A 103,179-nucleotide genomic window follows, 5' to 3' on the forward strand; every position below is an offset into this window, starting at 1 on the left:
AATGGAAAAAGGAATTGCTGCACTTTGACAACATCTCTTCCTTCTCACTCTATTTTTTTCTCAGCACCAGAATTTTGCACATACCTCTGGACTGGCTTGACACCTCCCTGGAATGACTCAATGCAGGGCTCAGTACCATGGGTGTGGGATGATGCAGCCTGGCAGAACTAGGGAAGGTGCTGTCACCCATCTTCAGTTCTTGGTGTATCTGCAGAAAAAGAAATACTCAGTTTTGCTTCCAGCAGCTTGAAGGTCTCTCCAAGAAAAGCAGCAAAAGCTAATCCTTTTTTATCTCTGCATTAGCCATGATGTTGCACAAATTTCCAGGTGAGCCCTGGTATATCTGTTAGATGAGGAAGACTGGAGGTCCTCAGAGTCTCTCTTAGTATCAAGAGATCAGGACTGTTACTGGTGGCACAGCTCAAGCAGCATCACCCATCAGAAACAGCCCACAGTAACGTACAGGCCCCAGGCTGACTTAATTTCGGTTCTTCTGGGAGACCACTAGTGCTTAGATGATTTCCCCGGGTTATTGGACTGCAGGAGGCTAAGCAGCAGGAAACATCCATGCCATGGTTTGAAGGCACAGAGCACTCAGCTGTAGGAAACATCAGTGCTTTCATACCTGACCCTGGATGTCAGCAACGATTTTTAGTGAGTCTTGGGTTTGTTCCCTGTGCAAGAACAAATTTGGCCACCTGATCTGTCCACACATGGGAAGCTCATGTCACTGCAGTGATGTGGAGACAGAGAAGCAGGATGGTAAGGGAGAAAAGCAGATGGATGCAAAGGGGTTTTTGGCTGTTTGCAGGGCTGCAACTGACCATGGTAAAGGTGGTTGCAGACTGTCTTTTAGCAGCCTTCTGCACTCACCCCTGCAGCTCCTCTGCAGCAGGGTCTGAAGTCATTGTGTGTCTGGCCTGTGCAACAGCATTTCTCCTGGGGACAACACCCATGTATCCTTCTCCATACACCTTATTCAATCCTTACCAAAACACCAACCATCTGAGAAGCAGTAACATGAGCAAGCTTCTGTGTTAAAGCATGGTATCTCAATGCCAGTCCTTCAGCCCTGAATCTCCTGGGAGTTTGTTGCCTGTTTCCCTCGGGTCTGCTCATTGCAGGGCTCCCTGCCTCCATCAACCTGCCAGCTCCTGTTCTGTCCTATGCCAAGACAGAAACCTCTCACTTTCACAAGCTCAGCATTCTGAGCTTGTACAGGCAGTTCTTATGAAAAGTGTCAGACCCAGATTCAGGGGCCTGAGTAGGGATATCAGTAAAAATTGTTTGATTAAAAATGTTGCCTAAACTAATCCTGAAGGCCCCATCATGCTTTAGTTTAGTTATTTTGCCTGGCAAATATTTCTTAATGTGTACTGGGAAACACTGAAGTTAATTTTTTTTTTTCAGATTTTTTTCATTTTGGTTGGACTTTGCCTTTTGTGTTTTTATGTACGGGAGGCTTAAGAGCACTGTGGTTCAGGAAGGAAGTGTGTGGAAGAGATTTTAAGCAGCAAGGCAGAAATTTGCTGGTGTTGCAGCATTCTCAATGGCTCCAGGGATATCATTATGTCTTGTCTGCCACTTCTCCCTGACCATCCTCCTGTTTGTATCCAGGAGCCAGATAGAGCTGTGTGCTCCAGCTGTGCAGTGGTTCTTCAGTGGGATGCCTTCACCAGTGCAAGTTTGAGTGACCATAGGGCTGTTCCTGCTTGTGCTTTGTGTTGCTGTGGCCCTTGTGGTCTGCAAAAGGATGAAAGCCGTGGAACAGTTTTGGCAGGCTAGTGGCTAAAGGCCTAGTGATTAAAATAATCTCAAAGGCAGCAGATGAAGTCAGTCAGTAGTAGTTCTGCTGAAGCAGGAAGATCATATATCAGAGGGACGGAGAGAGAGAAAAAAAAAAGAAATAAGAAAGAACAGTTACACTGAAACTCTTGTTCAAGTAAGGGAATTTTTGTCTCTGTTTCACTCTTTCTCCACCTTTCCTGTTGTACAAATATTGTAGTTTTGTCCCTTACTTAAAGTGGACTTCAGTGGTTTTTCCAGCAAAGTCACCAAGATTATTATGATGTGCTTACCTTGTAGGCTATTGTCCTGGTGGTGTCCAAATCAGGTGGTGTCCAAACCAGGACAACTATTCATCCCAACTTCCAGCTGGCAGGTGTATTGAAGCAGTTTTCTGTATAAACTTTGTACTATAGCTAAAGTGTCTTTTTCCAAGTAATCCCAAAACATCAGCACCCTGTCAGGCATTGTGTCAGGGCTGTGCAATAGTTACCACACTGGAAGAGTGTCAGGTGAGCACTGGCATTTCATCACTTACATAGCTACTTCCATGCCAGTAAGAAGACCCCTGGCCTGCTCCCTTATTTCTGTGAAGCACAGCCTTCCAACACATGCTCAGCTGGTGATCAGGTTGGGAGGAGTCAGAGCTTGGGGTAATTTAGTCAGATGGAAGGTCAGATGGAGATTTGATTCTGCTTCCATTAGTCAGATCTGAGGTGCTGTCCTTCTTTCCCGGCTGAGATACCAGAAGGTTTGTATGTGTGAGTATGGCTTGCTTTCATAAAACACATCCTAGAAAGGGAGGTGGAGTGCTCCCTGAATGCCTATGCCTCCTCTCACACCCTGCTTCTTTGCTAGCACAATGGCACCAAGAGTTTGCCTTGTGCTCTGCACTTGTCTTTGTTCAAATACTTTTTATGGAAACACCTTTTAACCCCCCAAGTGCCTTTTGAACAAATGACAGAATCCTATTGCTGGGCTCCCTACTCAGTGCTGTGATATTGATGAACTAAAACCACAGCTGAAGACAGAAACTTTGGCCAACAGAAACTTTGGTGTTGACTTCATGCATGAAGTAATGCCTGAAACATAGTACATATCAGCAGCTACCATTTGGAAAAATAAGTACTAGAGCATGTGATCCTATTGTACAGTAACACTTTTTGTTACTGTGGCTTGAAAATCAGAAACTTGAAACAAAACAGAAGACAAATTTATTTTATCTTCTCTGACAGGCTGAGATATTAAGCCTATCTTTGATTCAGAGTGTTTGGTAGTGGTGGAGGAAGAAAAAGAAAAAAGAAAAAAAGAAAAAGAAAAAGAAAAAAAGAAAAAGAAAAAAGAAAAAGAAAAAAAGAAAAAGAAAAAGAAAAAGAAAAGAAAAAGAAAAAGAAAAAGAAAAAGAAAAAGAAAAAGACACTTTCTTATTTTAGTGGAGGTTTGAGCTGGAAGCACCCATCCGAGCCTGATATTCCAGCTGTGATTACTTCTGTCAATTCTTTGATTAGTCACTGAGGACTCTCAGTGACTAATTCAGCTCTCTGATATGTACTGTGGCAATAAGGGAGACTGGGAGAAGTTCCTCTGTCAGCAGTGTTTAAGATTTTTGGTTGTTTTGGTTGTTTTCACCTAACAGGTTCTTGCAAGTTGAGAACAATGGAGGGAGGGAGAGACAGAGGAAGGAAAACAGCTCAGTAATATTTATCATTTCTAAAACCTTTGAACAACAGCATTGTATCCTTCTCCTCTGATGTCAGTTGTAAGGTGAGGTTTAGATTCAGGGACAGGCAGCTCACTGACACCTCACTGTAAATGAGGTTGTTGGGAGAAACAACCTCATGGGTGTGTTCAGAAAACAATTACTTGCAGAGTTTTTTTTAGCCTTATTGTTCAATGACTTTTTAAAAATACATAAATGTCATGTTCATAAGAGATGTCCAATGGATAGCTAAAGAGAACAAACAGGCTTTTTTTTTTTATGAGGTTTTTGTTTTTAATAAACAGCTCAAGGTCTGCTATCTTACCCTTCCATGGCATTTCACAGAAACACCAACTTCTAGCTACTTCTACAGAGTACCAACCCTTTTCAGAGCTGCTTTCTGTATGAGCACAAAACCTATGAGAATGCTTAAAATTTATCCTAAAGAAGCAGCTAAACTAAAAATGCCTGTCCAGCCAGCCTGAAATATCAATGCTTGCTGACATAACATCACAGCATGCAGCACTTGCATGCCTAGCAATTTCACAGTGTTAACTATGTTGAACTTGCGACCCACTGTTTGTCCTCGCACATTCAGTGATGCTGGAGAAAAGAAACATGGGAGACCACTTACCCCTCTTCCCCCTCTGCTACCAGCAGTGTTTTTAGGGGCAAGCTGGCATACAATCAATTAATGTGCATGGAAAAATGAATCTCCCCCAGCCCATATTTTTCAGAAAAAGACAAAATGGTCATGGCTGTATTCCACTGGCAAATAATAATTTCAACAAGGATCTCAGTGAATGTGTGTTCAGAATTGTGTAAAAAAAAGGCAAAGCTGAGTTGCTGATGAAGTGCAAGCAAGAGCCTGTCCTCTGGATCAGCTCTGCTGTTGGCTGCCTGTCTTGGGATAGGATGTATGAGATAAACAGGCAGATCTCAAGAGGGAAAGCTCTGTCACTTTCTCCTTGTCAGTGTCCCTAAAAGATCAAAGCTTTCAGGGGGAGAGAGGAAGGATGATCTTTCCCAGCTGGCTCAAAGCCACCTGACATTGACCTGACTATTCCAGGATGAGAATGGAACCGATCCCTGGGGAGCATGGTGAAATGATTATCCTGGCTTGATGGTGGCAGCAAGGAGTTACATGGGGTTATTTACACATATGTGTATTCACAGCTCTGCAGCATCATCTACTTCACCTGGTCCACTCCTGAGGTTGCCACCAACCTGGGGACTTCATACTTTACACCAAGGAGCACAGCCTTGGGCCCTGCCACTCCAGATTTGCCATGTGTACTGGGCACATCAGTGATACTCACCATTTAGAAGTACTGATTTCCTAGAGTGCCTCAACTGTGTGCATCAGCTTTTCAAAGTGAGGCATGGGACTTAACCGACAGATGGCTGCTGAAAAACTAACACCACCTGTCTGCCAGATAGATTGTTTGTGGGGTACTAAGTTGTCCATGTCTTTGATGAAAAACATCCAAAGAGGGGCAGTGGGGGTGGGAAATAGGCAATAATAGTCAGTAATCAATTCTATATATATAAAATGGCAAATCTTATTTAATTAAACTATCTGATTTTCAAACATACAAGGAGGCTTGCTTAAATAACTCTGATGTGGTACGTAGACACCACCTCAGTGCAGGAAATTAGAAAATTAGATGTGTTCCCATGTATGGAGAGCCCTGTGGGCTGAACCTCCATGGGGTGGTTGTTAGGCTGCCTTTGCCAGTGCTGAACAGTAAAGTAGAAGTTTCACAAATGCACAGGAGCAATGCCACATCCCCACAAGGGGATGACACAGTCATCAGATACATGACATTACATGACATAGTCTTTCAGATACATATTTGGGCTGTAGAGGGACCGTGGCTGGTGTTTTGAAAACCAAGCTCCGGAAGGATATTATTTTGGGGTTGAGAGCCAGTGAGCAGTGAGTCCTGGGTGAGCTGTCAGGGTGCACCCATGATGCCACTGGTTGTGTCTGTCATCTGCCAGCCCCATCCCCTCAGCCCACTGTGCACTGTGCGTGGCAGGCACAGCCACATGAGCAGAGATTTTTTGCTGAGGGGTCAAACAGTGTGTATCCACACTAGTGTATTCTGGTGTATCCCTAGAGATTTTAAAGTCCTTCTGCCTTTAGAAGAACAGACAATTTTCCATAACAAACCTGGATGTGCTCTGTCGGTATTCTTCTTCTTGTTTATATATTTTTATTGCTGTGATTCACAAGATGCTTCATGTGAATTGTGGGCATGACTCAAAGGAAACAGAAATGGTGACAAAAAGATGGAGAGGCTTACAAGCTTAGCAACAGTGCCATTTTCCTGACTTATTCAATCAGAGGTTAGCTTGCACCAGGTTTCTGATTGCAGCAGAAAATCTTTGGGGTAGCTAATGTCCTCTCATCTTTTAAGGCACACATATTTTATAGCAACCAGTCTAAACAGGCTAAATATTTAGAAGTCAATAACACAGATTATTGGCAATAACTCAGGCAAGCAAATGTTTCTGCCTGTAATATATCTGATTTTCCTACCTATATGGTTTTTCTCAGTATTTTCTCAGTATTGTTATGTGCCAGATTTTAACTTCCTATTTATAAGGTCAGATGTTTCTGATTATAAGGCCAAAAGTTTGAGATTTTGCTAGCCCAATAAATGTGAATTATTTTGTTGACAGAAACGACCTGGTCTTTCTAAAATGGTTTACTGGTTTGTACAAGGCCCCTTCTTTTGACTGAGCCTCAGTTCATTACTGTGAAGAGATTTTTGAAATTGCAAGGGACAGAAAAAGAAAAAAGAAAGGGACTGTGAGTGAACCAAGAGAATACACCACAGAGTTTAGCACACATTTGCCTGTTTCCTCCTCTTTCTCCTTTTGCATTTATTTGCTTTGATTGCTTCCCACACACACCTCCTTTCACAAACATGAGCCCCAAGAGATTTTTTTTTTTGTATTATGTTGTTCTTGAAGACTGTTGGGAGCAAAAGAACAGGCTTTTTCTTCATAAATACAAGCATAAAACACATGATTTAGCCTGGTGAGGAGGGAAGTTGAAAGAACAAGAAGGCTTGGGAGAAAATGTGTAATAACCCTTTAGGATTACTCAAACTATTTAATGTAATATTTCTGTGCTTTTTGGAGTTCCCTGGCTTCTTCCCCATTACTTCTCTTCTGTGTGCACCACTTCCTGGATGGGCACAACAGGGAGCAGAGTCTGGGTAGTGTGGAAGGCTGAAATTGCTAATCTGGGAAGGAGGAAAAAGGGGAAGGTGTGGTAGAAGCAATGCCAGGTCCCTCGGGTCCCTTTGTACTGCCACTGGGAAGACAGCACTCCCTGGCACCCCTGCCTTGCCCCTCATTGATGGTCCTAGGACCAAGGCAATAAAGAGGACAGTTTTCGGGTGACAGAGGTGGAAGAGAGGATGCAGCATCTCAGAGCACACAGGTATCCTCATCTTCAGAGAGGTAGGATACCCTCTCTGCCACAGGGCATGGCCTAGCCCACATATTTTAATTTTCCTTCTGAGGACACCAGTCCAGACTCTGTTGAGTGAAACAGAGGTGGTAAGTCTTCAGAGTTATCCCTACCAAATGTTTAATGGGACAGCAAATATGACACCGGCAAAACTATGCCAGTCTGACCCCAGAGGTTCTCTGTAGCACACAGTAAGAGGCCCCAAGGCTGCCAGGTAGAGAGAGCAGTCCTCTGTCTCTCCAGCATCTGTTCAGCTCGAGCATTTATGCAGCACAGCTGTTTTCTCAGGCAGAGATGTGGTACACATCCTTATTGCTCTTTCTTGCCTGTATGCAAAGTGTTGTAGGGAACCAAAAGAACAAATACAGCCTTGTCCATAGCTGTGTCCTTGAGGAGGTGCCCAGCAAGCATGGATACACGTGGTGGGGGCACATGTACCTGCCCGGTGTGGTCCCTGAGCACGCTTGCTCCAAACAGCCCCTCTGCCTACCTGACACATCCCTGGTGGCCATGCCTACTCGCAGCAAAGCAGCCGTCCTTCCTCTGCCTTCTCTGCACACATTTCTAACAGAGCGCACCTTTTCCCTGTCCCTGCAAGCCATCAGGATATCCTCCTGCAATGCAGGGGTCAGTTAAAGACCAAGGTCTGTCAAGGGCAATGACTTTGCAATTGGTTAGACCCACTTCAGGCAGATCAGTTTCAGGTGGATCCCAGCTCTGTGAAAAAAGCCCTATAGATTTCCACACAGCTTGCCTTTTGCCAGAGATATTACTGTATCTTGTGTGTCACTGTCACAACAGCTTTAGCTGTATAAATCCAGACCCTGTAAACAGTAGACAACAATTTTCATTCTCAGTGCTGAAAAACAAAACAAAAAAATTTATCTTTCCCTCCTGAACCATTCTAATCAACAGGTTTTCAGCACGACTCACTTCTTTTGTCTGTTGCATGCAAATTCAGGGAAACTCCAGATCTTGCCCCTTCTAAATTTAGTCTATGTAAGCAGGTTACCTTACACAGTTTTTCAAATACTTTATGCCAAATTATGTTAAGCTGAGGAAAGCAGAGGGGTGACCAAGAGAATTTTTGGTCCTTGATTTGTGTTCTTTCACACTCGGAGCTGCTAATGCATGTTACATGTGTGTTACTGCATGTTGCAGCTGCTGTCCCGGCAGAGAGAAGGAATCCACTTTAGCTACAAAATTAATATGTATCACAGGAAGGGACCAAACCGTCATCTCCAAATTGGCTATGCTGCTGTGGCTGAGACCTCATTAGGAGAAACAGCAATCTCTGTGCAGAGAGAGAGGTTAGGACTGTTCTCTGTTCAGCAAAACAGCTAACCACAGGCTCAACATTGTTCCCATAAATTACTCTACTAAGCCAGCTACTATTACCATGAGATCGCTTATATTTAAATGTGCCAATAAACACATCTTTCATTTTGCTGTTGAAAGCCAACATTTGGAATAGAGGCAGTAGCTTTGCTTAGGATGTTGTGAGCACCAGCATGTGCTGGCCACAGTTTTCCAGTCACTGCTTTGCTTCTCTGGTTTCCTCCCTAATGACTTTTCTCACTTGGCTGCTTCTTTTAGTTGCTTTGTTACTGCTTTTCTGTTCCTCCAAAGACTTTCTGCAGAGTGATCACAATAGAGAGATGTCCTGCCTGCTTCCTCTACCAGCCCACTAGTACCCAGGGACACAGACAGATTTCACTCAGATGCTTGCATCTAGAGCAGGTACCTTCCACCAGCAGAGAAAAGTAGTTCAGCACCCAGGCTTTTGCTTGCAGTCTTTTTCCACCCAATTACCCTGGAAAGCTACTGCTTCGAGGATCATGTGCTTGCAATTTTGAAGCTTGGGTTGATGGATAATGGCAGTGACCCACCAAATACAGCAAGTGTTTGTGAGAATATCTGGAATGCAACCTGTGGGCTCAATTCATCTTGCCAACTAGCAAGCCTGAACAGTTTAAACAAACAAAGGATACTCTGGTCCTTAGACCTTAGTTGCAGTTATTTTTCTTTTTCTTTTAACACTAAATATTTCAGGTTTTGAAGCCTACAAAGGACAATGGAGTTTATGAGAGCTGCATTAGACAATGGAATTTATGAGAGCTGCATTAATGTGCAAGTAACTTAGTGATCCTCTTGAATTCAAACAATTAAAAATTTCAGAAATAAACATAAATGTGATGAAAGAAAAAGGTTTGGGGTTTTCTTCTCTGCAGATGGCTCATTGCTGAAAGACAGTGATGCATGAAGGCAAATGCAAAGTACTTCAAGAACACAGGCCTCTTACTCCCATGGGGCTGTACTCTAAGGAGGTAGCTCACAGCTGGGTGATTAAGGGACTCGAGGGGGACACACAGCTCAGAGAACTGGGAATGGGCCTGTCATTTCCAGATCAGGGATTCCCATCCAGCCTAGATCAAGCCAGGTCTCAACACTGAGGTCCTCTCTGCTGGGCTGGGAAACTAATTTTTGGATGTGGCTACTGCCACAGGCAGCTGTAACAGAGCAGCAATTCCAAGTGACCCATGGAGGCCTGCAAACCTGATTTTTCTGGAAACAACAGACCCAGCTGAGGAAGGGGCTCTGCAGATTTGTGAACCACCTTGGAAAGTTTCCTCTTCTCTTTCAGATAGTTTCAAATGCACATTTTACTTCCTATGTTTCCTGTAGCACTTACAAGAGCACTTCTAAGAGCCTAAGGGACAGACTGTGGACATGTCTGGAAGTCCACCCAGATCATTCATCTGCTCTTAAAATTTTTAACAGGGAAAAAGCAAGTAAACAGCAACAATTAAATACATTATCCTGACTGCTGCTCAGTGAGCACAAGCCTGACACGTGCCTGGCTCCTGACACCCTTTGCTGTGTCACTACCTTAAGCATGCTATGAAATTCATCAGGTGATATCTGAAAGTGGACAGGGCTCTGGAAAATCCAGATCTACTCTGACAGCATGAGCAAGGGCAGTTGTTAGTAAGTATCTGGGGAACAAGAGCATCTGACAGAGCAGGAAATCTGCACACAATACCTGTGTGCAGTCCAGCTCTGGTTTAGCACAGACTACACAAAAAGTGTTTGTGTGATACTGGGTTGCAGTGCTCCTGGGAATAGGATACCATCAGGGTCACACCAGAAACTGTTTATGCTCAGTTATCAAGGAGAGAAGGAACAGTACAGCTGTGCTAGGGAGATCTTGAATTGCTGTGTGATGCTTTGATCTGCCTTTTTCAAAGAAACCTCTGTACTGGAACATGTCATGTAACATACATTCACTTTGTGCAGCAGTGTGTGCAGTGTACCATCTGGAGAGGAAATTGAGCAAAGGCTGAAACATGAAGGGCGCCTTAAGATTCAGGTTTGACTTGCTCATCTGTCTTCTGGGAGCTGGTCCACTGCTGGACAAACCTTTGGTTTATGGGAAAAGCACAAGATCTTTGCCTCCAAACCTGACCATCCTTCTGACTCAGGTCATTTATCTCCACTTCATTGATGGGGCAATACTGATTTGCATTGACTAAATCATAGCTTGGCCCAACATGACAACGGGTGTCAGACCCCATGGGACACTTGGCAATGGCCAGAGAACTCCAGATGACCCTATTACCTTCATCAGAGATGTTACTAACAAGCCCTGCTCTGAATATAGACCACTGTTTCAAGTTTGCTGCTCTCACACCATTTGGACTTTCCACCTGTGCAGGTCACAGAACACACAGCACTTTGACTGGGATTTGTTGTGACATTAAGAAGTTGAAAATGCTTCCTGCAACCCAAGGTTTACTTGGATTAGTTGCATTACCTGGATTACCTCAGGCCACAAATCCTATTGAAATCATAAGCACTTGCCCACCTGGACCAAGATAAGAGCTTGTCTTGCAATGCATTTGGGAAGGGAAAGCCAAAGCATGGACTTGGCCTCCACTTGCACTACATGCACTCAGGCAGTCTGTAGAAGTCCTGTGTTTTCTGCAGCTCTAACCAGCATCAAAAATTACCAGTTTGGCTTTATACTACATATGCATTCTCTGCAGACAGCAGCTAGAGGAGATCTGGGTTTAAGACAGAAATGAAGACAGGCTGTGCAGAGATTCCCTGCCTGGAAGGGTGGCTTCCAGTTCTGCAAACCCACCCACATGTGAACTATTCATCCTCAAGGGCAGGAAGAACCACTGAGTTCAAGAATTGGACAGGGTCTGTTTTTCCATGCACCAGCTGATCTCAGTGAGGATATTTTGTGCTCTGTGACCTATCTCCACATCATTCATCAGATGTCAAACAGATAAAAAACATAAGAAAATTTGGATGGGATGCAAATATGGTCAGGATGATGTCCAAGCTGCATACTTCAGATCTATCACTACTCTGTTTTTCCTGTTGTAAGGAAGGATTGTGGCAGCAGCCGTGCTGCAGTCATGCGGTGTTCAGCATTTTCACGTTTCCATTCACAGGTGGCAGGTTCGATGCCATGTGGCCAGAGGAGGGGCCAGGTTAACAGCTGAATGCAGAGCCCCCATTCCACTTGCCACAGGGCTGCTGCTCTGCCAAGGTAACACCATCTCAGGTGTGCGTGGGCCAAAACAGAGCACAGCAATCAAAACCACTGAAGCACATGGAAGGAGCCCAAAACCACAAAACACCTACAATTCCTCTGGTGCCCAGAAACCATAGCAAGCCAACGGGTAAGACCCTCCATCTGAAAGATATTTTATTTGGATTGAGAAAAAGGAAGTAAATGAAAAAAACAAAGAAGGTAGAGACTACCTCTCTGGGGAAAGCCCAGAATACACTTCCCGTTTTTGCCAGCTAATCTTCCCTCACAAGCAGCTACAGTTATCAGCCCCTTGCAACAGTGTCATGCACAGACACTGAACCCCAACTATCTCCCTAGCTGCTACACTACAGAACGAAAGCAAAAGAAATGGCATGGTGGAACCTGAATGTCTATATGCTTTTTACATTTCTTTTGCACAAACCACTGATTTAATGTAAGCACACTGGCACAAAGATCAATATTTATCTGCTTGTACATTAGTTTTTATGATTATCTTTTTCTTTTTATCTCTTGAGAACATTTGCAATTCAGCACCTTTTGGCTGCGTCTTCGATAAGATTTTTTCAAAAGGAGGCCATATTCCAAACTGCATTAAAGAAATGCTTTGACTACTTAAGGAATTAACTACTTTCAGATGCAGGTTCTTTCCATTCTTGATGTATGTTAGAAAGGCCTTTACAACTGGAACAATTTTTTTTAGCAGAAAGAAACTTCCAAGTAGTGTTGTGGAGGTGGAAGGAAGTGATTGAGAATCGTAATGAAGATAGACTGATTTGGATCTTCTCAGGCTGCATCAACAGTAAGTGAAGTCAGGATTGATTCATGCACTGATTCTATTCTTTCCTCTCTGGAAGCCAGAACACCTCGAAGATCTCTACCTCAAGGCAAAACTGGCTTTTTCTTATGAAGATCTGAAGTCTGGGTCCTCAGGCTAGGTAGCTCAGCAACTCCTCACAGTTTTCTTAAGTGCACTAGGGAGAAGTCCAGCCCAGAGGGAAATATCATCCTGCATGTAGTTTTATTACAGTTAGATGTCAAAAAAACAACCAGATTTTCATGGAGAGTGGGATGGGGTATGTGTGTTGCTAATGTCTCTAGGCACAGCAGGAGGTTCACACCAGTGAGCAAATCTCCAAATAAGAGCATGAAAAGGAAAATAATTCCTTTGGGATCTCATGAGGAGAAAGGGAAAGAAAAAGAAGAGTTTTCATTTTACTGTCCAACATTGAATGAACACAATGGTAAAGATCCATTGATTACTCTGTTATTTTGAACATATTTTGACAGTGTTTACTGCATTTGACCAAGGGGCTATGATCCCAAGTAACATCAGTTCTTACCTTTTCCATTGAAACATACACTTTAATAGTGTCTTTCTCCTCAACCATTCTCCACTGAAAAATGTGTTTGGCCTGTTTTAGTCATCACAGTATTCAGAGACTAACCCAATCACTAGGCAGATTAGTAAGGCAAAACAGGCTTCACTGATTCAACTTGCTATTTATTATGAAGCCAGGGAGACTTCTGTCCTGCTGCCACCTGGGTTCTGTTACTTGAAATCAAGAACTGGGAAGGAGGGCAAAATTACAACTTATGTAAGAATTGTACCAGGCTGTTCTTTAAGGGATAGCAGGGCTATTCAAACACCATACATGCTGTTTCAGTGGCAAGATTATGGGTTTAAGATAATTACAGCAGAACTCAGTGGCCATTGTTCAGTATCTGTCATTGGCACAAGCTGACACTGAGACTCCTAGTAAAGGATGATAGGTAAAAGATGCCAGGGAGCACTGGCAGTATACGTTGGCACTCTAGTTTGCTCCCATCACAGCGAGCTCATTTCCAGGGCTATTTTTCCATCTGTATCTCCTTGCCCTTGCTTGTCCCAGACAGAAGCCCATGCAGATGACTGACTGTGCATGCATCACTCTTGTGACCTGTAAAAAATTTGTTCTGAAACCATATCTCATTCTGTGGTTCTTGGATTTCAAAATGCTCAAAATGGGAGAAGTCCCAGACCATCCTATATTCACTGAAATCACTGGATCTTTAATGCATGTCATCTGTCAGGTTAGCCCAAAACAGAGACTGAAAGAAGGTGCATTCCCAGTGACTCAAAATGCTCTGTTTGAAAAGCAGGGGAATAGTTAAGACTACCAGAATAAAAGTGATTGTCCTCCACTCAAGAAAAAGCAAGCTTCTGAATGTTTCTAAACAGGCATTCCTCCCCCAGAGCTGGTCTTGTCAGAGCAGCTGTTTGATTTCTTCTTACTAAGTATCCCTGGAGGACACTACGGGTGGGTAGTTTTCTGTATTGTAGCACAGCACATGGGCTCTGGCCACCAGAGGTAGCTGGGGAGGTTGTAGGACCTATGGGGAGGAAGTGTGGAGGGGAGGTGTCTACCTAAAGCCCCTGCATTCAGCTGCAACTTGGGATCAGCTGAGGGCTGTCATACAGATGAATCCAGGCACTAGGGATAGCTGAGCTTTTAATCTTTCTGTGTCACAATCTACCTGGCCCAGTGTCCAGGTACAGACATAACAGGTCTGAGGTCTCCTACTGTTCATCCATGGGAAGTGGCTAACTCTCTGGGTAAAAAGGAACAAACAGCCTTCCAGCGCGTTCAGAGACTGGTTGCAAGGGAAAGGTGATTGAGTGTAATGACTTTCAAAATCTGAGCTTTTGTGGTTGCCCCCAGTGCATATCTTTCAGCTCAAGTGAGATTACTGGAGTCAGAGGTGTCGGTGTGTGACACAGGAGCTGGAGGATCCAAGCAGCCTGCAATTGCCCTGGTGGGGATGGGCAGAAAGGAGCACAGAGCAGCTGAGAAAGGAACCTTATGAATAGCTAGCAATTCCCCAGGAGTTCTCTCCTAAACAAGAAAAAAAAGCAAAGAAAAGCAAAGAAAGAAAGAAGGAAAGAAAGAAGGAAAGAAAGAAGGAAAGAAGGAAAGAAGGAAAGAAGGAAAGAAAGAAAGAAAGAAAAGAAAGAAAAGAAAGAAAGAAAAGAAAGAAAGAAAAGAAAGAAAGAAAAGAAAGAAAGAAAAGAAAGAAAGAAAAGAAAGAAAGAAAAGAAAGAAAGAAAAGAAAGAAAGAAAAGAAAGAAAGAAAAGAAAGAAAGAAAAGAAAGAAAGAAAAGAAAGAAAGAAAAGAAAGAAAGAAAAGAAAGAAAGAAAGAAAGAAAGAAAGAAAGAAAGAAAGAAAGAAAGAAAGAAAGAAAGAAAGAAAGAAAGAAAGAAAGAAAGAAAGAAAGAAAGAAAGAAAGAAAGAAAGAAAGAAAGAAAGAAAGAAAGAAAGAAAGAAAGAAAGAAAGAAAGAAAGAAAGAAAGAAAGAAAATTGATTTTGACCTACTTAACAAGAATGATGTGTAAGCTAGTAAAAACTTTGATTAACAAGCAAGGTTTAGCTGGGTAAAACTGTAGTAGTAGTAGGTAGTAAAACCAGAAAATATTCAGAATGTAACCACATTTTTTTTTTTTTTTTGCCACAGATACCAAAATACACTTTCAATCCTACCATGCAAGTGAAAGCAGAATGAATGAATGGCAGAAGTGATTTTGGTGCTCATCTGTCTGCTTTTAAGATTTGCTCATCCTGCTTACACCTATAACAAAGGCAGAGCCTGCCTTGGCTTCATGAAGAGCTGGTTTTCATGGCTTATTCTGACTTCCTGCTGTCACTTCTTTTATTATTGTTTTATGTACATATGTGTATGTAATGTGGTTCCTAGGGCATGTGCACAGAGCCTCTCTGCCTGCACTGCCCATGTTTTCACAGTGCAAGCCAACAGTCTCCACTTGTCCTGTCTCCAGACTGCTGTTTCAAGAGATGCTCAAGTCCCTCACAAGCCTCCAACATGAAAACTGTTTTCATGTACATGGCATATGTACATGAAAACAGTCTGCCCCACTCCACCAAGGTGGAAGCCCCAAGCCTCACATGCTTGCCAGAGAAGCAAAGCCTTTGAGCACACTTGGGCTGGAGGGACTGGTCTTTCCTTTCTGAGAGGTGACAGCCTCTCCTGAGATGCCTGCCAGTCTCTGAGAACACCAAGAGCTAAATGCTAAGGTCTAAGGGGAAACAACTCCTTCCAGATGCTCTCACAGAAAAGGAGATACCTCAGAGGAAGAAGAAATGCAGAGAAGAGATCGGACACAGAGAAAGGGAGATAGAAAGAAGTGGTCTGAAAAAAATTTTCCTTTAACTATTTTTTATGTGAAAAGGGAGTAATATGGTAGAGTGGAGAAAAGTTTGCAATTGTATCAGCTGCAGAAGTCTAAGCCAGCTCATCATTTGCTCATGCTTGAGCATCATATTCACTTTCAGCAGCAGACTCCAGCACTGCAGCAGAAAGGCTCACCCCAGAGAAAGTGAACAAATGAAACAATCAAATGAGAGTGGGGAAAAAAGGGTAGGAAAGCTCGATGAAGAGCAATTTAAGAGAGAACAAAAGCAGTCTGAGACCCCCTTGAAACTTGAGAGGCTCTGCTTATGTTACAGAGCTACAGATTTGTTATCTGATAACAGAACCCGTTTGATGGCTGGCAAGTTTGCTTGGGCAGATATAGGAGCTGGGGGGTGGCACGTGGTAGCTGGAGTTTGTAAGAAAGGAACAAGAGGAACGGGTTGCTCTGCTGTATCCATCCAGCACCAGGAGGCCTTGATACCCAGCATGAGTTTTGCACCTTGAAAATGTGTGAAGGGTACATTGGAAGGGTGAAAGTCTTCCAGTGGCCATCTCAGAGGAAGACTTTAAGAGAAGGATTTAGATTTCTTTTTGTAGTTTGTATTGAAATAGTTGCATAAAACAATTTTTATTATTTTAGTCATGTTTGCAATTGGGAAAACTACCTCAGCAAACATCAGAAAGTTCAGATTAAGCATCACAGATTATTGACAGAGATGTTCAAGTTTCTTGCAGTAAACTCTATGTACACCAAGGCTGTCAGTGAATCCATATGGTCATCTCAACATCAGTTAAAAACAGAAGGAGATGGCAGATAAGGATAGAGAGAGAGAAACCATGAATCCATTCTCCAAATAGAAAATATTTTTTCCAGTGTTACCATTCTCTACAGAAACCTTTCTGAATCTTGTTTCAATCATGTCAACTCGTATTACCATTCTTCTGTGGTAAAGTCAGGAAATCAGTTGTCCGATGATGCAAAGTATCTGAAAGTGCAAAGTATCAACATTGCCTAAAAGAAAGCCCCACCAAAACAAAACAAAACAAAAAAAAACAACAAACCAATAGCAATGCCCAGCAAATGCAAAGTTTTTGTTTTTCGCTCTGAAATCACTGAAATATTTGAAAAATAACAAAACAGTCAATGGCATAAGAAATACATCTTTAGGGGCATTGTTCCCTGATCTCCACGTTTATCTTGGCTGCAGTGGAAAAATGCAAAAAACTAGTCAGCCTTGGGTCAGCATGAGAGTTATAATATATTCATTTTTTAAATCACAAATGTAGGAGGACAATGAATTATAACCATGCCCAGTGGCTTCATGTTCTTTCAGCACAAACAAACACATTCAGAAGTTGTCTATATCCTGAAAACAAACCCACAAATTTTCCATTTTCATTGCTTCCTCCTTCAGAGTTCAAGGTTCTTCTTTATCACAGTTGTTCCTACCAAGTTGCTAAGTTGCTACAAGTAACACCAGGCTTGATTTCATAGTGCCACGCTACCACCTACGTCAGGAGTGGAAGTGTCCCTTCCCATGGGTGCCAGTAAGGAATGCACTCAAGCCTCATGCTTCTCTTTGGAGGTATCAGCTGAATATGAAGATCTTTTCTAGCATTTGGGCTTTTCTCAAGACTTACTAGAAGTATGTGTTCATGGGCATCTTAAAACAGAGATTGTTATTTCCTATTAGTATCAGTCTGCCTGGTCAGGGTGACTTTAAGAAGGAACAACTCAATTAGTTGGTCTACTGCAGACAGTGTGGGGCACCCCTTGATGCCTTGGACTTGCTACCTAGAACAGAAGCTAGACAGAGCCAAAAGAATAAGGTAGGTATTTATTAAAGGCCTTCAATTGATACACCTTGGGCAGCATAAAAGCCAACAAGAGGGGCTACATCCAAGATATGGGCGGTCGTCATGAGTTTTCCAGACAGATTAAAGTTTGGTATCTTTGCATATCATATGTCAATTGTCCAGTTACAGCTTCAGGTAATGAAATCATATACCCCCAGTTTGCGCCCTCCCAATTCACTTTTGTTCATACTTTTCAGGGCCTGAGACAGTGACCATGACCTTGGTTCTCAGGCCTGGAAGGATTGGTTTGTCTGACCCAACAGTGAAGAGAGCTTACTAACACACTATATGGAGTTCAGAGTTATACACTAGTGCAGCACAGGATCTGAAAAATATAAAAGCTAAAACTTAAGCCGTCACCCTTCTACCGAAACTTATTGGTCCTTGAATTACAGGCAGTAAAGAACAGTGCCTAAACCAGCATTGTACAATCTGCTTGGCCTAACCTTCTGTATGCAGCCATGTAGGTAGCACTTTTAAATAATAACAGCAAAAAACAAAGACCAAGGGTGTGGCATTGCAGGCGGGGAGGCAAAACAGCTTTGTTTTCATTTTCTAAATTGGTTTGGATAATAATGACTGCAAACTGAAACTTAAGAACGACTATTGCAAGCTCCAACAAATCACAGCTTCTTCTGTCTTGTTTCGGGTGAATCAGTAATTGTTTACTGTTGGACCCTCCTTTTTACAAATGTATAAAGTTAATTTCGGCCAGCATGATGGCATGGCAGCATAAAGGCAAACTTGTTATTTCCTATTTCCTGTAAAGCTTTCAAGAAATTCTTCTCTAATCTCTAAGTCCCTTTTGGAACCTCTGACACAACCATGTGATCAGTCCAGCAATAATCTTATTAGGCTGCCACTGTACTTTACACAAGCACTAGCAAAGAGGGACAGCTGGCATTTATTTTTAAACCTAAACATGACCATGAAAGCTGGAAGTGCTTGGGGACAAATTAGTCATGGTTCACAACGATAATCTTTGTTAATGAAGTTCCAAGCAGATTTCTATCCAGAAGCAGCAAGTAATGAGGTGCAGAAATGTTTACAAGTCCATAGAGAATTCATTAACCAAGCTCCTGTAGCAAAAGGGCTGAAGGAGTCTGTGGGATTTGAAAGGTGATATTTTTACCTGGGAAAAAAGCTAAAATACTAGGCTGGCAGTACACACATAGGCAGGAGATGGGCTTGTTAGCAGATTGCTGACTATGCTTGTAAAAATCTTGCATTCAGCTACCCCCTCTTCCTGCCTGTTGAGGGAGCAGAAAAATGAATGTCAAGCTTGTGCTTAAAGTTATCTGTGATTTGAAAATCTCTGCAATTTCCTTGGTGACAATATAGAAATTCCACACCCACAGTGCCAAGTCTCTCCATGAGAGCTGTCTCCTCCCACCCCCATTGTTCAGTGATCCAGAAATCAGGCAGTCTGTGACACAGGGCCCAGCAGGTAACTATGGGGAAGGACCATCTACAAGTGGATTGATCACCACTTGTACATGTTTGAGTTGTCATTTCTGAATAGGACATGGCCTTAGACAGACATCAGAGAGGCTGAGTGGATGTCCACACCTGGAAGGTTAAAGCTATTAAAAAGATATGTGATTCCATGCCTGGGGCTAACAGTGACAGATGGGACATCTTCCCAGGGGGTCATGGCATAGGAGGGATAGCACATTGCAGAAGCAAATATCTGAGGTCTCAGACATTCAGCTGCTGATAAACAACAGCAGATAGCTACTGACTCCTAAGCCTGCCATAAATATAAGGGATCATGAAAACAAAGGTCTCTTGATGTTGTTTCTGCTTGAGACTTTGAGGAAAACTCAAAATCAGTGTAAATCAGTGCATGTCAATGTATGAATTTCTGTCCTTCTTGCTACTCAGAAATCAGAGTCACTGAGCCCCTTTAGCTGACAACAGACATACAAAGCTAACAAATGCCACGTGCTGCAATCCTGTCCCAGGAACAAACCCTTTCTGAAGTGAAAAGTGATATACCCAGCACTGAGCTCTCCCTGCTTGCAGGTGTGCTGCCTCTCATGCACAGTGGGATACTGACACAGGAGACCAAAGAGGTGTGATTTGCATTTGTTCACAGCAAGGAACAGCATTGCTTTGACATATGGGCATTTTCTCTATCCCTCTGAAGGGTTGGTACTAAGCAGGAATGTAGAGAGGTATTTGGAGCCAAGGTTGCACATTGCTATCTGGACTTTGGGCTGAGTTTTCCCTTGAATACATCCTGACTCTCAGGTAGCATGAGAGTTGTACAGAGTCAGAGTATGAGGGGTAGTGATTACCATCTTCTCTGCTAATCCTAAAGGTAGATTATTAAGAAGACAGTACCATAACTTGTCTTTTTCAGCAGTGTACAGCAGAGGTAACTGTAAAAAGTTTCAGTAAAGCAGATTCTGGCTAGACACAAAGGCAAAATAATTTGCCTTGAGGATGGTGAAGTAGTGGAGCACAGTGCCAAGAAAGAAAGAGGAATTTTCCTCCTGAGGAGCTTTCAAAATCAGGCAGAATAAAGCCCTCATCAACTTGACCTGGTGCTGAAGGTAACCCAGCCTTGTACAGGAAGCCGGACATGAGGTTTCTAGTGATCCCTTTCTGCCCATACCTGTCTGTTTCTGCTTTTTTCCCCTCCTGAAGTTCTGAGTAGCTTTTATACTTCCTCTCATGACATCTCTCAGACTGTGAGAAAGGCTTGTTAAGAATGATGGATTTAAACTAGAAACACCATCTTGCAGCAGATTTTCTTGTGTGGGAGAAGGAAGAAAATGTCCAGAATTTCACAAAGTTCTTGAGGCCATTTCTGCAGTATATAGAAATTCAACATGTCCCAGCTGCCTTTAGATTATTTGCATGTATTTATAAGTCAGAGGCATGGTCTCCTGGTTTGTTTTTTGGTTTTTTGGTTTTTTGGTTTTTTTTTGGTTTGGTTTGGGTTTTTTTTTTGTTTGTTTTTTTTTTTGTTTTTTTTTTTGTTTGTTTTTTTTTGTTTGTTTTGTTGTGTTTTTTTTTTTTTCCAATAATATCTACCTAGATTCTGTCCAAAGCATACGAAGTTTCAGATGTCTACTGCCACAGTTGTCAACAGACAGTTAGTTCTGAATTACTTATTTAAGGCAGTGATTTCTTTTTAATTTTTTTCCCTTTCATTTCACATTTCTGAAGACATTCCTTAGTCTTGATTGTGTCACAATAAATAGTTTTAAAAAGAAAGATCACTCACTGCAAATACTGGTCACCTGCAGATGACCCCAAATGGGAACAGAGCAGTCAACGTGCTTAGGGGCTACACTGGAGCCAGGGGCAGTTCTGTGCCCTGGCATGGAGCAAGCTGAGCCAGGCCAGCAAGGCTGGAGGTAAGCATAAGCTTTTTTCCCCAACACGTACAGCACAAGGAGGGGAAACCACCTCTATCCTTGGAGATTTCCAAACCTTAGCTGGATAGAACCTTGAGAGAGCCTCTGATCTCATTTCTGACCCTGCTTTGGAGCAGGAAGTTGGTCTTACAGACCTCTCAAGGTCTCTTCCACTCCTTGCTACTTCTGTTTTATTTTGTTTTGTTTCCTTGCAAGTCTCTGGAGAGAATCATTACATAGATATGAAGGATATATAAGCTTTATATTTAGACTGAAGTAGACATTAATTTTTTTCAAAGATCTTGTCCTTCCAATGTTTTGCCAGATGCACACAGAGAACAGTAAATTGAGGAGATAAAACAAAATCAGAACAAAACAAAACAAGAAAACTCCAAACTTTGGTGTCCTTCCCCATTCCAGAAACTTGGAAAAATCAGCAGAGAACCAGCTGAGTTAGCCCATATTACACAATGTAATACTAAAAAAGGAAGATTAAACAGCACATCTGCTCAATCTCCCCCATCATCCAGTTCAATGAAATCCGAAAACATGGACATTTTTCAGCTGTTTTCACAACTAAAGCCTTCAGAGGTGCTCCACAAGGTAAATTAGATACTTCACCTTTATACTAATGCTTGGTCTGCTGACAGCTATCAGGTGGTAATTTGTTAGCCTTTTTATACAAACAACACTAAAAAAAATCATGTGGAGTATTATAGCTGAATCAGTGAATATTTTTGTTTTAGACTTCCATTATTTCTGCAAAGGAGAATTATTTTGTTTTACTCTGATATTTTTACTCAGTGGGTACCTTAAGGTTTTCCTAATCTCCCTATTAAATATAATTCTTGTAAGAGAGAATGTAGATTTTAGTTTCTAAATCTAACATAGGGAGAGTAGCTCTGAGAATTGGAATAGGCTCTTCAATTTTTATTGGGAGTTTTGATACTCTACATGAGGCAGCATGAGCTTTGTCACTAGGACTCTGGTTTAAGATGAATTTTTTAATGGTACTCCTAATAGCACAGCATAAGGAGTTACTTTCTGGTTAGCAGCCACATGCTGCAGGCTGACCTGAACATAAGCGGCTTTTGTTTTTCCTGGGCATATTTCTCTCCTGATCCTCACAAGACATGTGGTTGAATCACTTGACTGTTTGGAGACAGGAAAAGTTGTCCAAAATACAGTGTGATGAATTGCAAGATGCAAACTGCTGACCCATAGACCATTCTGCGCTGGATGCTGTTTGGAAACCTGCTAGCAAAGGCAGGCTAGCTGTGGAGCAGGGGCCACTACCTCCTATGTGACCAGCAGATTGTAAATTTATAAGCACTGTTGCACCCAGCTTTAACCTGAGCTCAAGCTATGGTACATAAGCCAGAGCTGACTGGGAATCTGCTTGGTTTTGACTGGGGCTGCTCCCTAGACTGACAGGGAGCAAATTTTTCCCAGTATTTTCTATAATTAATCACAACAGAGAGTGTAAGTCAAGTAACTTTTTTGTTGTTGTTGTTCTGGTTATTATTAAGTTATTTAGCAAATAGCTGGATATGAAATACAGAAACTTTTTCTTGGGATATTATCTGTGTGTTTGAAGTTACAAGATTTGCTATTTTGTTAATATCTCCTTGTTGGTATTTTTCAATTTGAGCTGCATCACCTGCAAGCATTTCAGCCCTGCACAGAGTTTTTCACTGTATCCTCTTCACTTGCATCCTCTTAATTTCTGCATTTATTATTAAAAGGAAATGAAAGAACAACCTAGGGACTGAAAGAAACAAATCCACTCTGCCATTCTTACAATAAGGAAAAAAATAGCCATGATCTGGTGAATATTAATTTAGAATCACTGAAAAAATTTAACTTCAGCTATTAAACTCTAGAAAAAGAAAATCTGGTTTATTTGTTGGAAATGCTTATTTCCAAGGATAGGTGTCATATGTCTTCATTTGGTAAATCTTTTATTTAAAAATGGAAATAGGATTTGGTGCAAGTTTAATATATCTCTGTAATAAATAATCAAAAATAATAGGACTATAAGTAAACACTATCGAATGCATAAGAGGGAATTTTTTATTCTGACAGAATTGTTCTAAGAAATTAAATTATTTAAATGAACACTTTTTTAGATGAGTTCTGTGTATTTCTATTAAGAGAATAACATACAATTTCTGCTACTTTGTAATATCAGATTTTAATTATTAATATATAGTTTCAGTAAGAAACAATACAAAACAATGTTTTCTATTACCCTTCCAGGAACCAATAAGTTTTGTGTTTGGGCTGCATTTATTTCCTTATGATTAAACCTTTCCACTCTAAGCAAGAATAGGTTTAACAAAAAATGTAGGTAAATTACAAAGCTGATCCTAAAAGAAACAGTAATTCACTATTGCCATTTGCCTGGAGAATTAGAATTATTTTTGGTTTAAAATATTTGGTAAATATTTCTTATAAATTTATCTGAAAAGAGTAGTAGCCATAGAACTAGACCAACTGATATTCCACCTGTAGACTTTCTTCCTTTCTGCTTGGATTAGTTCATCATGAGGTTGAAACACAGCTGGAATATTTATTCCTGTTAATGACAAACATTCTCAAGGGGTTTTTATGTTCAGTATTTTTGAAGTCTTCACAGGTATGTGGAACACTAGTGAAATCACATTTAGCACAGGTTTGGACATTACAAACTGTCTCATGTTGTATAAGAAAATGTAAAAGATGATTTCCAGAGGATCAAAGCTCTTCCAGATGTTCCTCTCACTATTACATTTGTGCAATAAACCTTATTTCTCTTTCTTGGAGTAGACCTATAAATTTTATTGACAGAATTACACAGTTTATCCACAATATTATAGAGGAAGGAAACCTGACTGTGAAGTGGCTTAATCAGGTAAACATTTTTAAAATCCTGCCTCTTTCAGTACTTTTCAAATAATTATTTTGCTTTGTGAATGCCTCCCTTTGGTATTTCCACTACCAGACTTCTAAGAAGTGGATAATTACCATAGAAAGATATTAACTCTTTTGATTTCACTGCTGGTCAAAATACTCCAGTCCTGAATAAACAGCACAATCCAGAAGTAGCACCTGAGGTTCAGTAAGGACCTGAAAAGCAATTTACCCTAGGACACAATCTTCTAACAGGACATCCCAATTCTCACTACAGTTTTCTAAAATCTTCCTTAAGGATAAAATTTGGTATTTTTATTGCACTAGTCCTTTGAAGTCAGTAAGGAATGGCTTTATTTTAATGTTCAGTAGTGCGTGAGCTTCACAGACCTCCTTGGCAAATTTCTTTCTTTAGAAATAATTTTAAGGTAAAGGACAACTTTGCTTTAGGATAACTCTAGCAATGACTTCTGAATAAATATTTTTTAGACTAAAAGTTTCATCCATTTTTCAAAACTATTGTGGAAGCTACTAGCACTACTACTATGATAAGAACTACTGGTTCCTTCAGGTGGTTGTGGAAATGATCCCAGAGATTTGATCTGGACTTCAGCAGGACACTGGAAATTGCTTCTGATGCTATTTTGCACTTTATTTGTAATAGATAAGTATTCTTCTGAAATGGCTTCTGACACTATTTTACACTTATTTTGTAATAGGTAAATATTCTGCTATTTTCAGTAGCAGTTAAATTTGGAATTCACACTCTTGGTGCATTTCTGCAGCTTTTTGCTTACTATGACCTTCTATGACCTTTTTGCTTCTTTTTATCTGGAATTCTTTTTAAGTGCCACCTTCTCCCCAAGGGTTTTCAAATTTCCTTTCTGTGGCTATAAGGCACATGATGTCTACCATAGAAATTAACTGTAAAGCACTGCTTACTACCTCTTTATAGAAAAAATGTTTTCAGGAATTGAGATGGGGGCAGGATATATCCAGGATTTTATTTTGCCTGATTTAACTGGAACTGAAGAAAGCAGAATTTTTTTTTTTTTTTTTTTTTTTTTTTTTTTTTTTGGTGGGTTTTGTTTTTAATAGTATTTCTTCTTTTAAGTTGAAAACATGACCTGCGTACCTAATGAACTTCTTCAATGTCATATCTCCAGTGGTCCAGCAAGCTGCCTCTGCATCAGCAGGAACAACATAAATCCTTGCAGAAATGGGCTGGCTGGTACCTCCTGCATGGTGGTGCATCCAGAGCAATACGGAGCTATTTGCATTTACTCCTCTCTGCACTGTTCAAGACCTGTGCAGATCTGAACTAGAGAGCAATTAAGCAGGAATAGCCTCACAGAGATCTGATCCAACCTCATCTACCAGAGACAAAAAAAGATACTTTTCTCTATTGATTGGAAATAATAGGATTTAAGGAATCTAACCAATTTCTGTCCTTGTAAAACACGTAATTGGTTTGTTGTTCTCTTTCATTTAACATCTCCATTTCTATCAGAGTCAAGAGCCTTGATGCAGCTGGAGCCTGCTCCGTTCATTCTATTCACCTGAATACCTTCAGGACAAAGGAAATCTACCACTGCAGCAGTGTATTCCTGGTTCTCCTGGTCTATACGATCTCCCATAAATGAGGACCGATCATGTTCATCAACTAAGCATAAGTGTTATAAAATGGAATTTGCTCAATCTCTCCAAGGCATTTCCAGATTATAGTATTAACCTTTCTAAAGCACTCAATGAATTGCTGCCTCAGAAGTGTTTAGACATTTTAAAATACAGCATGTTTCAAAAGTTTACAGTTTTCTGTCTTTCTTTTCAGCATCTTTTTCCAAACCAATGCAAAATACAACTAAAAAACAGACTCTCCATCTTTTTAGTCCATCATCAAATTTAGGAAACAATTTATGTTTACAAGTCTTCGGACTGTAATTTTTTTCTGCAGGTATTACTTTGGTTTCCCTAACCCAAGCACCGTGAGCCAACAGCACCGAACTCCCATTCTGCTGTCAGACCCTGAACACCTCACCCTGGGTCTGCAGAACAGCAGATGTGAGCACTCAACACACCTCATTTTGTTCCTGGAGATCACAAGGGAAAGGTGCTTCAGGAAGAACCAGAGCAGAAGACAAGCCATAGGAATATTCAGGCAGGGATGAGCCAGGAGATGGGGATCACCCTGGCTCACCTACACACGTGGCAGCAGAGTCAGGCAACTGTAACGCACCCTAGAGATGATCCCTACAAGAAGCAGCAAGATGTGAGCGAATTTAGTTTTAAAGGTGGAGTTCCTGGCCCGGAGGTGCTCTGCAGCTGGAATCGGGGCCTCTTCAGGCCCTGCTCTGACACTGAAAACACCCGATGGGGCACGAGCTGGCTCCCTGTGGTTTTGTGGCTGTGAATTCTCACTCACAGGTGAGGGTAGGGTGGCAGGTTGCTTACTGACTGAGAGGTGCCAGCCAAGGTCCCCTGGAGCACGTCTCCCTGCTTTCGGCTTTCTTTCCTTGCCCAGGACTGTTTTACTTTCGAAGGCGTGCTGGCCCTGGGCGCTGCTGGCCCTGAGAGAAAGAAAGGCCCCTTTGTGCAGCAGAGCTCAGGCTCCCCAGCTGTGGGCCTGTGGCACACGGCTGCAGCAGAGCTGGGCCTGGCTGGTGACAGCGCTCTGGCTCCATCTGCACTGCTGCCTCACTGAACTCATACCTTTCTCATCATCAACAGGATGGTGTGACATTCAGCCACAGAGCAGGAGAGCAAAGCCACAGTCAGCAAAGGGAATCACATGAGTGGGATTTCCAGAAACGACCAGTTCTGTTGCCAGATACTACTGAATGTGGGCTGGTTCTAAGGAAATTAAACAAGAAGGCCCCAAAACACTAAACCCATACTGCATTTTGTTTTCAGATTACTTAAAAAGAGTTAACAGCTCCTCTGTGACGCTGGATGAACTGATGAAGATACAATGTGCTCTCAATCTTGATACTGTAGAAAGATTAGCAGCAGGTTGAAGAAGACAAAGCCTACTCCTCTCCTGATGGCTTTAGGTGAAACAGGATTAAGTACTATGTCATTCTTTGGATTATCTTGATTTGCTCACCCAGTGATATTTCCTGAACTAAATTAAAACACATTTATCACAATAATATTAAAAAAAAAAAAGGGGGGGGGGCGGGGGGATGGCAGAATAGACATCTAAAATACAGGGATTTTAAGTTTATGAAATAATTCATGGTGCTGGGATAAAAGTAATGGCACCCTAAGGAAGAATGGGAATTCCACTATTCCACTCAATATGGCTTCAAAACTGCTTGTAACATGTTTGTTGGAGAACTGCTGCTGCAAGACCAAACCACAAAATTTTGCCTGTTCAGGGGAGCAGATTCAGGGGGAGGGAAGAGCACGCATGAGGTGTGAGGGTTATGTGGAAGAACTCACCCTCTAACAGTAGAGTACTTTGCAGCAAAGCTGGTGCAGGTGATCTGACTCTACTTGCCTACACTAGTTTTTCCAAGCATTTGTACCATGTGAAGAAAATATAAGGCTTCCCTATAAGACTGCAGGCATGCATTTTTTGGACCTCAGCTTTCACTGGGACAGTGCCTCTGAAAGGAAAAAAATACTTTCTGGCTAAGGGGCCTGATCAAGGGTCTGTCTTAGAAGAATTGTTTCAGAAGTATTAATGTCTGCCCAAGATAGCTTGTAGCTACAAGTGGGCTTTTCCTAAAAAATGTTGTCTTTTCTGGATACAGAAAATTCAGTATTCTCTCTGTTTCTAAATGACATAACATGTATTTATGTAACGAGCCTGCATATCCTAAGCAAGAAGGTCTGCAGTGCTGTTTTTGACAGTTTTGTACCATATACCCTACCTCAAGCCTGCTTCCCCTTTTAGGGTTCGTCCACTGCAGCCAGTGGGCTCATCAGCTGCTTATTGTTGCCAGACCCCAAGTACCAAAAAAATAAAGATGATGCTAGCATCCCCAAGCTGGTATTTACTCTGTGAAAAAACTGCATAGAAGAGAATGCCTTGCCCTTGCCAAGGTCTCAGTGGAAGAACAGTCATTACCACCCATAGTGCACAGAGGAGAAACAGAGACAGAGAGGGCATAACACTCACCCTAGGGAGGTGAAAGCTGAAGACCTGTGGAACAGCTCTATAGTGAATGTTCTGCTGGCACTATACTCACAAATTCCTCCTTCTACCATGTGCTTTAACAGTACCCATCCAGTTCACATCTTTTAAAGGTGACTTGTAAATCTCCCTCTAGCAAAAGGACTTTATTAAGTGAACTTCTACATCATATAGAGATGCTGCAATGAAAAATATACTGTAATACTGTGTAATCAAACACATGGCAATGGAAGCTGTATAAATACTGCATGCAGAGCTAGAGTAGGACACAGATCTGTGATTGTAACCACCGTTAAACCCCTCTACATGTATATATATGTATCAAAGGGACACTGGAGGGCTAATAACCAAGAAATAAACATTTCTATGGCTTAGGCATTATCCACCCTATTGGAGATAAAGGGCATTGCTCTTTTTATGGATGTGCATTGGCTTACACACTTTGTGCTGCTCTTTAAACCTTTCCTGCTGGAGAGTAAATAAAAAGTCATTCTTCACTTGTAATGCCAGAGCTTTCTAGGCCTTCAGTTTTCTGTGGGGTGCAGTAGCTGTACTCATTATTTTGTTTTCAGTTCTGTAAAAGTTACACACAGTAAATAAGAAGAGCTATTGCCCTTGACTCTCCTGTCGACCCAAAACATCTCCAGACACCTCTGTCATCAAGAAACCTAGTTTGTAAGTGTGTAGTTACCCAGATGTTTATTGGTGTTCACCTACCCCCAGAAGAACAGCTAGCACCTAAATGCCTTAGAGAACATCCCTTAAAATCCCAATGGAACAGACCAGGCAGAGGGCCTGTCTTTGGATGTGAAGTTAATGCTCAGAGGCAGTACTATGAGATTATAAAAGAATACCTTCCTATTTCTCCAGCTCTTCCCTTACATGGGGAAACTGTGAAAAAAATAGGTGGTTTTAAATCATTGGACTTTCATTGTTTGTACCTGAAAAAATGACTATTTATGTATGTTTCAGCAACGCTTTTGTAAAATTCTGTTTCTCAATAGGAAAAGGAGTGGTTTTGTTACAAAATTACCATTGTTCTTGTCAAAAAATTCAAAAGCCAGTACAAGTCCTTAGATATATAAATACTAACAACCATTTATCATCTGTGGAAAATTATGAGGCTGTGAAACTGCCATGGTTTGACACGGAAGTGAATTTTTTTACAGGAAGTTGGGTCAAACTAATTAGTGTTTAGGTTTAGATATTGGTACCTGGAGTGACCACTGAAAGTATAGACTCGCTTCTGAGAACACAGGGGGTTAAAAGCAAGAACTCCCAGGAGAACTCTTTCTTTTAGTTCCGGTCATCAGAGAGTGCAGACTCTCCCCTGCCCAGCCTTAGGCTGGGTGGGGGAGGGGAAGCCACGCGACCTTGTCTAGGTAGGCCGAGGAGCTGAGGGTCTAGAACCGAGCCAGCTCCTGTGGACGGAAGGGTGGAGAGAAGTAGAGATGCCTTTGCCCTCCCCCCGCAAGAGGGAAAGAGACAGAGAGCTTGGCGGCACCTGGAAATTTGCCGGCAAAGGAGAAGGAGAAGGGGGAGGGGATGTCCAGCGTGGGAGACGGAACACCGGACCGAGATATCAGCCGTCCAAGGAGTCTGAACTTTTAACCCTTTCCAGGAAATGAGGGCTTTTTAAAAGTATTACTCCTCCTTAATTTGTAGTAGAAGAGAGATAGTCCGGGACCTGAGATGTTAGAAGAAGAAATATTTAAGTGGGAAGAGATGATGAAGTAGCTTTTAGCTAGACTTTTCTTGTTAGCCATAGACTGAACCAAAATCTCCTGCAATAAAAACTGCATTTTAGGGGGATGCAGTGGTGACCCAGGGAGACCTGTTTCAGCTTCAAACAGCACAAGAATAGCGAGAAACAAAGAAAGCTAAAGAAAAAATAGTAATACCCTCTGTCTTCAAGAAGAAGATAAGTCCTGTTTTTAGACCCCTCGGCCCCAGAAGAAAATGAAGAAGACTGTAGTCCCAGGATGAGAAGCTGAACTGTTGTATCTTTAGGTCCGTAGCAAAGCATCCTTAAAAGAGCCCTATAAACAGTCTGTCCATACACAGTAGTGAGAACACTGTGACATAGAATAAAAAGTGTCACACTAGCAAATTTTTTTTTCCAGGCGGTTGCCATGTGTGACAAAGAAACACAAGGTAGCAGCTGTGTTTCCTGGGGAGTCTGTGGTGCAAGAGAGACTTCTCTCTCCCTTAATAGTTTGAGTATAGATTACCTGAAGAGTAGTAATTTGATCAAGAATCCCAGGTAATATTTCATAGCTGAGTATTTTTAGAAATTAGGAGGAGGAGGGGTGTTTTAAAAAGTCTTCATCCTAAATTTAGTTTATGTGTTTTCTGTATTAGTAGTAGTTTAATAAAGTTTTTTTTCCCTTTGTTATTAAGCTTGGGCCTGCTCTGCTCTGTTCCTGATAACATCTCACAGCATTTATTTAAAAAAAGTGCATTTTCATGAAGACGCTAGCATTACGCCAGTGTCCAACCATGACAGAAACCCAGCTGTGTCATATTTTAACAATCCAAATTTCATACTTCTCAAAGTCACAGTCTTACAGAGACCCTGTGTGTGGGGAACAAGGGTGCTACAGGTCAGCAATGCCAAAGCAAGAGCTGGTTTTTTTAGTTCACTGATACCTCCCAAACAAAACAAAATAAGAAAAGAGGAGACATTTTATTTCAACTTATAGTGTTTTAAAGCCCTTTTTTTACTAAAAGAAATGTGAGTTGTGAAAGCAGCAGGCAGCCTACAGTGCCAGACAAAAAAATGGGTGAGGTGTGGTGGAATTCTACATGGCAAGACAGCAAGGCAGCAGTCCCATGAGCATCAGAGGCTGCAGCTGGTCATCCCATGTTGTGCAGCCGAGACTCAACTCAGCAGCTGGTGTGCATGCAGCCCCTGCTCAAGTTCACATCATGGCTCTGGCTTTACCTGCACACATACTGCCTTTGAGTATGCCTTTGTGCATACTGCTGGAGCACACATACTGCCTTTGTGCTTGAATATAAAAATGGTGCAGACACCCTGCTTTTTTGGGAAAAAAAAAAGCAAAAAAAAAAAAAAAAAAAGCAGCAGAAGAGCAAAAACAGCTGAAAGCTTTTCTTTCCTTAAGGAGGGGATCACAGGGAGCTTAGCATCATTAGCATTGGAATATGGCTGGGTGGATGGGGATGTGCTTTCTATAGTTACTATGAAAGTGTCTAACATTACAGTATTCAGGGTGTTCTGCATGAGGAGAGATTCAAATTGAAGCTCCTGCTCTCAGTCACAAAGAGAAAATCTGCCTTTTGATAGATGCCTGAATGACTAGGTTAGAAAGGTGTCCACAAGTGCCTTCTTCCCCCTGAGCTTTGCCAAATTTAAGTCAGGGGAAATTTTTTTTTGTATTTCTGGAAGGGAAAAAAAAAACAGCTAATGTTTACAGGGAAAATTATGATCTTAGCTTTAACTTCAGGCTGCTTCAGCTGTCCCCACTCCTCCCACTCCACCATTTTTTCTCTGTAGGTAAATATTTTTCTGGAGAAATACAGCTTCTCCTGCTCTCCACATGAGCACATTCAGAGTGACCATGATGTTGCAATCACTACACCTGTGTTGCCGACTTGCAAATGACCTGTCTGGCTGGACCCTCAAACTGACAGCTAACAACATGACTGGCTATGAGGAACTGCAACAAAGAGGACATGGGAAAAAAACAGCACGAAAAGCAGAAGTGGTGTATTCATCTCTTTGCAAATTCTATCTGCTTGCTCTTGCTTTATCTCTTGAGCAACTCATTCCCCTCCTTAATCATGTTCTTGTGACAGAGTTTCTTATCAGTGGCCTCTCTCTGAAGTGATAATGGTCCTTTCCCCTCAAGAATGTCTGTATTTTCCACAAGTCACTTGACTTTGGACAGAAAATAGATTGTCAGTCACAGTTTAGCACTGTTTTCCAGTTGTCAAGAGGTGTTTCTCACAAAGCAGGAGAAAAAAAAATTATAACTTCAATAAAGTTGGTTGCTTTTTATTTTGCTTACTGCTCCTCAGGCCCAAAGGAGTTTCAGATGTTTGCCATGCCACAGACACAGTATTCAGATCACAACTGTATGCTAGAGTTTGTGATATTTCTAGTCTCCTCATCTGTTTCCTTGTATCACACACTAGCAGACAGAGACTATCAGAAGAAGCCGATAACTCCACTGAAATCCCACAGGAAGTGCTCTCCTGCTCTGCCTCCCAATACTGTTTTGGAGCCGTGGAAAACAGGGTACTGTGGGTTTAGCTGGTGGTCAGTTTAAAGCAATTGAAACTGCAAAGCTCACACCAAAGCTGAGGGGACCTGAGCAGGTAACACTGCCTGCTCCAATGACACCACATGTACAGGATGTAGACAGGGTGCTCTACTTACAGTTTCTTTAGATGAGTAGCTATGAGATCTAGTAGAGACCTGTGACCTTCTCCTCTTGCTGAGAACCAGTGTCAGGCATGCAGCTACAGAGTATACATAGATATAATACCCTTCAGAATAACATTCACACTAATAATTTTCACAAAACAGTTAAAAAATGAAAACACATTAATTCCTACAATGGAATATTTCTATTTTCTACTTACTCTCAAAATGTATCACTCTAATCACAAGCACACTGGTGGATAAAAATCCATGGGAAATGCCTCTATATTATCAAGCTCTTTATGTAACCTCTTCATTCAGCAATGTAAAATAAAATCAACCTGTGGTATGAAAAACAGGCCTTGATCACAGACAGATATGTATGGTAGAACCAGCTTTTAAACCACAAAATATAGTTATCAGAAAATAAAGGAATAGCAATGTCATTGTTGAGACGGACACATGATATACACACACACTTGTGTAGAGACAACAATGGCTTTTTCTTTATTACAGGTTGTTCTCAAGTTTTATACTCTTTACAAAGCATGATCTTAAGTCATTGGTTACATCAAAACAATTTATTATATTCATGGGATAAAGCAATAGCTTATTGTATTTTATTGGTATAAAGCAATTAATGTCAGTAATTAATTGGTAAGAATTTATAACAAATTATTATTCAGGCACGTACGCTGCTCACTAAGGCATGTATCCTCTAACTGTAAATATCGTTTATGTGTCTATCCGTTTTTATGCTAATGGCCTTGCTTTTTCCTTGCAGGATAAACTCATATTTAACAATTTCTTCTTCTGCTAACTCAGTCATGTGGCCTGTAGACCAGCTACTAAGCCTATCCATACTTCTCCCTTTTTGTATTTGAACTACAAACACAGTTGTTAAGAATTTTTGTAGGGCTCTTTGTAAAAATATAAGTAGGTAGGGAAGACACAAGCCAATAATTACAATCACTAACAAAATTAGCAATCTAGTCTTCAACAATGACCTAAACCATCTAGTGATGCTCTAATGACTATGTGTTAATAACAAAAAATTTATAGTTGTTTTATTTCGTAAAGTGGTATGTCTAATGATGTCTGTTTCTAGTAGCAACCTATTTAAAGTTATAGATGTGTTATTGCTTTGGTTAGTTAACAACTAATGTGGTTAAAGTGTAGCTGTAGCTATTCTAGGTGTTAAAACAGAAATAATAGAACTAGGTCTTTAAAAGATTACATCATCTTGACACTGAGAAGTAAATTTGTGTTGGAGTGATCATGTATTTATTTTTATTTTTTGATGTATTATTGTTATGTTGGGCGTTAGTAGGGTTGATAGCTTTAAACTGTAGGGACCACCTGTTATTTTACTTAGAATAACAATTTAAGTACGTTCACCTCAGATCAAAAACACACCCTTTTGGCAGCTGTAAAGGTATATTTAAAAAAAATAAAGAAGTTTTTTATCTACAAAATAAAAAACTTTAACACATAAACTACTTTATCTAATCTTACTTAATCTTGCTGTCTAAATCAGTGCTCATGATACAAAATTGAGAGTCAAATGATAACAGCTCTAGTTTAATTTTTTTTTTTTACCAATTCTATGGAAGTCAGGACAATACCTAATCTCTCTGTTCTTCATGCCTTCTTGTGGCAAAGTGTTTTGGGTTCTCTGGAAAAGAAGATAAGCATATCTATATATGATATAAAGAACACATAGGGACTGACAGGCATGGTTGTAAGATAATCATCTATATTCAGAACCAGACACAAGGTTTTTCATCCCAGTGAGGGGCATTTGAAGATAAATAACCCCAGATAAGCAGCAGGGGAAACATTATAAGCATTTTGTTGTACAAAGGGAAGAAAGAGCATTGGGTACTGACACGGTTTTTCCTAAGTACAAAGGAGAAGCAGCAGTTCAAACCAAATAAAGTGAATACAGGAATGCCTTAAAATGCAATTTGTCCATAAAATCTACATTTTTTTTTCTGAAAAAGCAAAATCAGTTTTAATAATGTTTTCATAAACAAAGCTTTATATTTATTTTTAAAAACCTCTTTCCTTTACAAAAAGGAAAAGAAAAAGGAATCTATAAATGATTCAAAGGTGTACTAGTGTCTCTGTTGCACAGAGGCAAACATACATGCCCTGACCACCAACACGTATCCAAGTCCCATATCCAAAACACTCTTTTCCTTCCATAAAGGCACATGCCCCAGCTTAACCTTCCAAGAAAAATTTACCAACATTGCCTTGGTGCAAATCCTAATGTATTTCTGCAACATCTTGGGATCTATTTACCTTATGCTTCTCCTTCTTAATAAGATTTTATGGTTTTGTTTTTGTATTTTTTTTTCCACAGGGGAAGTGTACACTTCCAAAAAGAAATCTAAATAATTTAAGGACGCTGTCTCTCCCTGAACCTGACACATCATTTTTAGAAACTGCAACTTCAAAATAACAGCAGACATTCAACCTTCCCTCAGAAGGAGATCTATTTGCAGGAAATGGTCTTGACATCATCACAGTTTTTTAAAAAAGCTCAGCAATTACACAAAAGGATGCCTCTGGTTGGTCTCAGGTCAATTCCTCTTTATCCAGGTCTTTAATTGGAACTGTGGCAATGCTTCCCTACTGACACATATAAAAATTGCAGACTCTGACAGCCTGAACCTGCAGAGGTTCTGTCACTTGCTTTCATTTGCTGATCCCTTGACTGAAAATCTAATGGCAAAGATCCTCTCATGAGAAAGTATCAGGTAACTCTTCCTGTCAGACCCACTAGAAAGACTGACTGCCATGAATGCTGGACTTGAGTCACAGACAATCTGTCGAAAGTGCCATGGAGAAATGAAAAGGCTAGACAAGCAATGAATTCTGTGATTCTGAAATATATGTTCTCAAATGTGATAGCAAGTGTTTTCAGAGCCTGTAGGGAGCCATGACAAAAGGCAGATTCAATGACTGGCAGCAAAAGAAGCTGTTCCTTCTCAAAATTCTGATAGCAAAAGAGCCAGTCACATTTGGGATGATGTTCTGAAGCAGTTTGGGACAATATGACTCCTTATTGCATTTTTTAGAATATGAACTCCCACTAGATTTTTTTTTTTAGATCAATAATTTATTGTGAACAAGCAGCAAAGATTTATCACTGTCAAATTACAACATATGGATCAAAGTTGCATTAAGAGGCACTTTATGTCTCTCTGATTTTCTTCCTGCTGAAGAAAGTTCCAAATTTAAAGTACATCCATGCACTTTTTCTGTCTTGATTTGAAATGTAAGTGAAACAGTGCAAAAGAGCAAATGTCACAGCAAGCACATTTGAGATCATCAGGCTGGAAGACCTTTTAATTAGAATATATTTCCTAGGGGTCTAACTGATTTTATTTTTCCCCACAAAAGAAAGAGTAATTCCTTTCCCTCCTTACTCTGAAGAGGGAAATAAAGGCAATCCTATATTCCCACTGGATGTTGACTCCATTGGGAAAAAGACAAAAGGAAATTAATGTAAATTACAATGTAGGAGAAAATTAACACAAGATAAAAAAGGTAACAAAGCAAAAGTCAAACAGTGGTAGTCTTGCCCAGTGGTGTCAAAGGTAGGAATGAGAACAATTTCTATTGGTTTTGAGAGCTCCTTTTATACTTTGAAAAACAAGGCCTGATTATAGTGATTTGCATTTGTGGATGGCAGGAAAGGAAACTTCTGCTTCTTGCAGTTTCAAGACCATTTGTTGTCTGTGATTTTCCAGCAGCTGGTAGCCAGATTTCTATAGCTGTGAGAAGGCTAAGGTTGAAGTGAAGAGTTCCCTAGATAACTAAAAATCAGCACATTTTTGCTAAAGTCAGGCAACAGCAAATTTAGCATTTAAACTACAAGCTGCAAAAACAGTAATAAATTCCTGCTAACACAAACAAGGACCTTTAATCTGCAGTCTCTCATACAGAGTGTTACAGACATAGGTACCTTCATTCTCATCACAGTTCCTTGAAAGAACAAGAATGGGTAAGAGCACGAATGAGATGTGAAAAGAATGGTTTTAGTGGACATCTTGGAAAGCCCACTGTAAATATCTGAGACTCAAAGGCCTTTTTTATCTGAAAGAATCTAAATGTTATCTTGATTCACTCTTAAAATCTTCTGTTCAGTTATGCATTTCTGCATAAACCTGTTTCTTCTATTCATATGAACACCAGGATTTAGCTTTTCCATACATTACATATTCACTAGATATTGTTTATGCTGTGTCCATGTTTCCCAGAAAACCAGAGTTGGGGAAAACCAGTGTCCTTTTGCTTATGTGTCATCATTGTGGACCAGCAACTATCAGAGCCAACCTGTTTATGGAAAGATTGCACTTATATTAATTAATTTTTCTCTTAAATATGGATAGATGACTTCAGAGAATGTCATTATTCTTATCTAGTGAGAAACACTCCTGTGATTCTTTATGGCAGCCATCTCCAGCTCCACTGATTTTCTGATTCTCATAACAGGTTTTAAGAATTAACAGACTGCGAATGAATAGTGAAAAAAAAACATTGCTCTATAATTCTTTAAATCTGTCTGCAGAGAACAGTCTGCAGGGATGCTGAAAGAGTTTAGATAATAAGCAGATCTATGAACACTGGGTTCAATCAAGCTTAGTTTTCCTTGGATTTGTATCTTGTTACTGACCTGAATTCCTAACATAACTTGAGTAGCATTATTAAATGAACTCAGCTCTTAGAAGGCACAGGAGACTAATCACATACTAAACAGTAGAAGCTTTTCATTGCTGTTTCCATGCAAGAGACAGACAGAATTGACTGTGCAATGGATTCTATTGTATTTATAAAGCTTGGAAAGAACATCAGTTATTAGGTCAGTAGATTCTCTTGGCTCTGACAAGTAGAGAGACTGTTTTCTTGCCCTTCTCAATTGCCTGCTTTCACCAAACTCAAAACACAACAATTTTAATATTCCTGTTGCTCTTGAATGTGCCTTAACACAGACAGTAGGCAAAGATATTATTGTGGGGAGACAGAGTTTGTAACACAGTCATTTCTTTAGAAAACCTAAGCCTGTGAGACAGCTGCTTACAATAAGTAGTGCAGAAACAACATTTGGACACACCAATCCCAAGCTTATGAACAAGGGCAGTGGGGGTCAGCAGAGGGGGACATGTTGGCATGCAGCAGAGGGGGATCTCTCTCTCTGGTGACCAGCAATGGAAATGGATAAAGAAATGGAATGAAGATGCATCAGGGGAAGTTTCAGTTGAACATTAGGCAAAAAGTTCTTCAGTGAGAGGGTGGGCACTGGAATAGGCCAGAGAAGTGGTCACAACACCACACCTGTCCAAGTTCAAGAAGCTCTTAAACACTGTCATATGGTTTAGTTTTAGGTAATCATGTGAAAAGCGAGGAGTTGGACTTAATCATCTGCATGAGTCCCTTGCAGCTTGAGATATTCTATGATTCTGTGATTCTAAGTCTTGGCTGATATGCCACTCATAGGAAAATATACCTTAAAAATGGAAAGGGATATAGAAGTGAAGTTCAATATAAGAGTTTCAGGTTCTTAATGACTGCTGAGGTAAGATTTTTAAGAGGGACTGGAAGTCTTAAAAAAAAATTAAAAATCAGCACCTGATATTTAGACTGTTGAGAAATAGTATCTCTTTTAAGTATTGTAGTTTCCAGACACTGTGTCAAAGTATTTGAAACCATTTTCACCATGCCTTTATTCCTATAATGAAGCATATCTGAACTGCAGCAGTTTTACCTATACAGAGAAAGCTTGTAACTAAAAGAAAAGGATATGACTAAACACAGGAAGCAATTAGTCAATACCTAAAGCAGACTTGCAAGAAAAATATCTGGGAAGGGAAAGTCCAAGTACCAGATAAAATGCCTGGAGGCAAAAGTATTTTACTATCATACTGCCTTAATCTTGTCTGATGTGACATGTTTGCACAAAACCAAGTGACATCTAAATGGCATTACACTGGATTGCTTCTCATATTAGCTTACTATTCTTGCTTGCTGATATTCTACTGAGTCTTTTGGGTTCATCACTCCTGTGATTACAAAATCACTGCAATTTAAGTCTTATTCTGTCACCTTAAATGCAGCCCCTTTTCAATGCATGAACTCTGCTTTTTGCTTTGGAGAATGAAGCTGGGCAAAGCTAGAGCTGCTACTTGCAGTAAGTCATATAATTGACAAAGAAATATTTGTTGCACCTTGTCAAAGATGGCATGCTTTTCATTGCTAAATGCTGAAAGTCAATACATGAAAAAAGTGTTTAAAAATTTTGGTTTATTTGAAAAATATTAAATAGCCTTGTGGTAATTATCAGGTTGTGCAATGAAAAAAACCCCAGGAGTCCCAGCAGAAAGCAGAGCAGATCAAAGGATTCTAAACTAACTCTAACAATCTTATTTCATCTCATATGCTGTTGTTGGACAAATTAAAAAAAGAGAAGTCTTTCAAGTAGAAACACACACACATAAAGCATGGAATTGTATCTTCAAACAATAAAGAAAATTGCACAAAGGCAATGTGCAGCTGGAAATTCCTATCCACCTTGCTTCACACTGACCTCCTGTGTAGACAAACAATGGATAAATAATAGTCTTGCTGAAGAATCTGTGGATACTGCTGTGGCTATGCCAGGAAACATTCTTACACCTATTGTTTCAAAATTTGAAAAAATACACAATGTGTTCACCTCCCTGGTCTCCTCTTTCTGCCTTGAATTAAAACATAACAGTAGATTCTTCAGGGAACACTGGGTTCCAGGATGGTTTGGATGGATGGAGATGAGGGATCTCTGAAGTCAGGTCTTAGAAGATGTGGTTTATTGTAAAAGGTGAAGGGCCCTGCTTGGAGCTGCTAGACGCAACTCGTGGCAGGCCCAGGGAGAGAGAGGGAGAGAGGGATTCAGGTGAGTGTCCCAAGAGGAAGGTCCAAGAGAGCATCCGGTCCCTCGGCCACACCTTATCAGGGGGTTTCAACATGGGCTGGAACAGGACTTGGGCCAATGGGGTCACAGATACCTGATACTTCAGGGGAGGGTTACAGGTGTGGGATGAACCATACATTGGGGGGTGAAACAGAACATTCCATTTGACCTATGGACCTATTGATAGGTAAAGGGCATTGTTTAATCAGAAGGGGGGATTGCTTTCAATCTGGCTATACTATTGTTTTCTAGTTGCTCAGTAATTAAGGTTTGGTATCTCAAATCTTGTTCTCATCTCAATATCTGTATTTTCTAAATCTTTTGTCAGGCAATCATATTTATAGGGCATTCCTATTTCATCTTCCCCAACAAGATTCTAAACTAATGCAAATATATGTCTCATTGCACTAAATTAAGTTATATGGCACAGAGTGAGAATGTGGGTGATGCCATAAATTCAAAGGAATTTCATTAAAATCTGGGGGAGAAAAATTAATTCTTCAGTATACCTTGATCTAGGCCCAGTTTTAAATTTGTTTTATTGTAATAAAAATTAACATCTAGAAGACTGAAGCCATGAAGAGTAATGTGGTTAAGGTAGTACTTAGCTGAACTGGAAGGAGACAGGTTTCATTAAGTTATAAACCACTCATATCGTCATACTGAAACATGCTGTATAATCACATAATAATAATATTCATTTGCCAGTTGGAGATTGGTATACTGTAAAAATGCAGAACTGCTGTTGAAGCACTCTTTCACAGAATATGCTGAGTGGAAGGGATCCTCAAGGATCATCGAGTCCAATTCCCAGCCCCACGCAACACTGTCTCCAAGAGTCCGTGAGCCCAAGAGTATTTTCCAAATTTCTCTTGAACTCTGTCAAGCTTGGTGCTGTGACCATTCCCCTGTGGAGCCTGTTCAGTGCCCAACCTCTCCTCTGGCTGAAGAACCTTTTTCTAATACCCAACCTAAATGCCCCGACACAGCTTCAGGCCATTTCTTCATCTCCTGTCACTGCTTACCTCAGAGAAGAAATCAGTGTCTATCTAAGTCCTTCATGAAGCTGTTGAAGAGCACAGGGCTGAGGATGGAGCCCTGTGGAACCCTCCAGTGACAGGTCACCAGTCTGATATCACCCCATTCACCCCATTCACTGTAACCCTTTGTGCCTGACCCTTTGAGCCAGTTGCTCACCCATCACATAATGTGGTTATTCGGCTGTGAGCTGGACATTTTCTCCAGAAGGGTTTTTCAATACTGGAGGGCCAATATTGAAAGCTTTACTGAAATCCAGAAAGTTTACATCAACTGGCTTCCCTTGATCAGCTAGATGGGTTACCTTGTTATGAAAGGAAATCAGGTTTTATAAGCAGGACTTTCCCCTCATGAAGCCATGCTGGTTTTGACCAGTGACTGTGTTGCTCTTCAGGTGTTTTTCAATATAATTTTACTGAACACTGAAGTGAAACTGACGGGCATGTAGTTTCCCTGGTCCTCTTTCCTACCCTTTTTGAATACTGGAACAACGTTCATCAGCTCCAATCACCTGGGATGTCTCTGGATTCCCAAGATTGCTCAAAAATCAAGATAGGTTTTGCATTGACATAATCTAAATCTTTGAGGAAGTGCATCAGGCCCCACAGATTTGTAGATGTTCAAATGGAGCAGCAGATCCTGCACAACTTCAGGGTCAACTGGGAATTGATCATTCTCACAGTCATAGTGAGACCCTCCAGCTCAGGGTACTGAGACCCCCTTGATTCATTATCTATGTTGAACACAGAAGCAAAGAATGTGTTAAACATTCCTGCCTTGTCCCTGTCCCTCTCAGCAGATATTTACAATTGCCACTAATTTGGTATTCCACAGTGATCTGATTCTGTTTTTCTGTGCATGAAGGAATACTCCAGATTATATGAAAAGACTGGACAAATGAATGAATGAAAATAAAATACCCAGAACGGGTCAGAATTCACAGGAATACCAAACAAAATGAAACTTCCTAACATTTTCATCAAGAGAAAAACTGAGACAGCCATTTTACACAGTTAAAAGGGACAGCTGAGAGATGGCTTTCACCAACCCTACCCTTTGTTCTTGTTATATTAGTCTTTATTTAATGTATTGGCACAGCTGATTTGTGGTCATTAGCTTGGAACATCTTCACTAGACTGCTGCCTTTTCACTTCTCCCAGGATGGCTGCAGGAGTGACTTTTATATGAACTGTTACCAAATCAGGCTAAAATATTCCATGCTAAAACCTGCTCAAGAAAATCTGGGCCTTTGGAAATTACTTTCTCTTAAGAATTTGCTTTATTTCTATAATTCTTTCTCTGTTGCTTCTCATTCTACTAGCATTTTTTATAGTCTCGGGGTGGAAACCAAGTTTCTCCATTCTTGCTGGGATATTTTGATTGTATTTTCAGTTAGTTAAGTGCAATGGCACAAACAGAAAAAAAATACACACACACACACATATATACATATCATACATGTATAATGTACAACATGGTAATCCAACAAGGACTCCAGGGAACATAAAACATGAACTGCAACTGAACTGCATAAATTTTTCTGCCTCAAGGTTGGGAAAACATTAATAAAATGTTGTTGTTCTTTATTCCACTGTGAGATTTCAGGAACAAAGGCAGTATTTCTGGAAAAAATACACAAAAAATTCGAGAAAGAGGGGAGGAGGAAAAAGAGAACTCGAGAGCAAGTCTTCCCTTTTTTTTTCTGTGACTGTAATGGTGTCATTTTGTTAACTTCAAAATGGAAATTGCTCCATAATAGCAATACCACAAATTAAATCATTGTGTTCTGACTCCTCAGATCTCATCACTATCAGAAATGAAAGGACAGTGTTTGTGCTGTCCAAAGAGTCATTCTTCTGTTGCTAGGAACTGTAGTACTTCTGCAACACTGACACTTATTCCCTTATATTAGAGCTCAGCACTGGGATCACCAACTAATTTCACAGAACCTACCCAGTATATGGTTCAAGGACACCAATTCCCTCCTTGAAAGGATTGTAACAGTTATATTTTTCACAGACTTTCATAACTTCCTGGCAGTTCTATCACTAGGAGCAGAAATCCTCTCATCTGAGCTAGAGACCTGTGAGCCCATGCTGGATTCTAGCTGAACCATGCTGAATATGAAAGGGCCTCACAAAATCATGCAAGACCTTGGAAATAGAAATGGTAATTGAGAATAGTTAAATCTGAGAACATACACAAACACAAGGAGCAGACTGGATGTCCTTATTACAGATGGGGTAGAATTTATTTCTTCTCAGTAGCTGTTACAGTGCTGTGTTTTGGATTTAGAATAAGAATGGTGTTGATAACACACCAATGTTTTGGGTTTTGCTAAATAGTGTTTATACTTAATCAAGGACTGTTTTTTCCCTTATCTCATGCTCTGCCAGTGAGGAGGTATACAAAAAACCCAACAAACTGGGAGGGAGCATAGCTGGACAGGTGACCTAAATTGGCCAAAGGGATATTCCACACCACAGAACATCTTAGCCAGTACATAAACTGGGGGGAGTAACCCAGAAGCCTGTCCAGTCTGGGTTCAGGAGCGGGGTCTGGTATCTGTCAATGGGCAGTGAGCATTTGCATTGTGCACCACTTGGTTTTTTCTCTTTTCACTATTCTTTTTCACCACTATTATTGTGTTTTACTTTATTTTCAATTATTAAATTATTCTTAGCTCAACAGGCAAGTTTTACTTTGATTTCCTCCCCTTTACACTGGATTGCAGGGAGAAGGGAGGGATGGAGTGAGTGGCTGTAAGGTGTTTCATTTCCATGGACTTGTGGGCTTAAAACCATGACACCAGCTCACTTATCTGGTCCTGTTTGTACAATTGATTGACAATATAAATACTGAAACAAACAAGCCTGGCTGACTTCTGGCTGTCTTCATCATGCCCAAAACAAAGAAATTGCCCCAAAAGGTTTAAAGGACCCATCAGTGACATGTACTAGAAACTGTATTTTACAATAAAACTTTTTTCATTTGATATACCATCACAATTACTTGTATGAGTGCTGTATTTTTACAGTATCCTGTGTTACTTCACAATTATAAAATAAAACAGAAAAAATAGCTTCACTTAAGCTTACAAGACTTGTTTATCCAGGACTAACAATTTCCCATTTCCTATAAAGAGGATTAAAACACTCCGCATATAGTGCAGACATTGGTATGGATCTAAACCAATGAGTTTCTCAATATAGCACATTTCAACATAGCATCATGAAGTGGTACAGATCAGCAGTAAAAGTAGAGTAGATTCAGTTCAATTAACCTTACTTGGTCTGGGCGTCGAAAACCTATCCAAGGAAGCAGAGAAAAAATTGGGAAAAAAGAGACAAATTTCAGTGTTAGCTGAAGGTACTAGAAATGTCTCTAGAATTTCTGGAAACATGAGAGTGTGGTTATGACATTGCAATTAGTTCATCAGAAAAGCTTGGGAGCAATAGAGCAAGGTTCTAACAAAAAAACTGTTAACATTTGCATATCGATCTGAGGATGGCAAGGTTAAACTAGTTCTCTATTCTTTCTACATTTAACTGAAACAAATATAGGTGGAAAAAAGATAAGATGGAAAGGTAGGTCTGCCAAGAGTGACAAGGGAGACAGAGGGAATGAGGGAAACTTGCAGAACTGTAGCTGTTGTGGAAAATTGAAGATGACAGAAAGTCTTGCCTCATCTCTCCTCCCTTATCAGTCCATTCCAGGGTTTCAAGAAGCTACACTGTGTGGAGATGACCAAATCAGTCATTAAATATGTTATCTAACTACCAGCAGAAGTATGGATGTTTTTTAAGGAAAAAACCTTGCTCTGAAAACTTTACTTTATGAAAAAACAACTTAGGTAAATAAGAGGCACACAGAAAAGAAATAACCTGACAAAGACCTCCAGTTTTCCAATTGTACCCACTAAAAAGATAGACTTTATAATCCTGATCAAGTGTAGCATACTGCAACTCTGGTGGTCTCAGTAAAATGTAAAAAGAAGTTCAGTTTTTTCACAAAGGATGGCACATCTGCCTGTCTAAGCAATTTCCAGCCTCTCCAGCTCTCCCTTACACAGGAACAGCTGCTCATGAACTCTCTCTAAGGATCAGAACAGCAGGAGACTGAATCAGAACGAAGTGGTGCAGTTCATAATCTATACCAAACCTTGCAATCTATTCTATTGAGAAAGGGAATTAGGCATGGAATGTGTGAGAATGAATTCCACATGAGAAATGAATTCCCAGTATGAACAGTTTAGTTATCCTTTCTCAATTAGCAACAGAAAATGCTATCAACTTTTAATCTCTAACGTAGACAAAGGTGTTAACTTAGCTATTAACTAGTAACTTGGAGGACAGCTCTGGAAATGCTGGATAACAGAAATGGTATCTGCCCAGACCTGGAAAAGCACTCTCAGCTGGATGCAGCAATTGAAAACTCTTTTTGGCTGTAACTCCTCTTTGCTTCTAACCATGAAATCTGGTTGCACTTTAAACCCAAAAAGATCCTAATTACATGTCATAGAGAGACAAAACATCTAAAATTATAAGAGCAGTAGGCATCAGAATCTTAGCAATTCAGAAACTTAACAATTCCAAAAATGTGCAGCATATATTTAAAGTGGTATAACATGAAACATAACTTAGGAAAAAAAATCACAAAACCAAAACTCCTGCTTTTTTATTTCACCAGTTGACATCTTTTTTGCTAACATATAACAAAGAAATTTCTGAAGAAGAGTGGAAATAATCGAAGCCACTTGATTCTTTCTTACAGAAGAAAAAAATGTATTAACTGGGAGTATGCCATAGGAAATTGGTTAATTGTACTTTATTAAGTGACTCTAACCAGATGTTACACACCAGCCAGTTAACTAAACAATGATTTAATGGCTCTACTCAGCTGTAATTATAGAAGAGAGATTAACAGAAATGCACTTAACACAGGAAAGTCCTTCCTAAAATTAGTTTCACATGCCATTAAAGCAAACATATTTTGAGCAAACTGCATTTTTATAGATTGGTATATTATTCGCAATTACTGCTAATTGCTATGAGCAATGACTGCAATATCTCTGGAACACATCAGTTGCTGACACCACTTGAATGTGGCAACTTCATGGCTAGCAAGTGTACATGTTAGTGATATATCATTACTTGTAAGTGACTGACAGAACTGTTCTACCTTTATAATTGGAAATACAATAGGCACTTTATCTTGCATAAGGGTAGATTTGTATTTTCGTTCATAATAGGCCAGTTTATGTGTGCAAAGGTATCTAAAGTAGCAGTTAATCCTCAAACAGTCTCAGCTGGATCAGGGGATTATTCATGTAATCAAGTACAATACAAGCACTCATTATCAGGCACTCTTGCAGCTGGAATAGCTGAAAGACTGTGACCAACACATGGGATGCGTGATAACCTGCTTGTGAGGGAAGGTTCTCCTTTACACACCACACCATCTGGAATAAGGCAAGACAATAAACATCTCACTCCAGTGACAAACACATTTAAACTGTCCATGCTGTAGTACATTTGTGACATGCAGATACCAGACACATGCTGGCTTTGAAAGAAGAGCATGATTTTTTTCTATGCTGACTTTAGGGAATAAACCATCAGAGAAGAGAGACACTTTCAGTCTCTAGGAATGATGATGCAATCCCTGCTTGTGCCATGCCTACTGTGGTAGATAAATGTACAGCCTCACAGGCTACAGCAGCACGTGGGGGGTGCAGTGAGCTGTGGAGACAAGAGCTGGAGAGAGAAAAAAGTTCTGGTTAAAAAAAAAATCTTACAAATGATTCAAGGCTCAAGCACAGACCTGACAGGGAACTTGTATTGCTCATATTGATTAGATATATGACAATGCTTCTGAAGGTTTTTGAAGATGCACGGTGCTGCTACAAATCCTGATCACTACTGCCAGTGTGAGATGGGTAGGAAGCATTCCCACAGGTTATCAGATGATTACCTGACCTGTGTTAACCTTGGCATCAACAACACTGATGCCCAGTGCAGATCTTCAGAAATCTGGAGTTCTGGCATTGTCCTTATGCATATGAATGGGCAATCACATACAAAAGAAAGCAAAGAACTAAGAGGAATGGAGCAAGGTGTATGAATGAAGAGCGACTTTAATAATTACAACTATGGGCTAATGCACTTTTTAAAATGAAAAGTATAAAATCTAAGGACATCAGAAGTCAGACTTCACTTTGTGAATGCACTTCCACACTTTTACTTATCGAGGAACAGTTGGAACTGCTGTCAGCAACCACGCAAGCAGGAATTCACACCCTGACCCATTGTGGAAACATAATTCCTGAGACAGCAGACATGTGGTAAGCTGGTGAGCACTTGGATACAGTGGCTTTTTGTGACAGAAGCTTACAGAGACCCCAAGAAATAATCCAAGACTATTCACCTGACACCATGGCAAGATCAGCCATAGCTATTTTATTACTGACAAGTTTGTTTAACCTCCTCTTGCAGACCACCCAGAAGCTGCACTCACAGCAATTTGTTCCCATGCCTCCTTCTCCTACAGCTCAGAAGCACATGGGTATGCCGTACATGTACAATTGGCACTACCAACAGGAGAAAGTTGATCTTTGTGTAGTAGCATTTTGTATATTTACATATTATGCTTCTTGGCAGAAATTTCTCTGCCAGGCTAAGCAACCTGCCATTAGAACGCTCTGCTTGCATTTAGATTAAATAGATCCCAGGTCTCTCTTATCAAATTCCACTCTCTTTTTCTCCTGCTAGACCACATCTGTTTTGGAGTATAGTGTCTAAAACAGGACCATGGTTTTACAACTGGATAGGATAGAAGGCTGACTGCATGTGGGTTTTTTTTCAAATCACATTCTTATTCAGAAATGCTTTAAGTTGATGGTTAATTATAACTAAAAGCACATTTGTTATTTAAAATATTACAGCTACTTCTTTGTGAGCATTGTGAAGGTTCTTATCACAACTGATATCTAGGGTTTCCCTTCTCTGCCTACTGCTGGGATGGGGCAATTTTAATTTCTGTCAATGATTATGTCTGATATTTCTTAGAACAGGAGAATGGATTCAAGAATTTCTCTGCACATGGGATCAAGGGCCTAAAAGATATTTGCTGACTTATTAAGTCCTTGTCCCCTACAATACACCACTGTCAAATTTACTCAATGTAATCAGCTCTCTAAGGATTTCATTTTTTCTCACTCCTTTTGAAAGAAGGCTGAAGTGGAAGTTCAGGGTCTATCTTCTTTGCACTCTCTCTCACATGTGGCTCCTACTCATACATGATTCTTCTAGTACTGTCTCATACCTCAAATCACTCTCCTATCACTGTGAACCTAATTGATTTGACATAGTTTTGAAAACTACTAATATCCCTCTGCCACATTTTTGCCAGAGAAACTGAAATAACTGAGAAGACTTTCACATCATGACAGCCCAGGGAACCCTTTCCTCCTGCAATAAGTCCTCTGTCAGGAGTCAGCTACTTTAGAAAGCAAGACAGTAAAAAGCTCCTTCTCTCTCAAATATCAAAGCTGACTCTGATAAAGTTTTCAAAATCCCTAGAAACAACCAAGACTGCAAGTTCAAGTTTACCACTGCATTCTACTGCTAAGGGAAGCCTGAGATCTGTTTATTTAGTTACCTAAAGAAAAAAATGAGACCATGGAACCTCTAATTCAGAATTTTGATTGCAAGAACTGATTTGAAATTTAGACAACCACAAACAATCCAAATAAACCTACTTTCTTCAGTCCTATATACTACTAATTCCTTCTGTTTCAGAGCACCAAACAAGCAGCTTAACTAATCAATGCTATATTTCATATCCCCAAGCTGGAGGCTCCTGATCTTTCAAGGGAAATATATCAGAAGACTATTCTTGCAGATATGCATATTGAAACAACAACAAAGGCATAGATTTTAGTGAAGATGTTTTACATGTATGTAGGCATTTACAAGTAAATGACTTGCATATTTGTTTTAACTTTGAAAGGAAGACAGTTATGAAGTTACTGACCCTGCTTGAAGGATCATGAAACATGAATTAATAAATCTCCTAAAAAACTTAAACATGTTTTTATCATGGCCCTTAGGTAAAACAATTATTTTCAGGCCTTTTGAACAAATTTGGGAAGACAAAAAATTAGCTCTGTACATAAGCAAAGTGCATCAACATTTTGACAGCATATAAACTTCATGTATGTAATTCCCATTAAATCAGAACACTTCTGTACTAAAGTCCTGATGCCATTCACTGTCTTAAATACTTCCTTTATTAAGATAAGCCCTGCACATTTCAGATGCTTTGCCAGTAATTGCAAAGATACAGAGGACTTTAGCTCAAGCAATGGACAGCATTAGTGGCCACTGAAAGCACCCTTGGTTAGAGTTTCTAAGCACCCAAGATGCCTAAACCAAGCATGTTGGCAAGAAAATCTATCTGAAAAGGAAAAACACATGAAGGAGGGCTGCAAGACTGGAGGCAGCAACATCACATACCGTGCCACGGAGAATGACACGAACAATATAAGGCAGACAGCAGCCACTGACCCTAATCCAACAGCAGTCATGTATTGCAGAGTGGGTGATAAATCTGAAAGAAAGTATCAAACAATTCAAACAAACCAATCAAATAGTGCAGCATCAGTCTGCTCATAGCTGAAGTATAGCAACAAAACCCAGATGGTGGACTTATGGCTCAGTGAATGAGAGTAATGGAGCTGACTACCTGGTAGTTACCATACAGTTGAGGAATAAAGATTAATTAGAGTGTTAAAAAAATTATTATGATGCTTATTTTTGGTAAAAGATATACCTGCCCTTGTAGAACTATAACACCAGGTTCCATCAGCAAATTACACATCTCTAGAGAAGATCCCAGCCCTCCATAAAAGTTACAGAATTGTCTTCCCTCCATATTGTAGACTGTATATCATGAAAAAAACATAAACTTCCTTTAACTTTTTTGTGGCAGGAAAAAGTGTGCTTTTAATGCAGTTTTCTACCATTTTTATGACAATGATCTATGACACAATGTGTAGCTAGATGGTACCTGAAACAGGGTCATTTAGTTTAGATTTAATTTATAGATTTGCCTTCCACACAAGTTGAATTAAGGAATATTTCTCAAATGATTCAGCAAGCCAAAAATAGTCTCAGCCTCTCCAGCTGCAGAAGTGCATTAAGGGTAAGAGACATTTTGACTATATGTCCATTCAATATAAATGCAAATGGATTTACACCAAAAGCCAAAGACCTGAGCTGTCCTACTCTGTTCTTCCTATGCTCATTCTTTTGGACTCAAAACGAAATCCAGCTTTTTGTAAGACAGTCTTTGATGATGTGCTGCATGCTGATAAATGACAAATTCAGAAAAGAACAGATTTCTGTCTTTCCAAAGTTATTCTACAGCTATTGCCTAAACAGTCCTAGCAATGGAACCATCAAACCTAAGGAGCCCTTGAACTTAGCAGAGTCTCCACAATGAACTGCCTACATTATACTCTAAATGTCATGGTAAATGAACTAGGTAATAAGAATAATTAAAGAGAGAGTAATTAAAGAAAACCTAGAAATAAACAGAGTTGTCATCAGAAGATCACTTATAGTGATAATTTGATATGGAGGACATGCACCTCAAGCACTCCATGCACCACATGATTCGACATCATTCCAAAGTACTGTCTCACTTCCCAGCACTACTGCCTTTTCTAACTCAAATTTGTGAGATTTTCAACACAGAAGCAAATTTTAGGGCTCATAGGAGACTCCAGTGGTGCTGCTTTCTTTGTCAGGGGAGGCAAATGTTTGTTTTTGGCTGAGACATGAGGTCAGTGAAGAGTAGTTGCAGCTATGGTGGAAAGAAAGGAAATATGATCTCTAGTGGATTCCAAATTCCTCTGAGATAAACTCATTAATTGGAAATATTTTAAAGTCAAAAAGTAAATCAAAATAAAACCACACTGAGAAATTTACAGGGTTTTAAAGTAATGCCACTTATATACTTAAGAAACTATACTTACCAGTATACAAATTAGCCATATTTTTCATTTTTGCACAGTATCTTCTGGTTTTTTTAAGATTGTAAAATTCTTGATGGACCATCTGAACACTCTAAAATAAAAAATATGGCCTCTAAAAGCTAAAATGTATTGCAGCGATGTGTTGCTGGTTTTTGTTGTTGTTGGGTTTTTTGTATTTTGTTGTTGTTTTGGATGGGTTTTTGTTTGTTTTTCTTATGTTGTTTTTTTTCCAATTTTTTGTGTTGGTTTTTTAAATACATTTTTAGTTTTAGTTATTGTTGTTGTTCTTTGATTGATTTTTTAAATGTTTAAGACAATATAGAACTATCTTAAAATAGGCTTCCAAAATTCCATATTTTCTATTTCAAATCCTTTGTGCACAAAAGTTGCTGTAAAGATTTGGATGTGATGCACAGAAATAACAACACTGAAAACCAGGGAAAAACAAGAAAGTCCATTTTAGAATGAATTGCTGAATCCATTGGAATGGAATAGTGAAGAGCAAGGAAAATTTCTTATCTCTAATCTTTTCAATCCTTGAAGTCAACAGATCATAAAAGGCAAAAGAAGAAACAGCCATAGCAGTTACTAGTTTATGCTGCCAAACAAAGCCATGACAACTTAGACTTTTTTACTGAAGGAAAAATTTACTTACTTTTAATTTGTGCCCAAACAGCACAGGACTGTGTTCTTACCTAAAAAAGAAAACATAAAAATCACTGTTTCTCATGAGAAAAATTTATTGTTACTAACACCCTCTGAAAGATCCGCCATCGAAAAAAATTACTATTGGGAATGGAGTTTGTTATTCCCTTGGTAGCAGCCTCTATATTGTCTTAAATGATTATAAATTATAAAAATAAGATTAGACATAGAACTTTGATGAAAGGCTAGCTCATTGTTCTTCCTTTCCTTTCACAACCTTCCATCCATGGAAGGATCTTTGACATTGCTTTGATAAGGGTTCAGAATTTATGAAATGTGAAGATAAGGCTAAATATGCTGTGTTAACGCTCTCCCATGCAGAACATATATGTTAAAATCGAGTATCTGATAGCCTATGTTACACATACTAGATGTAGCATTTTCTTCAGTTATGATAACATGCGTGGTAATTTTTAATAACTGTATAGAATACTTACAATTAAAGAAATATTTATCATGGGTCTGGTTTTGATGACTTATTAAGCAAGTTTGATTATTTTACAGTAAAGCTTTGGTCTCTGTAGAGCATTTTCCCCCAGCTCTTCATAATCATAAACACACAAAAAGTTCTATTTTAGGTTCTGTTATCTATTGTGTAATTACTGTGAAGTGTATTTTTGTAGTGTTTCCTGCTAAATGACTTTCACAGACTTTCACATAATACATACACAATACATACATTTTTCATATTGTAGCAAAGTGTGTATTATGTTGTTCTGAATAACAGTATGTTTGAGAAAGAAGGCTACAGTTTGAAGCATTTGGATAAAAGGATGAAGGCACATTTGTGTGATTAATCTCATTTCTGTGTGTCTGCATTCTGAATTGTGGAATCTCAAGGATTCTTAAACCTATTATTTATAAGGAATTTTCTGATTAGTTAGAAAGACAAAAGACTGACAAGAAAAATCTTCTTAGAAGTGAGAAGATAAAGAAAAAGGGTGGGTGTAGAAACCCAATCAAATGTCAGATTCTGGGGCAGTGGTGTGAGTACCATCATTTTGAAATGGTTACCTTCATGACACACTCTAGTGTGCAGAAAATCAGATATCTCCTGCCTATCAGGGAAGTTACAGAGGTCCCATGAATCTCAGAGAAACAAAAAAATAAATGGAAAGTAAAAACCTCACAGCAGACACCCTTTTCAGGACCTCCAAATCTGAACAATGGAAAAATGAACATGATAATATGTTAGGGATATTCAGCAATAATGCTAATAAAAATCAAAACCAAGCAACGATTTTGCAGCATGATGATACAAATTGCACCATTTTTAGCATGAAAGGAGACAGAATGGACCCTTAAGAATGCCAGAATATGAAAGGGAATAATGAGAACATTAGTTAGGAGCCTATTACATCTATTTCTAATTTGCCTCTCTAAATGTGCTAACAAGTAAAAGACACTTCAGAAATGCTGATTTCACAGGTATTAAGAATTGAGGGCCAAGCAACTTTTTAAAAAAGAAGACTGAGCTCTTGAATCCAAATGCAGTTACTTAAGTAATCACATTTTTAGGAAGTCTCAAAACCCAACAACCTGCAATTCATAATTCCAATTTTTTTCAGCCTTCTAATACTAGCAATTGCAGAAGATAAAAGGATATGACAACTGAAGATAAAAGGGCAGACAACTGAATACTTTTGAACCACCAGTCCAAGTTCCATTTTAAAGAAGCAGAGCTGCAAAGAAAAGCAGTTTGATATTTGCAATCCCAGTAATGATTCATAATTGTTGCATGTAATTTTGTGTATTTCGTCAACCAACAAAAGCCATACCGGAAAGTATACACTAAGGAGCTGATGTATTTTTAAAGGTAGGAAGTAAGAGTGACCTTTACAAATAAGTGTAATATTAATCCATCAAATCAGTGGCCTAGAAAATACGTCTGCAAATGTCAGCAATGAAAGATCAGGAAACAATCCATAAGAAAGAGAAAGAATAACGTAAGTTAGAATCAGCTTAATAAATGGCTGGCAAAGATGTGTAAGAATCTACTTTGTTCTGTGCAGCAAAAACCTCCACAAAAGTAAAAGAAGCTAAAATACCTCAGTATTAGAAAATACTGAGGGTAAAGAGCTAGAGAAGCCAATGCATAAAACTCAAGAATAAATAAACTAAGCTCAAAGATATATTTAGTAGCACTTAAAGAGGCCAAAGTTGTATACATTTAACTGATTAACAATCCTGCTCCACAGAGCACATTTTTCTATGAAATTCTATGAATATGTATTCTATGAACACAGTTCATTGTCCAAATTCCAAGATATTTTGGATGTCAATGTTAATAATATTATTCATGAAATAAAATGTCTTCTACTGTCATTTTCCTACTTTTCCCCTCACACAATTAATTAAAGAATTATGGCAAACAACTGACTTGTATCAGGATCAGAAACCACTTCATTTCTGCTATAAAAATTTCTCAGACGACTGTTAAATAGTACTGCACAGATTAGTAGATACCAGAATCCTCTTATTACATGCACTTGTTTTATTTCACTGACTTGGAACTGAGGCAGTTACAGGTAAAAGGTAAATCCTTTTACTCCAGAAATACATTTTGATAGTAAAATACTACTATGAAAACACTAATTTGGAATATGCATAAATGAGGACTTTATTCACTATTTCTTAACAGAAGCTGTTTTAATTTACTGAGATTTGCGTGTAGGTTTCCAAAATTGTAGAGAATTATTTATAAGTTACTCATGGATCAGTTTTTGCATGCCTTCTTGCTTTGTGCTGTGTACACAAAGTCCTAAAATCTCTATTTTGAGGGCAAGATGAGGCACTGTTTAGGTGTTTCTTTCTTTATTAGAGTTAGCTTAGTTCATTTTTTTCATTTGACATTCAGGAACTGTTTTGCACACAAAGAGTTATCCCCTGTCCCATGAGAGAAAAATTTTCTACTGCTGAGACTTATATTATACAAAAATTTAAAACTGTTGACTCCTGAGATAGATAAAAGTGAAAAACTAGATGATATGCACATTTTAGAAACTTTTTGTTTCTAATTAAAAATACATATTTACTTTAAAATGATAAAAAATTAATGATAAAAATATGCTTTTTTTTCATAAGACTTTCTCAGTGGAGTTGGCATTGACACTTACTGCCTTTTGGAAGACAACAACATTTGATAAAATATATTTTTCTATGTCATTTGGAGAATTGTGACATTATTATAAAATATTTAATTCAAAATGAAAATGGGCGAATTCATCATTGCTAAGGAGTCATTTTCAAGTTCTCATCTCTTTTAGTAAATTCTGGCCCAATACAGACACCTTCAATTACTGAGGTCAGGGATGGCCATTGATTTTTAATTATTTTCTGTTGTTTGACTTTTGGTATTCAGAGTTGCTTCACCATTAGAATGACATAAGTACCACTAAGGAATGTTAAGAGATATTTAAAGAGCTTCAAATTTAATCTAGTTCTGTCAACTAGGAGATCCTCAAAGTATCATAAAAAATTGAATACCCAGCTAACATTTTCATCTTTTCCCCCAGCAATATTTCATTCAAGAGGTGTAAAGAAGAGGTTTTAAAACATCCGTTACCTTATTCCATTCACTTATTATTTTCAAAAAAACACAATACTCTTCTCCCAGCTTTAAAGGAGCATTATAAAACTTCCCATAATAATGTCTGTCTCCAAGAGCAATTGACATATTATCAGCAACATCCTTCGCCTGAAATTCAGCTGCCACATATCCTTTAGTGTCAGTGGTGTTACTAAAGAAAGTTGTAGCATCAAAGGAGTCACAAATAAAAGTGCTTTGCAAATCCAGAGGAAGCACAATCACTTGATAAAGACTAGAGAGAAACAAACAAACAAACAAAAAAGGTAAACATTATCCTTCATTTCAATGAAATAAGCATCAGATATTCATTAATCCATACTGTTTTTTCTATTTGTAGCCTCTTAACTGTTTTGTATTAACTATGTCCAATATGAACACGTATACTAAAATATTTCTCTGTGTGTGTGTGTGTTTGTGTTCCACTTCACAAAATGCACTGCATGCACAGCTTAGAGCTGGGTCTTCTCAGCACATTCATGTTATTGCTACATGCTTATTGATATTCAGAAGAACATAAAACCTTCATACTTCAGATTATCTCCTCCTCCTCCTTCTCACACTGAAGTTCACCTATGAAATAATATACCATTTTCTCCAAAAATTGCTTGTAAACTCAAAGAAACAAGACTTTTTCTATTGAAAGGAAGAGAGTATAGGTACCATTTAAAAAAAATTAATCAAATCTGTCTTCATACCTCTCAAAACAATGTTTAGTCTATCATATTCACTTGCGGGAAGACTATTCATTAAAGCTGTTACACCAGCCATTACATGAGATGTTACTAACTTTCAAGTATTTTCTGCTTCAGTGTAATATTGAGTTTCCTTTTCCTTCTGTCACCAACAACACTCAGTAAGGGGTAAATCCTTTTACTCTAGAAATACATTTTGATAGTAATACACTACTATGAAAACAGTACTTCAGAATATGCATAAATAGGACATTATTTGCTATTTCCTCTGCGTCTGGGGGGGGGGAAATGTACTGCATGAGTTCATTGGAAAAGAAAAATCACATCAGTAGAGGTGTGTTTGTATCCATCAATAAAGATCTACTGTAACCTCACTGTGGATAAAGGGAAAAGTAAAACAAAATCAAACCACAAAGCCAGTTGTGAAAGGTCACATTTATCCAAACTAGGATTTTGTTCCAGAAAACAGCAAAAAGCCTGAAGCTAAATATTACTCTGCTAAGGGGAGAGAAACTGTACAGTTTAAGTTTTTTCCCATTGCTAAAAAAATAATCTTGTCACCCAAAACAGTTTTAATCTGTATGTAACATGAATCTGCAGAATGTTCTTTGAAAGGGTGAATAGCACAAAGACAAACCTGATTGGTCCATTTTGATCTTCTGCTTTCCGGAGTCTGAGCAAAGGTGCAGAACCTTTAACTGCAACAAATTCTACTTCTGGGAAAGGGGGATCTGAAAAGTGAACGAACACCTGCGGTTCAGAAAGGTTTTAGAAATATTCCAGGCATCAGTTCCTAGCAACTTTTCAGCTCCTTTTTCAATTGCTAGCTAGGTTTTCCACCAAAACATCCTCAATTGAGCCTTGAACCCCAAACACCTAAAGCCTGCAGGCAACATAAACTGGCCAAGAAGAACACAGAGCAAATATGATCATGGTGATCTGGCAGCCCCTGTACTTCTGCTAGCTGGGAAAAAGAAAGATGCCCAAAAATGGTGGTTGACTACAAAGAAATGAGCCATGAAAGCTTTGTTGGAGTAAGCAGTATTATTCACTAGACTAATTGAAATGGTCAGGGAGAAGAAAAACATGAAACTGTGCACAGAGCCCATTGCAAGAAACACAATGGTATGATAAAGGAGAATTTAGTAGTGCCAAAAGTACTTTCAAGAAGGCAACTTCCTTAGATACTGCTCATAGTCAGGTAGCAATTTCCAGGCCCTTAAATTGGATTTCAATATGGATACAGAACTCTAATCTGTTTTAGTGAGAATTTGCATCAAGGCCAAGGCTGAACAAATAGTTCTTCCTCTAATTTCAATTGTAATGATGACAGCTGGCCACTGATACGGAAATTACCACTACCAGCCTGGAAGCAAAAATTAAAGTAGCTTCAGTGCGCACAACCAAGAGGGCAGAGTGTGAAGCACAGACACCATCTAGCCCAGAAGTCTGAAAGAACTTGCACAGGTAAATACAGGTACAGCTAGACTTTTTGAACACCAGTGTATTAGGCTGCTGATGTGATATCTGACTGTGTTATCTGATGTGGTATCTGAAGAGTAACAAATGCAGTGCTTATGTACAGAACACCAAGGCTTCAGACCTAGAAAGAATAATCAATATCATGGAGAGAAACAAAAGAAAATCAATGCAGATTTCCCAAAGTTAAGTGACATCAGGTAAAATATTGCTGAGATGCATGGATTTTTCAAAGAGCTGGAATACAAATAGCTGCACATATCTTTTGAAGTATAGAAAATCATTAGTTTTGCAGGAGAAAATGAGGATTGTTAAAAAAACTCTCAAGAGTATAAGTAACTGCTAAAAAGGGAGCTAGAAAATCATGTTAAAGCAGAAGTACTGGGATGCAGGAAGGTTATTAGAGGTTAGTACTACTAGCATTTTGTTAACACTCATGGTGCAAAATCCCAGTATCTACAGATAAACTTTGCTGCTCTATGTTAGAACCACAGAGATTTTGCAAAATGAGAATTGAACCACCCTAACAGCTGTTGTTGTTCAAAACTGGGATTAAATTCACCAGTACAAAATACAAGGTGATACATCTGGACTTCTAACAAGAATTTATGCTAAATATTCTAATTGCCTTTGAGTAGTAGGAATGGCATATTAGTACATCTCAGAATGACTGTTAGGCACCAAAATGACAACAGAAAGAAAAAATCCAAAAGGCTGCTCTAAAAGGCGTAAGAAACAGGCTTACATAACACTAGAATAGTACCACCAAGGTACACAAGGCCCAAGTGTGACCATTTCATGGTGCCTGAAGTTCCAATCATCAGTGTGATAGAGCTGTGTGAAACCAGCTCACAGGATACAAGCAAGAGATAGATAAAGAAATCCTCTTATATGAGGCAAACAAAATTTTGGGTTTGTAACATATGAAGAGGAAATCTGAAAGCTTATATGATCTCTGCTTTTACACAGATTAAACTTGTGAGGGGATACAACTTAAGCACAGTGTGCCCAAAATAAAGCTAACAGGCCATACAAGCATCCCTAGCAAGAAAAAAAATCATCCTCAGGAGAACCTCGTGAAAGCTCACCTACCCAAATAAATTGCTTTGGTGGTTACCTTTACCAGGTTATCTTCAAAACCAGGCTATGGGTGAACTACTAGTGAAGAAACCAGCCATGAACATTTAGGACTGAAATGAGAGTAAGACTTATATAATGGTCTACACCTTCCTCCTCAGGGAAAGCAGAAGAGCAGGCACTAATATCTTCTCTCTGATGACCAATGACAGGACCTGAGGGAATGGTCTGGATTTGTGTCAGGGGAGGTTTAGGCTGGCTATCAGGAGAAGGTTCTTCACCCAGATGGTGGCTGGGCACTAGAACAGGTTTCCCAGAGAAGTGGTCCCAGCACCAGCCTGACAGAGCTCAAGAAGGATTTGGACAATACTCTCAGAAGGATTTGGACAATGCTCTCAGGCACATGGTGCAGCTCTTGGGGATGTCCTGTGCAGGGCCAGGAGCTGGACTTTCACGATCCATGTGGGCCTCTACTCAGCATATTCTATGATTCTCTGAAAGCAATTGTTCTACAATTACTTGCTTTCCTCTAGTAGAGTCAGGGCAGAAAATGCTTTCTGAGAGTTTTCTGAGTTAATGAAACATATTGCATGGCCGCCTGCAAGAACAGGAAATAGTCTTTGCTCCTGTTTTTTTCAATACATCTGCTGCCACAGATACTGTAAAAGGTACAGGCAGAATTTCTATCTGAACAAAATAAATTAACAACTAATATTTGACAGCAAATCTTTAGGCTCTTTGCACTTTGCAAACATAAGCAAACATTAATTGACAGAAATTATCTCTTAATTTCAGTGATTCCTTAGCACACTGTCAATAGACAGAGTGACAGGAAGGAGAATACATCTCTCAGGGTGGTTTTATCTGGTGTACTCCTTCTATCTTCCTTTCCTTTGACATTCAGTATCACCACAAGACACTATTATTAATTTCTCTAAAGAATTTTTCAATTTCCAAGAAAAACTTGGAAATTTCTTCTCTAATGCCAGCCAGAATGTGCATTGCATGCAACGGTTTTCCATTGTTTTTACAGATAAACAGCACAAGAGGAAACAGATGTGGACTCAGATGACAAGAAGATGCTAAGGTCATAACAACTGATTTTTCTATTTTCTATAATTTGACAGGAAAATATAAATTATGAAAATAAGTAGCCTTCCAGAACTGACAGCCCTAGTAAGTGAGTAAAAGAGAAAAGAATCTGAAAAAAAACACACAGTGCTGTTAAAGGATGGAGTCATTTGCTATGTTTAGTTTCTGGTAAAAAATACTAGTTATTAAAAACATCAAGAACACAGAAGACAATCTGTTTTAATAAAAAGAGTGAACAGTTTGTAGCAATGTGAAGGAGTAATAATAATACTACTAATAATATAATTGAAAGATTAGTTTAATTTTTGGTGATCAGAAAATAAACTCTAAAGGAGTTATTCCATATGCAGTATTTGCCCACTCTGACTTTTTTAATAAAATAAGAACTTTGCCAGAAATTAAACACCTAAAAATATAATAAAAAAAAAAAAAAAGTCTGCTGGGAGGTCAACATTATTACCAGATTTAAAAATCCAACCACACAGAGCAGTTGGAGGGAAAAGGGGAATACTACAGAGAAGCAAGGACTTGCACTAGGTGAAGAAATCAAGATCCTCCAGTCTGTTCACATTCTGTTAGCACTTTGCCTTTCTGAAAGAATTAAAATTTTTAAGTCTTCACAAGCAGAACAGACTAACATATCTGTACCAACATCAGGAAAACAGAGAAGAGCATAGCAAAAAATGAAGGAGATCCAGAGATTGTTTTACTCTAAGCACTTCCTTGTCATACCAGTTAATAACACTTGAACATTTAATATAAAGGCTAATTTTCTACAACAAGAATCCATCCATTTACTGATTTTCTCTCTGAACCTGAACAAAGCTACAGGGAACAAAGTGCACGCCAGGAAGTGCTTCCTGCTGCAGCAACACTGAGAATCATCACACGCCTCAGTGCTGGAGCTAAAGCCTGTTTGGTGTTACACTTTAAGGGCAATAACAAAGGTTTAAAAACAGTAATGGAATTGAACAAAAAAGTCTAAACTCAAATGGCAACTCTTCACCAAACTTGATATTTCGAAGAATCCAAATCAAAGACTCTTCTTAAGGCCGGGTTTTAAATAAAACAACCCATTAATGAAACAAGACCATTTCCCTGATCTTAATTCCTTGCAAACACGGGATTTCTTTCACCTGATGCCTATATAACTTAGGTCAAAGTCACAAGGTGCTTATATAGCTGATATATCTATATAACCTGATATCAATATAACCTGAATCATAACTTTCTATACGTAAATAACCTGAATCATAGCCTTTTATACCTATATAACCTGAATCATAACTTTTTATACCTATATAACCAGATAAAAAATAACTTTCTATACAATGTAATGACTAGTATATGGTTAACTAGCTGCTTAATGCTGAATAGACAAAAAAGAAGAAAAAACCACACTAGGTGGATAGCTTCAGCGATAGATAAGTATAGTACTAATGAGAAATTGGCAAATGTAAAGCCAGTTAGCCACAGAACAAAGAATTTAGGCAGGTTAGGACCAAACAGACAAGGAACACCGTAACTGTGCATGCTCTGAAAACAAAGCTGAAAAGTTCAGATGTGAAGAAGACCTTGGAAGCCTTCATCAAAGACCTCAAAGATCCCCAAACTGGGGAGGCACAACCACAGTGCAAAAGAGCTTTTTTGAACCATGAGATCATACAATGTAAATTAGTTCTGGCACATATGTGATGATGTTGTAGTGACATAGTGACACGAAGCCATACTGTCTATATAAATATGCCACAGCAGTTGACAAGAGTGGGTGAGTTTTAGGTGGAGATATGGAGATATCTCCTCACCCCCAGCGCTGCAATAAACAAATACCTGCTGTATTTCCAGTCTCTTTTGGGCATCAAATGGCTATTTGAGGACTTTATGTCCAAAAGGTTTTTGCTGAATTTTAAAACAAGGAAGTAAAAAATACTGCTGTAAAAGTAAAACTACAATAAGGTAGAGATATTAATACAATAAAAAACATTGTTTACTGTATTACTGGTTGAAGAGAAATTAACTATACATATCTAAATATAATTGTTCTAGTACAGAGTGAGAAGAGATTTTTTGGTTAGAGAGGAACATTATGCAAAAAGAAGGAAGGAGAATAAATAAATCAAGACCACATCTACATAAAAAGTAATTTAGATCTTTTTTAAAGCCTGGTAGTTTCTGGAAATCCCACTCATGTGATTCCCTTTGCTGACTGTGGCTTTGCTCTCCTGCTCTGTGGCTGAATGTCACACCATCCTGTTGATGATGAGAAAGGTATGAGTTCAGTGAGGCAGCAGTGCAGATGGAGCCAGAGCGCTGTCACCAGCCAGGCCCAGCTCTGCTGCAGCCGTGTGCCACAGGCCCACAGCTGGGGAGCCTGAGCTCTGCTGCACAAAGGGGCCTTTCTTTCTCTCAGGGCCAGCAGCGCCCAGGGCCAGCACGCCTTCGAAAGTAAAACAGTCCTGGGCAAGAAAAGAAAGCCGAAAGCAGGGAGACGTGCTCCAGGGGACCTTGGCTGGCACCTCTCAGTCAGTAAGCAACCTGCCACCCTACCCTCACCTGTGAGTGAGAATTCACAGCCACAAAACCACAGGGAGCCAGCTCGTGCCCCATCGGGTGTTTTCAGTGTCAGAGCAGGGCCTGAAGAGGCCCCGATTCCAGCTGCAGAGCACCTCCGGGCCAGGAACTCCACCTTTAAAACTAAATTCGCTCACATCTTGCTGCTTCTTGTAGGGATCATCTCTAGGGTGCGTTACAGTTGCCTGACTCTGCTGCCACGTGTGTAGGTGAGCCAGGGTGATCCCCATCTCCTGGCTCATCCCTGCCTGAATATTCCTATGGCTTGTCTTCTGCTCTGGTTCTTCCTGAAGCACCTTTCCCTTGTGATCTCCAGGAACAAAATGAGGTGTGTTGAGTGCTCACATCTGCTGTTCTGCAGACCCAGGGTGAGGTGTTCAGGGTCTGACAGCAGAATGGGAGTTCGGTGCTGTTGGCTCATGGTGTTTGGGTTAGGGGCCTGCCTGGTCCTTCCACAAGAGAGGACCTGGTATGACAGCCTCCTAACTCCAGTGCAAGAGGGACCCTGCCACAGCAATCACTGCTCTCACCCCACTTCCTAAGCTGATGACAGGACCTTGCCTGGGTAAGCAGAGGGGTGCAGCACTGTGCTGGACTCTCAGGTTGAGCACCCAGGCTTACAGTACCAGCCACTTCCTACATCCCCTGCCTTTGCTCAGCACTCTGCAGCTCTCCCTTCCTCCTGGACCTTGGCCAAATGTAGTTGTCCTTTGCATGACTTGGAACTGCTTTAATGGGATGTGTGGCACAGGAGACTGGCCACATATGCATATGCTCATATGCACCAAGATGAAGGTACTTCACAGTACCTGGCCATGGGAGAGGAGGAAAATTTGGTCAGGGAAAACTCAGAAAGGTGTTTTTGATGCTTTCAACTAGAAGGCCTGACAGAAGACACCATGTTTACTTTTCATTGTTTCTCTTCTGTGAGCAACCTACCCAAAGCAAACAGTATGGAAATCAGAGTTCTATTCCTCTTTCAAAGCACTGGCTGTAAAGCATAGACTGTGTCACCGATATCAATTGCTTTGTAAACAGAATAAGAGAAATTATCTGAATGCTCATGAATTCACAGAGACTCATGAAAAATTCTTATTATGGAGGATTTCAGGAAAATTATAGTGAAGTGGTGTTCATATGAACAGAATTATCATGCATTTAAATAATCTCTGCACAAAAATAAAAAGTGTATGCATATATATGAAATTGTTTACATGACTGCCACCTAATTTCCCCCTACATTAAAGAAAAAAGTAATCATGCTCATGTTTTCATCACTTCTCTTCCCTCATTACATAAATCAGAAACTCCCTTCCTGGCAATTCTTGTGCTCTGATGCTGCACACTTAACTGGACAGTTTCTCTGGAGGTACATGATGCTGGTGCTCTGGTGCTGTCAGAATAAGAGCTATGAGATCACCACACCTGCAGTCTTTCACTTCCTCACGGGAAAGTAGATCTGGGGCTTTCCCTCCTTTTCCAGATCTTAAAGAACTCCCTTTATGAAAGAATGAGTATAAATGTTTTCCATCCTACATCAGATCAGAACAATAGTCTATCTTTTATGTGCATGTGTACATCCATAGGCAGATGAAAAAATTAGACATCACAATCTGATCTGTTATACATTTTCCACACACCAAGACAAAGGAGCAGGGCTCTAGAAGATTATACTTAATATGTGATGGAATACATTCTCCTTATTCAAGTAACTTTCTAGACTCTCTGCTTGTGAGTCTACTTTCTCACTCACATGTTCATATGAAGACAGAGATGAGACACATACGAGTACGTGGCCTGCAGGTAAATCCTGGGCTAAACCAAAAAGAATAGCAGCTGAGAAACATAGAAAGTACTAAAATTATCTGAGGCACACAGACTCAAGGTCAAGCCTACTCAAACCCCCTGGAAAGTACATGTACAAATATGTAAGGAATTGCAGCATGTGTGAATAGTATGCCTTGAGCAAACACAAAATACTGCTTAATTCTAAGCAGAAAATCAAGATGAGGAAAAGCAATGAAAAATAATAATTTAACCTAATATCAATTATTTTACAAGAAGGAAATGTAATCAGTAACTCAGGCACAAAAGATCTATTTCTAGTATCCAGAAACACGTTTGGTCTTACTATGTCTTAAGTCATAGTGGTCTGCTCTAAACCAAAAAAAAGCTAACCAGATTCTGTAAAATATAGGCATCCATGAACCCCCAAAACACCAGAGTTTTCATAAATAATCTACTCAAAGCAAAGATCAAAAACAGATTCAAATATCAATAGATTTTTAATGTGGCTGAACTGAAAAAATTACTCTTATTCAGAACAGTGAAAGTAAAATAGACCTAGCTCTTTATTTATCTTTTTGTTTTTCAAACACTTGAAAAAATGGTTAAAAAATGGTTCAATCATCTTCATTTCATATGTAAAAACAGGTAGTGAAATTAAGAACAATGCCTCCCCTGAGCATGCTTTAATAAAGGATATTCCAAAAGGAAAATGAACAGAGCCATGTGTAAGTAGTATAATCACAAGTATGCCCACTCCTTTCCTTCTCTGGAAAGGGGCACAAGATTTCTTGCTTAAAAGACAATCTTGTAACCATCCTTTTACAGCTACAATATAATCACTGCCTAATAATTTTTGATAAATGACTCCATTTCCTATTTCCAGTAGGTAAGTGGTAAGAGTTTCTTTAAAATAAGACAACATAAAAGACTATGCAAGATGCTTCTAACAATGATCCATGAAGCATCTGCTAGACTGCATTTCCATCCACAAGATAACAGGCAAAACCAAGATTTTTTTTTTATGAGGATGCTACTTGCCAGGGAGAAAAACAGGCTTTTAGGTCCAAGTTCTTGGATTTTTTTTTCTTTAGAAATAATATGGATATAACATATCCTCATTCAGGATGAATATGAGCATAGATAGAGATATTCAGGATATAGAAGTAACTTTCATAAGAGGCATTGACAAATCTTGGGTTTTTTTGAAAAAATACCCAAACTTGTTGCTAGCATTTACATTCTTATTGTATTCTGCAACAGTATAAAAATTTACACAGTCACTATCCTTGTCAGGAAATTAGATCCGTAAGGCAGTGATCATCCAATTGTCTGGGATATGTCTCTTCACACTATTCAAAACTCCACAGTTAAGATTTTCCAAACGCAAAATGTAGAAGGTTTGTAAAAGTCAAGGATCAAGGATCTGAATTTGCCCCCAGCTGTGGCTACAGACCAAATGATCACGTACCTCTTCAAGGATGGCATATGAAACCTCAAACAACCCACGAGAACATAATCAGTAAAACACTTTTTTAAATCTCAGTTTCCCTAGAGCTTCTGTGCTTAAGGCATATATTGCATTTTTAAAATACCATTTAGCTGGAAAAGCACCAGAGTTAATAAAGCCACTTTTCAGAATTAATTTGGCAGATAAATTGAGATCATTCAATCCGCTATGGAAAATGCATACATTATTACAAAATAACTGAACAAATGAAGATGAAAATAATAGTTTAAATAGTTTAAATAATAGTTTAAATTATAGTTTTTATATAAATTAAGCTGCTTGCATAGGTAATGCAATTCCAAGACATAAGACACAGAAGTCAAAGCAGCACTGCCAGAAGCATTATTTCAGCTGGATCCTTTTAATCTTAGATAACAACTAATCTTATTTAAATTCCATTATTTGGCAAGTTTTGCAGCAAGATTATTATTGCCTTTTTAATTTTCTGCAATTTCTGCAAAAACTTAAAAAATACATACTTTTATGTTTTTTCCATGGAGGTCAGAAAATAAGAAATGTTTTCACACCAAGTTTTTGATAAAGACTCCTAATATGACAGAGCAACACCCATCTTTTATTGTTTATTAGGTATAAGTGGGCTGGTGTACTAAAATCTCCTTTCAAAATTGAAATAACCTAACTTTTATGCAAAGACTTTTCCTGGGGCTAGGCATATGCATTTGTTAAACACTAACTCATCAGAGAGGAAAATATGCCACCTGCCAAGACACAAATACCATTTCACAGCATTTGCTGCAAAGTGTCCTCTAAAGCTCTGCTAGTAAGTGATCTGATGCAATCCTGCAGAATTGAGGAAATACCACAGGATGACAGAGTAAAGAGCTTTTCCTTTTCTTTGAGTATGTATTCAAAAATTACCACTATCAACAAAATTCTGAGATATCTTACTAGCTTTTTTAACAAAGACACATGTACACATGAACTCATGGGCACTACTTTTGAGTGACAGTTAAGAAACTAGTGACAAGGAATTACCAAATCATTACTGTAATTTAATTTCATTAAAAAAAAAAAAAGAAACACACAGGTCATTGTAAATCTTAAACATCAGCTTTAAGAAACAAGAGATGTTTTACCTTTCATGAAGCTTAAAACCGTTAGATCTACTACTGAAAATACAGCAATACTATCAATTTCAAAACACAAATCTATAGCTCTTCCTAAGCAGTCAGAAGAGAATTGATTCCATCTAGTGGCTGAACAGAGTTACAGACGCTCAGAGAGCTTTCATGTTCCTTACCTATTGTAATTTGTGTCCCTGACAGGAAGAGAGATACCATCATCAAACACTGCACTGCACTTCACCTAATACAGAGATTGTGACAGTACAGGGATGGTGAAAACTGTTCTAAACAAATCAAGACCCGTAAGATGTTTCTCATCGCGGCATTTTAGTGACATACATCTTGCTAAATTGTGAACCCAAAGCTCTTCCCTCAGAAGCTTATTTGCTCAAATGTCTTTTATGTTTTGTTCTCTGCCAATTAGAGGCAAAAATATCTGTGTGAGGTACTTGCAGATTCCTGTACTCTACACTGGATTCTTGCAGACTTTAGTGGTATCTGTTTCTGTTGTCACAAATACCCAAACAAAGTGCAGTTGAGCTATTAACTCCACTGTGGAGAGAACTTTTTCTTAAAAAGTGACCTGGCCTCTAACGGGGTGGGGAATTTAACTCAGTTGTCCTAGATACTAGTCCTGTGTCCAACCCACCAAACTATCTTTTCCCTGATGTCCCAAAATGATACATTACCACTCTGCATCTCAATGTTTGTCCCCCTTCTGGCTCTGAACTCTACAAAACCCATGAAAACAAACAATGGACAATTTTGAGCATGAAAAGAATACTTTGGCAACTCACCCCACAACACTGAGATAACAATGCAGATTCACTTGAGTCTCTTACATCCACTACGTGCTTTTGTAAATATATAAAATAAATGGCAAGACCTACCTGTAATTTGTGTTGCCATAGAAACAAGCAGTGAAAAATTCAAAGCTACCATGGAAATATTAACAGAGTAATTGGTGCCTGGTTGCAAATCTAAACAAACTTCAGGAGCTTGCTTGTGTGTGGAAAGTTCGAAGGTCATTTCTTGAAAGAAGTTCTTCTGATACCAACGCTGGCCTTGCACATGAAACTGTAACCAAACAATCACAGCATGAAAACTGAAATGTTATAATACATAACTTGCATTCAGCCATATTATGCTCTTAATTAGAAGAAACAGCAGAAGAGAACATTGCTTACAATATGTCAACACTGTAGACATTGATAGTTACTCAAATTCCAATCATTCCAAAAGTTGATTTGTCTTGATCAGATCTGGTATTTTCCTAGTTCTTTCACTTCTCCTCCTAGTCTATCCTCTTTTTTATTAATTTCCCCTAAACCATATTTCCTGCTAACATATAGGCTTCCAGTAACAGTTCACTTTCATTGAAGTATTCCTGGTGAATTATAAAATTAAGCTCATGTAAACACCCCTCCAGTTTCACCCTGAGGATCGAGACAAAATCAAGTTATTTTGACCCATGCCAACTACACTCTGGGATTTGTCTACAGACACATATATTTCTGGCAAAATTTACAGGTTCATGGGTTTTTCTTTTGTTTCAGTAGGATTTCCTCTTTTATTGTTGATGACTGAAATGATCATGAAATCAGTAACCTAAGGCCTCTCCTGATCAAATGATTTCTCTGTTAATGTGAAACAAAAATACTTGCTGGATATTAATTGTGCATTAAGTTTCCTTTAAATAGATCCTGTGCCTTCAGATAATCTCTTACTGTCTCCTGGCACAGGGAAATTTGAGACATCAGCAGGTGGTCAAGAATCCTGGCAGAAGTAGTTAATGTAGAAATTCCCCACTGAGATAAGGGCAGACTGAAGGCATACCACAAGGCAAAGAGAACTGAGTCAGTGGAACTGGAATAGAGTTGTGTGAGTTGTTTACCTGAATATAGCAAACTTGAAAGTATAGATAAGGAGAGTTAAGTATGAGAAAAATAAGCAAAAAACGGGACTACAAGAGAGCATGGTCTTTCTTTGGCTGCTATGCAAGATTATTCTTTGGGGTTTTATAAGACATTATTATATAAAGGAACACTGCTAGCACTAAGTATTTAAAAAATTAGGTTTTTGATTGATGAAAATTGCTTTCTAGATTCAAAATATAGATTGTCACTTACTGAGTATCTGTCTTCCACATCAATTCCCCTGACATTTCTCCTCCATTTCAAGCAGGTATCATTAAAAATTAACACGTTATTGAAAGCTTCCTTTACTGTAGAGACAATTTAAAAAGAGATCAACTTACTTAAAAAACTCTACCTTCTTCAACTGAATTGAATATGAGTAGCTGAGAATAAATTTTTTTTTTAAAGTTTTAAATTTCATTCTCTTCTGAGACAGAGAGGTAGGCTATCATTTCTTTTTGAATTAACAAGGTAAGTAAAGCACAATCATTTTCCAGAGCAATCAGCTTTTGGAGAAACCCAAGCATGCTATTCAGGAAATCTAACACATGATTTGCTTGTCCAGTCCTAGAAGGTTATAATGACAGAAAGATCAAGGGTTCAGGCCTCCTGATGTAGATAAAATTATCACAGAACAATTTGTCATAGTTGATGCCCTTTAGGAAAAAGCATGTGAGTAAAAGCATTTTTGTGGATTCCAAAAGCAATTATTTCTCAAGGTCTGTCTCACCAGAATTAGTATGTCAGAAGACAAGCCTAAAATCTCCATGACTAAAATACTACAGAAATCCACTGCTAGAACATGACTTCTGTACACTTACTGATAACTGCCAGAACCCTGTTAATCACTGGTAAACAGAGGAGCATTGTCTGTAAGGCTCATACCACTTAGATTAGTATCACATAGCCAAGCAACAGGGAATTCTCCTACAAGCAGAGAATCATGTTTCAAGGCAAAAACCAGAAACCAGTAGGCACCGTACCATGGACCAAAATTCTGTACCAATCCTGCCTCAGCCAGAAGGCAAGTCCTGAAAAAGTAAATTTTGCAAATCTTTCTAAAGGGGACTTTCTGCCACTGCTCTTCTTGCTCATAGAGTCAATGGCCAAGTGAGCAGAAAGAAAAACATCTTGCAGAAAAAGAGGATGCTGACAGTGGCTACATGTGCCTAGCCAGCATAAAGAATTATGGAGTCTAGGAAACAGTGCCTTTTCCCATCTGTTAGACTCAAATCAGTGAACTCTGCAGCACAGTAAGTTCTTTTATAAGCACATAGAATACAAAACACAACCTACCCTTTGTTTGAATTGTTACTGTAACTGAGACAGTGATGTTTGTAGAAGAAATGGTAGTTATATTCACCATGTAGTTGCTTCCAGAGTCCAGATCTAAACACACTATTGGATTATCTTCACTTGTACTGATGTTAAATATCACATTTTCTGAGAATATCTTCTCATCCAATCTTTGGCCCAGTATATGAAACTATTGAAACAAAGGTAATAGTGCAATTTGTTGTAGCTCTCCAAAATTCAGAATACTAGCTTATTTAATCCTATTGGTTCTTAAACGGAACACAGGATTACATCTGGTTCAGAGTATCAGTTCAAGGAAAATATACAGGTTTTTGACTAGCTACGGGATGTCTTAATAAACTAGATCTTTAGTTCTTCTGGCTGTTAAAACTATTCATATTATTTCATATATTTCTACAACAGATAGAAAGGATCTATTATGGAATCTAATCCAATTTATTAGGAATCTAATCTACTGTGGACCCTACAAAGATCTCCAACTCAAATAGCAATGTGTAAGCAAATATTGTTTCTTGTTTACAGCACACAGATAGAAAGTACATCTACTTGTTACTTTCTTTCCCTTTTGCTAGCTTTTCCCCCTTGCCCCACAGAAGCAGTAGTAAGACTGAACGCCAAACAACAGTAGACAAGCTTGTCTAAGATTGTCCCAGTGTAGTGAAAAAGCAACCTGTTGCTTGTATGACATGAAGGGACAGACAAAGCTCACCTTCTCTGGCTATTCTGAAGTGTATTTCAGATGGCAGAATTCAGGAGAAGCACATGAACAGAGCATATTATACCACAGATCCACAGCTTGCCAATTACCATTGTCTACATAAAAAACAGTTTCGACCTGTTAGGGGAACTGGAAAGCTGTGTTTTCCATCTCAGCAGTGCTCAATAAAAGTATGCAAACTAAAAATACTTTGGTTATAACATTGGAGGAGCATGATGGGTTGTTTTCCAAAATTATTACCCAACCTTAAAATGTTTTCCACATTATGTAATTACCCTGGACATCCTAAATAATCCCTTTTATTTTTTTCCTTACTTGTACATACTAAAAAAAAAGAGGGGGGAAAAAAAACAAAACCAAATAACACACATGCACACACACACAAAAACCCCTTTCTTGGGAGGTTATTGTGAAAACATGGGAATTCTTATCATGTTGTTTTGGCCTTCAATAACACTGACCAAACTTTTGTTTCTGAGCATTGCCTTAAGTTTTATTCTTATGCTCATGTAAATTAAAAAAAAAAAAAAGAAGAAGAAAAGGAAAAGTCCTTACAACGGTTGTTTTTAATTTCCAAGAAAAAATGGTTCTAAAATGTTCAGATATACATTAATTGAAACTTTTGAGCAAGGCACACTATTTTGATATAACTTGCATTTTAAAACATGTTATATCCAGTATCTACAAGTGAGACACAGTTCAGCTGAGATGCTTGTCAAAGACAGGCACAGAACCCAAGTTCTGCAGTGTTTTCTGTGGCAATGTGAGCTTGAGCTCTTCAGTGGAACTTCACTAAAACATAAACTTATGTTATAATCTCTTACAGAATTCAAGCAGGCATTTAGGTAGGTGATTTACTGGAATGAGACTCTGAACCCTGAGTTTTTCACCTACCTTTAGGACAGGAATTTTCTTCTTTCCTAGCACAACCAGTCACCTCTAGGTATCTAGGTGTTCCACTGGGAAGATCAAGACAAATTGCCATACCAACAAAACCCACAATACAGATATCTACTGCTGAATCAGCAGATATAACCAGGACAAAGTTACTCCCAATCTCAAATACTTCCATTATTACTTACTGTGTATGTTTCCCGCACTCCCAGTCTTCCTGTTTTCCTTTGCCACCTCACACATGTTTCATTGAATATGGATAAATTACTAAATAATTCCTCCTCTGTGACCAAAAGCATGAACACAGAAAGAAAACAATTACTTCTCATGCATATCTTATGTTTGGAGCAATTGCTTATTTCTTACTTTTCCTGTGGTTTGGTCTTGGGGCTTTTTTTGCTTTGTTTTGTTTTGTCCAAACAGGAAAAAAACCAAAGAAGATAAGCACATGTTAGGCGGAAGGCTTTCTCTTAACTGTGTTGGCTCCTAAACTTAAAATAACAGGCTAACTGAAGAAGTATGTCCTGAGCTAAAGACTGTGAACTCTTTAAACATACAGCCAAGATTACATAAACTGACCCAAGGAACTTTTAAGAAAACTTCTGTGTGAGACTGGAAAAGAGTTTATTTGTAGCTGAATCAAAGTTTTGGTTCATTGTTGACTCGAGTTGCTTTTTAAAAGGTGTTGGCATTTTTTCCTTGTTGTAAAATAAATAAAATTAAATAACAGTGCAGAACATTTTTCAAAACAAACACTATATTAAAACAATGGAGCCCACAGAACCAAGTATATAGGAAGTACAGCTCTAGCAACCAGAGATACATCCCTCAACACACATCTTTTAATTTATACACTTAGAAAAGCAGGTTTTCTCAGAGACACAGCACAGCTAGGAAGGTCAGCTCATCCACGTTTTTTTTCAGCAGCTCTCTTACTGCTGCCATTAGACACAGTGCAGTTGCTCTCACATGACGAGATAATATTCTCATATAGCTAAGAACAAAGTTCCTTCTGGTCACAACTCAGATCAATAGTGAACATACCTCCTTCTTTCCTTCACCAGCCTTCAAATTGTCATTCCTTTGTCCTACTACCATATTTTCTTATTAAATTCACTACATGACCAAAGTCATACAGACCCAACCTGATATAGAAGCTAAGCTGAAAAACACTTACTAGCTGCTGAAAAATTGAAAGGTATTTATAGGATAGCATTGGTAGATACTTCAAGGAATATTCACAAAATAGTTAGTGTATTGTTCTGATGTTAAAGCAAGCACAGGTCAGGGCACTCTTCCTCTGTATTATAAACTTCATTACCATCTCACAGGGCCCCCCTTGTAGCATGTGGGCATCAAGCTGGCACTAAAATAAATCAGTATATTAAGAGTTTCTAGCATTTCTTGCATTTCATACTTATGCAGCTATTTAGAACTACAATGTAACTGTTAATGTATTTTGCAGCACTTTTTCTTTTTTTATTATTATTAGAAATGCCATAAAACTGTTTTCTAACATTATCCCCCTCTCCATATATTCAACAAATACATGCCTCACTCACTAGACCAGTTCATCTTCCAACTAATCTTAACTCCTCCATTCTACATCCATTGTATATGGAAATGTTGTTGAAAGCTTCCATGTTTCCAGGACAGAAGAAAGAGATTAATCTGCGTGTCCTTTAAAACAAATTTCTTACAAATAGGTGAGTGATTAACTGTATTTAAGGGCTGCTTATTGTTATCTGTTTCGCAGTACTGCCTGAAACTTTGCAGTTTTCTGTACCATCACAAACCAAAAGATTATGTTCTGTTCTTGTATTCTTTAAATCAAACACAGTTTTATTAAAAGAGTGGATAGCAAGAAGGATGCACAGACAGAGGGAAAATGTTTCCATATCCATGAGATCTGAATTAAAATGCATAACAAGTAGGCAGGGGGGACAAGAGAGGGAGTAATCTGCAAGACTTCTTAGCAAGAAAATCTGCAACTTGACTTACAAGTTTATATAATACAGCTAAAGAAAAAAAAGGAAAACAAAGCAGCAAACAACAAAAGGAATTGCACTGGTATTTAAACAAGGAAAGAAGTCTTTACAGTGACCTCCTTGGAAGGAAGAGGGCGGAACAAGTAGCTTTTTTTTTTTTTTCTGTAAATACATCCACTTTTTTGTTATGCTTTCTGAACTTTGAGGACAAGGCCACCGGGCAATGACCATAAATTCACAGAATAGTTGGCAGATCTTTTCGCAAAAGTTTCCACTTTAAATGGATGTGAGTGAAAGAGCATGGAAACCTGTACAAAGCAATTACCACAACAAAGTCTTCAGCTTTCCGAGGAGACCGCTTTTTGTCCTCTACTCTTACTGATCACACAATCTTTGTTTGGACAACCAAATATACAGAAAGGGCTTGGTTTAACATTAATCCCAGTAGCATAAACAGAGTATCCAATAGCAGCACAAAGATTTCTCTGAAAAAAACATTCTGCAACTAGAGGGAGACAGGTTCCTTGAAACATTCATTCTACTGTGAAATCTAACAGTGCCAGTGACTTACAGAGCTTAGGAACTCAGTTTGTGAAACACACAGTAGCACACAGTAGCATCCAGATCTTAAATGTATCTGATTTTGATCAACAGCTTATACTTAAACTCAAAAATAAGATGGAGAAGCAAAGACCTTGCATTTGCCTGTATCTCAGCACTATAAATTTTAACTTGTGATAAACCAAGGCCAGTGAAGTTCACTGCTACCCCACTAATCTTCAGGTTACTTTCACAATTTTTTCCCATCCCAAAAGAAAGTGTCCTAGAAACAACATGCAAATAAATACCTGGAGAACCAGAGATGAAAAGGTGAAAAGAAATCCTGGAGGAGTCAAAGAGAGAAAGGCAGCTTTGGGAAAGGATAGAGAGATGCAAATAGCACCTGGCTGTTGGCAGCCAGGAAAGACAGGTGCTGGTAAGCACAACACAAATGGTAGAATGCAAAAAAAAAAAAAAAGCAAAGTGTTTCAACAGCACCAGTGAGTGTTGGAGGGGGAGAAATTATGTCAAGAAATTCAAAGATACCAACTTTTTAACCAGAAAGCAGATAGAATCAGCTCCACTCTTACATTTATCTTCAGCAAGTAGCTAAAAGAGAACCCACACATGCAAATTCATTTACAGAGTTCTTGCTACCTATCCCCATTCATACAACCAATTTAGTGGAAAGAAAAAAACCCCAGGTATTAGACTTCTTTGTATATTTTTACCTGTTCAATTCTGTAAGTTGTGAACAATGTTCCAAATGCCATCTGCTACTAATCAAAACACATTTTTGCAATTAATAAATGAAAAAAGCTCAAAGACAGGTGCCAAGAGGATGGTGCCAGACTCTTTTCAGTGGTGCCCAGACACAGAATGTGGAGCGATGGCCATAAACAAAAACACAAGAAGTTCCAGCTGAACATGAGGAAGAACTTTACACTGAGAACGGCAGAGCACTGGAACAGGCTGCTCAGGGAAGCATGAAGACATTCCAAACCCACTTGGACGCGTTCCTGTCACCTGCTCTAGGTGACCCTGCCTTGGCAGGGAGATTGGACTGGATGATATCCAGAGGTCCTTCCAACACTAACTGTTCCGAGATTTTGGGAAACCAAGCACTTCTACTCCACAGGGATCGAAGTTCTGTGAGGAGCAGCTCCACAAGATGTCCAGGCTCACACACTGAGCACACTAGACAACAGGTATTTTAATTGCTGGTCTGTTCTCTGCAAGTCAATCACCTCATTTTATGTGTATAAATCAGAGGTTGGTAAAAACTGTAATCCAGCTTACTCCTGCCTTACCTTACTGATGGTGTAATCCAATCAGCATCACAAGTAACATTAACTTTGTAAAGACATTTTTCAGTATTTAAACTAGCTACTTAGAAAAGTACTTGTATACACACACACACACACATATATATTTACCATATATCTGAACAGACAATGCACCAAACAATGCAAATAAAATGCATCCATAGCAATCACTTTTTAAGAAATGAAGAAATAAATTGTCAAAGAGAATTTCCTGCAGATGTTCTCTTAACCGCCTTATTTCTAATGAAATTTTTCAGGCAGGATGAAAAGGCAATTGGTTTTCCAATGCCTATCATGAATTATTTAGTAATGGTAAATAATTTTCTCTCATTTTAATGGGTGTTACTGTTACATGTCATTAAGAGCATGTAAATTTCAAAGGCATCCCTGCACAAACAGAAATTTCATTTAATTTTAAAGCAATTTGTTAACTCCAGTGAATATGAAAAATGTAGAAGTCAAGGAGATGCAAGATTTTGTAACAATTTCTTGTTGATGATTAACTTTTTTTAAAGAAGTATGGACTAGTTAGGCTATTTTTGTAACCCTTCCTTACCATTCTACTTGACAATAACTGACTCTTTTGACCCTCTGTTCCAGCAACTAGGGCTGGAATCAGACAAAGATCTTGCTGAAATCCATGGTAATCCTATGAGTGCAGTATGCAAGTTCAGGCCCTTCAAAGCTTCAGAGAGCTCAAAACAACTCTTAGCACTTCGAAGACTGACAGACCTGACTAACTTAGTCACTTCACACAATGTTGGCTTCAAAATCAATTCACAAAATACAGTCATGTGAGTTTCCTGAATGAAATATGAATCATGACTTCTAACAATAGTGGTTCCATTTTCACTTGGACACTTTAACAGCTGAGAGGACTGCTTTTCTGCATATTCATTTTACTTGATGTCACATGTTTTACATTCACCATAGATGCTCACGAGGTCAAGTGAGGGAAGAGAGGCCCCATATAGCAACTCTGTATGAAGTGAAATGCCAACAGTCAAGGACACATTTATAGTCATTTTGAAAACCATGAAGATGTTTCAAAGCTAAATGAACACTATTTTCTGCAAAAGACAGCATTCTACTTAAGAACTAGATCGAGAAAGTAGTAGACAGCTCCTTTTTAGGACACAGAAGAACATCAATGAGCACAACAGTAATAGTCCAAAACATCTGCTTGTTGTTGCTGTTAATAAAATGTCAGTACATCCTGCTTCCAAGTACACAGTATGACAACACCTTTAATATACATCTCCCTTCTTGGGACTCATTCTTTAATAAGAAAATAATTCTGGAATGAAATTCAGACAACTAGATGTAGGCTGGAAAGGCAACCATGAACAAATTTTGCTTTGGTCATTACGAGAAAAGAACAAAAAACAAAACAAACAACGAGAGAGAAAAAGGGCTTCAAATTAAATTTCCACTACTTTCACTGGAGTGCATTTTACAGTATTAGAGTCACAAAAAAATACTGTTAAATGCCTTCTTCCCTTCTGGTGACACTCCATGGGCTTCTAAAGCTGAAGGCCCTCAGTGAAGCAATTAAACTCCAGTTACATTAGTCTCTTTCTGTTTGAGATAAAAAGCAAGACAGCTATAGAAAGATCTGTGGCATCCAGTAGAAGCTGCTGTATTGTTAACACTCTCTTCTGTGACCTTTCCATCCAAAAGTACCACCACATTCCCTGTATCATAAATTAGAAGAGGATTTCTTGCCTTCATTCTTCTTTCTGTTCTTAACTTCAGAATAGCAATGACAAACTAATTAAATTACAATTTAAACAGCAACTTTGTATTGTAATACTTACCTTTGCATACGTATGTAATATTCTCCCATGACTGATCTATTGTGCATTCTGAAAAATTCCTGTCTCCATTGAAATAATATCCTTCTTTACAGTGATAGTACACTCTGCTCCACAGAGTGGTAGAGTTGTCCCAGGTCATTGTCGTGTGTGGAATCAGCAAAGGTTTGCCACAGTCTATCTCTAGAACACAGAAAAACAGGAAAACAAAACCTTGAAATGAAAACAGGCAAGACATATCCAAGTGTTAAAGATGGAGGGATGAACTGTCCTAGCAAGTCACATTTTGCTTTTTCCCACTTCTTAGAGATTTCTAAAAGTCAGGCCAGTTCATCAAAACCCAGAATTTTCTGGCTGAAGACTTTCTAGCAGGGTGGGGCATTTATCCTCCAAGATGACCCATAAAACAAAAGAAAGTGTCCTGATTAGAAATCGAGAGCAAGGATCTTTAAGCTTAAGGATCTTCTTTTTATTAATAAGTCTATGTTTGCACAACACTCTCTTATCCTCCACATGCTATTTATTCCTTTATTTTACATACCATTAGTAACAGTAGATATTAAAAAAGAAACATGGTCCAAGTAGTGCCATGAAAGAGCAGCATCAAGAAGGTTATGTTCCTTTGTCAGTGGATTTAATTCAAGTTTTGAAAAAAGATGCTGCTACAGACAAGATGAATGAGCAATTCTGAGGGAAAATTTGATAGATTATGCAAACCACTTTACAGATAATTAGAAAGCTAGGATAATGAACTAATAACTTAATTAATTTGCTCAGGTTTTGGGGACTGAATAATAAAAACAGGAAACAAAAAGAATAAAAAGTGAAGATCAAATAGATGGAACAGTATTATTTAGGGTAAAATCTGCTTTTCAATTCACAATGAATGTTATACTTCAATAAAAGATTCTACATCACTTCAGTTATAAGAAGCAAACACTGTAAGAATTAAAATGATACCCTCATTAAAGCTTATATGGAGCAAACAAGTTCTTTTAAAACCATTCAATAATTTTAAGTGATTCTGAAATTCTATTTTATAAAAAGGAAAGCAAAGAAGTAAAAGCCAAAGTTTATAGAATCATGATCTGTGCAACCTTTAAAGAAAAATTTAAACATATATATTTCAATGGATGTATTCCATCATCATGACTTCCTTTTCATAAACCAATAAGTATGAATGTATCTACTATAAATCATCAAAACAAGCCTTGAATAACTAATGCGCATGTAAGCACATGCTTAACTCATAGAAGGACAGTATGTGACAAGACACAAAAACTCCTGTTCCAGCTACCTGCCCATGGCCATTCTGTAAGCAGACTGAAATGCAGAAGCACATTCTCGTGTAACAGTTCAAACCTTCTCCTTAGACTCATGACACAGAACAAGAATATTAAAGGTCATTCTAAAAGTAGAGAGTGGTTATAACATACATATGGAGCATTCAAAAAAATTACTACATTTGATTGCAATAAACTGAAAGCTTGATCCTGGATCAAACTGAAAAGATATTGCTTACCCAACAAATGGAAAAGTGAAGCTGTGAAAACTGACTAAAGAGTGTAATTATTCTAAAGTCTCCTAATTAAGAATATGAGCCCAGACACAAAAAAAAAAAAAAAAAAAAAAGGTTTTTTTTCAAATGTACCGCTGTGTTCCATCTTACTGAGGAACTCTTTAGGCTACATTCTTCCAAATCATAGCATTATAAGAGACTTGACTCATCTCAAATAGCAACAGCATGTATGAGCAATCATAATTTCCTATGGGAAATTGTCCAAATACAGGAATCTTGAAGGCATGTTAATAATTTATAGCAGTTTAATTCCTGATAGTGGCTTCAATTGCTATCAGAAAAGTAGAGTGGATATTGAACTGGAAAAAATGTCAGCAATTTAGGCTGTATTTGCATCTCATGGTAATCCCAATGCTTGACATGCATTGGGATTATGTTCTTGGAATGTTAACTTTTAACAATTGATTGCAACTTCATTAGCAACACAGATTAAAAAAAACACCCTGTTCAATATATGGTTTTTGTTTTGTGACAACTTTCTGTGTCAAAAGACTGTATAAACTGAATGCCTAGAGGATGACTGATATTTATTACAGTGATTTAAACAGTATGCAAAACAAATCAGAAGGCAGGCTTTATTTACCTTTGCACACCAAATCAGGGCCATCCCACTGTCCTTTGGCATTGCAGACTGCAGTGCCACTGCCACCTGCCATCAGGTAACCATGAACACAATCGTAAGTAACTTCACTTCTGTATGTGGTCCCACTCACAGATATTAGATGTGCATTCAAAACAGAAGGTGGAACCCCACAGTCCACACCTGAGGAGATGAAGGAAGATAGATCTATTAGTCATTCAGCAGGAGCAGTGACAGCTGCACTAACATAAGAATTTCTTCATCTTACCAGCTAACCTTCTTCTCCTGTAGTAATACAACACTTCCTCAGGTCCTCTGCAATATTCCCACTATGACTGACAGCGCTGTAGCTACTCCAAACATTTGCTTCCAAATAAAAGGACACTTTTCTGTCTTTCTCTCAGAATAGCATGCTAAATCTTTGACTCCCTCCTCAGTCTAGCTGATAGCATACAGAAATTCCTGATTTTCTTCTGAATCTTTAGACTCTCCTGCTTTTACAAACCTGATTACATTGGATAAGGTGTTTCTATACCATCCACAATGAGCAACACTCAAAGGAAGGTCAATGAGCGAAACTGCCTTTAGAAAACAAAACTTCAAAAAGTGTACAAAAACTGTAAAAATGCAAAATCATAGAAAAGATTACAACATAGAATATTAAAGTTTCCTGTTAAGGCAAGAGTCTACATAATATTCAAACAAAGAAGTCAAGTAGCACACACACACATAGGAAGAATTTATTAAAGGTACATTCAGTAGTATTAAAAAAAAAAATTAGACTTGCTGGTTTTAGAAAGAGAAGTCCTAACTGAAAACAGGAAAAGGGCTTGCAATACAAGGAGAAAATAAGTTTGACATTTCAGACTTTTGGCTGTATCTTGGTGTATCATGTATTTTATTTCAATTAACCATAACAGATATGCTGAGAAAGTCTGACCTGACCTACTGTTTGATTGTAAAAATTCAAAAAATCACATGAAAAAGCAACTTCTGAAAAACATTAACAAAAAATATATCAACAACTCGCAAGAATTGCATTCCACAATCTTTCTCTAGGGACCACTTGAGACTCTGGGCACTCTCTTTTTGTTTTCAAATTCATTGTCCTATATTTATTTTTTGGGTGGGGGAAAGTGTTACTTGCATTGTTTTAAAATTGTTTTATCTTTTCTTATGAATTTCTAGTGATCGTTAATATTTTGCTTTTCCCAGCCACATTGTTTTAGCACCCTTATTTTAATTTATGCACTTCCCACAAATGTTACATTTCTATCCATTCTTGGAGAAAAGAAAAAGAGAGAGAAAGGGAAAGAATTGGGAAAACAAAACAAAACAAAACAAAACAACTGTTTCAGAGAAAGAATGAACTCTTCTCACTAAGTGACAATTTCCAGGATGACAATTCTCCCCTACAGAGAATTGTCTGTGTATAGAATTGCTATACACAGTGTATCTTCTGTGAGCTAGCACTTCAAGTACCATGTAACTAATACAAAGGCTTTCTAACTACTCACAAGAATACAAAAAGAGTCCTGCACTCATAAGCAGTAATATTGCCAGAAAATGGATGATTAGAACACCAAAGTAAGTACATGTTTTAAAGACAGTCATAGGAAACTTAACTCTTCAGAGATGTGCAAGTGTTTGTTCATTGTCCTGGGTTGACTATATGATGCTTTCATCCCCAATCATCTGTTCTTTTTATGCTGAATAATAAGTTTTGCACCTTTAAGACTTGTTCTGAGAGTGAAGGGGGGAGAGAAGTGTGGAGTTTGTTTTCAAAAACTGCCCTCATTTCAATCCTCCACATTCCTGCTCCTGGACTCTGCTGTCTGCAGATGGACAGACAGTGAGACAGAGCTCTCCTTTGCTTTTAGTTAGTTTTAGCTAGCTGAGGCAAAGTTCCCTGGACTGTGGGGGTTTTTTCCTTTTCTTTGGACCTGCTCAAACCTGCTCTGGACTGAACACCCAGAAGAGCACCGGCAGCTCGCACCTGTGGCCCACTGGGCTGGGCCTGGGCTGCGGCATTTCCAGCACTGGAGGGACTGATAAGAGACTGAGTGAGCCGAGCTGCAGCCCGGGGACGAGGGGATTTTCTGAGTTTTTCTCTCTTTGGAGCAGCAAGAGGTTTTATTGTTTAATATTTTTCAGGTTTTATTTTTAATAAAGAATTTTTTCCACTTTTCTCCAAGGAGGTATTTTTCCCGAACTGGTTGGGGAGGGGCTGATTGAATCTGCCTTCTAGAGGAACCCCTTCAGGGATTCTCTCCCAAATTTGCCCTGAACCAGGACATTCATGCACAAATGTTCTTAAAATTATGAAGACTACCCAGAGATGAGGAGTGCTATGATGCCCTCTTTTGCATCTACAGCAAACCTTCACACAAAACTTCACAAGATGTCAGGAAAATTAATGTTTTCACGAGAGGTCAGTGATTCTAACTGAGTAGCCTTTCCCGTGAAATGCTAAAGAAATCTAGCTGTTTTCTAGGCCTCAGCTCACAGGCAAAAGGACACACTTCAGTGTCTGTAAAAATGCAGGGACTAGCATAAAAAAATGTCACTACACTAAAGAAAAAGGTAAACAATAACATGTCCTTTAATCTTCTTCTTTTTCTGCAAATAACCAGATCTTGAAAAAACACTTCCAGATTGTGGAAACAGTCTACTGTCTTTCACACTTCCCATGCATTAATCCCCTTAATGAAGAATTTAAGCAAGATGTAAGACTCTTTTCACCTTTACAGCTTAAAGTGGCAGGTTCCCAAGTTTCATTTGCAGTGCAGTATGAGAACTTTCCTTCATTGCTGTAAAACCCTTCTTGACACTCATAATGAACTGCACTTCCTGGTAGCAAGCTGGAGTTCCCCACAATGTAGCCATGCTTCATTTCAGGAGGGGAACCACATCCAATTTCTGCAAAGAGACTGGGTTGAAAGATCTCACAGTACATAAATCACAACACTTGATTGCTTTAAAATCAGCTGAATTGGATGGTCACACCAGAAAATACTCCTGATCTGATGAATCTGAGGGCTTACCAAAGAGGTAGAATAATAGATTTGAAGAATTGTCCTGGCCACAGTTGGAGGAACACAGGGAAGCAGTTACTGAGCTACACCTTTACTAACATACAGCTGGAGCCATTCACAACACCAAAGATGAGACACTTCAATGTGATGGCGCTTTGCATGAGCCAGTCTCATTACAGCAATGGCTGAATGATACTTCAACATCACAGGAAAATTTCAGGCCCCAGCTCACAGCTTTATTTCCCTGTGCATGGGAAAAGTGAAGCACTTTGCAAGAGATAAATTGGAATGAAATGTTCTGCCCCTCAAAGCCTTCATCTCATTGAAACAGTCTGCATACAAAAGCTCCACTCCTCCAGCACATCTGCTTGGACAGGGTTCCCTTGTGCAGCTCTGCAAGAAACACAATCAGTACAGACACTCTACTGCGCCACAGAATACGGAGAGGAGAGTCAGTGAGATAAGAAGCAGGGTTATCAGCAATTCTGGCAAACAAAGTGGAGCACTCCAGTCAGAAAAACTGAGCAATTACAGGCTGTGAGCTGTACTGATGGTTCTGGCAGTAATTCAGAAATAAAAGCTGAATATAATCTAGGCAGCTCCTTCCACCTGGGATGCCTGTGTTCATTATACACTCTGATATCCACAGCTTACATTGCTAGCAGTTTGCTACTGTAAAAACTGACACTAAAGATAGATTTTCAAATTGGAAACTTGGCTTTGTTTTTTTCTGCTATGGCAATATGAACTGTTTATTTATGCAGGAGGCACAGTATGTAATAAATAGCTAAATTGTTATGTTATTATTCCTGTCCCCTGGCTTTTTTCATTCATCTAACCCATCTTATCAGCTATTTAGTCTCTCTTCTCTTCCCCTTTATGTAGTGTGATTATATAAACAACTGGATTACAACACATTTCCTTTCTACTCAGAAACTAACTACATTACTTTCACAATATTATCAAGCTGCTCTGACCTTGCACATCTGAAGCACTGCTGAGAACCTGTAGGAATATCTGGTGTTGACTCTGGGATCCTGACATCACTGGAACAAATTGAATACAAGAAGAGAAAAACAAAAGACATACAGCAAGCAAAGTCCAGAGAAAGGGTTTCTGCCCTGGAGAAGCACAGGCCAGTACCAGCACTACACTATGGTGCAACACGTGATTTTATCTGCTAGCAAAAACAGCACCCAAAGATTCTCACCTTTGCATGAAACTATGTTTCCATCTTGATGAAAAGAACGCTCTCCAGTTTCTAATTTATAACCATCATTACAGTAACACATGTAGCTTCCTTCAGTATTCACACATCTTGCATTGTGACCACACAGCCCAGACTCCTCACATTCATCAATATCTAAAAATTCAGAGAAAAATAGATGCACTTCATAAAAGGGGTTTTTGTTTTAATTAATTAATAAATGGCCCAAGCTTAACTCTTCTTTGAAGAGTTCTACATAGCTTCTCACAGCTCTTCTAGGAAAATAAAGAGCTTATGATTGTCTCATCTTCAACATCTGGAAAGAGGACTGTTGCAATTTTGCCACTAGCTATCTTTAGAATTACTGTTGGTTTACTTGACAAATAGTTTCCAATGTTATATGCTGTTCAAACAATTCCAGAAAAATCCTGTACCTGGACATCTCTTAAATGGTTACAACAGTTCATCACTGACAAGAAACTGGCTAATAATCTACACTAAACACAAAAATTACAATCTGGGGAATTTTAAGTATCATCCTATTTTGTTAACCTACCTGCTGCTGCTTCTTCTGAAAAGATCATTGTTTGAATGAGTTTGTGAAGCAATGATTTGTAACAAAGTAGAGTTCAAAATGGAACTAATTCATAGCTGTTAGAAACCTGGATGTCAAACAAGCACATCAACAAGAGAAGTTCTCTGATATAGTGTCAGAAAACAAATTCTACAGTGATGGGGGGGAAAATTGTGCAGTTCTGGATTTGTCATGCTTAGAATTATTTGTGATGTCTACCTGTACAGTTTGTGCCATCATTGGGAATAAATGTCTTATTGTTGTTGGAGGCTCGGTATCCATCAAGACAAACACAGTAAAAACTTCCATGTGTATTATGACACAGTGTATGATTTCCACAGATCTTGCTGGCTCCAATCTGGCATTCATCTTTATCTGTCAGCACATTTAAAAAACATCAGAGAGAGATTAAGAAAAGTGGGGTGTCCTCCCCTCCTCACTCATGGTCAAATAACCAGACTTCTCCTTACTGATTTCCTTTATACATTATTTGGGATGTAAACACTGCTGATAAGCTGAAGAAAACCAGAAAATTTTGTCCCTGAATGAAAATGTGGATACAGTTTTGTGACACAGCTTAAGTTATCTAAGAGTCTAAGAGCTGCTGAAACCAGAGGGCCCTGCTCTCTCCTTCTACTCTTCCTTATGGCATACACTGATTATAGCACCTCATGGAACACCTGGGTGGGGGCAATCCCAAGCCCAGCTACAGTCTGGGTAGAGAATGGATCAAGAACCGCCCTGCTGAGGAGGATTTGGGGGTCCTGGTGGATGAGAGGCTGGACATGACCCAGCCATGAGCACTCACAGACCAGAAAGCCAAACATATCCTGGGCTGCAGCCAAAGCAGCGTGGCCAGCAGGGGAGGGAGGGGATTCTGCCCCTCTGCTCTGCTCTGGTGACACCCCACCTGGAACCCTCCATCCAGCTCTGAGGTGCCCAAGATAAGGATATTGACCAGCTGGGACAAGTCCAATGGAGGCCATGAAGATAATCGTGGGCTGGAGCACCTCTCCCACAAGGAAAGGCTGAAGGGATTGGGGTTTGCTCAGTCTAGAACAGAGAACATCTGAGGAGCTCTTATGGCCTTCCAGTACCTAAAGAGTATTTTCAAGAAAGCTGGAGAGGCACTTTGGACAACATCCTGTAGTTCTAGGACAAGGAAGAATTGCTTTAAACTGAAAGAGGATGGATTTCAATTTGGCACTATAAAGAAACTCGTCATTGTAAGGGTAGTGAGGCACTGGAACAGGTTGCCCAGAGAAGTTGTGGATGCCCCAATGCCCCATCACTGAAAGTGTTCAAAACCAGCTTGAATGGAGCTCTGAGCAACGTGGTCTCGCAGAAGCAGACCCTGGCCACAGCAAAGGGGTTGGAACTGTGTAATTTTTAAGATCCCTTCCAACTTGAAGCATTCTATAGTTCTATGGTTTTCCTACAATGAGATACCTGAACTCTGTCCAGGATCCAGCAGCTCCCAGTGCTTTGTGAAAGAAGGGTAAGAGACAGGGAGGAGGAGATCATTGGTGAAGGACCACCCTCTTTAAGCAGTGGTAAGCTATTACAGACACTGAGACAGAGTGTTTGACATGGTCCTTTGATTCACATATTGATATGAGATAGTCTTAGAAGGACATTATCAACCACAGTAACAAAACGTTAAACAGCACTTCTGAATATGTACAAGTCTTTTGGTGAGGAAAAACAATCCAAATATATTCTATGGGAAATTCTTCCAGGAAATGATAAAGCTTTTAGCACACTTCAAAGAATTCATTGAAATTACTTGAGAAGGAGCATTTTAGGAATTTACAGAGTTTCTTTCCATTTTATAATCAGGCAGCTTACCTTGACAATGGGTTCTTCCATTGCCTACAAATCCATAATTACAGATGCAAACACTTTTTCCTCCACTTTGCTGGCATGTTGCATGAATGTGGCAAGTTGCACAGACATCCGGAATGGATCTTTTCACAATTACTTTAAGGACAAAAAACCACAATTACCTTTTTAAAAATACCTTACAAGTGGCATGGTAGGATAACCAGCGCAGAATTGAAGGTGGAGATAAAATCCAGATTAAAACACATAGAATAGACTACTACCTCCTCCCACCTCATTTTGAAACTTGTAGAAAAACCACAGCTATTGTATTAAAAGACTAAAGATTAAAAATAAACAGAAAATATTAAAAATAACTACATTGAGCATTTTTGTCCATCCTTCCCTTCTCTGACAAAAGAAAAGAGTTTTTCAGGTTTCAGAAAGGTTTAGAAGGTATATAGTAAGTAGGTTTATCCAATATTATGAATCTTTTCTCCATATGCATTTGTTTCTCTTTTGTCTTTATTTCTGTTTCCTCTGTTTTGTTGTGCTTTTTTCTATTGTTTACAGATAGACATGGGATAGTTAGCAATCTGTTTGTATCATGTGTCAATATGGTAAAAATGTTATTCATAAAAATGTTGCTAACATTGCCAGGAGTAAAATTACTTACAGTAAAGTAATTTTAGAAATTAATTTATATTAAAAGTGATAGAGAAGCACACAACCTAATTTACTATAATTTGACAGGGCTGTAAATATACATGAAATGAGAATAAAATAATTTTTTTTTCTTTGCATTCATACTTTCAGGGCATTATCTTCATTTTCTTCCATTTTTTATAAGCTCTTTTTGTTATCACACATACCCTCACTTTTCAAATGACAAATGGCAGAAAGGATGGATTTAACGTAGACAAAGCATGTGTATGCTGATGCCTTTTTACATTATAAAATAAAGAACTAATACTGCACAAGCTGATGTCTGATGGTGCTTGACACAGAAGTATGGAATTTTTTACTTTTCTAAGATAGCTGAAATTGATAAGAATACTAACATGACTTTATATTTAGCATCTCTGACAAAATTCTACAATCTACAATGTCTAAAGATATAACCAGAACTGGAAGGAGAAAGCAGCTGAACACTCTAGTATTTTTTTATGTATAAAATTTATCACTGTGATAAAACTGCCTTTCCACATGCATAGGGTTTCAGTTTTTTTAGGGTTTTTATGAGTGTTTAAGACTGTGGGAAGCGTCCTAGATTCCTACTCCATGCTTTTATATACTTGAGTATGTGTGTGTGTTTCTGATAAGAGCAGAAAACAAAAACTGTCAGCATGCAATGGCAGCCAACATAGAACAGAAAATTAAATTTACAAACGGCCACGGAGAGAACTTGCTCATGATACCTCAATCTTCTGATAAGACACGGAAGTATCCTCCTCAGATTGCTGCTTCAGGAGATACAAAAACGTGTTTCCACCCCCCGCCTCCCCTTACTACTACAGCTGAAATTTTATTACTTACTTGTCCTTCACAACACACAATTGATCATACCAGCACTACAGTCCCCTCACTGTTTTGATCCTACCCATGTGCTCCATCAGGCGCGGCTCCCGCCGTGGCAAGGCTCCCTCAGCCCGGCAGGACACGAGGTCGCTGCCACCTCCGCCGTCAGCAGGTGACACCCCAGCCAGCGCAAAGGACAGCACCCACCAGGGCCACCTCCGCCACCAATGCCACGGGTACCATCATCACCACTACGGGATGCTCCGCTACCACCGTGAGCTGCCTCCAACACTCTCACCACGTGCTGCTCCGCCACCATCACCATGGGATACCTGGACACGCACACCAGCATGGGCTGCCCACAACACCACCATGCTCCGCCATCACCACGGGCTGCCTCTGCCACCACAGCTATGGGCACCCGTCAAGCCGTGCACCTGACGTCGCGGCAGGGCTGGCGCCCCGCTCCAGCTCACAGTCCCCTCGCCCGGCCGCACTCACCCCGAGCCGCGCACTGCGGCACCGCCAGCAGCAGCAGCAGGAGCGGCCCCGGGGCCCAGCCGCCCCCCGAGCTCATGTCCCCGCCGCCGCCGCCGTCGCGCCCCTCGGTGCTGCACGGCCCCGGTGCCTCTGCATCTTCCTGGGGGCGGAGGGCGGGAGGAGAGCCGAGGGCAGGGCAGAGCCCGAGGGCCGGGTAGAGCCCGCGGTCCCGGGCGGAGGGCGGCTGGCGCTGCCTCCCGGCGGGCGGGACGCCCTTATCGCCACCGCCGCGCCTTCGGTCCCCGCGGGGCTTTCACCCTCAGCGAGGCCCCTTTCCTCCCCCGCCCCACTGCCCGCAAAACCCTCTCTTTTCTTCCCTTTTTTTTTCTTATTTTCCCTTTTTTTTTTTTTTTTTTTTTCTTTTTCCTCGCTTCCCTGGCACAACCCCTTTCTTTTCCCGGGACACCGCCTCTGCCCCGGCCAGGCAGGTGGCAAGGCTGATAAGGGCTGCTGCTGTCCATAGCCCGGGGGCAGGGGGAGGAACAGATGGTAGGATTATTTATGATTCCCAGGAAGGGCAGCTGGATAGACTCCCTCCAGCCGCCGGCAAACGGGACCGAGCAGCACCTCGGGCTGGGGCCGGGAGCGCTCGGTGTGTCCCCGAAGGGAGGGCGTCGCAGCTGCCTCCCCGCACGGCGCCGCCGCGCCCCGGCACGAAATTGGCCCATCAGTCCTATGCTGTACAAAGCTGGTGCAGCCGTACACAGCCAGCCCTTACTGCTTGAAATAAAGTAAAGCTTTCTCACTGCAGGCCTTAGACACCGCTCAGATTAATCCCCGAACCACAGGTTTAGGCAGGACGAGTAGTGCTGCCTGAAGAGTTTTCTGCTGTAGAAGAGTAGTAATAGCCCTAGCGCTCAGAGTCGTCATTCATGTCCGTGAGCCTGCATTTCAGAAAGCTGCATAAACTTCAACTACAAATGCAGTCGGCCCAGTTACCACAAGAGAGGAATGCCAAGGTTAGGAATTGGGGGAGCCAAACACAAAAGTAGAATTTCACATATTTGATAACTCTAATGAGATTCCTGGGGAAGTTTTGCTCACGTACTATGCTGGCTTTTAATTAATGCCTTTGAATGCTAATTCAGCCCAGTCCTCCATCACCACTGCATTTAAGTGACATAAACTGATCTTTTCCTGCTGTATTATAACAAACACCAAACTATTGGTGTCTAATTTCACGGGATGCAAAACCCAGTTTCATTGAATTATCAACTTTATTAATTTATTTACATAAGCTGCTCTCTTACAGGTTTTGGGGTTTTGGTTTGTTGTTTTTTTTGGGGTGGGTTTTTTTTTGTTTGTTTTGGGTTTTTTTTTGTTTTGTTTTTTAATTACGGTTCTGCCTACTTAAGCATTGATGCATTTTAAATCAGCTTCTGCTATGCTTATTCATCTTGACCAGATTCTTCAGCAGCAGCCAGTTACATACAAGTGATCCTGCTTTTGGAAGAACACACTAAATATGTCATTACTGCATATCTCTCCCTTAAATTTACTGAAATTGGAAGCATGCATTCTCAGTGGTGGTAAATATTTATCATTATAAGGAATGGTTCAGAGAGGAATTGTTCTGCACAACATATTAAAATGGTTTGGAAATTACATTTTTTCACTTCCTCGGCTGTCTACTGTGTAGCAGACCTACTAATCACTGCAATTCTTACTATTCTTTTCACAAAAAGTAATGGAAGCAACTTTTTATAATTATAAACACCTCATACAGCAAACAGAAAAACATTTTTAGCACAAAACCTGAAGAAACACATAATATTTATAAAAATAACAAAATAAAAATTATAATAGAAATATTCTTTAAAGAAAGTAACAAAGATGTGTATCAGCTGAAAAAAGTACAGGACCTAGACTGGAATTGACTTCCTTGTTATGTTCCTGCCTAACATGTCTCAAACACACAATTAATTGCTCTTTAAGACATACTTCAAAACCAAATAATTAAACTACATACAAAGGCTACTTTAAATTTAATGCACAGTAATAAGAAATAAGTGTTAAAAGATGTTGAGAGGTCATTTGTTCTGTTTTCCACTCTACAACAAGGTCAATTCTATGATTCCTGACATACTTGTCTAACTTGCTCTTTATGCTGACAGTGATGTAGAATTCACAGCATTCCCAAACAATCTCTTCCACTACTTCAGGTTTGAACCCATCAGTGAGATTCATCACAGATCACTTCTGCCTTGAGGTCACCTGACCAAACCCTAGCTAATTGGGTTAGAAAGATAATTAAAGATTCAGGAGGGTAAGACAGACTAGTGTCCCAACATGCTCATCCTTAACATCTTTGGCAAATCTTGCTTTTTTCACGTAAAAAATCTCTCTAATGAAAACACAGACTAATATCTACCTATATTTTCTGTTCTGGATAGGATAAAAATTTTAATCTTTTCATGGTCAAACCTAAAGGAAGCCTATTTTGTAAGTACAGTGTTTCCTACATCCCTAATATTAAATTAACCAGAAGATGTATGTACCAGTATTTGCTTCAATTGTTCCTCTTTGTGAAAAGAGTTGTGATGGTGAGAGTAATACAATTCATCCAGAGATGCTTGGAAGTTTCTTGTGCATTTTTAGCTTTCAAGTGTCTAAATGAAGATAATTGAAAATCAGAAGGGCAAGCTGGATTAAACATCTCAGGCATCTGTATTTATTCTGTCTCCTCTGCAGACAATGAATATCACCGCGTCATCTAAATCACTTTAATTTTCTTCTTAAGCACTTTTGGCATAGACTACACTACTTATCTTGACACATGAAGACAAAATATTTTATACTAATAGCTCTTTCAGCAAACACATTTTCAAAAATACAGCAAACATCTTCAGCCAGAGTGAATAAATGTATTTCATCCTTGTTAACAGATCACTCAGCTATTCATTGTGCAGTTGCATTCTTGAACAACTTTCTATCAAGTGCTTCTTTCCAAATGACAATGAAAAGAGTAACTACAGCTTGATGGAAGATTTCTTCTATTGGAATTCTGTCTCTCTTGCCTACTTAAAATTAATCAAATTAATAACTGGTTTCTGGTTACCCACTTAGCTCCCAAAATAAGACACATCAATTGTTGAAAATAACTCAAAATATTCAGAAATAACTGAAAAGATTGGCTGACCCTCTTCAGTTTCTATTGAAAATGCTTCAGTAAATACTGTGCAGAAGTAAAGTAGTATCTTGTTTGATTGTTTTTAAAGGAATTACTATCACTCAAGTTGTTTGCAGTATTTCTGTCTGTACTCTCAGGATGCCTATGTCACTGTCTCAACTCCTAGCAGATAAAGTCAAGATGAAAATGTAAATGAGATTTCTGCAAAAGCTTTGGATACCTGAATTTGAACCTTAAATATTGAATGTTTCTATATAATTTGACTTGAATGTGACATATGTCAGAGCATGCCCTGTACATCTCATAACAAGGGCACAATAGGTGATAAAGCCTGCTGACAGTTACTGCTAATCAGAAAAGCAGTTCTCCAGAGCAAAAGGACTGCTATCTGTGGGTTTTAGCATGGGAGACCAAACTAGGCTTTGCCACAAACCCACTGGGAGCTTTGATAAGATAACCCCTCTCCGCCTTTCTGCACTTCTCCCTCCTACTTAGATATGTAACAGGGATAGTATTCCTCCATAACTGTGTACAGTGCAACATAACCTCTGGTAGAAGCTTTCATGCCACAGCACCCTGCCCCAGTTTTTAGAAGTTTTTAAACCACAAGGACTTAATGTATATTGGTTTATGGAGAAGTATCCTAGTGTTCTCATATCTTGGAATGTCATCCAAGAATACTGCTGATAGCCATTGTTTCTGATTGTTTCATGCTGTGTCATTGTTTTGAGAGTTGTGCTGACTGAAGACTGTAGTTAGGCGAAAAGAGGTAGAGAGGCACAAAGGAAAAGTTCAGAAAGAAACAGTAACAGCACTTCCTTCATACATTTTAAAAATAATAACTGAATAAATAAAAAGTAATGTTGTGATTTTTTCAGTTCCAAGTAGATGAACAGACATCTTTTCCTTTCAGATCCTAAAATATCTGCTAAAATCTGAAGAGAAAGAACTTGGCAACAAGATTCATGCTTTCTTCTCTACCAGGCTCTCCAAACTCACCCACAGGGGTGTTAGCCTTTCTATTGAAGCTGCATAGAACTTAATAACAGCTTGTCAAAAAGGCAAAAATTAATGACAATATCTTTGATAGGTACAGGAAAAAACCCAAATCCCACTGACTACACAATTGTCCTTGTATTAGCCTTCTCTCACCATCAGCTTTGCTGTATTTATGGGCAAGATGAGTCTTAAAGCGAGTCTAGAAACATTAGATGGGAAATACGGCAACTTGTCAAATTATATTATCTATGAAGATAAATTCTGTATTTGTGTCGTGCGAGTTCCTGGCCATCCTGCCTGAACATGTTCCTGTGAACCTGCTTTAGCAGGAAAGTTGAACCAGATGATCTCCAGAGGTCCCTCCAACCCCAACCATTTTGTGGTTCTGTGACCAGAGAAAATAAACCAAACCATTCTGAAGCTGCTCAGGCAGTTGGGGATTCTTTTGCCATGGCTTCTTTCTCCACGGACCAATTGTATTTTGTCACCAGGCAATCTCAGATTTGCATCAACACTGTGTAGCGGGAAAGAAAAGGGAATCTAGTAACCAAACCTTTCATAGTAAATACGTCAGCCTTACTCTCTGAGTTGTTGTGTAAGCCATTAAACTTTTACATGCTGCTCATCAAATTTAAAGTAGCTGTTTTTATCTCAATTAGAAAGTATCTTAAATTACTGTATATTTAGACCCTGAGAATACAAAGCTAGCAGAGTAAGTTGGATTTTAGATTCATAAAATTATGCATTCATTGGCATAAAAAAGAGAGTGCTTTTGTTTTGTTACTAAACTAGCACTTTGATCTTGTAATATTAAATTAGGTGTAAATCTGTTATTTTCTGGCAATTAGAGGTGAAATACACCCTGAGTGATGGCCTTTCTGCCTTGTTATAAATTGTAATAAAAACTTAAGATTGGCATTTCTGTGGCCACCTGGTCTTTTTATTTCCTTTTTCATTCAAATTGCAAAGCTGAAAGCCCTATTTATGTTCAAATAATGTCTGCAAGAAATCAAGTTTGTCTTACAATCACAGAACCATGGAACGAGAAAGATTAGAAGTGTGCACTGGAGGACCCTGGGCCAACCTCCCTGCTTGTGCAGGGTTATCTGCACATGGCAGATTTCATCCAGATGGTTCTTGAATATCTCAGTTGAGGGAAACTCCATGAACTCTCTGGGCAATCTGTTCCAGTGCACTGTCACTCACACTGTAAATAAGTTTTTCCTTATGTTCAGGTGGAACTTCTGTACATCAGTTGCTGCCTCATATTCTATTGCTTGGCATCACTAAGCAGAGCCTTGCTCCATCCTCTCAACACCCTCCCTTCAGTTACTTATAGACAGTGATGGGGTCACCTCTCAGTTGTCTCTTCTCAAGGATGAAAATGCTCAACTCTCTCAGCCCTTCCTTCTAAGAGAGATGTTCCAGTCCTTTAATCATCTTTGTTGCCCTGCACTGGACCCAGTCCAAGAGCTCCATGTCTCTCTTGTACTGAGGACCCCAGAACTGGACATAGCATTCCAGGTGAGGCCTCACCAGGGCTGAGCAGAGGGGCAGGATCACCTCCCTTGACCTGCTGGCACTGTTCCTTCCCATGTAACCCAGGATACCATGGGCCTTCTTGGCCACAAGGGCACCACTGGCTCATGAACATTCCATATAGCAGAAAAACTTGACATTCAAATAATGTAAGCTTGTGAGAAGTAAATAATGACTGGCCATTTAGGCCTGAAAGAGGCTGAGAATTTTTTTCTTGCTATGTGCTACATGAGTCCACTGTCTAATTACAATTACAGATTTTTTATTTTATACCCATTTGATACACAACCAGGGGTGTTATTAAAGGGTGTTTTAAACTTTGTCTGAAAGTACAGCTCCATCACTTGGAGAGTAAGAAGTTATGTGTATGTCAGTTTAGAGTGTGGTTGTTTAGACTGGATCCCAGTCTTTGAAAGGGACAGAATCAAGATTAGTCAGCAGGATTCCAAAAGTTACATTCAGCATCTTAATCAAGCCCAATGTTTCTAGGCAATTGATCTGCAAAGCCATCAGCAATTTTCCTGTTAGATTTCATGAGACAGTAAGTGAGCAAGATATCCCAGGCAAGACAGGATGCTGCTGCTAAGATCTTATGGTCAGGCCCTTCAAAAGTAACCTCTTCCTTATCTATGTTCCTGTTGATGAGTGGCAACAATGACCAAAAAATATTTTTGAAGGGCCTTGATTAAAATCACATGCATTAAAAAACAAAAAAAAACCAAAAAAAAAAAACCTAAATGAAAAATGCAATCTTCCCATAATATAAAATTGGGAGAATCTAAGCCCTGCAGAATAAGCAGTTTGTGTAAAAGCTAGACGTACACAGTGATTGATCAACTACCTCAAATAAAAACTGTTCACACAAGTAGCCTAGTTCTGCACTGACTGGTGAATAAAGAGCTCCACAAAGTGTTCCAGTAAGTTCTCTGGGAATCTTACAAGGACGTATAGCATGCCTTTAAGAAGACATTAACTCAGGCCATCTTGTGTCAGGCAGGCTGTAACCTGCAGTGCCAAACCAGAGCAGAAAAAGAAAAAAAACATTTATATCATAACAAGTCTCAGCATCAAGAAGTGTGGTGTTGTTTATTAACCTTCATGTCTCTGTGGTTGAATCAACATTGAAAGACCTAATGCTCAAAGAGCATAATGCAGAGTCATTTATTGTTGAAACAAACACACTCAACAATGATGGAGTTGATTGGGAGAGGTTTGCTATCAAAAATCCTCAACCAGTTTAGTATCTGATAGAGCAGTGAAGGCTCTGGGAAAGAGGATAAACTTGTTGAAACACAAAGAGCAACAGTATAAACCCTGTATGCTTTTGAAAAGATAATTAAAGCCTCAGCAAGACAGATTTTTAAGCTGTTCAGTCATAATGAGAACATTTACACAAAAAGGAAAAGAGCATTTCACCCAACCAAACATCACATATGAAGAAAAGTATAGAAACCACTTTCAGTTAATAGATGTGATAGGAGAGACTACTTGGGTAGCAAACTGTTCTTAGAAATTTATTGTGACCTTAAATAGAAAAACTACTTTCAGAGCTTTTCACAATGGGTAACCTTAGTTACACAATTCACAAGATACTTCAAATCTGATGACCAGATGACTCAAATTCTGCATATACAGAAATTATATTTTGCTGAAGGTACAGTATTGCTGCTATTAAATCTCACACTGCTTTTGGATAAAATGGCCATAAGAGAGAATTGGAAGAGGGGAGAAAAGGAAAGAAAGGGAGAAGGTCAGTAATGCTGAAATGTCAGCCAGTAACAGTGCCATGTTTTTTGGTAGGAACTAAACCTGACAACTTCAGGCTTCTGTCAGAAGTTTTTAATTAGAAAAGAACCCACAACCCTCCTCTCCAGCACCCACCCACATTACACTGACTAAAACAGACCATGGAGCTACAGACAGTTCTTCACAGATCATGAACAGAATTCATAGTACTGAATAGCAGAGTTACCTTAATTTCTTTAGCCTTTGTAATTTTTTTGTGTTGAGATCGTATTTGTTTTAAAAGAAGCTTCAATTTTCTTTTTACAGGCAGTGATACTTACTGAATATATTCTCTAGGTATGTGTTAGGCAGCACCATAGCAGAATAGAAATGGAACCTGTATCCAACCACAGAGCTGCAAGCCTGCAGCATTATGCAATATCCTTCAGCCCATCCTCTAAAAAAAGTTTCCAAACATTGAGCAATGTGGCTTTGCAGACCAAGATGGGCTCTGGAGGGAAAAAAGAAACACAGAAAACCCGTAATAAAAATCCTTACAGACTCTGCATTGTACAAAAAATATGCATGCACAAAAGAAACAGTTTATACAATCATATAGTCTCACTTGGAAGAGACTTTAAAGATGATATAGTTTGACCTGCCTGTCATGGGCAATAACACCTTCCACCAGACCAAGTTGCTCAAAGCCCCATCCTAGCTGGCCTTGAATACTTCCAAGGATGGGAAGCCCACAACTTCTCCAGCCAGTTTGTTCCAGTGTCTCACCACCCCTACAGTAAAGAAATTCTTCCTAGTATCCAATCCAAACTTACTCTCATTCATCTTGAGACCATTTTCTCTTTCTTACTGCTCTTGTGAAAAATCACTCTCCAGCCTTCTTGTATCTCCCTAAGCTGCACAGCTAGAAAAACACTTTACATAGTAGATTTAATGGAGGAATTACAGAAGGTATACTTTGTTTCCATTAAAAGCTCTGATTCTCACAAAAGGACAGAGTAGCTGTACTTGAAGCAGATTGGAAATAAAACTCAGGACCTAAAAGTGTTATCCTGATGAACTGTCTTAGAACTAAGCAGCAAATACTATGGAATAAGAATGATCACTAACTTGAGACTGAAGTATTAGTCTCATTATAAGAGCTTTTTTGGAGCCAGACAGCTCATACTGCTACCTTAGCACTACCTTAAAGACATTTGTTCTCATTGTCACTGGACTGTTTCTCTCTGGGTTTTTTTTGCAGCATCTGAGACGAGTTAATGTTCAACAGCAAAGACATTGGTCTGGAAATGGTCTCTGAGATAACTCACTTTCCTCAGGTCTCTTCTTCCCTCTGCCTCTAGCCCCATACCTTCTCTCACCTACATATTCTACCACAACTTCTGCTTTCATTATATTTTGTTTAGAAATCCTTGTACTCACCTGCTATATGCCAAAGAACTCAAGTACAAATATCTCAGCGCAGTTAAGAAAATGCAAGTGGGAATTTTTATTGTATTTTCAAAGCATACAATAATCTTCTTTCCAGCCCTGTAAATGGGTGAACCCTAGGGCTATAAAGGAACCTTTTGGGGCTGATCCAAACCATATGAGAAATCAGATGCTGGCAAATTCACCAGTTACTGCCCTTTCTATTTCAGCCTGCAAGGAACAGAACAAATTCTGGTACCAGAAGTTCTACATCTGTGCTATTTAAAAGTTGTATTTAATTTTTCATTTTCCAAGATGGACACTTATATAAACTGCTTAAGGAAAAAAAGTTACTGTGATTGTATTGCGGGCTTAACAATAGGAGACAAGAATTCAAGATGGGATTTACTTTTTGGTTAAGGAGTAATGGGAGAAGACAACAGTCAGGAATTTCACTTTCTCACACATTCTCGGGCAGACTTGGTCAAAAAAATAAGAAGCCAGATTATGGCCACCAAAAGCTAGCATTTTCCCTGGAATGCTTATCAAATATTTAGGTATCAAGGACAAAATCAAGAGTTACACATGGGGACTTTGTATCTAGCCTTTAAAGAATAATTTGTTTAAACCTTCAATTCAGTCTAAACTGAGTCAGATTTTTCTCCCCACAAAAGCATCTACACTCAGAGACTGGCAATTGCATAATTTACTGGGTGGCAGTAATTAAATCCTTGCCACACTGGCTGAAAATTTTAGTTCAGAAAGAGGTGTTGCACTCCCCTCATGTTTGTATCTATAGCCTTAGATTACTATCTGTTTACCATCAATCCAGAATTTCGGATGCAAGAATAAGAGGGTCTAAATTAGTATTGTGCAACACAGAGAAGGGCAACCAAAGGAGTATGAAAGAAAAGCAATCAACAAGACAGTTGAGAAACAGGAAGCTGAAAGCAGATAATCTTTTTAAGCTGCTACTTACATTCTTTTAAATCTTTGTGCAAAGGATATGGACTTCAATCCTAGGACCAGAAAAGGGTACAGCGTGCTAAAAGATAAAGAAATTTTCAACAATAAGGCCCCAAGTCTCTCATCACTGAAGCCTCTCATCCCTGTCTCAAATAACAAAATACTCAACTACTGTATTGGTTTAGAGTTGTAGAATAATTTTCCATCCTACTGAAAATAGGAATTTCTGCACTGCTCAGGAAAAAGTTTAGGTGCTGCTGACCTTCACTTCTTGCTGAAGATGTGCATTAATCCTCTTAAAATACTTTTGGTATGAAAAGCTTTTATTTTAGATGTCCATGGATGCTGCAGGAAAAAAAATTAGAAAATTAGATATTATTAGCTGCATAATTGTAAGACCAAAAGACCCCAAATAGACAAGAACACAGGAAAATTTAAGAGAGTACAGCCATAATTACATTTATTAAAAGACATGCTACAACAACTAGAGTTAGGAAATTAGTTGGGTATAGATAACATGTAATCAGAAAACACATTAACCTAAAAACCAGAATATATTACAGCATAAACAAAATCAAATTCACCATGCACTACACAGTCATAAAATAGGTTTCTTTAATACATCTTTTATCTTTTCAGTTTTAAGTCATCTCCACAGATATAAAATGCTTTTCATGCAATGCCACAAGATGCTTTACAAATGAAAGCTTTTGCTTATTAAAATATACAGACAATCTTCTTATATAAAAACATTTTACATTTCCATTTGTTTCCCCAAACACTCTTTTGCCAGATAAAAAAAACCAAACAAACACACAAACAACAAAAAACCTCAGGATGTTACAAATATTTACAGTATTTTCTTGTGTTAGATGAACATTTTTATAAACTGAAAGGGAACTTTTATGAACAGATAGTGTGAAATGAGGGAACAACAGCAATTCTTAGAGATGTTTACTGTGTCCTGAATACAGTACTAAAAGCAACATATTAACTTTTTGCCTTCTCTCACACCATTTGTTTCACTATCCATTTTCCACTGTTTCTACCATCAGTAACAGTCTCAAATAGAGGCCACTTTGCATTGGGTCTTCCCATCAGAAAGGAGTGTGAGAGAAAACAGGTTTTCATATATCTCAGTAAATCCAGAACAGTCTTTGGTCAGAGAATGAAGTGACATTCTGATGCAAGAATCTGCTTCGTTAGCAACTTTCGTCTTGTGCTCTGCAGCTGTACGGTGAACTTCTGCAGAAAGTGGGTAACATATTCAAAAATAACTGGAAAGTGCTTCAAATCAAGTTTATGTGTAGTAGTTTCCCACTCATAAATAAAGCACAGTTTCCAAGAACTGAAAAACTGCTTACAGTCATGACATTAATCCGCTAAAGTAAAAGCTTTCTTCATTATCAAGGATCTTTAATTATGTAAGCATTTAATTTCTTTGGGACTGCTCCAAGCACAGCATGTCTTTATTATCTGAAGCTGGAAATAAAGTGAGTTATGCTTGGATTCCTACGTATTGCAGTACAAAAAAAAAAAAAAAAAACTGTTACAGGAAAGACAGTAGAATAATTAAATCTGTATTGAAACAGCTGTAGTTCACTTCTTGTATAGTCAGTAGACAATACTAACTTTTTCACAATATAAATATACATTTTCCAGAGGGTAAAGATGTTTTTATTATACTTAAGACACCTACAGATATGAAAAACCCTACAAATAAAACTACTGAAGGCACGAAACTTTGGTCCAATTTTGTTCCTATATCACATCCCCCATCAATAAAATCCTGAAGTTGAATACTTCAGAAATTCTACATTCAAACTGTTAGGATTTGCTTTGAAAAGAGCATGCAAACAATCTTGTATATAGCAAACCAAACTTCAGAAGACAGAAGATAAAGTTAAAGAAAAAATTCTGTGCAATCTGACTAGTATCATTTCAGCACAACAGTAACAAGTCTGGTAATAAGTAATAAGTAATAAGTAATAAGTAATAAGTAATAAGTAATAAGTAGTAAGTAATAAGTCTAGTAGTTGTGCTCTAGCTAACAATGTACCAGGGTCAAAGATTAAGGCAAAACAATGCTTTTTGTAGGCAGCTGACCTCTCATTTGAAAAACAGAAGTATAAGCTAACAGCATAAAATGGCAACTAGTAGGTCTACATCTCTTATAAAAAACCCCAACTTACCACTTGCCTACTGACATGAATCAGAGGAGGGCAAGATAATTGATCCGACAGACCTCACTGGCATTACCATCCACAAAGACTAATAGTCTTCTTGGCACACAAACACAGGTTTGCTGCCTGTAATCAGAAAAATGTCACAAATAGGCAAGTTTCCACAGGTATGTGGAATATCTGGAATATCTTCTGAATAAAAAGGACCTTGATTTATCAGTATACCAATCCAGTGCAACTTACAGGACCAGCAGACAAGGCAACTGAATCAAATTATGAGTCAAAATTTCAGAAATTGGTTCTGATGTTTTAAGAGTTTGGCAGAAATTAAAAGAAGCAGAAGTTTTACCATTATATAACAAATCAAGGATCATTTGAAAAGGCACTTAGCTGCTCCTGGGTTTTTAAAAAGGCCTTATTATACTTTAAACCAAGCGTGCATCCATCAAAAAAAATGGACTAGGAGGTAACTCAGAGTTGACTCAAGGACATGACATATACAGAGGCATAACCATACAGTCACAGAATCATAGAATATGCAGAAGTGGAAGGGACCCACAAGGATCATCGAGTCCAACTGCTGGCCCTGCACAAGACAGCCCCAAAGAACCCCACCATGTGCCCAAATTCCAAATTAAACTGTGCATGTTACCAGATACTTCACAAACAGAAATTAATAACATATGCTAAAGAAATTATAAACATATCTTTAACAGCTTAACGCCACAGTATAAAGAAGATGAAGCCAGAACCCTCTTCAGAGTTACACAGCTAACAGGGAAAAAGGCAAGAGACATAGACTGTAGTATGTTTAAAGCCTAGTTACAAATTAAGGAAGCAAATCCACAGTGAGGATCGCCAAACGGAACAGCAAAGAACAGAGATTTTGTTCCATTTGATTTTTTTTAATTTACATGGACAATTTTTTGAGTAACTGCTTAAAGCTGTCTATAATCTGACTGAAAGGTACGCTAAGGCCTTTGGAGGTCCTATTCCATCCACATCACCCTAAGACTCTGTAGAATATGATTCTTTCCCAAATCCTGCTCTTTTCAGATATCAAGAGCTTTAGAGAATCAAGAACTGAGATGCAACTGTGCTTTTGCACCAGGCACTAGTGAGTCAAGCACAAGTATAAAAAGTATTCCTTCTGCCATGAGTCTTCACTAACAATGCATTGTAATAACTAACGTGTTATGTTTATGCTTTCAATTATTCAAGGTGGAACACTAAAAGGGAAAAAGTAGCCTTAACTAGTGCCTTCATGCTGCTAAGCAAATGTTAAGATGTACTGTCCAGTTTCAAAGCTTACCTGCATATCTTGTAAAATAAGATCTCACTAAGAGGCAGCATCTTTCAGATCCACACAAATCTAAAAGTATGCTGGCAAGAATAATTTGGTTGCAAAACCAGAACAATAAAGGTGAATCAAAAAAGATACACAATCCTTGTATCGCAAATCCAAAAAGCAAACATAATAAATACCAACATTCAGATTTTTCCTAAGCTAAAAATTTTTAAGATTCCACAGGCAGTCTTTCATCAATGCTCACAGTCAAAGGGAAGGTGTTTGAAAGGGCCAGTCAAATCTGGTGAATCAACAAATGCCTCTGGGGCTGTGTCCCATCCAGGGGTTTGTCTGCTTTGACCATGGGACTTGCTTTCAGAAATTGGGTCTACTGAGGGCTGACAGGATCCATCTGTCAGAACAGGGGAAGGCCACCTTCTGCCACAGGCTTGCCAAGCTGGTGAGAAGGGCTTTAATCTAAAGATGCCAGGAGAAGTGAACTTCAGTCCATCCCACTCCTATCAGTTTGGTGCCAGTGCCAGCAATAGATGCCCAGAGCCAGAAGAGGAATCACAGATCAGCAGAAAAGCACCTGAACAACAACACAAAGGAATTCCAGCTACTCCAGCCACTAAGTCAGCTTCATTAGTTTCAACTCCAAAGCACCTATGCAAGAGTACATAAGAAGGGGAATAAACAAGCAGAGTTAGACATGTAGGCATGCCTATGACCTCACTGGTATGTCATGGACACATAGTGGGATGGTTCCAAAGAGTAAAGCGTTGGAATGGAAGGATATAGATATAAGCTCTTCAGGAAAGACTAGAATGGTAGACAAGAAGGTGGTGTTGCCCTCTATGTCAATGACCAGCTGGAGATCATGGAGCCTCACCTGGGGATGGATGAGGAGCTGGCTGAGAGTTAATGGGTCAGGATTAAAGGCAAGCAAAGGACAGGTGTCTTTATAGTGGGGGTCTGCTACAGATTATCTGACCAGGAAGACAGAGAAGATGAGGCCCCTTACAGAGAAGAGCAGCCTCACATACACACACCTTCCTCATGGGGAACTTTAACCTCCCTAATATCTATCAACACAGCAGCATATAAACAATCCAGAAGCTTCCTGGAATGCACTGATGATAACTTCCTTCTTCAACTGATGGAGGAGCCAAGGAGAGGAGGTGCTATGCTGGACCTTTTTGTCCCAACAAGGAGGGACTGGTGAAGCTCAAGGGCAGCCTTGACTGCAAGGACCACAAAATGGAGTTTGAGATCCTTAGGGCAGCAAGGAAGGTGCACAGAAAGCTCACTACCCTGGACTTCAGGAGAGCAAACTTTGGCACCCTCAGGGATCTACCTCATAGAGTATCATGGGATAAAGCCCTGGAGGGAAGAGGGACCCAAGAAAGCTGGTTGGTATTCAAGGATCACCTTCTCCAAGCTCAGGAGTGATTATCCCTTCAAAGAGAAAGTCAGGCAAAAATGAAGGAAAAAACAAGGAACTCCTGGATGAACTCAAACACTAAAAGGCTACAAAGGGTGGAAGTAACGACATATAGCCTGGGAGGAGAAGAGGTTTTCTGAGCAGCCTAAGTCTATGAAACTGTGAAAGCTAAAGCTTTCCTTGGAAAGGGGAAATATAGCCTACATTTGTAAAAAGGAAAATGAGAAAGACCCAGGGAACTCTAAGTCTGGAAGTCCCACCTTGGTTCTCAGTAAGATTATGCAATAGGTGGCTTCACTAAAGCCAAATCATGCCTGACAGATTTAATGCCTTCTACAACAGAGTTACAGCAGTGGTGGATAAGAAAAGAACAACTGATGTCATCTACCAGGACTTGTGCTAAGTATGACACTGTCTCACAAAACTTCCTTGTTTCTAAACTGGAGACATGGATTTGATGCGTGGAACTCTAGCTGGAAACAGAATTGGCTGAATGGCCACATTCAAAGAGCTGTGGTCAACAGCTTGATGTCCAAGTGGAGACCAATAATGAACAGTGTTCTGTAAGGATAATCATTGGTACCAGAACTGTTAAACAGCCTTGTTGGTGACATGGATAGTGGAATCAACTGCACCCTCTACAAGTTTGCTGACAACATCAAGCTGTGTGGTGCAGTCAGCACACCTGGAAAGGAAGGATACCATCCAGAGGGATCTGGACAGACTGAGCAGTCTGAGTCTGTGAGAACCTCATGAAGATCAACCCACACCATTCTGTGATTCTGTGAAATCCAAAAGATAACATCCCTTAGGGGAACATTATTCCTAAGCCAGTTGAACTTTCCAGTACATAGTACATTCTGCATATTTATATAGATGCGTTGTACAGCACTTATTATAGCTACATCTATGCAGTCAGATTGGCTGCTGTTGTTGAGGAACACATTCACTGAGGTAGCTCAGGGTGCAGCTGCAGTGGAGCTGCAGGTTGAGCTCAGGCTGAGGGAGCCCAGGCAAAGAGGCCATGAAGAGCCAACCCTGGGCACAACAAGTGCCCAGGGACCTGTGCCCAGCCAGGGGACACCGAAACATGGCAGGAGCTGACAATGCCAGACCTTCCCATG

General features: G+C 39.2%; 1 protein-coding gene and 1 long non-coding RNA gene across 7 annotated transcripts; both read right to left on the reverse strand.

The window, feature by feature from the left end:
- Nucleotides 1-32,647: 32,647 nt before the first annotated feature.
- SUSD1 (sushi domain containing 1) lies at nucleotides 32,648-87,512 on the reverse strand. 6 transcript variants are annotated; one of them, XM_053932069.1, is made up of 18 exons: nucleotides 87,315-87,512; nucleotides 85,323-85,454; nucleotides 83,694-83,849; nucleotides 82,904-83,056; nucleotides 82,671-82,739; nucleotides 81,401-81,577; nucleotides 78,662-78,841; nucleotides 76,503-76,682; nucleotides 71,021-71,115; nucleotides 69,200-69,389; nucleotides 68,117-68,211; nucleotides 66,878-67,064; nucleotides 56,026-56,119; nucleotides 54,673-54,928; nucleotides 51,058-51,097; nucleotides 48,880-48,973; nucleotides 33,993-34,042; nucleotides 32,648-32,708 (listed from the first exon to the last, which is right to left on the reverse strand). In XM_053932069.1, exons 1-17 carry the CDS (start codon nucleotides 87,388-87,390, stop codon nucleotides 34,009-34,011), a joined length of 2,208 nt encoding a protein of 735 aa, XP_053788044.1. In that variant the 5' UTR covers nucleotides 87,391-87,512; the 3' UTR covers nucleotides 32,648-32,708; nucleotides 33,993-34,008. The 6 variants fall into 6 exon arrangements, with proteins under 6 accessions (XP_053788044.1, XP_053788043.1, XP_053788045.1 ...); XM_053932068.1 differs by lacking the exon at nucleotides 32,648-32,708 and having other exon boundaries at nucleotides 32,890-34,042; XM_053932070.1 differs by lacking the exons at nucleotides 32,648-32,708; nucleotides 33,993-34,042 and adding an exon at nucleotides 43,328-43,671.
- A 4,331-nt stretch (nucleotides 87,513-91,843) lies between these two features.
- Nucleotides 91,844-101,277, reverse strand: LOC128782456 (uncharacterized). Its single transcript, XR_008428793.1, has 5 exons — nucleotides 99,333-101,277; nucleotides 97,403-97,485; nucleotides 97,154-97,219; nucleotides 95,088-95,257; nucleotides 91,844-91,996 (listed from the first exon to the last, which is right to left on the reverse strand). It is a non-coding gene; the product is annotated as an uncharacterized LOC128782456 (long non-coding RNA).
- Nucleotides 101,278-103,179: the final 1,902 nt, after the last annotated feature.

Source organism: Vidua chalybeata, chromosome Z (genome assembly GCF_026979565.1).
Source record: "Vidua chalybeata isolate OUT-0048 chromosome Z, bVidCha1 merged haplotype, whole genome shotgun sequence".
In the NCBI taxonomy this organism is placed as follows: domain Eukaryota; kingdom Metazoa; phylum Chordata; class Aves; order Passeriformes; family Viduidae; genus Vidua; species Vidua chalybeata.

Coding starts and splice junctions, on each gene's coding strand:
- SUSD1 (XM_053932066.1), bottom strand. CDS start 87,390: ATGAGCTCGGGGGGCGGCTGGGCCCCGGGGCCGCTCCTGCTGCTGCTG. Junction 83,850..85,322: donor TGGAAGAACCCATTGTCAAG/GTAAGCTGCCTG, acceptor ATGTGCTGACAG/ATAAAGATGAATGCCAGATT. Junction 68,212..69,199: donor AGTAACAATTCAAACAAAGG/GTAGGTTGTGTT, acceptor TTGTCTCTACAG/TAAAGGAAGCTTTCAATAAC.